A 144,179-nucleotide genomic window follows, 5' to 3' on the forward strand; every position below is an offset into this window, starting at 1 on the left:
GTACACATGCACAAAGTGCATTTACGTTGCATTTACGCCACCTGCAGTTACTCCCGCAGTTGACTCGAATTCTTCAGCGGTCGCGCGCGAATTCTTTATGAGGATCTGCCGTTCGAGTTTATCGGATGACCCAGTGGCCCTTTGACCCCGAATGCCCGGCGTGCATGCGACGTGATGCATTGCCGGCCTCGTAGAAGCCCGTTTGCAACGTGCAGCCATCTAGGACGACAAGCACCAACCTCCGGACGTCAACTTTTCACGATGAGAAAAGCTCGACTGGTACCGCCGAGGTTGTCCCTGTTAGTAATTAATAAATCTTGGCATTATTTTTGTAAAATATTTGTTTTTTAAATAGACATAACATAGCATAACATAGTTTTTAGACATGACATAGCATAACATAGTTTTTTCTCGTAAAAAATGTTAAAAGTGAGATGTGGGGAAAAGTATAATAAATAGTGAAATTTTTTAAATTACAAAGAAATTGTTATTGTTGTAGACATTTAGAAAAGTAGACTAGGGATGTCAATATGTTTATAATTTTAGGGAAGGTTTGCATTTCGGAAAATTTAATTAATTGTACGTTAATCGATTTAAACTTTTATTATTCCGCTATTGTCAAATAATTAAAGGTTTAAAAGAAGCTTTATCATTTTTGCAGAATATTTTCAAAAGCTGTTCTTAAAAATTAGTACAGGAAATTAGTATAGGAAGTTTGATGCATAAAAGACGAAGGTCTAATACATGAAATTCTTTTACCAAAACTTTTCTTCTATAGAACATAAAATTTAATCTTTAAAGCGTTATTCTTAAAATATGGTTTCTTAGCTTACGCGTCATTTTTGCAGTCGCTGCCTCGATGCTGCTTTTCAAAGTTTCCAAGACTACATTTTACAATGAAGTTTCCTCTGAACTCATTTATTTTAATATTCAATTACATGTTTAAATAATAAATCCAACAATTCTACGTAATCTAGATAACAAAATTTCTTTACAAGATTTACAAAATTTATTATGACACAAATTTCATTAATTAACATTTTTTTACTACCAATATTTTTTTTCATAGTATTATCAGAATATCAAAGTATTAAGATGTATTTTATTTTCTCAGAGATTTAACAACGATTTACAAAATTTATTTTGACACAAATTTTGTTAATTAACATTTTTTACATTTTTCAATGTTTCTATGAATATCAAAGTATCGAGATATAGCATATTTTATATTTTCTTAGAGACTTAAAAACGCCTAGGGCATTCCTTAGGCATCCGATAATCGTTGTTCATCGCAATGCATTTTTCTTTTAATCGTGTCCTTCCACCCGCTTCGGCGTGGCGTTTAATCCAACGAAATTGCCACTTTGTCCGCCCGTAATGAGTTCTCACGTCGCGACGGGGCATTATGATCGACGAGGGCGGCGGCAGCGGCGGCGACGGCGAGGAAAAGAAGAGAGATAAAGAATGCCGAGAGCGAGACGAATTAAGTTCTCAACTCCATTCAAACATCACTTCCGCCCCGATGATCTCATCGGGCTCCTCCTACGATTCGATCGGCGCGCACGTTATTATTATAAGGAGTCATTCCTCTTGCCCTCGGGGAGTCTTCTCCCCCCCCCCCTCTCTCCGTCTTCTTCCCGCATTCAAACCCACAGCCGCGTTACACTAATCATCAACGCGTTTTTCGCGACGTAATCGACAGTATCAAGTAAGAAGGAAATGAATAATCGCGGCGGAGGGTCACGGGGAGACGCACCGACGGTCGGAGCGTTTCCAGTGGAAACCGAGTGCTGCGATAACTCTTCTAGATCGAATCGAACGGTCGATAATTCTTCTGGATGACCGGGTTATCAATCAGTGCAAAATATAGGCGGCCCATAGCTCAGGCGTTATCGATATCATGAGAAGAGACGTGTTATTGACCTCCACCTATCGCCTCGTTCTCCTTGGGCTTTACTATTGCCGCTCAACATTCAACGTGCATCGACAATGACGTATGTCGGCGGCATTGAATTAAACATATTACGAGTCACCTAAATCAAGTCGTGCTCCTCTGTCTATAGGAATAATTCAAGTGCTATACATAAATGAAAGACATACATACATAAATGAAAGATTTTTATTAAAAAAAAAAAAAAAAAATTTGAAATTTCTTTGCTCAAACTAGAACATGTAAAAAATGTAATATGCAATCAGAGAATTCGTTATATTTTCAAACGCAATTAATTTCTCTGCTATCTTGCATTTTCATTGTATTACACATTCTGTAATATTTTTTAAAATACTTTGAAATTTTTAAATGCACTCTCTATTATGTATACATTTTTTTCAAAAAAAAAAAAAAAAAAAAAAAAAAAAGGATTATGGATGTATGGAAAAAGGACGATTATTCAACAACAATCGTTGCACTTGATGCATACATTTCGCTTTTGCAAAATTTATAGGCTCGCATTGTCGGCCAGTTTGCACATAGCCTCAATGGAATGTGCTCTTTCTGCATCGAGGATACCGCATCACAAGCGTATAAAATGGTTCTTCTGCCACCGCCGCACCATACGCTATTAATATCATGAGGTATATTTAGAATTCAATGGGGAAGAGCACGCGAGACTACGAATCGCTCGTCCGATATGTCGCCTGGAAAGCGCAACCACTTGGGTGAATTGCAATTACAAGAAGTACCTTTATCTGAAGCTTCTTCTCGTGTTATCTATATTAAGAAAAAAGCAAGTATCGATAAATCGTCCCCTTCTTGAATGGATCTTCTTTCACTTTCTCAGCACTTTCGCTTTTCCAAGATTTCAGTACTTTTAATTAGCTAAACTTAGAAAAACAGCAATTAATACTTAAAAAAATCCAGTTATAAATCCAGTTTGTAGACCATGCAATTCTATTTTAGACACATATAACATTTTGATCTAAATGGAAAAAGGATCCTCCAAAAAGCTTTTCCGAAAAAGATATCGATCTTGACTCTGCGGAAGAAAAAGCATCTTCTCGCGTTTACTTATGCATTACTGTCTCTAAAGCCGCAAGCGCAACATTGTTACATCCGTACGGCATTCGTTCCTCAAGCGATGTCCCGACGCGGATTTATGCCCGGCCGGTGAATCGCATTATTTTTGCGAGCACGAAACGCCCCGAACGGAATGCACTTTCTGGTTCATATTTATAATTATCACGGCGGCGGTTTCCGCGCGCGCGCGCGCGCGCGCGCGCTTTATACTTTCATCTGTGTGCATTCGCGGCGTCTGCCGCGACATCCTGTTTCTTGTCTCTTCTGCCTTCGTTTTTCTCGTGTGTCCCCCCGCGCACGAGGAACCCCGAGATTCAACACGTGACTGGCAAACGCTCCGCAACTTCACGGATGCACCCCACCGCGACATGTCGTGACCGAAAATTTCGGGGCGTTGCGCGGTAACGGCTTTCTGGAAAAAGCTTCTTGGAATGATAAGTGCGCGTCTATGGTTTTCCGGTAAATCCTTAAAATATTTAAGGATTTATCCGACGTTCCATGAATATCCGAAAGAACCGAGAGCAATGGCCCTCTGTGCGTCGAACTTCCTATTCACTGCGGATCACTACAGATGGTTCTCTCGTGACCCGAATTTTCCAAAAAAGAAATAGCGTTACCTCAGACGGAGATCATTATTCTCCGTCGCATTTTATTTTTCGGGCTTAGAGCGCAAAGATGCGCAATACCGAGAGACGACCGTAAAGAGAAAACTTTTTCTCTTGCCTTTCAGATTTACTATTAATTTTCGCAAACATGCGACAGCCCAGCACTTCGAGGCTTTCCAATTCTCTTTTTCTCGCGGAGGAAGTATCTCGTTTTCTGCGAGTAACTTGTTCGTGGAATATCTCGTTCTCGAAGAGAGGTCGATGACACGCGTTAGCTTATATAGAGAGAGACGTTCGGTTTAAAGGTCCATTAGATCTCCGGATGCAATATCGTTGCGACAGGTGACACACCGGATCGTAAGACGCAGATGGCGTATATTAAGGACACGCCACCCGATATATCGCCATAGTAAAATAGAAACATGGATGAAACACGCTTCGTTTCGATCGATCAAAAAAAAAGAAGAGGAGTAATACTATTTCACCTAAGCAAATATATGTTGCAAGCGCGTCGGGGAACTGCTACTGTATGCAAATAAACAAATTGCGTGTTCCGCATTCAAACGACGCGTTTAAACTACCGGTTAATGCACATATTCATTATTTGACTCGTATTTTTTTCATTTTAATCGCGATGGACAACTTTTTCTCTCTATACAAGCGTGTTCGAATTAATCGCAGTCACATCGCAGTGATATCTCTATTAATTACCGCCGGCGAATTTTATGCTGTGTACGGAAATTTAATGTCACTTAGAGATTTGACGCGGACAGGAGTAACAAATATGAGTTCGGATTGCTTTTCCTGTCGCACGTGCTGGGGCCGGTATCATTCCTTCTAATGTGTGTTACGGAAAGTTTCACGATAATTACAATAGTTTGACACGTTATGCCGTAAGTATAAGCTGTTTTCTCCGACCGCGGGCGTAGAGGAGGGAGAAGGGGGAGTCGCGCGAGATGGAAAATCCATTTACGATCTAAGCTCCGGCTTAGGGTAAGCCTCAGATCGGCCCATGATTTCGGTACTTCGATAACCCGTCGTGCCAGCCGCCGGCGAGATGTTCGTCGGCGATCCTCGATCGATTTTCTCGGTATCTCCCGACACAAGGGATTAGGTCAGGGACCAGAGAAACGGGTTAGAGCACGGCGAATCGGATGCTAGCACGGCCATCCGAGTGATGAGATGATTGGCCCGCTGATGAAACCTGATAGAGCTGGCCTGTTGCTTGGCCGGTCTGGCTTGGCGGATTATGTTCTCTCGTGCGAGAGAGCACGCTGGATCACAGCCGCCCTGATCTCATCCACTTCCGCCTCGGACACCTATTCTGCTCCGCGGTCTTTCGATGTTTCGGAACGATCTAGCCCGAGGATTCGATTCCGCGAGACTCGGGAATTGGAAACGCTATAATTTCGATAGAGGCAACCGAATTTCAGTCGCTTGCACGAAGGAGTAAACTTTAGATAGATTTAAAAGACTTTAATCTTGTTGTTGTGCAAACACATTTTACAATAATATATCCCTCGAGTGTTTGTCTAACTTGCCTGTTGATTCTGATCACTGGAAAAAAAATTTTGCTTTGTTTAAATTTTTATTAAAGAAGACTGATTATAAAAGTTTTGGTAACTTTCAAAAATGTATTTTATAATATTACGTGTTCGCTCGACAAAATTTCGATGCGTATTTATATTGACACGTTTGTGCATTTTTTTCTGAATGGATACGACTATCTATAGACATGTATATCGGTTATAAATTAAATAATATATAAGTATCCATAAATTCGAGTCGAGGCATTGTCTGCTGGAAGCGGATATCGAAGAAGGAAGAGAAAGCAACAAATTGCATCTAGTTGAAAACTCGTTCGGCCATCTCTCTTGACTTTCTACGATGAGCAGCCGGTCTCGAGAAAAATGACACTCTTATCTGAAAAATGGCCGACCATAAACAATCCCGCGAATCGGTGTACGATAGCAGGAGGGCTGCTGCTTTCGTATAGCACACGTCTTAGTATCGCTCTTTAACCTGTCGACAAAGTACCGCGAGATAAAATGCAGGAAATATCGTGATTTTGGTAGAAAAATTACATGAACATAAAAAGTTTTGCTTTGTCCTCGCTCCTAGATAAAATAATATTCAATTGTTAATGAATATTCGAATATTATTAATTTATATCGCAATAAATATTATATCAATAATATTTTATCAATAAATATTATTTCCTTTGTTTTATATATCTTATTTGTCGAAACTTTTTTATGTTCTTTATTTTTAATCATGCTGCAAGAACTTAAGATTTTTTTATGCGGGAGAGAGAGAGAGAGAGAGAGAGAGAGAGAGAGAGAGAGAGAGAGAGAGAGAGAGAGAGAGAATAAACTTATCTAAAGAAGAAAATTATCTCTTTTTTTGTTTGTGTAAGATAACCGAAGATATGACATACCGCAATAAATTGTCGGAGAATTTTACATTCTTTATCTGGAAGAAAATTAGAAAATGTCAGAATTAGATATGATTTTACGTGATATACTCTGAAAAATATTAATAGAGTTTATTCTAGAAAGAATATGAATCGCCAATTTTCTGTCAAATAAAAATATAGTTTTTATTATTATCAGCTGCTTAATTTTTTAGGTTAAATTATTCAGTAATTTCTAGAAAATTAAGTCTTCATTGCGGCAACATTTAGCTCTAAATTAATTGAAAAATAACTAAGTCCACATTATTCATTTACGGTTCCTGACATTTAATTTGCCGGTGCGCTTTAATTTTCAACGTTAAATAGCGCGATAATTTGATCTTAAATTAAATTCACACTGAGTAAAAAATTAACTACGAATTACTAGGAAGAGTGCGAACGTTCTTTATGAATTTAGACTTCGGCTGAGAAGACTCCGTCGAAAGAGTACGGAGGAAGAATACGAGCTTCGAGCGAGACGTAAAATTAGGAAAATTAATTGTCGCAAAGAGACATATTCCGCCCTTTCGTGTAGACACTTTTTCCATCATGCCCGGCGAGCGTCTTTGTCGCTCGCCTCCGTAGCACGCGGAATTTTCTCTGGGTTTTACCTAGTCCGTAGAAACGGCGACCGTTTAGACGTCAACAGCTGCGTCGCAGCCCGTCCCTGCTAGTCGGCTCTATTTGTTCCTTTTACATTCTTCATGGAATAGTTTGGTCTCGCCGTGGATATACACTGACTGCGCGTCCCGAGAGGTATTAAGAATATCTTTCGACTCTTGTCGGACGTACCAAGGCGAATCGACGTTAGTTCGCGACTGCATTAGTCCCAGGGTGCTCTCGCTTCGAGTGAAACACCACTGTGTGTCGTTTGATAAAAGGGACGAGTACGCCGTGACGACCCCTGAACTCGAAAGCATTCTCGAGAAACAAGCGAGACGCCGCGTCTAGAGGAAGCTATTCGAATCGTAAAATTCTTCGAGATAAAGCAACGATGGGGTGGAGCATTTTGAGAGATTTAGATAGGAGAAATCGATGCGCTCAGTGAACTTACGAATAAGTACTTTGTGAAATTGGAATACGCTTTCCTCGGACACCAACGCGCGTTATCTGAAGCGAAAGGTATTCGTCCGAGAGCAGCCGGAAGGAAATCCGATTGTCGGACCTAAGAAATGTTTTACTGCCCATTCGGGCGGATTGATTGCGGAAACAGAGAGAAATATTCCGTGTTTCTACACGGAACCTTTATATTATCTAAAGCCCATAGGGCTTTATATAGTGACTAATAGATAGTGACTAATAGAAAATAGATAACGATGATTTATATATATATATATACCTGAAGAGATAAATTATTTAAAAATCGAGAAATGATTATACGTCCATGATTGTTTAATAATTAAATGAAAATTAAATATTTATTGAGAAATAAGTTAACAAGCGGAATATGAAATATTTCTCTTGTTAACTTAAATATGTATATTCTCACTTGATATGATACTTAAAGTATTAGAAATAATCAAATGTTTTCAAAGTGGGGATTGAGGGTGTTATCGATTAATTTCTTTCAAACATCAGATGTAAAATACTTATTTAATAATACGACGAAGCAAATATATATATCTATATAAATTTATGTTACACATTCATCTGTCGCAGATAAACATAAATAATTTTCGATTTCTCTCGCGATATTTTTCGCTAATCAGATACGTAAAAGTAGGTTGTTTTATCTCATATACAGCCATATGTATATTCGCGTTAATTTTGGCACAACTCTGTGATATTTTCGCATAAACATTATCTTAGTCGCTTTACCTTTTTTTCTTTCACGAAAACATGGTCTGAACTGGTTATGCGCGATTGTTCTAACAAGGTTTATTCATACACACGGTTCGAAAGTAAGGACACTCGTTCTAGCTCGGCGCCGGAGTCTTGTATATGTACGAATTGCATTAATTTCCGACGCGTATTTCCTTCACTATTGTGGCACAGACACACACAGTCTCTTGTTTGAGAGACTCCAAGCGACCCGTTCTCGCCTGGCGGAAATTCTCTTATGCAATCGTTCCGACAAACACAGGCATATTGCGCGAACACTTTCTTTATACAGACGGCGAAAAGAAAGGACACTTGAGTTTTAAGTTACAACATGTAATACTTATATCACAGATAATGAACGCCGCTACGCCTTGGTCGCATTTGCGGCGACGGAATCCTGATCGGGCTTGGTGGGCAGGGGCCTATTCGCCATTTTGCTAGTGGATGCAGACGTTTGTTGGGGTTCCGACAGCTCCGAGTAGAGGTGAGCGATCACATCGGACGGTTCGGCATATTCATACAGCAGCGAATTCGGCCTCTTGTTGTTCGTCTTACCGGACGTACCTAGGATACTCTCGCCGAGAGCTTTGAGAAAGCTCATCGACATAATAGATTGATTTCTGTAATTTGAATCCAACTTTGGGCTCTGCGATGGTCTACGATCGTCGGCACCGTAACCGAGATTTCGCGGAGGAAGATCATTGCCGACGATATGATCGTTCACGACGTCCGGTGGTAATGGCTGCGGCGCCCTACCGATCAAGCTCTCTAAGATCGGTTGCGACAGTCGACTTGTGCTGGGCACCGTCTCGTCGCCCAGCAACTCCGCATACAGATGGTTTTGATCGCTAGTACGCTGATCGCGCGGCTCCGCGTAGTCGGTGATGAATGGTCTCTGTATTCTGCTCGGTGACAGCTTCTCCAAGGACGGTGCTTTGGTGCCAATGTTTATGGACGGTCTTGTACCGCGAGGCCTTTTAATCCTTGGCTGGATCACGTCGTACGCGTTCTCCTCTCCGTCGTTTGTTGGTTGCCGGTCATTATTGTTGTTGCAACTCTTTTCGACATTGATAAGATCGTACAGATGTAGGATCATGTCCCTCGCCTGGCTGTAATTGTCGGGATCCTTCAGCCGTTCTTGGAGATCCCTCACGTACTCCCCCGTCAGCTCCTCCGGCAATGTCTGCGTGGCCTTGTTCTCCGGATAAACGTCGCCTTCCTCGTCGTCCTCCTCCGTACCTTCCGCCTGAGGTTCCACTTCGAGGATTCTGGTCTCTGTTTGGAGACCGGCGTACTCGTGAACGCTCAACCTCGATATCGATCTTGCGGACGTTGCGGCGGTCATTCCGTTGCTGGGCGAGAGCCAATTCGACAAATTTATCAGCGAACCGGATATTAGTTTGGGACACACGCCGCGACGGCGCATGTAGAGGATACCCGAGGCTAGGATCACCACAACGACGATAAAGACCGCCACGACGCAAACGATAACGATGATCCTCTTCTCACGTTCCAGCTGCTCCGACTCACTTATTTCCATATCGTAGAATCCCTTTTGCTTTGGGTAGACGTGAGGACCAACGCTAGGTGGTGGACTGACGCTCGGCTCCGGAACTGAGGACGGCGGCTCGCAATTAATGTGATTCCCTTGCGTGCACATAAGTTGCGTAAAATTCCGCATAACCATGTAGTCTTGCGACCGATTGAAGCATCCTTTGAACAAATTATCGAGCACGCAATAATTGGAGTCCATCACTCGCGTAACCGAACTGTTACCCGTCACTTCACGCACCCAGCTTTCGAGATTGCAACTGCACTTTTCCTTGAAATAATTGTTGCCAATGTACGTTGAATTCACGTCCTGCGAGATTGCCACGAACCTGAGAGATCCCGGCCGTGCCATGTGTATGCGATTGTCCGTGAAGGAAAATTCAAGTTTCGCCTTCGAAGTGGCGCCAATCTCCGCTTTAATGGCATCATTCTCCAGATCGACGAAGAGGTTGTGGTCGATCATTATGCGATTCCATTGATGAAGCACGATTGAGCCTTGACGTAGGTGTTGAAACTCATTGTTGTTGAAGATAACGGTTGCTATCGATGTATTGATAGCGCCAGGGTCCATATCGTATAATCTAAATATAAAAAAAGATATAAGAGTAAATAAAATTAAGCTTTTGAATATTAAATTGATAAATAATATAATTAAGGATTCAAAAATAAGAAAGAAAATAAAAATAATATTAAGAAATTGAATTGTATTTAAAATTATTAAATACAATTTTCTTTATATATTTCAAAAAGAATATCTTCAATTTTGTATTTCAGCCTTTATGAATTTCTGCGATCGTAGTAAGGATTGTAAAATAAATTTAATATTAATAACCTTGAATATTGGATCGTGAGGTTATCGTGTCCGGCTCTGAAGGCTGACTTTTTAATATTTTTAAGTTGCACGTCGACAAACTTGAGATTGTTGATAAGAGCCCTGTCGCTGAAAGCGCCGGATCGAATCTCCTGGATAGTCGTGTTGCTGATAATTATATTTATGATGTTTATGGCACAAAACGCATCCTTCTCTATGACTTTCATCGAGATATCGTCCATGTGAATTTCCGCCATAGCCGAAGGAAATACTACCGTGGGTAGCTCCAAAATCCTCACATTTTGGAACATAATCTATATCAAAGGGCACCATACGAAACTGTAATTACATTTCCGGGACTTGGTCGCCATACTTAAGAACATCTCTTAACTCTGAGATTTAATTAGCTAACAATTCGCGCCAGTATAAATCGATAGGAATTATTCGAAAGTTCCCATTTAATAACATTCAGAACAGAGTATTACGAATAATATTATCTAATTTATTCATATTAACGTGATACCTGATATCAGAAATGAATAGCATAATGTAACTGGGGGATGCGAGTATCATGTAGATACATTAATATCAATATCTGTTGTATAATTTTTAAGTTGAAATATGGATCCGCGAATATTGATTAATAGCGTATGTGTAATGGTGATACGCGAGATAATTCGCGAAATATCCAAACCTTGGTCGCCGGTCCATGCCTGCCTTGTTCGGTCTGGTCGAATTGGAAGGCGTTGCTCGAGAGCTCCAAGTTCGACACCTCCCTCACCTTCATCCACAGCAGCCACGAAAAGGCATTCGGTCTTATCGTCACGTGTTTGCATCGCGATATCGAGATGCTTAACGTGCCGCGTGTGTACCGAAAGGCGTGACTGTCCAAAAACACGCTGTCGCACTCCGACACCTCCATATGCGTGTTGTGCGCGCTGAGATTCTGAAAAGCCTGCTTTTTGGCGATCACGCTGTTGATTCCCGAAACGTGCATGCGTTTCAAAGGCGCGCCCGCGCCGAACGCACCCGTTTGTATTCGCAGTTCTCGGCAGTGAGAGACCTCGACTTCCGTCGCCTCCTCGGGAATAGTTCCTTCCAGCAGCTCCACGCTCTAGAGGAGAAAAAAAAAATGGAAAGGAGAAATAGAATACGGCGTGTTTCTCGAGTCTCGCGTGCGACTTATGGGTGAACGTTAACAGGCAGTTAAAGAAGATTGCAACGCTGCACGAGATCGACATGTTGCCAAGGCCGTGCGCCTCGTCATTCGCTTCTCTACCCAGATTTACATCTTTGGTTGCGTAATGCGTATCATAACAAGGCGACTGACTAACTAAGATCGTTTTCAGGAAATGTAATAAACGTACGTACGTACGTTTCCTTACCTGCGATTTTGCATGATTTATGAGTCTCGTCAAGGATTATTATTCTATCAAAAATCTATTTTAAACTAATACGGCGTATAATACAGTTTTGACGTTAAAATTAATAGCGATTTCTAAAACCATTAGAAAGAGAGAAATTTTATTGTGGCTCGGGTGTTGGAAAAATAAGAGAGAGTTATTATATTTCCTCTTTATTCTATACGGTCAGGATGATCTGTTCTTGGCTGCGTACAGGCACAGATTGAATTTTTCGCACCGAATCGTCTAATACCCGCTCGTATTGTCAAAAGGAATGTCGAGGTCACGTATCGCTTCGATACAAGATCAATCGCTCATTCGAGTTATTCGAAATAAAGTCGTTATTCAAAATAAAGTCAAGATATACCGTGTGAGAGATCTCGCATTATACGACTTAAATTACAACATTATATTTATTTATAAATGATTTGACGAGCAGTAATATAGATTATAAAAATTTCATTTTAATTCATTTGCGTTAAATAATAGAATTCTATTTGGTTGGAAATGTTTTCACTGATTTCTACGTCGACTTCCTTGCGGCTATTTATAAGTTTATCTCAGCGTCGTTGAGCATATTCCTTGAGCATGCCCGATCGTATGTGTCATTCAGACGTCTGTCTTTTTCAATTTCTTTCAATGTTACATCGGAAAGGTGGGTTGCGATTTTTTAAAAAGAGATATTCCGCGCCGTACTCGATACCTTTGTGTGACTGCAAAATAGCTGTGTGCCGCTGAAAATCGCTGAAAAATACAGGACGGAGAAATATTCAACAGCCAAAGCCCGCGTACGATAATCCGAATCCTCGGGATCTTGCAGCCATTCGCAAAATCTGACTTCGGAAAATCCGATTCTCATGAGATATGAATATTCGACGATCCATAAATAAATACCCTGAATAAACATCAGCGCCGCTTCGATTTTTTGTTCACTTCGGGGAGATATCCTTTCTCGCGCTTATTAGAAATTATTTATTCGTTCCTATTTTCAGAGCGGAGCTTTGTTTAACGTGATGTATGGAGACATATTCGGTTTCTTCCGGTATCTTTGACCCACCCGACAACTAAATCTGTTATCTGGAGATATTTTCGTCATCGAAATACCACAACACCGTTTACACGCGCGTGTTAAGCATGCACGGGAGATACGACGTGTTAAGCGACGTGTTAAGCGATCTTAATTACACGATTCATTATAACGTCTTCTGTGAGGTACAGAAAAGAGAAACATGATTGTTAAGACAAACATTCAGCGATTGAATTATGTTGTGCGTGCCACTATGCATAAGCATGAGATAACTAACTTTTCATCATCTATAAGTATTCTTTTTTCAGGTCGTTTACAATCAAAGAAGTGTTTAAAAAAGTGTTCTAAAAATTATCTCTCTTTTATTAAAAGAGTTTGTCGCGATAAAATTATGAAAGATCATAGAGACATCACTCGTTTTTACGCTTCTCTCTTCTCTCTATTTCAAACAACTTCTTTCTCCGTGTCAAAATTTCCGTAGGTTAGCGAAACGAACGAAATTATTACTCTCTTCCCGTTTGGATCTCTTCCAGATTCGGATGCGCGCGATGTTTACTTTCCATAGAAAATTATTTTTCCACGCATTCCGGTTTATTTTCGTATTTGACTTCGCGAAAAAAAAAAAACATTCAACAGACGTAGAATACATAATGCCGCGCTGCCCAGGCCCATGTTGGTTCCTTCAAAGCACCGGAAAATCGTTTCAAGAGTTCATTAGAACGCCGATGAGTCATGCCACTGTTCGCGTCGAATAATGCATGCGGTTCGATTTTCGCATCCCGTTTCTCGGTTACACGCCACGGGTAACACGAGGCTCCGGTTTACTCTTTCTTGTTTTATCTCATCGCGGTCGTTCCGCTGTAACTCACGGTTCGATTTCAGTCAACAAGTCACCCTTGAATGCATCGTATGAAGAAAAAAAAAAAAAAAAGAAAGAAGTCGTTTCCCATTGATATCGTCGTCGCGCGTATCCTGGATTAACGTAAATGTTGAGCGTAGTTGAGATGAAACGTATCACGATTACGAGCGCACGAAGGCACCTACATATATCAGAACGATCTCATTGGATCACGGTGAGCCGAAGCTTCATTACGACTCAGATTATTCGGGCAGGTACGATCTCCAATAATATCGGATTCAGTTTCGCGACAGCATCCGATAACGCGGGTATCTGGGTAAGGCTCAGAAACACGTACCAGGCTGGTGAAAATCAATTTATTGCGTGATATGTATATTATCAATTTGCTACTCTGACATATCGAGTGCCGGCCGATTATTTTATGAGGATCATTACGACGTACGCTTCCCTTAAGCTTTTACGAAATCTCATTGCGTTTTTATATTTATCAGCTGCGATGCGTCGCGGATTTCCCGCGTGTTAAGCCCCCCGCGTACGGAGGAGTTACTCCGCTTGATAATGCCTCGGACAAAGTAAATGCGCAGCGGCGCCGGCGTGGCGGTAGTAGTTCGTTCCTAATTAAAAATATGCGCGACTTCCTTGTAATTCAGCGCGAAAGTTTCGCGCGAATAGAGTTAATTAACGAAATAGAAGGACGGGAAAACCCGCGCTGTGAACAAAAGTGAACAAAATAAAGCGCGTTATAACGAGATATATAACTTCTCGCGGGCGTCACGTCGAATTTTACTGTCATTGTCTCATCATCGGCGAACGTCACTTCGGGCGCAGCTCGTGAGACAGCTGTTGCTGTTCTTCGAAATAAAAGGGGACGGCGCGGCAGATCATATGCGGCAGATATTTGCGAACGACATACGAGTTGGAAAATGCGTCGCTTCTGTGTCTCTCTCTCTCTCTCTCTTTTTTTCTCTCACCGTCCCTCCTCGATGAATGACTAAGATCGCTTCTGGAAAGTCATGCCATTTTGCGCTCGGTGTGACTCAAGGGCCGGAACGCGCGGATAACGCCGGTTATTTCTGCGTCGCGGGCCTCGGGCACAAAGAGCATCTCTCTCGAGGTCCCGCGCGAGTTACGAACGACGTTAAAACGCCGGTGCGAAATTAATTCCGCGGTTAAGCCCCGGGAACGAACGATCGCGCGCTGGCCTGCAGCCATCATAGAATTTTCTATCGCCGCGATATGTTCTAGGTGGCAGTTTAATTTCCATACCCGCTCGCCCGTTCATTTCACGGTGCGATATAATTGACGGGCTAACAAGAACGCCACGCTATTGAATATGGAAAACATTTTGTAGAATCAATTCGTGCCAATTAACGCGTCAAAATGTTTGTCGGATTTCAGTTCCACCAAAATCTGCGCAATTTTTTATGCACTTTGAATTATTCTTAAGGAAATGGTCACTCGTTATGCCGTAGATATCCATATGGAAGTGTTCGTGCCTCCAAAGTTTTCGGCCAGCTGAAGTCATTCGAGAACGGTTGCTCAATTAGTCTCGATCTACCCTAAAACTTTGAAATTTTTTTTTTTTAATATCGCTTCCTCTTGCCTCGTTTTGCTTGCCAACAGAGCGTATCGAATCGTTTTCGGTTATCGTTTCGGTTCAGTCTGGTTCCATATGTTCGGAGAAAAACTTCCATGAGAGGAAAAGAGATTTCTCGAGGGTTCTTTAAGTTTCGGAATTTTTACGACACATTTACCGCTAAGTGCAGTATTGTGATGTGTTTCCAGTAATATCTGTTTAACATGTAGCTCATATTCAATTCGAACACGAGAATCAGTTGGAATCATTTAGAAACTTTTTTTATTTTGGACTAACACACACACACACACATAAGTATATTTTCTAAAATAAAATAAATTAAAATTTTTGTGAATCTTTTTTGATAAAGAACGCGCTAATTAATCTTGCGCTTAGTTAATGTCGCGCTATTTGCTCAGCTATCCAAACAGCTGTACGTGGCGATATTACGCGGTGGAAACAAGTCTTTAATATCGAGAGAGAGCGTTGCTTTCTGGGCGAGAAATCACTGCAACGTGGATTGCGAGGCGGAGGTTGCAGGTACGTATACCGTTAGCGAAGGGAATCTCAAGAAAGCTGACTGTCTGGAATATCGATGAATTACAAGAGTCACATCGACGACGTCGCGTACGCGAGGAAACATTATTTCGACTTATACAACGCGACCGGTGGCTTGCTCGGGGTGCATCGGAACGGAAATAAAGGGAACAGACCACTTTAGTTGGATTGCGCGAATGCCGTCGGACTGTGGATTCGTGGCGACCAACTTCGACCTGCATTGCATTGAGAAAACTCGATAGTTTTGGCCGGACGCCATGTATATGACGCGTGGAAGCAACCACAGAAACTACTTATTATAATGATCTAATAGAATTAGAAGTATATAACATTTTCGAACAGAGGAATGTTGACATTAAAATATTTTCGCACGTATTACTCTTGCTCATGTGAACACGAGAAGGATCAATGTTGAACGATACGAGAGTCTTCACACGTTAACTCTTTGCGGTTAATTAATTTCGATTTAAGCACTCTTGTTTTGTTGATTTTGATGTAGAAATTTATGTCTATTATTTGCAAAATTTCACAAAGATTCCAGAAATATTTTTTTGTTCTGATTATAATCTTGCAAACTGTTTCAAATGTTTGAGAAACTATGCGGAGAATTGCCGCAAAGCTCTGTGTTGAATTCATTTCGACAAAGAAGCACAAGCAAGGATTAATCTAAACCGTTTAAATTATTGAAACTCATCAGATTCCACAAATATTACAATTTTATACTCAATTAAACTAAAGAGTTTTCTTGTTGAAGATAAAGATAAAAAGTAGATTGCGAATCTTGCCTTATTTACATTATTTTACATTATTACAATTCATGATTCGATCACACTTCAAAAATTATGGAAAAAGGTAACAAAAGAGATAGTAAGAGAGTTGTAATTAAACCAGTGCGTTTCTGAACAGACGAATAAAAATAAAATGCGAGGAACGTGAAGTTACACAAGATGAATTATATGCGAAAATAAATAAGCACCTTTCCTCATCGAATTTCTCCGCGTGGCCTTCGGCAGTCTTCCACCATTATCGAGTACAACCGACCTCCAAATTATGTGATGAGAAGCGCTTCGCGTCGAATGGATAAATAATTAAGCAGCTTGGAAGTACGTGTCGTGCATGTCAATTTCGCACGTTGAATTCACGGCAGCCAAGTCACGTATATCAAAGATCCGCCGTTTGAATTGGAATCGACGGGGATATTTGACGGCTGTATATCATCGAGCGACGTATTAACTTCTAATAGAAGCGCTAATCGAAACGCAGATGACATTCCCTCCGCGTTCGTCGTCGCGACAATTCTCGTCATCCATGACGTGTAAATCCGTTTATCGCTGTGCGAGTGGTGATGATCGTCGCGAGATGAATGAGCCGGATAAGTGGAAGGTGTGTGTACGAGGCCCTATGTTTCGAAGGCCTGAAGTTTCTGTTTTCGTTCATCAACAAAGTTGCGCCGTGGCGCAACTAATTGACGTAGTCGGGAAACAGCGCCCGGGTGTCTCCGACGTATAAAAATAACCCAATTCTCTATGTCTAGTTCTAGTTCGAGGTGAACGAGAGGGAGACAATCGAGTTATTCTAAACTTCGACATGGGAGAGATCCCTCAGGCGCCAGCGTCTCGCCTCGTCGAAATTAACCGTAGTCGCAAGTCTCTTCTTCCATTAAAAAAAAAAAAAAAAAAAAAAAAAAACCAGAAAAAAACGGATAATGATCGTCGGTTCTTAATGGACCTTTGAAACTGGCGCTTATACTCGCGCTTTTAAATGTAAGATTATCTTTAAACCTTTAAACCTTAAAGATTATCTTTAAATCTTTAAAATATGAAATATTGAATTGAAAGGTTTATATTGGAGATAAAGTAATGTTATATTATCCAATGTTATATTGCAGTCGTTGATATACTACGGATAATTCAACTCAATGAGGCTGAATATTTAATACTACTCGCCGATATAACGAATTATAATTATACATTTTCCTCGTATCCTCTAACTGTTGAACAATTTCAATTTAATTATCTAGCTCGTTAGTGCATTATTAGAGATTTAAATATTATATTTGGCAATTGCCATTATAATGATAAATTGCTAGACTCTTGGCAAATTTATTCTGTTTGTATCATTATTTCTTTTTGAAATCTAAGTTGAAACCATTAAAAGAGTATCAGTAGCAAAATTGAGAAAATTTTGTGTACAAAACCAATTGTCATGAAACTTGATATAATATGAGATAAAATCTATGATAATATGAGAAGAAATCTAATTAAAGTCGAATGGCCAAATGAATGGATTCTGGCCAAAAACCAGAAGATGAGTCCGGTGGCGACAGTGTCTATTTGTCACTTATACAATCTCACTTTGGCAATAGAATAACATTGTTCCTTCACAAACACTGCAATTTTGCCGGCTACATGAATGGAAAGATGCTTAGTACAAACATTTTTTTAAAATGGACGATTAGTGATTAGTAGGATTTATCCATTTTTTTCCATATTGGTGTTGATGTTCATTTCTTCATAATGTTAATGGGCTTGAAGAGCAAAAAGGAAATGTGAAGACACTGAGGAAAACTTTAATGATCAATTGCGAGCTCTGAAATGAATTTTTTTTGGTGCAACAGAAGACCGACAACGGAAAACAGTGTGATAAACCGATGGTGGTAACTGAAGATTACTATTCTCGCACACATTCAGTCTGCCAATTGCCAATGATTATTTAGTGGGCCATTCACGAACAACGTTATTCTATTGTCAAAGTGAGATTGTATAAGTGGCAAATGGCCACTGCCGCCACACGACTCACCGGAGCCATCCTCCGATTTTTTTATCAGAATCCATTCACATTATTTAGCCATTTGATTTTGATTAGATTTCGTCATATCATTTCATCTTATATAATGTCTATGTCAAGTTTTATGATAATTGGTTTTGTACCATAAAATTTTCCCACTTTTGCTTTTTTTTTAAATTACTAAAGATTATACAAGATTATACAGATTACTGATCGAAAGAATTTTGTTGTAAATCAAAAGAACGGTAAAACCATTTTTCTTCCATTCCTGAATATATACCGTTACACTCACAGCTTTTGATTGCATAGAATGTGTAATTCGTCACACGATTCGCCAAGTATGTACAACGCGCGTGACATCCGCGATATCCCACGCGTCTGTTGATTTCTGTCTTTCTGGATGGCGCTATCGCTATTACTAACACTCGCAACAACAATTGCATTTCGACGAGCATTTCGCTGCGCCATAAAGCAACACGGCCATGTGAATTTGGCGCTTTGTGCGCGGCGAAGCATCAGGCGCAAAGTCCTCTGCTCAGGGAGGAAACGCGATATCTCGTCCTTGCGAAACTCGCGAAGCTCGAAACAGGGGGGGGGGGGGGAGTGTTACGGCGATCGCCACGGGAAATGCCGGAAGTTAATTCGCGGAATGGCGAATGCACCCCGCTGAACGGTCTCGCCTTCTCTCGCCGCGCGTTTCGCACGGGATGAAATTACCGCTCGCCCTCGCGCATATGCGACCGCGGTAGGATACGCCTGCCTTTGCCGACATGCTAGCGAGCAGAGCGAGCCATTATGCCGCCGGGGGCCTCGGCCGGGTCGCGTCAAGGGATAATTCGGTTAATTGCCACAGCACACCGGGTATTGGACGGCCTGCGATCTGCTAAGTGCGACGTGCTAGCAACGCGCGCAGCAATCGCTCCCGTTTCATTTCTATCGCTTTAATCTCCTGCGACCTACGTATATATCTCCCGTATATATCTCCGTTTTTTTGCCGCACTGAAATCTCCAGAGGAGATTTTATCGATCTCTTTACCGTGTCCCGGTTGCCTCAAGACGAGCTTCGTTTTGTTTCAAATAATTGAATTAATATAGACTCATATTACAAAGAGATTAAAGAACGGAACGAGATATTACTATTATTATTATTGTTATAGGATACTGAAGAAATGAAATGAAGAAATGAAGAAATTATTAGGAATGATATCTTATATCTTTCTCCTTACCGAATTACAGAAATTCTGTTGTAGTAAAAAACTTATTATTTTAGATATTTTTATAATTTTTTTTATTTTCCTTATTTAAAAAGGAAAGAGAAAAATCTCGTGTGCTGTCCAGGTCATCCGACGATTCGTCTGACGTTATGTACTGATTAAGCGAAGAGATCTATAATTCGATACCGTGCATTCTTCTATTAGGACAATGACATTCTAAATTTAAACGCGCGGCGGGACTGATAAGTCATTTCTAACGTTTGCCTGATCACCCTCGCGCGCATAATCATTGGAATGTCCGGGTTACACGATATCGAGTGCAACGCGGAAGACATACGGATTCGAGTCGAGCGAGCATGAACGTGTACATACGCGTGTATTTATGCGATTGTTGGTCTTCGCCATACACATATGCGTAACGTACGCGGAGATATATTATTTGTACAGATAGGCGAGACACTTCGCACGTGTGGTTAATCGCGATAACTCGAGAGAGTTCGCGGGAAGGTGCTCTACGAGCGAGCGAGCGAGCAAGAGAGAGAGAGAGAGAGAGAGAGAGAGAGAGAGAGAGAGAGAGAGAGAGAGAGAGAGAGAGTTATCGTTGCGAATGAACGAAGCAGGATGTTGGGCTATACGCCCCCGGAGCAAATTCTCCAGACAAAGCCGGCGAATCGCAATCGGTTCTCGGATGCGCGTGCATGTATTGTGCAAAGCAACGGGCCGTCCTAAAATAATTTATCACAGGGTTGCACGAGCCGCGAGGGGGGCCGCGAGTGATAATGGCGCGTTTCGCGATCGAGATTGTGCCAGATCTTCTCTTTCCTCCCCCCCGAGCTGTTTATTGGGTTATCGAAGTTATCGGGGCCCGATGGTGTGTCGGCGAGGGGGAACGCGGTTGCGAGATTCACGAGTACGATAAAAGATCTCTCTCGCTTTGTAGGTGCAGCTGGTAGAGCTGGGAAATTGTTTTCGAATTAATACTTGCGGCTGCACATCATGCATTCGCCAGATTTTAATTGTGAAATATTGCGCTGGAAAGCGCAAAGGTAGGTCAAAGTTGCAGCAGAAAATAGTAATGACTTAGGAATAGTGAATCAAATCGTCGAATTTCCATGTGGATTTTTGATAATCAGGTCGCTACCGATTGATTAATCAATAGATGGTCGATCGAGAGATATGCGATTATTGTATAAACGAAAATTTGATAATATCATCAAAATGATTTTAAAAAGATATTAATTTTTTTGTAAAAAAATCCGATAATCCGATAATGTCATTGTGAAATTGAGTGACAGGGATGAGTGGAGACTATTAATCTACGAATAATACTTCGGATAATACTGTCATTATGATTAATTATATTCGACATTAATATGATATGAATGCATCGACGTTTTTATATATTAACAAATATATTAATTGCTTATGGATTCGTAATTATCGTACTTATTTATGCTTGCTATCTGACCATATATACGTTCAGACCGACTATTTCGTCGTACAATATAAATTCTAATATACGCACCCAAGTCGCTCGCTAACGTATATAATTTTCTATTCACACGAGGGTCGAGAACCTGTGAGTTTCGATTTACGTAAGATTATTCCGAACGCTCGCATCCCGCTGATACAAACCAAACCCGCATCATCTACTCGGGCTTTCTCGCGTTGACGCCCTCCGGCCGGAAAGATATGTCGTGGACCGGAGTGTAATTCGTTGAAAGGGTCTATTGTGAATAAATTGAGCTGAGAAGATCACCTTATGAACTTGGCACCCCTTTTAAAAAATTATCTTTTTTATATGGAAACAGTTAGTGTTTTATTTGTAGTTGTTTGTAGTAATAAAAAAATTTCGTTTGTAATTCCACCCATTAAAAAATATCAAAATTAAAAAAAAATGACTCGCACCCGACACTAAAATATTTCAAATCCGCTTGCATAGTTTTGTTTAGAATCATTTGTAATTATTCGTAGTACTTTTCGTTTGTAATCGAACCGTTCAAAAGCCACAAACAATTTAAACAAATGGTCAAGAATGAACTTTGCCATTTATTAAATCAGTGCACAAACAATGAAAAGCATTACAAACAATTACAAATGATTCTAAAAAATTGTGCAAGCGGATTATTGCGCTATCTTAATAAATGACAAAGTTCGTTCTTGACCATTTTTTAAATTATTGTAACTCTTGAACTACAAACGAAATGAAAAGCACTACAAACTTCTAAAGACAACTGTGCAAGCGGATTTGAAATATTTTAATATCGGGTGCGAGTCATTTTTTTAAATTTTCATATTTTTTAATGGCTGGAACTACAAACGAAATTTTTTATTACTAACAAATAAATACAAACAAAATACTAATTGTTTTCATATAAAAAAGTTAATTTTTTAAAAGTCGGGTGCCAAGTTCACAAAGGTGGAAAGATCAACTCGGCGTTCTATCTATGGAGCAATCTTTTGTCCGCGTGAAGTTCCCATCGCGATGCCGTTTGTATTTTTGCGCTCTAGACAACCATGTGAGTCATCAATTTCAAATCAGTACTCCGACAGCTGAAGCAGAAACGATGTGTATAAAAGGGCCGTACGTAGAAATATGTTCTCGAGAATGAGGTGACATCGTCCCATTGTCCTTTCGATGTCGTAAAATCCGATATACGACACTCCCTGCTGTCTCTCTTTTGGGAACCTAGCTTTGTTCCCGCGGATTTTCCAATGATAATTGTACACAGCACAAGTGTGCTGTATTTCTATAGCGGAGTCGTCGAACGTACACGCGGACAACATATATATACATATATATATATATATATATATATATATATATATATATATATATACATACACATACACGCATCTAGTGGCATCGTTTCCGTCCTAAGTGCCGCCATCGTTCTCGTGCGATTTCGCGCGACGTGTTATTTTCCAGTTCCGATTGTTAGGTTTATTTGCTCCACTCGAGATGATTATGACGAAGAGAGAAAGAGAGGGAGATATACGGAGATCGAGAGAGAGAGAGAGAGAGAGAGAGAGAGAGATGCTAAAAGGACAGAAGGAGAGAGAGGAGAGAGTGCGTTGGGAGCGTTACGAGAGACTATTGCAGAAAGGACGAGCGGCCGGAGATGCATGCAACCACGCTTTAATCGCCGCATTGTTTTCACTGGTTTGCATTAACAGATTCAGCCGCCTCCCCGACCATAATCGCGCGATCGGCTTGTAATCGAGTTAGTCGGGAAAAGCCGCCGCTTATTAACGGGTCCCTGAGCGTTAAATCGCACGCCTAAACTGCCGCCGCGCCGAAATTGTTTCGGCGCAGTGGCCAGCACGTGGTGCGCCAACGTTAATTGTTGTTTCCACGTGTAATTTCGGGTCGACGACCACCGGATAACGGTGCTGCGGAGCACGTTCGAATTAAATCTCTGCGTTAACGTAGCACGGTGCACTTGAAGATGAAGTCGAAAATCAAGCTGCGTTATCAGCGCGGAACTCGCAACGAGGCGGATTATCCGCCGATCCGATTTACACTTTATCCACGTTGCTTAATGTCGATCGATTTTTCATTCTAAACTGATCGTGAAAAGGAAAAGGAAGTTCTCTTTAAAATATTTGATATGCTAAAAGTGACTTTAGGAAATAACGAATGGCTGAAACGACTAACACTACTGTTAAATAGAAGTGACAATGGTAAAATAGGTTCAAGTTATCGTACGGTCGGGCCGGAAAATATTCCGGTGAAGTATCTGGCTCGGACAATGCATCCTCCATACTTCTACTTTGGCCATAATGGACCCTCCGACCGGAAATTGTATACGCCGGAAATCGCCTAGGTTTAACCGAATGCGTGAGAACGAATGCACTTATCTGATCGACCTATCTACTCTCGTCAAGTGCCAAGCAAGTTGCTTGGCTATTGTTGGAAATCTTTCCACATATCTAAGTCGCTCAAGAGGAAGGGGAGTTATTACGAAGAATTGTTTCTGTAAGTTCGAATTTAATTGATGCAGTATAACATGCCGATACATTAAGTATCTTGTTCTAAATGTCTTAATTGAGTTTCTATATTTCTTGAAATAAGCTAATTAATTTCCTTCGACCGCTTGGATTGGTTTAAGCATGATGAAATATCGATAGATAGTAGAATAAACGGACTACTAAGATAAGAAAATAAAGATAAATATCTATGAGACATGTAGGAGATAACATCGTATGGTTGAATAAATATTATCATAATCGTGTTGTAAGATAAGAAATTTTAAAATGAATTCGAAGAATAGGATGTGAATTTATGCTTCTTTATGTTCGGTCACTTTTGTTTGACGAACTATTGAATAACTGCGAAAGGAAACGTCGCATTATCCCTCTATGAGAGCGATACGTGAGAAGTACGTAGATTTCTGCACTCTTCTGAAATCACCGTGATTTTCAGTATTCGATCGCAGCTTGATTTGTCATTTCCGCCGATCAAATTAGTATGTCCTTGTTTCGATACGAGTAAACTTGCACAAGCCGGCAAGGACTTTGCCGGCCAGTTACCGCGCGACGATGCTGGCTGTACGGTAAATGGAATTAATGGCGTTGGAATGATAAGTGACGCCGTGGCTGAATCTGATTTGATTACCAAGTATTTGCCGTGCGACAGTATAATAGTGGCCTAACATTATCAATTGTTGTTTCTGAAGACACCGTTGAGCAAGCAAAACGACTCGTTTGGTCAATGCTCTCGCTTCTCGATTATATCATCTTTGAGAGCTAAACGTTTTTCTTTCTACAAGTCCCCTTTTAACAATTAATAACTTTCAAGCATGATGTTTATTTTATCTTTAGCGATGGCATCATGTTATCGACTTAATTCATCGATAGTTATTTTGCTGTCCGTCAATTGTTAAGGACACCGGGTATATATTACTTTATATGTCACGCCTACGCTTAATACGGCAGGCGTTTGTCGAATGGACAAGAACCGCTCTCAATGATTTAAAAATTATTTGAAGTTACATTAAAAACTGTGAAGAAAAGTTACATCAATTATATAAGAATCATACAAACATGATGGTATGATAAAATATTGAAATATCTACATTAAAATATCGATGAAATTTTAGATTTCTGCATACGACTCAAATAAGTTATAAATATATTGTTCTATTTTTCTGTAATAAATTATTATATTTTTCCATATTGATTTGATAAATGATTTGCTTGTAGCTAATCCTTTTTTATTGATATTTTTATTCAATAATATTAATAAATGTTTTGAATATATAGATTGATTTGCTTGTAGCTTTTGATTAAGCTAATTCATTATTTAATGTATAAATTAAATGAAAAAAAAATGTGTATTTTTCGCATCGTATTGTATCGCGGTTATTCGTATTTAAAACAGAGTCCAAAGATCGTAATAGTGAATAGTGGCGAAGCAATGAAATGAAACGATTTATTAAGATCCTTAGACAGTGTGTCGAGCTACTACAAGACAGAAGGTTGTGATGTGAGTACGGCTGATGGCAGAAAACGAGATGTAAGCGCTAATGTTTATTGCAGACACGGACGTAGAGTAAGGTAGAGAAAAACGTATGCGTAAGCACTTTCCGCATTCAATCATTTTTCACGTCCTACGTATATATTTCTCTCTGCCTTACTAGTAAGCGCTTATGTCTCGTTCTCTATTATGAACCTATTTGAAACCGGTTTCCGTTCCGTTTTTACGCGAGCGGTTGATCGTAGCATAGATAGACAGATACTCCAGTTTGCGATCAAGAAGCGTAGAGGAAATTTAATCTCCCCTTCTGAAGAAAAATCTGGATTATCAGCTCCGCATATTGCATGCAGCGTCAATTAACGTACGCCAATTACGAGTTCTTATTACAAGGCGAAATATAATTATTTTTCATTTTTGTAAATTGGTATAAATTTATTATCATATTTACTCAATCGCTCCCCCCTTCCCCCAAAATTCCCTGAGAATGTTCTGATAGAGATATTTCTGATCAAGATAATTTGGTGAAAATTTTAGATAAAATAAAACTATTTTTAAACGTATCTTATAAATAAATGTATATTTATTATACAAAATCTTTAATATTTCCCATTTGTACGCGAAAGATCTCGAAATCGCGGTGTATCGAGACCGCACGAAAGAAAGGGGAAAAAAAAACGAAACACAAGTCTTGCGAGTTGATCAGGTTTGAATTCGTCGAGGGCCAATAACGAACGAGAAATCTGCGGGTAGAAACAAGAATGTACACTCGAGTGGTACGTAGGTACAATATTTTCAGTGACACGACAGCAGGATGTGTTCTGTATGAAATAAAGAGTGTTTCACAATTTATGTATCAATCCTTTTTATGTCTCATATCTCCTATACATTCATAAAAATTTATAAAACATAAAATTAAAAATAAAATAAAATTAAGAATCACATCGAGTTTGATAATTAAATTTGAAAAATTTGAAATTAGAAGAAACTATAAGGATTCTAAGAAATAAATATTTTATATTGCACAAAATTTTCAAACTTTATTTTTAAAAATTACAAATAAAAAATGCATAACCAATTCAACTTTTATAAAATTATTAAAATAAATATCCGTTTTTATTAAATAAATTGTTAAATTGCATTTAACAAGAAATCATTGCCTTTAATACTGAATATCGAATCATAAAATTAGTGTGCATTGATATTTAAAGTGAATAGATTGTTATCGTTAACAATTCAATCAGTAAATTCCCAATTATAATAATATAAGAACAGAATATTAAAAAAAGTAATTTCAAAAAAAAATTCCCTGTTTTTTCAAAGCATAAACAAATTCTCTGAAGGTTTTCAAATGTTCCAGATTTTTACCAGACACCCCGATTATTTTTATAATGAGACGAACAATTGTTTAGATCATTTCTCTTTAAAATCTAAAAGAGAAGGATTGCAATCTGTGTTATTATATAAGTTATCGAACGCATTTCTATAGACAATGCGTTCATCAATCTTTTGTTACAAGAGCAATTTTTTATGTCATAAATTGATTGAACGATATACCGTCTTGTTTAAAGATTTACGTCGTGACGCATCGTGAGATTTATACCCGAAGCTAAATCGAATTACGCACCGTAATGCGCGGCGTTATATCATAGAAATTCTCATAGTAAACTCTCGTACCGTTGCCACGTATCAACTCAAGATCTGTCTTAAAATCTCAAAATCAGCGAGATGCCACTTTACATTTCTCGCCTTACGGCGTTGCACTCGAACAAGTTATCGCGACTGACAGTTTGCGCGCGATAGTTTTATCACGTTTTCCATCCAAGTCTCTCTTGTCGAAAACTTTGCGTGGTTTACGAGACGAGTGGCGTAATATGCCGCTGCATCGGTTGCGTGGATGATATCCAGCTGAGAGCAGCTGACAACGAGAGCACGGCAAGTGGGACTACGGCTGCTGCATGTTGCACCGTACAGAAAAGGTACAAGTTAGAACCTATTACGTACACTCAGAGAAAAAAGTCGTGCCAGCAACTAGAAACTTGTACACATAAATAGCACCTCAGCTATGTATAAATATAAAAGTCGTAATAAGACCAACGAGTTATATGGATCAAGAAAATATTAAATAAGTAATATTAATTAAATATTATATAATATATATTAATATATTACATATAATATTTATAAATATATATTAAAATGTATATATAATTAAATAATAATATTAATCATTTGTAGTAAATTGTTCGATAAACTAATGTATTGTATACCATTCAGTATATTATTACAATTATCAATGTATTATTTTTAAATTTAACTTAAGGATGCTGCGGCATTAATTCACGAAAATATTTGTCTAAATTGAAAAAAATGTAATGCCATATTATATTTGCATGAAATCTATATAACTATGTGATTATAATTGAGTCACTATTTCACTATCAATTAATAATTTACATATATTATTACCGTGACTATATTTTTCTTCAGTCAATTTCGCACTTATTACTTTAAAAAATTAGTTGCAGGTATTTAAATTTTTTATAATTGTTATAAATATAGTTACCAGAACTATTTTGTTACCAGAACTATTTCCTCTCAGTGTATGAACTTAAGGCCGTCCTACGTCCGTTTATTTTTTCTTCACGTTTCTATAGAAGTATTCTCCAAAATTTCATTTCTATTGTAAATAGCGTTAGTATTGTAATATAAAAGGATGCTGCATGTGTAGCGGAAATACAAAACACAATGTGTGCTCTCGTGGTGCCGGAAACAATATCAGATATAGCCACGTGTATAGATATATATATATCATTTTTCTCGAGTTACAACAAGTTAGATTTTATTTAGCAGATTTTATATTATATGTAGGGAAGACTTAAATTTTTGCAATATCAATTTGCAGTTATTTTGAAAGTTAAATCATTTTACAAGCCTATTTCAGCGGCACGCCTACGAACGCCATACACTTGCGTGCACTGGCATCGGGTGTGCGCGTGCGTACACGCGATTCCCACCATGTTCACGGGCCAATGATTTATATGCTAATCTCGCATAGAAGGCGAATCCAAGTCTCTCCCAAGACTCCGTAAACTTTCACTGTCGTGCATTAACAACTTCTCTTTTGGAATAACAACGATGCGACGTGCCGAGATAAACGATTTCGCATATAATTTACGAAATTACGAAAAATTATGTCATTACAAAGTGCAAAAGGCAATTCGCTATATTTAAAAAGCAATTCGCTAAAGCTTTTAAAGCTACGTACTTATCATTAAATTACTGTATATCAACAGCGATTACTGACGCTTCAAAATATCGAGAAATTTCTTTTAATTAATTTCTTTTAATAAGAAACAAAATGGAAAATCGATATTTTTATTTCTTATTTTTCTGGCTCTGGTCAGATTATATGTTTCATGAACTTTATTGTGATTTAGTTAGTTAGGAATGTTTCGACATGAGGGGGATATATGATTTATATTCTGCGGTTTATAATCGTACATCATCAGGCTCATAAATTAATTTATTTTTAAGATCTTCCGTGGAATGTGGTACGAAAGAGAGAAATATAATGTATAATCTCGGTTTGATCCACGCCTCTTCGCCGTGTCGATATTTTTAAACCGTATCATCGCGAAATTACTATCGCAGTGGCGGTGATGAGTTAGAACATGTTCTTAGATTCACCTGTTCCTTGGAGAAGACACATTTGACGGTAACCCAGCGATGCGCGTTGACGGTGCAGTTGCAGCCGTCCATGACGCATATTCCCGGCTTGGCGGCCTCGATAGGAACGTACAGTAGGGACATGAGACACCATAAGAACACCGAGCATACGATCGCACGATCACACTTAATAAGCCCGTCCAGAGCATTGAACACTCTTCGTTTGACACTCATCGCGACGATCCCCGATCGAGAACGGGTTAGATCATCATCATCAGCCGATCAGCATTGATTTCTCCTCCCTTCCTCGATCACTTGGATGGCAAAATGGTGCACTCATCGATCGATCAAAAGACACTGCATCATTCACTCGTATTTTTTCATCCACTTGCAACTTCCTCCATCGATCGATTTTGCACGTTCGCACGGAGGCTCTTTCCTTTTTATCGATTTTCAACGATCGGCATTCCGCACCGCGTGGAAAGACCTGGCGATCGACCGTCTCGAGCGAACTGTTCTGTGTGCGCGGTCGACTCGTTGCCGAGAAAGACGAGGAAGAAAAAGAAGTGGTAGGACGACTTAAAGGCCAGCTGACGCGATCATGACGGAGGTTGCTTTTAAACTGTGGTCGTCAGTGGCATGCACGATCGCTGTCTGCTCCCCACCATAGATTCATATGGCTTGCTTGGCCACTCGCTCTCTTCATCTCTCGTCGCGCGTTTCTCTCTCTCTCTTTCTCTTCGGCCTTCGGAAAGAAACTTCAGGCCACAACTCGTTCTCGGACCTGAAAGTACGGGACGGGAGTGTCGGTGCCTTTTCCGGGGTATGATCGAACTATTATGCCAAGGGGACCAACCCCGCGAGAGCATGATAGTCGATTTTCGAACCAGCACCTGCATCGCCGCGCACCTGCGAGGACGACCTTGATTAACTTTTGATCCTCGACTACGTCGGTGATCCACGTTCATCACGAATGTAATGATGGATGAATGTAAACCGTATTCAGGGCTTCTGATCGATGAATTCGAGTCGGTCTTATAAAAGGCCATGAATTGTTTGAATTGTTATACCTAACGTATATCTGATCTTATCAAACATGAAAAATATTTATTGACCTGAATAAACTTTACTGGGTTTTAAGAAATATGAATAGTTTCAGTATCTGTACACATTGGAAATAAACATTTCAACTTTTGAAATGTCATCAAACTTATTATCTAAGAGATTTGAAAAGTTATCGAGAAGTTATGAATTTGATATGTGAACTTTCAGGTAGTTTCTTGGAAAATTCTGAAACTATTCTTACTCCTTATAAGTTTCAGAAGTGAAATCGAGGAAGAACTGTTATACATGAGTACGAGTACCGTGTAGATTTTTATATACAGAGGAGCGCGATTTTTCCACCAAGCGTAATCCGTCAAGCGTCGGTAAGGCCCGCGATTACGCGATTACGCATATTTTTTGTCGTCATTTTTTGTCGGAAAAATATACCGCGTGCGATGAAAAGCACCAGACGTATTGTTACCGGTTACCGGAAATACACGAGACGGAGCTGCCTAAAAACGGAGGCAGTTCGGGAGTTCCAGAGGACGGCCGTCCGTATCCTTTCGTTACGCCATGTGTCGCTTTTCATGATAGCAGATAGCCTTTCCCTAAAGTGCCACTATCGTCCTAGCTTTTCGCTTTATGAGCGGAAACCCGACCATTTAATTTCCCATGAGAAATTGCGCGTGTCCCTTCGGGTCCCGCGCACCCTCTCCGTCGCATACACGTCCGACGTCGTCCATCCATTCATAACGCGTTTCTCAAATTGGGAAGAGGCAGCGACGTCGGCCGCGAAGTGCCCATTTCCGAAATGGTCACGTACCGGCTGTACGTCACGCGGATACCGATCTTTAAAGCCGCACGCTCCCGATCCTCCCCGGTCTTGGCTATGCGATTTCTCGCGTATTATGCCGGCTCGTCCTCCTGCGGCATCTATTATCTTTGGCGTGCCGCTCGTTCATCTTTTTCGTCGTGACTATGATCGATGGCGAGAGCGCACTGCTTCCGTGGCGTTTATATCTGACTGAGCGAAAATTACATTCGTTACACGGTTTGATACCGCAAACCACGACCGGCGTTGACTCCGAACTCCGAGATGCCTCGTCGTCGTGACTCGAGGAATTATCGGATTTTAACGCCTTCTGACCCGGGGCAGATCTGTTGGAACAGCTCCAAAATTGATTATGCAAATCAGTTTAAATGAAGTAAAACAGCCTTAAATATATAATTCAAGAAGAGTAATGTAAATATGTGTAAATATAAATTTTAGAATTCTGTCCTATATTATCTTATCTTCTTCAATAATAGCTTCAATCTTAAAATCTAAAGGCTCTCTAAAAATTGAAAGGATCGGCTAGAATCATGCACTAACAATTCAGACATTCAGACTTCATTTTTCGTAAAAAATACAATCTTGAAAGGAGTTTAATTATGCTGGAGTTTAATTAAATTTGAACTTATTGCATTTGACGCATCGTAGATTCGAGCAGTGAAGTCATCGCAGAAAACATCAAGGTTTCCACATACCATCGGCGTTGATTTTTAATTAGACCCTTATTTCTCACGCGAAGATTTATCTTTACGGAGATACCGTAATGACCGAACTCTCGCAAAACGTCTCTCGCGCGTGATTTTTTCCAGAATACCGGTTCTACAGGACGCGATAAAAACGCGAAGTCGATTTCGCTGTATATAGGTAGTAAAGCGCGGATCGCGTTGACGGGACCTGTACAAGAGAACTGCGGTGTGATTGCTCCTTATTAGGAATGAGTCCGACGAGTCCGAATGATGGGGAAGCGACGATTGTCTGACACTGACGGAGAAGCATCATCCTCTATTTCGCGATTCACCCGGATGAGACTCGCGATGCCGAGCACCAACCTTAGGGGCATGACGATTCTTGAACTTTTAATGAACTGTATTCGCTTCCTGCACTTGTGATAGATTCATGAATTTTTTCGTGACATTTATATCTCGACGCATCTCAGATGATCTTATATCTCGACATTGCAGCTCTTTCTCTCTCTCTCTCTCTCTCTCTCTCTCTCTCTCTCTCTCTCTCTCTCTCACGTTGCTAATGAAGAATTAAAAGTTTCAGTAGAATTTCTCCGTTCATTACTCTTATATGCGTAATTCTATTTCATACTGCTTTAATCAAAATATACGATTAAGTTGATGCGCAACTTTTACACTTTTATACATTTAAATTTTTTGTCTTTTTATTGAGCTTTCGCGGAGCAGCCGAAGCTCGTAAATCTTCTCTTTAATATGCAATAAATTCTGAATCGCGTGATGTAATCAGAAGGAATCAATCAGAACTTAAACACAGTTATGATTACATAAATATATAGATATATATAAGAAGAAATACTTTCTCAACACAGAAGAGATCTTTTCAATTTTTCTCAAATTTCACATGCGTGCTATTTTCAGTTGTCACTCGAACGAACGTCTGTTTCTGCGCGATTTTGTCTCCTGCTCGGCTGGCACAAGTGGTGGCAGACTCGCGCGATGGCTACAACCAGACAGCTTCGTCGATCCCTCTCAATGCGAGGCATTATATTCGCGCGAAGAAATGAGATGTGGATGGCCGGCTATCGTCACCGTGCTCACGAGAGATCAATACGGCGAAGTCGTGCATGTGCCTGGATTGAAGGTAATTCTTGTCCTTGGATGCCGCGACACGTTGCATGACATCGGTGAATCGCATGTCGAGATGTAAATCATCTTTGCAGATCGAAGTCAAGGCGGTGCCGATCGATAAAACCGACATTACGGAGTCCGACCAGAGTAGAAAGATTCGTCGTGTCTCTCAACCGGATCCCATGACATTTGGTGGTCATCCGCAACCATCGTTGGATGTTCCTTACGAGGTGACCATCAACAACAAGATGTGCTTCTACGCTATTACCATCATGAAAGCCTATCAGAATTACTCGTTTGAGGAATTGAGGTTTATGTCACCTGCTGTAAAGAGATCGAGCGAGAGTATGTTGGTGAGACCTAACGGCGACGGAAGCTACAGCGCTACATGGACACCATCCTCCGTCGGCTGGTACTCGCTGATGATCACAGTGGATGGTTACAATATGGAGGATGTACGTAAATTATTTATCTCACAAGAATCTTGAGACATTCGGGACTAAACTGAATTTAATTCTAACTCCTGCTTCTGTAATTGGAAATAAGGTTTAAATTAAAATAAGGTCTAAGTAGGCTAATTCAATTTCGCTTTATTTAGAACTATAAAGTTGAGGTAAAGGAACCTCCGCAAGGCATGCAACCACCTACTCAGAATATTGTTAAGAAGCCTCAGCTTCAGCCGAGCAGACTCAGAAAATTTGTGGCAAAGAATAGTGCTGGTTTAAGAATACGAGCTCATCCATCCCTGCAAAGCGAACAGATTGGATTCGTGTCAGTTAATGGCACTATAGCTTTCGTTGATGAGGTAATATCATTACTAAACTTTAATTGTACTCGCTCCATTTTGATATTGAATTTACTTCACATTTGAGTTTATTTTAAAGCTTATAAAGCTTAAAATCGAACGAATGTGAAAATAATATATATTTCTGTTAAAAATTCAAAAATATCGGGAGAGCAAAATTACAAAAAATCGTATTCTTATTTCATACAATTTTAAAATTATTTTTTTGTACATTTTAAAGATGAATAAGATTTTTAGATGATATTAAATTCTCTTTATTTTTGCTTGACCAGATTCATAATGATGATGGAGTTTGGCTACGATTAAATGCGGAGACAATCAAGGAATATTGTAACAGTAGTCATCTTGAGGCCTGGTGCTTGCAATATAATCAGCATTTAGGAAAAACTTTGCTTCTGCCTGTAGAAGAACCAAAATCCATTTTGGATCAAGTTATTAAGGAAACCATTCTGCGGAAACGTTCTGACGCTAGTAGCGATGAGTACGTAAGAAATATCTCGTCTGTCATCCGCTTTAGGCTAAGTCTTAATTTAATACTTGCAGCAAAAGAAAGACGGTGACTTTCGACGCCGGGAAAAGCATGGTAGTTGTGAAATGCGGGGCTTCCGGACACAATATTAGAAGCAAACCGAGTTTGAAAGGCCTGCCGATCGGAATGTTAGCGCTTGGAAATACAGTGACTGTTCAAGAATATGTAAGCTGATTTATTACTATCAAATATTATCAAATCTCCGTTTTTATTTGGCATCTCATCATTTACAGTGTATGAATAACGAGGGAACTTGGGTACGCATCGATGATGATTCAGTGGCAAAATATTGCTTCGATAAAGGTCGAAGCGTAGAGGCATGGTCGTTGGCGATTAGCAAGCAAACCAACGTGATTTATATGAAGCTCGAACAAGATTTAGAAAATGATCCGATCGAGAAAAAACCGATGATACCGGATCCAATCGTTTCACCGGGCAATAAAGGTTTTGATTTTTCCGTACCTTCCGTTAGTCATGAAGGCTTCAATTTTACTACGCAAAATTATACACCAGATACAGCAGAATCTGCTGATAGTTGCAATACAAACCCATTTGTTTTTGGCTCATACAATCAGCATGATTCACCAGGTATATCATAGTGAAAATAAATCTAAATAACTTATTGTTTCTATTTGCTAAATATATATGTCTTTCAGGAAGTGAACGTTTTACACCAGAAAAAGCTGATGGTACAAAATTCTCGAAGCCTCATTCCAAAGAAAGAGTAGCCAAAGAACGCGAACGAGAAGGCGGTGGAGGAAAATTTAGCGTTCTTCAAAAATGGCTAAGAGGAGATGACAAATGTCATGGAGAAAAAAGAAGTTCCCCTGGCAGGTATTTTCCGCACATAATAATTATCTCCTTTAATAAATTTTTTATATTTTAATAAATTATATCTTATATTTTAATAAAATATGATTTTTTTTCTTAGAAAATTTAGAAAATTTTCAATCTTTTTTTTTTAATTTCTTTTAAATTTTGTTTCGAATTTTGAGAATATCAATTTTTTCGTAAATAGAAGTCTTTATATGTATGATTTTGCTTCTTTTTATTATGGATTGAAAATCTTAAAATTTTGTAATTTAAATTTCAAATTTTCTATTAATATGGAAGTATCTATCTCAGCGTGTATTATTAATGATTTTCAGAGATTTTTCTGAATTTGTGGGCGTATCTGTGAAGGAGTTGGTAAAAGCGATGGGGGAAAGTCGTGCAAATGGCAACGGAGCGACACCGCCAGAAACCCCGCGACGAATGTCAAGAAGTTCTTCACCGAAGAATCCCCAAGGTGGGTCACCAAGATTTCACAGCCCCTCTTCCAGTCCAGTTCCAATACCTGGTACGTATACGTTATTTGTTAAATATACGAGATCATCTCTCTATTGAACTGATTTATTTCATAACTCATTTCTAATCTATTTCATTCTACATCCGTGTATGTATTCTTGTGTAATTTGGCACTACAATTGCTTTGAAAATGAAATCATTTCAGAAGCTGTGAGAACGGACGCTGATACTTGTAAGGCAATATTTTATGTATTCATGTTCCCCTTTTCTATATCACGTATTAGAATACAGAAAAAAGATATTTGATATAGTAATTCTATAATAAAATACATGATAGATGATAGAAAAATTTTAGAAAATTATATATTAACTATTAATAACTATATATATATATATATATATTCTATTTGGATTAGTTATAACAAATTAGTCATGTTGATCTTAGCTGGGTCCAGTCGACAGCCAGCCATGTCTGGCAATTGCCTCTTCCCTCCTGCTGCTAACGCACCAGGTACTCGCTCCTATCCTATTAAATTACTGGAGTTGTAAAATATCGAATAGTGCACAAAGTATCTGTATCTTCGAAGATCTATTGTAATTATCACCATTTACTTTACATATAGGATTGATGGCACGATAGAATCCACTTCGTATTGATCAGTGAATATTACAATATCATATTATGCATGCAAGATAATGTAGTTACAATCACACTGCACACGACATTGTTTCATTCTTTATATACGCAATCTTTATATACGCACGATTGATTACATCATATGCACAAAGTAAATTTTTTATTACGCAATCCGGAAATCGAGAATTTGTAAAGCTTCGCAACTAAGACATACTTGACACAACATACAAATATATTACAATTAATCAAAATTATTAGGTGGGAGAAGCGCGATAGGAGGGGGAGAGAGTATGAGTAGCAGCCCTATACTCTGCGGCTCCCCCCGAAGTGTCGGCCTCTCCCCATTAGGTAAGATCACTAATACACTAATACACCTTATTTTAATTTATATCAAGATTTATATAAATAATCTATCAGTCGTAAAATTCCGTACTGCTATAATTTTATTTTTACACTATAATATATATCAAGATACATACTACATGCTTTTTAAAGAAACTTTAACACGATCGCACGAAGTAATTTGCATGATTTAAATTTTTTGAATGAATTGTATCATCGAATGTTGTAAATGTCTTGCTCTGTCATTGTCCGTTTGCCACTAAGGTGAGAAAGCGATGCCCGTATCTGAATTAAAATTCGAATATATCTTCGGAAGATCATGCAGCTTTGATCATTAATGTATTATTATTTTTTTTTTTTTTGAAGTATCAGGAGGGATGGTCGACAGCATAACGTCGCAACGTCGCGGCTCAACGCAGAGTGACACAAGTGCCTTGGTTAGCAGCTTGACGAGAGATCCATCACAGTCACCGAGCGGTATTAGCACTACTGCCAATACGCGTGATCTATCACCGAGTCCAAGTTGCAGTTCTTTACACATGAGATCTGAGGGCAGCATAGCTAGTCCACCCGATACTCCCAAGAAGGAATGCGCCGTAAGTAATGTAGCGTAAAAGTCTTCTTTCCGCTTGAATGCCTATTTTCCTCGATAGCAACATGCAGGAAAGACTTTTACTGACTATGACATCGCTTAGAATTATGCAAAGGACCAAGAGATATATTGTTTTTTAAAGGATACGCAAGAAAGTCCGCGCAAAGTGTCTCAAGCGCAAACGCAGACAAGCCCCGAAAGCGCTACCACAGCTATGAAAGGTCACTTTAGCATCGGTTCATCCGGAATGAAAGATGAGCGACACTCGCCAAAAATGAACAGAAGAGATCATATAAAAGCCGTGAAAACGAGAGCGAAACGCGCCATGTCACCTGCCAACGCACAACAGAGTCCCAGTCCTAATCGTGCTCTAAATTTATGTAAAGAAAAGGTGAAGGAAGCGATCAGTCCTTCTGTGGCAGAATGTCTGAGAGCTGTTTTTGCCGCGTTCTTGTGGCATGAGGGAATTGTACATGATGCTATGGCTTGCGCCAGTTTTCTTAAGTTCCATCCTAGTTTACCCAAGCAGGGTGCGCTGGTTGTAACCAGACAAACCGTGCAATCCAGTGACAAGCAACAACAGGAGCAAAAGGCACGTCAAAGACACTCGGTCGAGGTGACGAATGCCGGTAATTATTTGCACATTCAGCCCAGCACGTTAGAGACTCTCACGCGTTCAGCCGCGAATGCTAATGCCAATAGGAGTAGGAAAAAACAGGAGAATACGATCAAAGAAGAAATTCAGGCAACTGCGGGTAAGCTTAGTTCCTTGCCTGAATTTCATACGGTGGCGGTGTTACCGCCTGCGTTAAAGAGTTTAGTTTTTTTATGGGAAGAACTCAGCACTAATTGTCTGCAAGCCATTGAACAACAATCGATATTGCCTAGTCCTATATCACAGATACAAACGATGAAGCTGACAAAACGACCGATACCGGAAAAACGTCCTAGAGAGGACAAAGTGAAAGAACGCGAGAAAAAAGGTAACCGGAAGAAGAAGGAATGGAAACCAATCGGAAGAGCAAATACATCAGAGGTTTTAGCTGGAATTGAACGCGAAACTATCTGTGAACTTTGCGGCCTGATGTTCCCACATCCAGTAACTTATCATATGAAAATGATGCATCCAGGCTGTGGTTGGCATGCAGGCGGAAAAGGATACAATAGTGGCGGAAACTATTGTGTGGGGTGGGCAGGCAATTGTGGCGATGGCGGTGTCGGCGGTAGCTCGTGGTATTTAATCTGTGACACATGTAGAGATAAATATTTGAAGGCCAGAAAGAACAAATTTGCGAAGAAATTTGTGAGCGGGATTTCCAAAAGAAAAAATGGCACGAACAAGGTTCTATCTCCGATTAACAGCCCCGGCGGAAACGAAACTCATATCATTATGAAAAACAACGCGATGTTTCTACTAGATCTGGCTAGCGCTTCTGGTTTTAATATTCCCAAACAACAAAGACGACCCTCACAGACTTTATCGTCCGTAGCTGAAAATTATAGCCCTCCCGAAGCTACCGGACCATTTCCACCAACTGGACCATTCCAATGTTTGCAAGCTTTAGGTATTCATCATTCACAGAGTCACGATGAAAGGTATTACGAAGAAACTTTGAGACGTGAAAATGGACAACAAAATAATTATGAGGGAAACAGTGGCACATTTAACAATACGAATGGCAGAGTAAGGAAATATTATCCTAATTTTTTAATTTTTAATATTTAACATTTACCTTTAATGTTGTTTCATTTAGCCATTGTCAGAATATCCAATGAGTGATAGCGATAATGAAAGCGGCAAAAATCGTAGTACGTTTCATAGATCGGTATCTATGTCTACCGGTGCACCTTGGGCCAGAAATAGTAATGACGGCAGAGTCGTTATGATGAGGAAACGAAATAACAGCAGTAGCGAAATGAATAACGGTATAATTTTATTTTAAACAATAACTGTAAAGGAACGCTAGATGCGAAAATAAGTTTTTTCGTAACTAAATATTAGTGTTTTTGATGTTTTTCAGAGGCGGGTTCTTCGCTTTTATGTTATCCATCTGCTGCATTGCAGAAATTAGTGCCATCGATGGATCAATCTGCTATAGTATCCACTAGTCAAACTGAAGTAGCAAGTAACGATCGAATAGAGATTCTTATGAGACCTGTAATGTTGTTCGTTCTTCAACAACACAACTTGCAACATCTTCAGCTTGCGATGAAGCAAGCATTACGTCGCGCCGCTTGTCGAGTTTACGCGATGCAGGCGTTAAATTGGCTTTTGAGAAGCGTAACGCAACCAATTTGTTTGCATGACTTACTTTGGTGGTTTGTCTCTTCTCTTACACCGGTAGTTCCTTCGGATAGTATGGATGCGAACGATGATGATAACAGAACGGAAAAGAAGGAAGATCATGTAAATGATAGTTTCAGTAAAATAATTTTAATTATTAATATAGACGAATATATGATATCTCTGATATCATAATGTATTTTAATTTGTAGGATATGATTGGTGTTAGCGAACATCCTTTAAGCGATTTAGTAATAGCCGGAGAATCCGTCAATCCATTACCTACTGTGTTTCACACCTTGTTACAAACAATTGCGGATTTAATGCTATTACCACCACTTGGTAAATTGTTTTCGACAAATTAAAAGAAATACTTCGTAAATATATTATAACAATACTAACATACTAATTTATAGGATCTCCATTACAACAAGCTGCAATTCGATGCTGGGGTATCCGATTTACACCAGCAGATCATATGTTCCTGCATAGAAGTCACGTATTTAGTAATATTAGTAAAATTCTTTCGCGATCTGAAGAAGAAGAAGATGTAACTATGAGTATGCATGAGAGCCACCAGTCAACAGTTTCACAACAGACAAGCAGTTGGGTGGAAGCTTTAAAGGATTTAACATCCAGTATTGAAATCAAAGCTTCCAGTAGGCAAGCCATGATTGGTAGCCTAACAGACAATTCGACAGAAACATTTTGGGAATCTGGAGATGAAGATCGTAATAAAACTAAAGTAATCACTATTCTCTGTGGTGCTCATTCCTTGCCTAGGATGTTATATGTACATATTGATAATTGCCGAGATTTAACAGTAAGTTGTTTTCATGAAATTGATTTTTTTTAAATATGTGTTTTTTTCAAATATGTGTCTAATTTGAAATTTATTATTAGCATAAAGTATCAAGTGTGACTTTTCTATCTGGTGTTAACGTTGATGAGATGATAAAACTGAGATCTGTAGAAATCGAAAGTAGATCGGCCGGATGGATCAATTGTCCAATCACTGGTAATATAAAAAAATGATAATTATTACTTATTATTAAATGAGATGTTTTAGGACATTCAAACAAAATTATAATATTATAATTATTACTTATTATTAATGAGATGTTTTAGGACATTCAAACAAAATGTATCTTTTAAAAATATTCTCTCATCTTTTATACATATATACAATTCGTTCAGCATTATAATATACTTCTTTACAGATCAACGTCATATAGTTGTGGGTATGGAATTAAAGGGTCCAGATAACTCTCTAAGAGTTCGACAAATCAGAATACTTGGCGAGATCGAAGGAGGTTCTCTAAAAGTAGGAAAACAACTAAGCGCGCAAACTATCCAGCAAAGAAATTGCGAGGCAGAAACTTTGAAAGTGTTTCGATTAATTACGTCCCAGGTAAGTATGCACAGTTCTTCTCAATTTATTTTTCAATGAAATGTTTTCTGTAATATCATGTTACATATTACAGGTATTTGGAAAACTTATACAAGGAGAAAAGCAACAACAAATGGAATCAACGGAAGGTGTTAACGAGGATATAGAAGATAGCAATGATCTCCGGGAGCATATGGTTGGAATATTGTTCAGTAGAAGCAATTTAACACATTTGCAGAAACAAGTCTGCACTCATATCGTACAAGCAATTAGAAAAGAAACTGTACGCTTGAGAGAAGAATGGGAAACACTTTTATGTTCACCGACACCGGCTAACAGCGTCTTGAGTGACAATAGCGATCTGCCAAAAGCGGCTGATACTTATTGCTTCGAAATGCTTTCAATGGTTCTTGCTCTAAGTGGTAGTTCTGTAGGACAATATTACTTATCACATCAGACTGGGTTATTAAAAGATCTACTTAGTTTACTGCATACCGGATCAGCAAGGGTGCAGCGTCAAGTATGTTTTATTAACGACAAAATTGTATGAAATTTGACACAATGTTTACTACAAAAATATTTTATATATTTTAGGTAACATCTCTCTTAAGACGGATATTGCCCGAAATTAAACCTGAAACACTAGCGAATGTTATAAATGTTGAACGATTGCCGCCTACTGATTTTAGTATCGTATCCGCAGCGAATAGCGGTTTTATTCATGTTTCGGATTTCGACGAACATTCCGCTGGAATTCTTGATGTATTTCTAAGCTGTATTGCAAAAGCATTGACTGTACAAGTTAAAGTAAAAGAAAAGGAAAATAGTGGCAAAGCGCTTCAAACTGTTTCGTTAGCTATCAGCATTCATCCGAAAAGTTTCGTTGGAACGAGATGGTGGTTAAGAGGTTGCATGACGCGTAAGCTGGCAGAAGTAATAATTCAACTTTTGAAAGATATGGCATCAGTAAGTATCATAATTTAATTTATTTGTTTCATAACATCTAAATTATGAGGTTTTCTTTTTAATATCAGGGTAAGTTGTCGGAGGAATGGGCGTCTGTAACAAAAGCGGCTATAGCAGAGAATATCCTAAATTTAACTAGACTGGACGAAAAGAGTCGTGATCCTACAGAATGTCTTCGATCTCCGACGCTGTGGTTAGCACTGGCGTCCTTGTGCGTTTTGAATTCCGAACACGTGGAAAGATTATCGTCTGGTCAATGGAGTGGTTCTGAAGGACAGCCACTGCCACCCAGGGTAAAAATCATTACGGTAACTTCAAATATATACAATGTGAAATAACTGACCTTGCTTCTCATTTTTATAGCCAACATGTAATAATCACGATGATGATGAAACTACAGCTATTATTCAGTGTAACGTTTGTGGTAATCTGTGTGCGGAATGCGATAGAATTCTTCATCTTCATAGAAGGACAAGAACGCATATCAGACAAGTATGTAAGGAAGAAGAGGAAGCGATACGTGTGGATCTTCACGAAGGATGCGGTAGAACGAAGCTTTTCTGGATCTTGGCTTTGGCAGATAGTAGGACATTGAAGGCGCTGGTAGAATTTCGTGACGGTGCGCCGAGAAAACCAGTTGGCGCCACTACTGGTATTTGTCGATTTTGCGGTACCACGGGAAACACGGGTTTGCTAGCAATAGGCAACATTTGCGCCGATCATGATTGCCAGGAACATGCGAAAAACGCGTGTAACATGGTCCACTCTTGCGGACATATTTGTGGGGGTGTTAGGAATGAGAGAACTTGTCTACCTTGCCTTCATCGTTGTTTACCAGGATCCGATTTAAAACAGGATGCCGATGACATGTGCATGATTTGCTTCACCGAGGCTCTGTCTTGCGCACCAGCGATTCAGCTGCAGTGTGGCCATGTATTTCACTTGCATTGCTGCCGGCACATTTTGATGAAGCGCTGGGTAGGACCACGAATCACTTTCGGCTTCTCTCTGTGTCCGATATGCAAAATACCGATGGATCATCCGACGTTATCCGAGCAACTGGCAAGTGTGAAAGAGCTTTACGAAGATGTACGAAGAAAAGCGCTAATGCGTTTGGAATATGAAGGCTTACACAAGTAATATCTTTTCATCAAAACTTAATAATGTAAAATCGTGATATATAAGTGTATTCAAATTTGTCCTATTTTTTGCAGGGCCGAAGGAACTTTTGCACCCGGTGGTCGTTATCAGGATCCCGCTGCTTACGCAATGGAACGATACGCGTATTATGTGTGTTACAAATGCCAGAAGGCTTATTATGGTGGTGAGGCACGTTGCGACGCACAGTTGGGCGGAGAATCGTTTGATCCCGCTGAATTAGTATGTGGCGGCTGTAGCGATGTGGCAAGGGCACAGATGTGCCCAAAACACGGGGCAGACTTTCTCGAGTATAAATGTCGATATTGTTGTTCGGTGGCGGTATTCTTCTGCTTCGGAACTACACATTTCTGCAAGCCTTGCCACGATGACTTCCAGCGTGTTACCACTATTCCAAAGAATGAGCTGCCAATGTGTCCTGCTGGTACATAAAATATATTTTTCTAATTAATAATCTTTAAATAATTAATAATTCTTAATCTTATCATGATTACTAAAAAGTAAGTAAAAATAATATCTAACACTAATTTTTTTAAAGGTCCCAAGGCGAAGCAACTGGAAGGAGACGAGTGTCCCTTACACGTGAAACATCCACCGACGGGAGAAGAATTTGCTCTCGGTTGCGGCATTTGCCGTAACGCGCACACGTTCTAAGCTTCCAGCTAATGCTGTTTTGTAATTTTCATGAAATTTGGAATTGACGCAGATTGCGATAGAATGTGAGAACGAATTATATCGCTTTAATTCGCAATGATAAGTTTAGAAAAGGATATATCTGTTAAGGAAAGGATAAGCCGTTTTAAACTTAGTAATTAGTTGTTAGGCGGTAAACAGAAGAGCGCATAAAGCTTATGTATTAAATCTCTTCGTGCAAATCAAGGGACAAGATTTGTATGTCATACACGATGTAACAGATCCGTATCAGAATCCGTAACAGAATTATATATCTCTTAAGTATTTTATTTCCTAAAGTAATACAATTCTCTGTACTATTTATAAAGAATCGAATATTTAATACTGATGAATAATACTCGTATGAGTATGAGTATGAGTATGAGTATTATTGTACGTAAAAGAAATTTACATTTAAGATTTATTGCATTAAATCTCATTTAAATAATAGAAATGAATGACAAAAATGAGATAAAAAGTTGTACACTTTTAATATATATCTTTATATATAATATGTACATGTATATAAAAAAAGAAATATATATATATATATATATATATATATATATATTACTCTTTATATATATTAAATTATGTATCTGAATGTGATTCGAAATAGTTGGCAAGTCACTTGAATATTGCATTTCGTGTTTTCTAGATTTTTATTTGTTTTTATACTTTTTCATCAGACGAGTGTGTGTTTACGCACTTAATATTATTGCAACTTATCGATGCTCGTAATATCTCATCTGATATGTTATTTTCGCAAATGACTACATATTGTATGATTGCATATATGAATGTTATGTGAGTGTGTTTATTACTATTTGCATTCTAAGTTTGTAAGAATTAATGATAATTAAGGATATCTTTCTGCCAATACGTTCCGTGATTTAAATTTTATTTATTTTTGCATAGAACTTGAAAACCTCGCCTTTCTCTAATCCCTTTCAAGTCAACATAATACGTTATCATAATATTATGCGCATCAGTTGTTGTTATTTATGTTCTAAATGTGTAAGAATATTAAATGGCGAAGAATCAAACGGGTGGTTTTATTTCACATCATAAAATGTCTATCAATTATCGTTATTATCAATTAATGTTAGAATTGATATTAGAAAAAACATCCTAGAGTCATAATTTTATAATTAGAGATATTTTTAAAGCTTTACAAAATTAGTCACGCTTATTATGACTATGTAATGAAATTTATTGTCGGTATTGAAAATAGATTTCTTGAAATTACCTCTGATCTATGAATAGTTATGCATAATTAGAAATTTTGCTAGAAGCGATTTTGCTGTTCATCAAGTTAATCGATAAAGGACTAGAGACATCATTTTCAATTTTATCGATATTTATTTAAACTTAAGAATTGTAAAAGTTAAAACTGATTAATCTAATTTCTTAATTATTTTAATTCTTAATTACTTTAAGAAGAATTAATTATTATTTAAAAGTATTGTACTCTACGTAAATAAATAATTTGCAGAAAAACAAAATAATGTACAATAAATAATGAACAAAAAACAAAATAATATAATTAATTTTAATTTTTGCAATTGGTAATTCTTACATTTAGACTGATAAAGTGAATCGAAGATAATCAGACCGATCCTCAGTTAATGAGAGTTTAGTCACAAGTTAATTAAAAGTTACTTTTATTGGTATTATTTTTGCTAATTGTTACTGTATTTGTTTACTCACACATAAATTACAAAATATCTGCAAGAATGTACAAATATTCGTGTAGAATACTATTACTGTGCTCTCACGCGGTACGAGTGAAAATTCGCGCGTCTTACGCCGCCGTCAACGGCGACGATCGATCCAAGATGGCGGCGGCACACGGGCGCCATCGCGTGGCAGTGTGCCGCGAGCGGTCTCCGCGAGAGGAGTGTAACGTGTGTGTGTGCGCGCTGTCCTGACGTTTTTCGCCTCGATCAGCGGTAAGTAGCCTTTATTTACACGGCGTGTAACAATAGTTACGTAATTCTCGAGACGCGTCGTGCGCGCGTGACCGCGCGTCGCACGCCCGCCGGCGGTAGATACGAGTTTTTCTGCGCGCGGCAACGACACGGAGACGTCTGCCCGAGAAAGAACGAAAGAAAGAAAGAGAAGGAGTCATACACACAGAGAGACATCGAGCTCCTACGCGCGTTCGTACCACCCTGCCGCGGCCGCGGCCCCGTTGTCACGACTCGCGTTTATTTTTACCGTGAATCGTGTGCGAGCGATCGCGGCGGATCGGACCGGACGAGATCGCACGCGCGCGCGTTTCGCCCGTCGATCGCGCGAGAGACTCGCAGTCGAGCGAGAGCGAGAAGGAGATCGGGTTTCCTTCGTCCCACGCGATTCTTGCTAAAGGGTCGATTTGTCGCGACGGGTCGTGAAATTACAGCCTTGACTTCCGGTCGCACACGGCGATCACTTTACGCGTCATCCTTTTCTTCCCCCCGTGACGACGCCTAACCTCACTTCCTAGACGCGTTCTGTCAATTTGCAGGGGATGCGCGCGACGTCCCCTCACGTCCGCAGCTTCGTCCCTGACATTGCGATGGTTCATTCATAACATGCGGTTAATTGCGCCTTATCGAGCCACACAAGATATGCTGTCAGTTGCCGTTAACTGCTCGCGACGTTGCTTTATTTACGACTCTCGACGGGACGTGTAACGCACCGGCTTCAGTCTCGAGATTCTTTCAATTAATATAACTTATTTATCCGACTCCATCATGAACAATGAATAATTGTCAAGTGGACTAATCTCTGTTTACATTTATACATTTATACTACTGTTTACATTTATTTATTATTTATATTTCCAAAAGAAAAATTATTTCTTTTCCTCAACATTCACGCTATTTGAACCTCCTCTCTCTCGTGTACAATAATTTATATATGAGTAAGAATATTCTCTTTAGAAATAGATATCTCTTTAGAAATAGATATAGAATATTTTCTTAAAATTTAAACTCTATACATTTTTTATCTTCAATTTCGTAGACTTGCTCCTAAAAATTTACTAACAAGTTTGGAATCGAGATCGTTTCAATTTTTAATATCATAAACAAAAATAATATATAATCTAATAAAAATAAGAGAATGAAACACGCGAGAAATTTAGGAGCAGAATATGCCTTGAATTTCGGAGCGAGGACGAATATAAAAAAATGGACATCTGTATTTATACATGTATGTTTATGGTCGAGTAATAACATCCGTATGAACAGGTGGTTAATGTTAATAACCTCGTATCCATCAAGCCTCTTAGGAGGCCCGCGATGTTTCGCAGAGATTTTACTACCGACGTTTTTTCTCGTTCGTCTTTTTTCTCTTTCCTTTTTTTCTTTTTTTTACGCTCGGCGAACAGACGAACGGTAAATCACGCGCCGTCTCGAGATTTAAATCGATTTCGCTTATGGTCCGACTGCGTATCGCGATCGAGATTAACGAAACATTTCCATTGTGGTTTTGAGAGCCGTGCCGTCGCACTCGAAATCTCGACGGGAGGTGAGCGGCTGCGCTGTTACTTCCGCATGTAAAATTATTTCTACGGGGCGGAACTAACTTGTCAAACGTGCAATTAAATTAGAATGAAATTTCCCTACGTGGAATGCTCGAGAAATCGAAGGTGCGGAAGAGTATCTAGTGGGACACGCGATCGTCGGGAGACTCGTACGAGATTTACGACTACGATAGGACTCTCCCCGAGAATCTCCTTGGGGGAGCCGTCGTGAAACTGGTTCGGACACGTGCGTAGCACGCGTCGTACCGTCGAGCACGCGCCTGTCGCTCGTCCGGACGAGAAGAAGCGCTAGGTGCATACAATGCACCTATCTCTCGGTCATACGAGCGAGAAAGAGAGCACTCACGGTTTGCACTCCGAAGTGAATTACTCCGCGGATTGGTGGCGGATTGCTACGCACGTGCGATCACGTCGGGATCGCGTGGGATCGCGGAATCCTGTTGATATGAAAATTCATGAAGGCGTTCTGTACGCTTGTTTCGTTATAGCCGCGGTTGATTTTAACGCCGGAACCGGACCGCCTCTTAATCGAAAAGTCTCTTCGGGGCATTCGGGGAACCAGTTTCGGCGCGACGAGAGATCATCCTCGTACCGTTATTTTTGACTGTACATACGAGTCGAACGATCAAATACATGTTGCGATCAACACCATCCGTGATAGTCCGCGATGATAATTTGCTCGGCGATATTAACATAGAATATCCGGGAAATATATTGCTTCCGTGACAGCACCACAAACATAGAACATTGTTTCATTATATATATATACATATATATCTACTTGATTATTACTTTTATTTAATTTTGAAACCATTTAATAAGAAACATTACTCCTTAAGGCACGTTGATAGAAAATAATTTATCATTTTAGAGAATTCATTATGATACTGAAATGAAATTACGTTTCATTATCTAAATTATTGAAATATGGAAGTTAAATGACTATAATAGGCGGCAGGACTCCGTAGTAATGACGAAAAAATTTTATCGCATTATTTATGTCACATTGGATGTAAAAAAATGCTAATGTGATTATTGCTTAACACAATCTTCGTATTTGTTATCCAGCGTACGAGTTGTCCGCTCTAAATTGAAGCAGGGAATACTCATCTTTGATTCAATGCCACTGTTAATTAATCGCTCGATGTTAGGTGTAAATTATTAAATTGGATGCGTTTGCTATTGACATATTGTAATTTACACACATGTGCATTTGAAAACGCAACAAGTTTATATGTTTTCTCTCTTCGGTTTCATATTTCTTCTTTTTTATTCTTTCTCATCCGCTGTTATGATAGAAAGTTATAAAAGACTTGTTGCATCAGTGGGAAACGTGAAGTGCATTAATTAGATACATATATGTTTGAAAATACATTTTCATACGTAGGTTTTTTTGTCGAAGATCCGGTTGACTGGAGATTAATTAATCGATTGATAAATGTACCGTTAGGCGGAAGTATTATAAATCATTTCTCCTATCTATTAACAGGAAAGGAAAGTTTATGAAAGTAACGTAAGGTATATAACGTAAAGTGTTATAGCTTTGTTACACAGACATTTTTACCATTTTATATAAACAAAGAAATATTTATTATACAACAAGACACGAACTTATACCATGAGATATATGTTAAATCCTTGTTTTTAATGAAAGAGATTCTCAGAACTTGTTTGAATCTTTCGTTGTCCATTATGTCCATGAAATATTATCGATGCAGAGTTTAATTTATATGCAATTTTGAAAATATATGGGGTAGAAAGTTCCACTTTTGTCGAGCCAATTTTGTCCGGTAAACACATGTAACTCACGACAAGTTGTTTTTTTGCGGAGGTTTTTTTCCTTGCGAGTTTTTCTTGTCGTTCGTAATCATCCAGCAGAGCGGCTCGCGATATTTAAATGTCGCGTTTCATCGTATTCAGAGTGTGACCAAGATGTGCGTACAGTGCATTAAACGCGTAAGTTCCGTCAAAGCGTGCTCTCATTAGTGCGATTAACGGCATTGTAATCGGCTTCGAGTAATTAGAGGTTGGTCAAGATTTGCGTTTCTTCTTATCTTCTATTTTCGGACATTACCTTTGAGCTATTTGTCTCTTAAAGCAAGAGATCTCTCTTGCTTTAAGCGAGCGAGAACAAAGGTTCTCAACCCTTTTAGTAGCGCTCTTATAATTGCCAACCGGTTCTTAACAGAGGATTTCTTTCTTCATCTAATTGCCTCTTGATGTATGAAAGTACCCCTACGGGTTCTTCTTATCTATGACTTTCCTCTAGGTAGCATGCTAATTTATACTAAATCCTCTTCTCTCCATTTGTGAAGATCCTATCGCAATAGATTGAACATAACGTAAGGTTTCCGAGTTAAGCTTAGCTGGAGATGACTTGATGATGTGTTTTGTATTGTACATTTCTAAGTGATAAATTTTCTTCCAGCTTTTAATTCTTTTGTATTTTAATCCTTAAAAATTTAATACATCATTAATAAAAGATAAGCTTTTATCATTATATTCTGAGATTGAGATTATTGACTTGAAATTGATATATAGACTAATATTTTTTTAAATGTCTTGTATGAAAATAAGTTAAAAAATATTCTAATATTTTTAGAAGATTAATATTAAAAATTCAGTAAGATAATTTGCTTTTGTATACGAAATATTTTAAAAGATGACATTAGCCTAAATATTATTAAATAGAATTTGTATGGATTATATCTAATAGTCTTAATCTTAGAATATAATGATGAAAATTTATCCTAACACAATTTTGAATTGGAAGATCATTTGGAAAAAATTAAACAGGACTTTTATCTTATAAAATATGCCCCCTGCGAATAAAACCAACATTTCATCCTTATAGTAGTTAATAAAGATTGATCATTCTCGATATCGATTTCGTGATAACCATAACAAGTGGTTTCAATTAAATTTCGCTGTGCGCTGATTTTACAAGGCGAAGGTTTCGTAACATATAAATTATCATCATCAAGATCAAGGTTGTGAAAGCCCGGCGCTTCGAAGTTATCGCGGCAGAGAAACTCTTTGGTCCCACGAGTTCGATACCGCCGCATCTGCCGTGTATATGATCCGACCGAGGTAACAACTTTGGCTCGCTTACGCGTGCACACAAGTGCGTAAGAGCTCGCCAAGGTGAATGTGCCTCCTCGGAACCGGCGCGAGCATCTTCAGTGAGACCTTCTTCCTCTCCTCCTCGACGATTGCGGACGGTGCACCGGCTGGTTCTCCACGATCTCGTGCGTGCATTTGCAGTCCGTCGCTCGCCGAAACCGCCGTAAGCGCCGATGACGACGCTCTTCTCGGGATGTAACTCGGTGTCTCGAAACATCCAAGAATCTTTATTACGATACCTGGCCACTGATATCTCGAACAGTATTCTAAATCGATTCGGGGTAAAAGTGAATCGAGCGCGTCAAATATATTAACCGAAATTTTGCCATTGTGGAGGAAGAACTTTGTTCGAAATTCATCAGCGAATAATTTTTGAGATTGCGAGTCGATCCTCGGGGGAAGTCAAATCATTAAATTGTGAAACGCGGTGAGTCGTGCGATCTGAGTTCAGAAAACAGTTCGTTGCGTGTCGAGTAAAAAGATCTACGTGACTGTGCATCGGTCATCGTATTATGTGCATCACCGATCCTCGTCCGATTGTCCGTGGCGCGTGCCAGCCAATATAGCGCCCGTTTCTCGCTGGTATCTGGATATCCATCTTCCGAGAAATCAAGTAGGCAATCTTAGATTGATCCACGGTCGTCGACTCGAGAGAAGACAGGCCTCGGGGCAATTCACGTGGATCCGTGGATTTGCATCGTCAATCTTGTTTTAATCGACGACTTTGTGGTCGAGCAACTCAATGTTTTCCTCAACGTAGAACAGCAAGTACGTGAACTTTCGAAACAAGATTGCAAGAGTGAAAAAAAATTCTTCTTCGAGAGTAATTAGCGACATTGATTGCAAATTTTTGCGAGTGTGCAGTGAGTTGAACTAATAGTGCGGTGATTCTATACGCGTCGAAAAATTTTGTCATCTGCGAGATATGAGATACGAGCTCTACCATGGTCGTCGTGATGTCATCGGCGATTGCTCTGATTGAGGATTTCTCGAAGGATACATTAGGAAGGTATGGGAAGCGCTATAGCTGCGCTATCACGTTGCTCTCGTTCCCAGCAATTACGGTTCGATAATTAACCGGTATTTATGACGATGAAAAGTAAGTACACGCTATTACATGTCTATTGTGTAAAGTTACCATGAGCTATCACGTTATTAATATAACGAAGGAAGCACGTTGACGAAATATCGTTTCAATAATCGTACGACGATTGACCTTTCGAGACATTACATTATGTGAATTCGGTCAGAACGGACAACGGTAATAAATTTGGGGCCGTTACGCATTCAAAGTCCCGCGATACGCATTGACCGAACGCAAATTACTCTAAATGGCCTCGCGTCGAGTCCCGTATGATTCCCGTGATAATGCGCGATCTCATTTTTCAAGCGGTCCGAGATCAAGTTCTCTTTCCTGCTTTTTCTCTCGTCGGACAATATCACGGCGACGAAATGCGAGCTATCGATTCCGATTCATTACCCGCTCTGAGGACCCGCTTGTTGGAAGAAACAGTCGTAGGAAAAAGGAATATTGCGAGGAGGGGAAAAAAATTCACGCAACGTCAGAAAAGCTGTTTTTTGGGTCGGTGAAATTCTGCCAGATCGTTTCTCCTCTCGGAGAAATGAATGCCCCACGACGACGTGCGTTCATGCCGAAACGCACATGCTGGCGGATCGAAAGTACGTTTAGTTCCGATCGTGACAACGCATCACGTGGCCGGACGTCGTCACGAACTTGGCCTCGATCGTTCAGCGAATTCTTGCTGGTGTTTGACGGAAGGCATATTGATAATTGTGAGAGCTCAGGAGAAATTAATTTTGAAATAATAACAATCAAATAATTGATTTGGTTGCATTAGAAATGGAACAATCTCATTTCATTTAATGAAATAATGAATTATCGAAAAATTGATTACTTTACCTGAATTTAATATAAATTGTATTGACATAAATATTTAATATCCCGATGAATCATCAGAAATGTCTTGTTTTATTTTAATGTTGAAAAACATAGATATATATTAATAACTTTTTGCGTAAAATCTGATAAGAAATTGCAGAAAACGTAATCTTATCGCAAATAGATACAATAAAGAAAAAATTTTAGTACTATACTTAGTACTATTATTTTATACAAATCATTATTTAAATGTAAAATTAATCAGTATAAATTTGGTTTTTTCTGTGATATTAGCTAATACTGGAAAAATGAGAAGATCGCAGATTACTCAACCGGTCGACTCACTTCGACTTCTAATAATAAATTTAGGAAGACCTGCAGCGATGAATCACTGATAAACAGGTCTACTTTGAGATTACATATAGATACTTATGATGTCGCTCTGACAATATTTGTGTTGATTGTAGACTCGTATCGTATCATCATCATGAACAGTATAAATTATGTCAGAAATAATATCTGAATCGTCTTTCAAGGGAAAATTTATATTTAATTCGATGCAATAATAAAATGTTAGGATAATTCTTAATATGATTTTTTTTTCTTTATATAGATTGTGTTAAGTTTATAACAATAGATAAGTTACATGAGTTGCAGCATTGTAAATGAGTTTTTAAATGAGTGCAAAACCTTAGGTAAATGTCATAAATCGATTGTTCGTGTTAAAATAGCACGTGTCTTATAGAATACTTTGAACGTGGCATTTGTTTAAATTTATCTATATGATTGTTGTACGATCTCTTATTTTCTTTCGATTAAAATAAATTAGCATTTAACACGCGAATTAAATACATCGTTAATTAAAATGAGAATACCATCTAATGAAATCTTGACTTTCTAAATTTTTGCTATTTTTATAGAAAACATGATTAGGAAATATTTTCGATATTAGTATTAGTATTAATTTCTCGGAGAATCTGTGAAATATACACACACATTTATTTAGAATTATATGTCTTTGTTAGAAATACCAAAATATATGAATTTCTACTAAACTTTATTGAATATATTTAATCGTTTCACTTATTTCATTTACTAAAATTAATCAGTATGTAATTAAGAAATTATTTATATATTTCGCGTCTTTTATGCCAAATTTCAAGAACTGAGATGTTTACTAAGAGAGATAAGAAATCTTAATGTTTCGTGTTTTCGTAATGCGGCAAGATAAGAAAGATAACTGACAGAAAACTAAAATTAGTATCTTAACCGAAAGTCACACCGAATTAAATGGAGTTAATCGCATTCTTCACGGCCGCTTTACCGTCCTAGGACAGTTTCGCAAAGTGCACGATTCCAATTTATTACGCGTGCACGTGAGCACGATTTAATGTCGGGACGGCAAGGAAGATGAGAAAAGAATCGTCAGACTCGAAGTGGACGCACGCTCAATTAAGGCGCGACCACACGTGGGGAATTGCCGTGCCGTCTTCCCCCAGGCCAACGACGAAGGAAAGAGGGATTAGCGCACGCTCAATTAAGGGGAGCACGTAGCCCGGAACGGACATTGCTCCAGAATACGTCGCGCTGCACCGACTTCGTCAAGTCCATTCTTACATTCTTCGCTCGACATTTCGTCAGAAGCAAAAGTTAAGAGCACTTAATCAGACACTCAACTTAATCGCGCCGACTCTACCTTTTATACGTACGGATGACGTTCAAACTATTGTAATACTTTTGATATTAATTTTTAATACTAATAATCCATAATTATTAATTTTTGATAGGAAAATAATTTTATCCAAGAACAGAGTGCAAGCACAATTATCTTTGATTTATGAAGTACTCATATTCGTATAAGGCCGAATGTACAGAAAATTATTCAGAATTTTTTAATGTAATAATTTAATATAATAATTATATAATTAATATAGAAAATATTTATTAAAATAGCAAGTGTGTAAGAAAATACTATATAAATTGTAGATAAAATCATATATAAATCAATGACTGAAATATTTTAAATATATAAAAAATATTATTACTAATTATTTATATTAGATTGTTATGTAGATGTTTTCCTTTTGCATTTATGTAAGTTTTTAAGATATATTCTACGAAAATATGCTAATTTTCAATTATTTCTTTCGGGATTCGAATTTCATTTCGAAATGGTACACGCTATTATATAATACGTATAATAAATATAATAAATTAATTTCCGCATATGAATAATCGGATGTACATCCCTTTGAAAACATCTTATGCAACGAACGATGCTATTCAATTAGCTTTATACTGTGGGTAGCAATATTAATTTGCCACTAATTGCAGTGGCATAGGCAGTTTGTGGTGTGCAATTTTCTTTCGCGAGGCCACCCGATACGCTGACGGGATTTTGTCGGATTCGCCGCGGATTCGCCGTTATTCGCTCCGTCCACCGTTTCTCGACCGATGCGATTCTGCAAAAACCGCTTATAGGTGAATACCGGCCTTCGGCAATGAGATACTCGCGACCGTAAAGATATGTTTCTTCGATGCGGAAGTTGACCTGGCCGCAGGTATTCCGGAGAAGGTGGCCGCGTAGGTGAAGGTCATGCAAGAGGGGTCACAGGGGACTGGTTCTTCTTCGGTCGGTTTTACGGAGATGTCGAAGGCGCAAGAACAACTTACAAAGTCACTCGTTAAAATTTCTCGCATTAATGCAATGCACGATATTCACGGACTTCTTGCGACGACTGGTTTATCTCGTACAATTGTATTTAATTGGAACGCTTAATTGAGACGGTCACTGCGGAAAAAGAATTCACGTGTCATTTCTTTCAATTTTGAAATTTAATTATAACGTAAATGAACATCCAGACAGATAAACTAAAGTACTTAACTTTAATACAAGAAATTCTTTTGCAATTTATACAGAATATTTTTATTGGCAAATCTAAAAATTCGACTAAATACAGATCTGAAAATAATCTTATTGGACTTTCAAAATTATCATGTACAATGTTCAAGTCGATTGCTAGAAGATAAAAAATTTTTGCGATATTATTTAAGCGTTCTACATAATAATTTTGATGGTTCAACGAAATTACCTTCAAATCTATATCCGATCAAATTTTTAAATTTGCCAACGAAATTATGTCCGACGTGCATTCATCGGTGAGAGGCCAATATCACTCTGGAATACCGGTCGTGGGAATTTGAGAATATACATGTATATGTATATATTGTAATATATGTATATGTAATATATGTATATATGTATATATGACATGGTTGTTTAACATGTTGTTCTAAATACGTTATTACGATAAATATCACATGCCTCTATGGTCGAAAGGATAAGATGCCTGCCCGGTAAGCAGGAGATCCAGGTTCGATTTCTGACTGATGTGATATTTTTCGCAAAAATAATAATTGCGAATTTTTCACGACTCGATTCGTGATCGGACCCCGCTGTGATGCATGACTCTCTTGCACTTCTTATTTACAACAACAAATATAAAAAATTAACCACATGTTAATTAGATTACATGTTGCGAAATAAACTATTCGTATCGAAATTTTGCGATTGATTTTTCTTCGATAAATAACAATTTCTCACTAACATCTTGAACCTTAGTGTAACATATTCGCTCAACGAATTATCGCATTTGAATGTTTATCGATGACGTCGTTGATTCCTTTTTCCGCTTCGTGACACGACCGTACAGGGTTGCTCACCCAGAGGCTCTCGGAGAGCCATTGATTTTCTCGTGGGGTAACTTTTGCACGTGCGACGCGATCTTGATGCGCGTCACGCTTGTGCTGGTGACTGTAACCACGAGGGTGTTACTTCCGGCCGATACGTCGGCGCCGTCGTCGCGGCGCCTCGACGTCGGCGACACCGAGTCAGTATGTCGCACGACGTCATCCGTACGTGCATTCTCGGCCACGTGCTCTGTCAATTTCGCTCTTGCATCTTACCCTAAACGTTTGCGTTGTGCGTGTGATGTGCGCGTTGCTACAAAAATCCTTGAGCCTTTGTCTCGCGTGAATGTTCACTACTACGTACAAACGCGCGATCCAGAAGACGTAAATATATTAATTAATCGTGATAATTATGCACGATTTCCCCTTTTTTCCCTTTTATTGTCTAATTCTTTTTTCTTCAAAAATAAGAATTTTCTCCGAATCAAGTGACTCACTCAGCGATAGAATCTTTCACCGTGAATTCCTAAGAAAAATTTATTAGCCTTACATCGAGATTTCACTTACGTATTATAAATAATTTATGTGAGCATATTAGATGAAAATAGTTCAATTTTCACATATTACATTGATAGAAAAAATCGTAACGGTATGCTGTTCTACTCTTTCTCTGTAATGCGGTTCGAGGGAGATCAGATAATAATTGCAATCGTTCGATAGCTTGTAAATTTATTTTTACATCACTTTTATATATAGTGTGGATTTGTCCTTTTATTTAACTAAAGGTGATTTTATATATATTTTATATATAGTGACAAGCGTTCATTAGTAATTATCTACGATCGTTGAAATATCGTCGTTTCTGCGCACGGTACGAAATGCACCGATGAGTCATCGTGAGATATAGCAAGATTCGATTTCGTGTGAGAAAACGACGCTATTAACGATGCTTTTACTCTGATTGAAGAATGATCACTCTCCATGTGACATTTATTGCTTGCGATTTTCCAATTTAACTGTCGTGAACATAAACACCTTGAGTTTTTATCAGACGTATATATGTTACCGAAATATAGATTCTTTGAATTTGGAGAGACTCTCGGCGTTGGCAGTGTAATTTAAGCGAAACTTAGTGCTGACAGATTCAATTTAACATCGTGAGATTTAATTTAGCAACGAATTTAGCGTTGACAAATTTAATTTAGCGTTGGTTTCCTCCACGAGATGTTTGATAATTTTAGATCTTGTAGCAATGCGATGTTAGCAGTTCGTTGAACTTTTGCTAATGATAAGAAGGAGTAGTCTATGGAAGCAAGCTTTCCATTTTTTCACCAGCCAGAAGCAATATTTTCAGAAGGGAATCTTTTTCGCGGTAGACAGAAACGCGCAAAGAGACCATTAACCATCCTGTAATGGAGGTATTCAGCTTTGACCCCGTAAGCCGAGACCGGTACCGGTATTTGACGCTTGATTTACCCACGGAGATAGGTCACGCGACAGTGTTCTTCGTTTTTTTTCTGCAAGCACCATAAATTCTACAGCACCATTCGCGAATACCCCCCCAAATCGCGACTTCCATTTTTCTTAGAAAAGGTATTTGCCTCAGGATATTTCATACATAGGTCATATTTTCCTTTCTCTGCCTTACATACTTCGGAACAAATGTGAATTTCTCGGAATATATTTAATTTAAAATACATTTTCACTTATTATAACACTCTAATATTGTATATTGTGCTAAAATAATGCGCGAAAATTGATTCGGTGAAAAAATAAAGAGATTCATTTAGATATTTTGTCGCATAAGAAAGTGACATTAGTTATTATGTACCTGATTATCAAATTATATATTTATATGAATTTTATTTTTATTTAATTTTTTTCTGATTTATGCTCTCACTATCATCTAATACTAAGTAAGTAAGTTAAGATAACTTGTTAATTTTTCTTTATAATTTTAACTAATAATATAATATTTAACATTACACACAAGATTATGATTGTAGAATGTTATTAAATATATAAATGTTAATTTATTATAATAAATAAAAAATTATAGATTTCCTGTCTATACTTCCTATTGTGGAGCTTTCACCGGGGAAATCGATATATACGGAAAAGCAAAGTGATTTGCGAAAGCGATACTCGTCTCTTGTTTGCATGCTTGATTAATTCTATCCTGCAGAAGGATGCGCCGTTATATTGGATTGCTTCAAAGGTCGTGGTATAAATTAATGATCGTTCTCCTCTTGTCGCTTGTGCATATAATATGTCGCAAGGGGAACAGAGCATGTGAATGTCGGTGACGATGAAATCACATACTTGAAAGTGGAAACATGAAGTAAGTCGCGACAAAGAAGTCAAGGAGATGTCAAAGTTGAAGTTGGGGAAGGCGGCAAAACGCACTCAGCGACGAGTTCAGACTCGTCGAACTTACAACGTTTCTTTTAAAATTCAGTCGACGAAGACGCATTTTATGTTTGAAATTCTTTTTTCACTCTTGAATGATAGTTTGAGATTATATGTCTGCTATAATGAAACCGGCTGGCGGTCAAGAGACCTCGACACGCTTCGAAAACATCGAAGACCGAAGAATGGATGTATTAAAAGATCCAAAGATTTCTGTAACTGAAAATATAAAGTACATTGAAGAAGATTCTCGAAGGCTTAAAGTACTTTCAAAACTTCAACAATCTGTTGAGCTTAATCAACATTTGGAAGATAGAGAATAGAGAATAGAGATATAATAATTTTATGTTCTTCTGTAATCTATATTTTGTAATCTGTCTCTTGTTTTGATCTTGATTATCTATATTCTTTACTCTTTTTTATCTTATCTTTTCTAATTTTATTAATTCTATTAATTTATATATAGAAGAACCTCGAATGTTTTATAACTCTAGTTTAGATATGTAAGAGTTTTCCAATTTTAAAAAAGTAGAAATATATATCTATACACGAAAAAAATAACGTTGAATCAGCAACATTAATGTAATTAAAAATAATCTTAATTCAAAAGCTAATAAAAGAAATATATATATATATATATATATATGCATTTCATTAATAAATCAATAAGATTATTTTCAATTACATTTGATTCAATATAATTTCTTTTCCGTGTTAGCTGACATGAAGTGATAATGCATCTTGTATACATTTTGATAGACAATTAAGGTTCCTCGTTGACTTAATTAATGCTTAATTGTAGCTAAATTAACTCGCCTGTTACGAACGTAACGGCCAATTTCTGATCATTATTACAGGAAACGTTGTGGAACGACTCGCGAACAATTCGTAACTTCCGTTTAATAAACGTGCTTCCTCCTAAATTTCAAATAAATCAATCACCCGTGACGGCAATATTGGATCGCAAATAAAGTTGTCATTGTTATATTTTACATTTATCATGTTAATTTATCACGTTTAAAATTGCATCATATTATTGACAAGGAATTTCAAAAAGAGAACGCAGCGAAATTCAGAGATCGATTGAATTAACATACAAAAGGCCGAAATTTATTTCGCGGTAGATTCACGCAACGATGCTGATGATTACATCGCTGTAAACACGGTGCGTGCCTTTTACGTCTCGTTTCATAACTTTCAGCACACTTTAAACGCCTCAGTGCCCCGTTACTTCGATGCGTTAATATACGACGGGTTTATGGGCTGCTACAACTGGCAGCCGTCAGCCATACATTACGTTTCCATCTGAAGAGATCAACGATGCATCTCGATCAATGAGACTCGCGATTACCAGCAATTGATTTCACAAAATGTCGCGGCTCATTATTTATAGTGTCCGTTTAACGTTGCGTCATTTCTGCACGGTGATAGTTTGCCGAAACCTGTCATTCAACTCTATTCGGGCAAATATAATAAATAATAATTCTCCGATCAATCTTCATTGCGTTTCGAACCGTGCGACGTTTGCTCCAACGACAAAGATAACGAAGGATAAACGTTCGCGCGTCTCACTGAGAGCAGCTTTCCGCGGAATCGAAGAAATTGCATTTCATCATAGTGAGATGCGCCCCGGGGGGGGCGAGACAGAAATTGCTCGATCAGTGTTTGCCCTCCTTTTCCGGCAGGCATTCGCACATTTTACAGACGTACATACGGCGCCTCAATCCCGGAGTTCGACTCAATTAACTCTCCCGGCAAATTGTCTGAAATTGAATTTTCGTTTCATCACTGTATGTTCGCTCAGCAGTTACAATCCAAGTTAGGATTATTGGTGAAAGTGCTCCCGTTTATATTCTATGATGAAACTTCATGATTTTAGATGTATTCGAGCATTATCGGTCTTTATCGGTTTCAATCATCATGAAATTGACTTCTCATTAATTAGCCTTATGTGTCAAAAAGATATGTAGGATGTTTTGTATTTGTACTTGCAATTAGCATTACTAACTTTATTATGTGTTACCATACATTCACCTATTATTTGTTTGAAACGTGATTCAACTTAATTATTAATAGTAAATAAATTATTATTAAGATTTGCAATATTAAATTTGGTTGATAATAATTGTTAGGATTATCCTTTGTGACAACATATTTGACAAGGGAAAAATATAGTGAAGAGAATTAATGTTTCTTATTAAAATGGTTTTATTTAAGAACTTAGCATTATATTACTTAGTAATACATTACATAGACTTATAACACGAAAGTGAAAAATTTTATTCCTTATTTAAGAAATTGTATATGAAAGTTCAACTGCTGATGAGTGAACAGTGTTCAACGAGGGATATGCGTCTATAAAAACTTATGCGTGGAAGGGAATGAGAGTAATTATAATAAATGGAACATGAAAACTATATTACGGTCAATCGACTCATTGCTTTAAGGTGACACGTAGGAATCGATAAGCGTCATATTTAGAACAGCAACTTATTAATAAAAAACATGTGATGAAGTGGTAAATCCGTAAGGATTATAATAGTATGTGGAACTTGGTAAGGTATTTCGGATTTTTTTTTCTGGTAGGTCTAAAAATTGTATTTTCGGTGTCGTCAGAGCATTGGTTCGAGGACTAATATTTGTGTAAAGTAAATAGTCGGTTACGATTACAGGCTTAAGATGGGCTGAATATGAAGTTCTCTCATAGAGATCGTCATCGAGGTCTTCGTCGTCCAAGTATTCGTCTGAATAGTCATCCGAATCATAGTCCAAGTCGTTATTGACTGAATAATAATAATATTGCTTTGGAACAAACTTATTACTGTCAAAAAGTATATCGGTTTCATCAGTTCCTGATAATTGCTCGTTATTTTTATATTGATTATGGACGAAAGAATCTAAAGGTTGTACAAATGTAGTTGTTACTGGTGCATTGTTTGTTCCTAGTGATTCCTTTTCGGAATTATTGGGAATAAAAGGGATGTGTATTGCAAACTTATCTTGTCTTGGCTCGGCTGTGTTGGTCACGTCCATATTTGTGATTTTCTGTAAAACACACGAATGCATTTTATTAATTATTTTTAAGAAATTTCTTTCTTTTTTTTCTTTGAGAATATGTAGATCGTATGAATAGTACATATTTTATAAAACAAGGTACTTTTTAAACATTTAACATTTATCCTTTTTTTTTATCGAGATTGCATGAATTTTATTTATTAATTTTAAATTGAGATTTAATTGGAAATATTTCCGCGAAAAATTCATATCTCATTTTAGCTGTGATAATTGATTAAATTTCTATAAATTTAACAGAAATAAATTTTAACGACGTGAAATTAGATTAACATTAAAATCTTTACCTGTAAAGTTTTTTTTTCGAGCTCTGGATATATAGCTTGTTGATAATTCCGTGCATGTTTCTGCAAGATTACTTGAGGCATTAATTCTTCATATACGGAATCATATTTCGGCAAATATTCATATCTATTAAATTGCCTCGTTGATTCGTCTACAGTATCTTCATATGTACCATCATAGTTGTTATAATATTTGTCGTAGGCAATCTGCGATGCTGGTTCCTCGTTTAGCGATCTTGCCTGAAATACGATCGGTATTGGATTCGAAAATGGTTCGAATTTTGTATAAGGTTCATTGTGAGTGAAGTGTGACTCGTCGTGATTAATACGAGATGCTTCATAATTTTGTCCATTTCCTTGGAAAACTGTCTCTAGCGTTGGTTGGATCGGTGTTAGTTGTGTTGGAGCTTTCTCATTGGGATATTTTGGCGTGCTCGAACTGACGGGAGATGATGTGAGAGGCGGATGTTGCATTTTATCCTTTATTGTACTTTCAGTTGGAGGACTGCGGTACATATTTTCCGGATAGAGGCCAAGTAAAAGTCCGGATGGCCGATCATCAGTCTGACGGTTTTTCACATGTTTATCTGTAATTGAACGTGATTTATATTGAAAGCGCATTTACGTTAATATCGACATATTTTTGAATGTTGTTTACATTTTACTGGAACTTGCAAGTTGGAATCACACGATTTTCAAAATAAGTATGTTAGATTGCTCCATGAAAAAGAACTTTAACTTTCATTGTTTACCATTAGTATCGGTAGGTTCGTGTTTTGGAAGTAGCGAGTCGATGTCCGTAAGATGTTTGGTGTCGATTAAGGGCGACTTCGTGGCCACATCATTGTCATTTGCAACGATCGGAGATTTACTGGATTCGATGTCTGTAGGAGTGGATCTACGCGATCTTGTATGTTGGTAGTGTACTATCTGGGAAAATGTAATCCTTAAGAAATTTTCAATAAGAAAATCATTTCCGAGTACTATTCGTAATAAATATCAGTTTGTGATATAAGTAATTTAAGAAAAATCTATTTGGCTGTAAAATAAATTGGCCTCTATATTTAGCATATAAAATAAATTTATTTTATTTTATTGATATTTCATTGATATTTCATTGATTCACTTTAAATAAAAAAAAAAGAAATACGAATTTAAAATATTAAATGAAATAAAATTTAAATATCAGTCGAATAATAGTGATATAGAATATTACAAAGTTAAATTGCTGAAACAAATATTTTATCAAATAACTGTGTGTGATGAGTATTTACCGAGGGTTGAGGGTAGCCGACGAACACCGAAGGTCGCATGTATCCATGACCTCCTATCTTCGCGTAATGGAAATGATTAGGTTTTGGTAACCAATAATGATGATGATATAAATGATGATACGGAGGTCTTAGCGCAACTAAAGCTTTGTCCTGGTACGATTTATAATAGGGATACACTGTTTGAACACTCTGAATTTTTGGAAGATATGGTATCGTTTGTTCGTTGGGTGATTGTTTGATGTGATATTGTTCGGTCTGGGGTTGCGTTGGATATTGTAGAAGAGAATGATGTTGCAAATATTGTGGATTTTTATATTGATGTTCATAGTTGGGTTGAACGAGAATGTCGGCGAGTACGACGCTTATCGACGTCACTGCTAGGAACTGGAATGATTAAGAAAACTTTATGAAAATGTTCTCAAGTGGATATATTTAATATAGTATAATTGTATTTTTTAAATTATATATGCGAACAATATAAATGATTAAAAGGAAGATTTGTGAATTTACTGCGCGAAATTATTTAAATATAAAAAGCGAATTGAAGGGAAAATATAAAAAAAAGACATATTATTTTATTAATTTCTATAAAATTCATCATTACGATGATCATTAAAACATCTAATTTAGAAAATAAAGATTTATATAAGAACAAATCTAAATAAATAAATGTAAAATGTGTCAAAATCAGAAAAGTTTACTCACAAATCCTTGACACGACAACATCCTGATTTCTTATTGCTCTTGTAACTATTCGCTCGAAACTGATTCGATTTCTCCGTCGCTAAGCGTAAATAACCCGTGGAATTGCTGATGTTACAAGTTTCGTGTGTCCCGTAATTTGACCAATCTGTATTCTGACCATGTAAAATCATTCGGGGCAAAAATATGAATGTCATCAAATGTTTTTAAAAACCCTCGCACGCATTCTGGAAATATCATTAATGAGAATTGCTACATTTGCTAAATGATTGAAAAAAAAAAAAGAAAAAAAAAAGAAAAGGCAACGCGTGTTCGCGCTGTGTTGTAATCGGTACGGCATGCGTTTGCTTAACGGCGAGCTTGCGAACTGTAACGATCATCGCGTTTCGTGTGGACGCGATTTGAGTCGCGCGCGCGGACTTCCGTCTGTTGTAAAACGCACGATTACGAAACCCAATAATGATATGCACGTATGGAATGCGCGAAATAGCACTTCCTCACGAGAGTTCGTTGCACTTCGGGGCCAGCGCACCCGCAGACGTGCCCTGATTATCGCGTAAGTGGGTGGCTGGATGCCGAGACATTGATCTAGACTTCTCTCTCGCTGCGGGCCACTTTGAATATAAATATCGCTAAGAAATTGTCCGTCTGCGTTTCGTCGTTATCTCGAGTTATAGCACGCGAAGCTTGAAACCAAGAGGTGAATTCCTGCAGCGCTTTCGTAATTCCCAGATATTATATAGTAATATCCACTAGCAATACGATAATATCGTGTTAAATTACTCGTAATCTCCACGGTAATTTCAATATATGCTCCCAAATGAACAACTATTTTCACAATGTTGTATTGCGTATTATGCGAAGTTTTTAACAATGAAAGAAGAATTAGAAATAAAAATTTTCCGTTTCATAATTCTGATTTATTAAATATATTTATAAATATATTTTTCGTATAATATCCGTTTTTCTGATATTAATATGGCTTTTTATACATGAAAATTATATATTTTTTCTGAGTGCCACACTTATTTTAAAATCGTATTACAAATTTTTTAATTTTCTTTATATTTTTTTACCAAATTTATTATAAAATTTCGCAGCAAGTGAAACATATTTCTGTAAAATGATCTAATTATCAGAAAATTATAGGAATATTTAATAAAAAAACTTCAACTGTCAAAATTTCTCAATAATTTATCCTTCATATCTCGGGCGTATGTCCCGGCGATTGATCCCCATGCGATGCAAAGATCGGCAAGACATAGTAAGCCAATTTATGTTTTATAAAATGATCTAGGTTGCGTATTCGGTACGTGATGCCGGCGGCGCATCTGACGCTGCGCGAGGAGGACGTGGTGAGACTGACCTTGGAGTTTCTCCATAGCCGCGACCTTCACATTTCGCAGCTCTCACTCGAGCGTGAGACCGGCGTGATAAACGGCCAGTACAGCGACGATGTGCTTTTCCTGCGCCAACTAATTCTCGATGGACAATGGGACGACGTGCTCGAGTTCATCCAGCCGCTGGAAGCGCTGTCGGATTTCGACATGAGGAAATTCACGTATTCGATCTTGCGCCACAAATACGTCGAGCTGCTGTGCATCAAGTCCGAGGCGAACGTCATAGCTGCTGGTACGAATGGCAGCGTCGACAATGCCGTGGAGGAGGTAGTCAAGGTGTTAAGCGATCTCGAAAAAGTCGCGCCCTCCAAGGAGGAATACAGCAGTCTGTGTCTGTTACTCACTTTGCCGCGACTGACGGATCACTTGCAATACAAGGATTGGAATCCTAGTAATGCAAGAGTGCAATGTTTCCGGGAGGTTCATCCTTTGGTAGAGAAATTCCTGCCGGGTGACAGGAAAAGCGTTGATCCCGCACACCCGATTACCTCGGCAAAAAATGATCGACTCATTCAGCTTATCATCAAGGGCATCTTGTATGAATCCTGCGTAAATTATTGTCAAGCAAAAGCTACTGGGTCGAAAGAGAGCGAACAGGTGAATTTCGTCTTTCCATCTTCTTTTTATTTTACAGAATATTAGAAAATTATCAAAGTTACATTAAAATTATTTTCGTTTTTGTATTTGGATATATAATTATACATATGATAAAATTTCAGATAATTTATTAATAATTCATTTATATATATTATACATTTATTTCTTCTTTTTTATTTTATACATTTAATTTAATTAAGATATAATTTATTCCGTGTATTTCTATTACAGGTAGAAATGAGTTTTTCGAGGCTACTAGATGGCTCCGTGGGCTTCAGTGATTCGGACTTAAGCTTGCTCTCGTGGCTTCAAAGTATACCTCCTGAAACGTTCGCCGTACCTTTCGCACAAAGAACCTTAAACGTTGACGTCGAGCGTCTGGAAAGGCCTTCTTTAGAGACCTCGTGGACGGAACACATGCTGATAACGCCGATCAAACCGAAGACTTTCCCGCACAGCGCTATGCCATTCACCAGACCGAGATCTGCCGCGGACATGATGTCTCGTAGCTTAGTTCCGGCTTTAGAGGCTGGCCTTGGGCCTAGGAGTCCCAAAAATACATATATACCATCGGCGGCGCTTATGGCGCTATCCGTCGGTGATGTAAATCCGATGTCTAGGTCGTCATTCGCTAGCTTCCATTTGACTGGTTTTAAAAATAATAAATTGATGAATACTAGCGTCGATAGGCTCTTCGAGAACGAGGGTGATGTCTTCCTTAGCTCGAGTTATGCCGAGTTCCAACAGCTACCCTCGATACAAGAGACTATGACGAATGCTCAACCTAAGGCTCCGCCGAGAACGAGGGGACACTCCAAAAGTCCTGATGGTAAAATTATAAAATATAATATTTTTTAAGTTTTTAAATTTTGTAATACACACACACACACACACACACACACACACACACACACACACACACACACACAAAAAGATACATGTACAATGGAATGTCATAAAAGATTTGAATTAAGAAAATTTTTAAATCTGATCACATGTATATAATAACACAAGTGTTTAAATCCCGATTTATTTCTGATTTATCTAGCTTTAATTGATTTTATTATTCCACGATTTATGGAATTGTTAAATAGATCTCTATATTATTCTAAATTATTTAAAAAATAATCTGTAATTTCCTTTGCATAATAGGTGTGGACGTGGACCCTTCAGCGACATCCACGCCGGAACGTAGAATGCCTGGAAGGGAATCGCCGGCGCCCTCGACTGCCAGGAGTTCCAGAAGAGATTCTTTAGCGGATAAACCGACAGGAGTCGCAGCCAAAATTACAGACTCAACTGCGATACCGGTTAGAGCAATGGTGGTTCCTAGCGATAATATTGAACAAAGTTACAACGGTGGCTTATTTAAGGAATATCAAAAACAGAAGCAGAGATTACAAGAAACTATCCAGCAAAAGGAAAGAGAGAGGGACGAATTAGTCAGGCAGCTAGCTGCACCGTTACCTATGCAAGTAGCAGATAATAGACTTCAGGGAGAAGGGTGAGTATTTTTTTTAAGATTTTATTCAGAAAATATTTTCAAAAAAAATAAAAAAAAACATATGATATTTATGATTTTTAAATGCTAGGAAGATATTTTATGATGAAAGATCACAAAAAGAATATATAGTTTAAGAAATTATTATTTATTTTTAAATATATGGCCGTACAGTTAATAATGTAATGTATCTTGTCAATATTATTTATATCGGTGAAGCAGGTCTGTTGCATCGAATACATTCAATGAAAGTTACAGCCCATTGCATTCTCCAACAGATGGCGATAGTGAAATGCCTTTGTAGCGTTTATTATAGTAAAACATGTGCCAAGAATAGCAGTTTAGATTTAGATTCCGATGAAAGAAATGCTGATTAAAATAGACTATTACCCTCCTGTGAGAATTGGTGGAAAAGACTGATTATTTTAATTGTTTGGCATTTCTTTACATTTTTTAAATTGAAAGACCAGGTCTTAATCATTTAAAAAAACTTTTAGCTGAATGAGCTTTTGTAAAAACTCATGAATTAACATTTTAAAAATTTATTATATTTTTATATAAACTTGTATTAAATTATTTAATATTTGTAATCTTTTAAAACAAGTTTAGCAAATTGATATTAAAAATTAATTAAATATTTAAGATAATTTATATGAAAAATGTTTCTAAGATGATTCTTTGAAAATTATATAAATTTTAATTTTATTTCCGATAACAACGAACAATTTAAATTTATTATAAATCATCCGTCTATTCAAATTTCACAATTCTTGTATAAAATTAGCGTTATTTAAAATTTTAAGTTTTAGGTAAACGTATTAATTTGTTTTCCATTGTTGCGTACAACGTGTATCATTCTTAGAAAGTGATTTTCTATGTCTATACTGTTTCACAATTTAAAGTAACCCTCGAGAAAGCATTTGTTGCTCGCACAAACTGACGATCGATGTTGGAATTTGATCACGGTTCATTGGCATCGACCGCTGATATCGTGCTCGAACCGGATACCGGATGCATGTAGATACTGTACAGCAAAGCGGTGGCCATACAATTCCATCGGTTCTGCCCTATCGATGATTCATGCGCATACTTCCATGCCGCCGCATTGTCCCATTCATGCGCGTGACTACATCCTGTAAAAAGAGTATACGAACACGCAAACTTGATATATTATACCTGGGCCGAATTTATGTATTAAGTTATTTGCATAAAACAAAAAATTAATATTTTTTAAGTTTCACATTTTTAATCAACTTAAAATGAACTATGCGAAAAATGCATAAATAGCATGTGATATATAATATATGTAGCTTATTAGTTAGATTTATTATTTATTTATATTATATTCATAATTGCATTATTTCAATCAACACTTTTTATGATTCAAATAGAAATTTTGATAAATATATTTATAAATTATTGTAACAAAGTTATTGTCGCAGCTATCATTAGTTTTTCGTTTATGAAATCCAGCTAAGAGAATCTACCTTGAAATATATGATTGCATTACGGGATGCCTTCCAAGTAGTAACTATTTCGTATCGTATGTAGTTAAATAGTATTTTCACTAATGGTTACGTACGTTTTCACGAACGTGCTAATGAGACTGGCTAGCAGTAGTGCTGACGTTTTCGCGGAATGAATCGAGGAATTAACTCGGTCCAAAGAAGCTTCGAGTGTCTGGCAGTTCGTTAGCGGCGAAATACGGCATATTTATACGGCGGCGTTTCGCGGTCGACGAGATGGAGACCGAACAAGAGCCCTTGATCCTTCGGCGAGTTCAACAAACGTGGTTATTCTTGATGATTCGCTAGATTTATCAGACGCGCATTCTGTTTTCGTTAACGACATATAAAGCTCCCTTTGAAATACGCATTCTGTCTTCTTTCAAAACAATGATATAGCTGGAAAATAATTTTTATTTTTATTATTATACAAACTGATTTTTAGAATAGTTTCGTTTGTATTATTCTATATGAATTTAAAGACGCGAAAAATTGAAAAAATTCTTGTTTAACTCGTTAGCGACATTTAAAAAAAAAAAAGATTTACTAAAATATTTGAAAATACTTTTGAATTTGAACCATTTTGGAACATAAGTTTCTGAAAATATAAATAGTTCCTAGAAATCGATATAATAAAAAAGAAAAAAATTTTTTCAAATCATCGCTAGAAATAACAAAAAAATTTGAATATTATAATATTCCTGAGAAATAATTTTAGATGGATATAGAAATATCGAATATATCATAACGTTTAAATGTACACATGAGTGCATTGTTCAGACATTGCTTGCTGATTCTCTTAATAATCTTGTTTTTATTAATTATTATCTGCGTTGCCAAGACTATCAAGCAGACAAATATGCTTTTACCGTCGATTACATCTGCGTAAATGTAATATATTCAAATTTCTTTAACGATGAGACAAATTACAAATTAATGCGATGGACATTGCCGATGCCAAAGATGGATCTTTGGGTTCTTCTCATCGTGGACTCAACGCTGTTTGTTCGTTGTAATGAAGCCACCTACTTGCGCGAATACGGCGAGATGCAGCGCATAATTAGAACGCGCGAGCGATCGTCATTGGTAACAAACGAGGCTTTGTTGAAACATCATCGGAATACGAAGCATAATCGCGAAGCAGTTTCTCTTTCTCCGTCTCTCTCTGTTGCCTGAGTTAAAAGCGCCTCGTTAACACTGAACATTCCAGGTGTTGTGGTTAGAGATAAATAGAGGAAAAAAAAATTGGTTTTAAATAATCGTTCCACATCGATGAGTTTATTTATTGTATAAATTTTCGTGATCCAAAGATTGATTATACAATTACATAATTGAGCACAATTACATAATGTTATAATTGTATAATTAATTTCTTTTATTATCACTTTTGAACTTATGTAATAAGTATAAATTCGTTGAGGTGTAAAAGAATTTTATTACAGTTTGCAATAAGATATTATAAAATATATTACGTTATATATATATATATATATACTTAGGAATAATAAAATCGTAAATGTGGTAACAAAATTTAATAAATAGAATAATGCAAATAAATTAAACTGATAATTCTCCCTAACAATTTAAAATTTTTACGGATTAATATCGATTAATTAATGATGATTTATTAATAATTACTCATTTATTACATAAAAGAAAAATCATTAAATTTATTTTTCAAAATTTATTATATCGACTAATTTTATCCAAAGATCTCAATTACAAATTAGAATTATTTCTACAGCATTTACTTTGTGAAATACGTCGACAATATTTGCCGAGTTTTTTTTCTAAGGTAGATGTAATCGCTATAACAGTAATCAACAGGTAATATGTGATATTTGCGGATACATTCGCGCAATGATGGTAACGCAATCGCGTTGCTACAAATTTCATATCCGCGTAAGCCACGTTCCGAAACGGAGTGAATTGTGAAAGTTTATCGATCGCGAGCAAATGCGGAACTGTAACACAGAAAACGGATGCGAAAAAACCTCGAGAATTGCTTAACGCATCAATATTGTACGGAAAATATTTCGCGTTGGCGTATGTAAAGTCCGTTGCGCGGGTGCGACTTAAGAAAGCAGAACGGAGAATTCCTTTGCTGAGAAGGCTGAAAAATTCACGGAGACTCGCGTTCGTTGCTGATGTAAGGCAGAAAGTGTGGCGATACGTTGTGAAAATGAGTATAACTTGCGTGTATCATTTTAGCCGCGAGAAATAACTGTGAGGTACTTGTAGCTTCTGTTTCTCGAAGCGGGACATTTGCCAGATGTTTCTCGTGCGATTCTCCCGAAAGCGATTGTCCGCGCACTCAATGTTCTTTCGCTCGAAAATTATTACCCACTTAAAAACAACAGCTTGATCAAAAAGCTTGACTAACATTAGTTTCATACCTTCTCTTTAACATTTATGTGTTTTTAAAATCTTTGAGTGATAAAAACAACCTAAATATTTCAAATTTCCTATTAGGTCTTAAGGGAAACTTTGGAATTCAAAATTACCAAGCAGACAAATGACAATTAAAAGATTCAATATTGGGGAGATTTTCCCGTAGAATTATATATATTTTCTTATAGAATGAAATTCACTTTTCGCGTGAATTTGTTATCTAATATTTCTTCTACCACATTTTTATTCGGCAAATTATTCTCGATGCTCCTCCCTTAACTTTCATCATTTATCAAAATGCAAGGAAGAGAGCGATATGTAGTCACGCTATTTATTCCGTTAAAGCAGCAGACTGCTCCTCCTTCTCTCCTTTATATCCCATCTATTTCTACATTCATTTCTACATTTGAGTTTCCTAAGAACCCACAAAAATTTTCTATACCTCTCGTCGTCTATCGCGGTTGCGCGCAAAGCGACAGCTGATCGCCGCGGATGCATCGCGGCGCGCATGCAGGCGGCCGGAGGGAATCAAAGCAGCCTCTGATAGGTTCGCGATATACGCTTTGTTATTACGAACGGAGTCCGGGGCTCCGACAGGCCTGAGCTCAGTCGTGCCTAATGCCGCTGCCAGGCGATTCGTAGTCACCACCACCGCTCTTGCTCCCTCGCGATATTCCACATCGGGCCTCCTGGTCGGCAGTATCGGTTCGGTACCGCCCGCAGCTGCAGTTGCACGACAAACGACACACCGCTGGCTGGTTCACAACTGCTCTCTCGCACGCCAGTTCTCGCGCGACGAGACGAAACGGGCGCGAATTCCGCGGCTTCCTGGGCGGTCAAGCCGGCGTCGGCCTCTCGTCCTTTTTCTTCGCGTCTTCTCGAAGCCGTATCGGTCGTCGAGTGCACACTCCGACGATTCCGTTGCAACTGCAGGGGACATTCTCCCCTCGAGTTTCGTTCGTCGGGCGACTATCGCACGAAGGGAGCCCCGTGTGCGTGGCGATGAAGGTGTGAAAACGCATCACGACTCGAGGACGGCGAGGAACGTGCAGGAAGCATGATTTATCACAAACCGACGACGCCGCGATTCCGCATCGCTGAGCGGATCTGCGTACAGCCTCCTAACAATCGGCCGACTTACAATAAACAGAACAGTCACAGCAGCACGTGCAGCCTCCGGAGCGTCAGTTCCACGCCGCCGTGCATAAGTCGGTAAATATCATTCGGTCGCTTAGTGACATTTACCGCAGTGTAATCTTCTGCCGGAGCATCCTTTCAATTCGAAATATCAGGATATTACAATATCAGGATTTTCATTTTTTTTTTTAAAGTTTAAAACTTTTAATAATATTCCAGGATTATTCGTTCAACAGCCATTTAAATTTAAATAATATTTAATATCGCGCATTTATTTTTTTATATCGAACAGTTATCTCAAGGAGTTACTTCTTGAATTTATTTTTAAATAAATTTTTAAATAAATAAAGATTTAAAATTGATCAATTGATGATATTAAATGATATAAACTATAGATTCTTGTTAGATTGGCACAGTGAGTGATAAACGCTAAGCCGCGCAATCTGCACGTACATTTTTTTTTTATACCGCACTATACATTTTTCCATCATGATCGGTGTCGGCGAAACGATTAACGGGAAACGATCGGGGGACTCCCAAATACTAATTGGTTACCATGATTTCCGCGAGTACGACTTAATCGCACCTGCTGTATTGTATAACTTATAAGCCACGCTCAGCAAAAGCGCAACTTGCTGTAGAGCTGCATCGGGAGCTCATGTCGCATCGGAAAACGTTACCTCAATTGAGAACGCAGCACGCGCCATGATGCAGCGCGATTTTGTATAACGGTAACGAAAACTGAGACGTCGCACGATGATCGACCGGAGAGATTGTTTCGGTGATTTAGAGAATGTCAGATTGTAAATCATCTGTACATATCAAACCGTTACCGTTGGAAGAAAAAAAATCTGGCAGCTCCTTCGCGATCGAACGCAGCTACGAGAAAGTTTCAGCTTTTCAGTGGACGATTACCTCGAGTTGCACCAGATAAAAGATCCGAGAGATTTTCCGAGAGAAAATTGAGAGATTCTCAATTTGTAAGGCAAATTTTATGCACATCAGGCCTCTCGTGAGATAACGCATCTTACGAAAATTTATATGTTGCTCATGCACATCGCATCACTTGAGATGATACCTAATCCGTCGTTCATGCCTCGCTGGAAGACCTCGTGAGTTAAGTTCGCGGAGGTCAAGATGGCCCAACATCTCGTTTTTCCCCCGTCTTGGGACGGTGACAACGAATCCCTGATAAATCACGTCTCGCTGAGTAATAGCATGGGTTTAGAGGTCTTGCAACTTCTCAGACTTCTTTATTTCTATTTCTGCACGAAAATAGCGGTCGTAGTTAATTCCCAGATCTTATTCTTTAGAGGTAGAATAGACGTTTGAAAAGAATAATTATTTGTAATAATAATTTAAGATAAAAACAATTTCTGAGTCTGAAAGACAGAAACGAATAAATTATTTGTAATAAAGATTGACATTTTAATAAAAAATTCTTTAATCTATATAATGTTTCATCCGTTTTTAGAGCTTATAAATATAAAATGTCTATATTATTTTATACTTATAAATATAAAAAGTTTATATTATTTTATATTTAAATTTATTGTATGAAATTTCTCTTAATTTATCCTTAGAAATTAGTTCTAGATTTTTGTTTGAAAAAATATTTTAGATGCTTTAGATGCTTTTTTGCTTTTTAAATTCAGATGTGTCGTATGCGTAGCGTTTATAAAATTATTGCGTGTTATTTGCAATGAATGACTGGATTTACATTGGCTAGTGAGATCGTTAGCTGTAATATGTCAACGGAAATGAGAGATCAATAAGTGACAGATAATCACGTAATATCTCCAACACCATAATTTCCTCGTACTTTTACGAGACTTTATGATCGCGTGTGACAAAATTGGATCGAGAATTATCATTCGCATTTGTTCTGACATTTGCAGGATAAAGCAGCCTTTGGGAAGTAAAGGACCTTCGCCCATTCACACGAGTGCACCTGTCCGGTCTGGAATCCAGTCGCCAAAGCCCACGATCAATGGATCGGATCCAATCGCGTAAGTTCTCACGTCATATTACATAAAAATTCTCGCTGCGAAAATTTATAGCTTTCTCAGAAATGTTACATCATTTAATATCTTTGATCATACTTAGCGTGACTTCATACTAGCTATGACTTTCTTTTCGACTCTCTAAATATTAAATCATTTCCAATTATTTCATGAAAGATCTTCGGCAAACGTAATGCATTTTTAATGTTTTTGACAAACATTATTAATGTACGTATTAATGTACGTATCAATGTACATTATTAATGTACGTTGTTTTTATTACTTACATTATACATTTCTTTTCATACATATCTTTTACGTAAACTTCATGATTTTTATTTTCACATGATTCAATGCCCAAGTTGATTGTGCATTTTATTGTTGCAGAAGGCAAAACTCGGTGTCAAGCGGCATTTACGATTCAAGGGTCTTGGAAGGACATTACGACGTCATCAAATCGAAGGTAAGTCAATTTTTAAATATCATATCGGGTTCTCGCTGTCTATTTTATATCAGGAATAACTGACAGTTTTCCTTTCTAAGAGCATAATACTATGTTTTACGCACACTTGCTCCTAACGTTAGATCATTTAATGATACGATAGCGAATGACACGATAGCGTGTCATTCAGTTATCACACAACGATCATAAATCATGAGCATCGACGTATTACTTCGAGTCATACAGTCATTTTATAGTTGTCTCTACGGCAGTGTCCGTTGCTCTGTTGTTAAAAAAAATTGCAGGTTGATTTACCATTAGCGTAATGGGTAAAAGGGACTTTCTATCCGTCTTTTCGTATTTTTCGCATAGGTTTTTGATGCAAAACCGATAACTCGCTTATAGTGTCGTCCGTAATTTGCCGGAGAAACCGGCCTTCCTATATTTTCCGCGAATCGATCGAGATAGCGAGCACGTAAAATCGATTTATATCTCGTTCTACGTCGCTTCCGGTATAATTTAAAGGGGATTTTAAGATTGTTATCGCGTCATTTTTGCAGCGAGCCAGAACTTTATGTTCAATATAAAAGACAAACGCGCCGGTAAAACCAACGTGCACGTGTATATGCCGTTCAAATCTGTGAGTAGAAACCGCTTAAGTTTGTATAAGAGAGCGGAAAAACAGATATATCACGCCTCGTAAATCTGCTTGAATGCGTATTAAATCGAAAAATACTTTGTATACTAGCATAGAGAAGTAATAGAAAATAGAAACTTGAATTTATGATTACGATTATGATCTTACTGTCTTTCTAATAAATTACACTTTTTATAATATGTAAGTAAATACGCGTTATTAATGTGTCATATTTATTTCGCGATATTTATTTATAGTTTATCGTTACGAAATGTATTTATAACCGTATATAAATTTTTCATTTTTGCCGGTTGCTTTATTTTCGATTTAACTCTCCTCATCATTGATTAGTCATGGCTATCAAGAAACCGTCAATTAGACACTGTAATTACTTCAATTATCAATTAATTATTGGATAACCTTCCGCATGTCCTTTCGCTCGATAGATCTTATTTCTCGTACTCTTACCCGCGTACAATACTTTACTCATCTATTTATTTTCTTGAAATGTATTTTTATATTGGACGCTTATGAATTTTTTAGTGTGAATTATTGAATAGACATTTATCTCTTTACTTTATCGGAAAGCATTGCTTCTGAGTTCTTTTTCTGGTATTATGGTTTTTATAAAAAGAAAATTCTACTGCACAGAATTTTCCCTTAAAATTTGGATAAGTGGCATTTGCCAACTAATGTTAACATGCAATATGAAATTACGTATTTCCGCACCGGATAATATAACAATAGTGGTCGAGCGGTGTTAGCCGAAAATTTGCATGTCAATTGCTTTTTGTATTTCCGACGGCGGAAATGTCACAGCAATGTAAAGAGTCGAATAGCGACTCGTTTACCACGAACAGAAGTGACGAAAAAGCATATAATACCAGCATGTCCTTAAAATTCGGCTACTCGGTTATTCGTTTTCGCGAACATGCTGTTTCAAAGAAATAATATTAATGATGATTTCGTAAATGACCTCCATTTATTATATTCTATTTTATCATTTCTATTGCTATATTTTTCATTTCATGTCTGTCTGCTTGAATCTGGAAATTAATATACAGAGCATGACTAGAAAATTCATTGGAAAGCTAATTTAGAAATTATTATTAATAATTTTAATTTTTAATAAGAAAATATTTTTTTATTTATCAAACTGTGTAAAGTAATGTATATTAACACGCACGCTTTTGAGATTAATTCAAATGTGATTACACGAGATAGATTAGTTCATTTTTATTACTGACCTGCGTTGATGCAAAAAAGCTGTAACAGAACGATAAGAATCGAGATGTAAAAGATATCACCGTTCTGGATTCAGTGGCCTCGTTATTGACTCGCTTACATTATGCAATGCAATAATTTCGCGGAAGTACCGTGACGTCAGCGAGGTAATCACAGTAAACGACGCATTTTATAATTTCCTGATGTGATCATTATTTTCCTAAATGTCAAAAAAGATGCGCTATGATTTCTGCTTTGATATGCGATTTTACCGTTGATATCGATTTTACCGTTGCCCAGCCTCGGACTGTTTATTTGTCACTTATGTCGTGAGAGGGCTTGGCACAGTTGTACGTTTCTTTTTTTTTTTTTTTTTTTTTATTTGCGATACATCATCGACAACAACGACGCAATATATCAGGTCGTTGGAGTGGCGCAGAAAAACTACGACACTGCTGCAATTGGAGATTGAAATGTTGCACCTCCGCGTAAGTGTGCCGGCGATATTGTAGCTTACCGGCTCCCTAGTTTCTCGCGTTTGTCTTTGTACAATCAATCCAACGAATTGGCTATGAAAGTTCGTGTTGACATGCCTCACGAATATCCATTCGCGTTCCACATAATGCGCTCTCGCGTATGCTTCATATGCGACGACAGCGGTACATTTGATAATCTCATATTAATAAAGTCAGCAGCTGCGTGAGCAATTTCTCCTTGGTGAAAATTTTAACCATTAGAATTATCCCTACTTGAGATTAATCATAAAACATTTAACATCAGATTTCCATATAATAATTCTCCTTGTAATCTAATTTAATTAATTTTTGTAATATTATCTTTGATCGTCAAACTTATTAAAATTATTTCATAAAATTATTTAGTAAAATTATTTAACAATTAATTGTCATTTAATATAATGTTTTTATACGTTAATTAGAAGAGAAACTTCCATGATTAAACGCTTTATGAAATAAATCGCAACACGACCATGGCAAGAAATCTGATGAGATCTTCGTACACCTACACTCGAAATTCTAATGTCCATTCTCGTCCGACGTTAGATTTTGCTATGACGCAGCTGCAGAATGTAAACTGCATCGCGCGTAAGAGCGCCGATATTATCATCTCTTTTGTCACGCACAATTGGAGGATGCGTTATTGACGGAAACGGTATTGTCGCGTGGGCGCTCTTCCGAGATTTTTCGACGCATTACGCTGGTATCGTCATCCGCGAATTACGTAAAAGTTACTTCATGGTCGTCAATTGCACGGAGGGAGATCGGCTTGAGCTAAGTTAGATCAGAGCCAAGTTAATCTGATCGAACTTTAAATTACACGCGGCTCTTTAAAACGAACATGCAATAAGGCCTTTGGCATAATTGCAATACATTTGCTCATGGTCAGTGTAATGCAACACTGATATTTGCAAGCGTGTCGCTTTTTTAATGGGGAGTATACCCTTTCCAGTTCGCGGAGCAAAGTCGTTATTTATCTTCGATCGTCAAGGTGAACCGGAATAGGCCACCGCTTCTTCGTGTAGGTGTCAAAGAAGCCGAATAATTCGATAACACATGTATGTGAGTTTCCTTCTGGCAATACGTAACCGATCGACAAGTCGCAATTCGCGTGATAAAATTTTATGATAGTGGCGTTACTCCGCGATGACTCTGCTCTGGTAGTATAGCCCTGGTAAATATCGCATCAAATATCGTGTGATATTGAATTGAATATATTCTGAAAAATTCGAATTACATTATTAAACAAATATGCCTGTATATTATATTTAATTATATTTATAAATTATATCTAATTATATAAAAATTATATTTAATCGAAATTATATTTAATTCGTTTAGCAGAAAATATAAATATCAATTTTATTCTTAAAAGAGCGATGTAATTTGATATTTACATTCTAATTGCTACTCCTTTTCAACGGTGCTAATTATTCATCTTGATGTATGTCGTACGTTACTTCGTATCATGAATCATTCAATCATGTATTTAATAAGTTCGTAGATTGTGAATCAGTTAAGCTTAACATATATATATATATATATATATATGTTATTAATATGTTATTGATTAAATTTAACATATGTTATTAATCATGAAGAATTAATAATTATTAAACGAATTAAAAAAAATTAAACTATTTTTTAAATTTGGAAATTAATTACAAAAGTTTATCTTTAGAATTAAAAATGTAATGTTTCAAAAATTAAGAATTTAAATACCTTTACATAAAATTTGAAATAAATTTTCAGATAATTTATAATCATTAGTAAATACATTTGAAATCGATAGAAATTTATTGAAATATAAATAAATGACATATATTAATATATGTAAAGCTTGCTTTTGATATTATAAAATTACGACAGAGCTAAAATATTTACATTAGTCATGAACAATATATATATATATATATATATATATATATATATATATCTGTAGCAAATTTAATTAATATAGGAATTCTTTATATATGCTCAATTATTATTCTTCTTTTAGAGCAAATCATATAATTATTAATATGATCGTAATCTAATTTATTTTTATATAATACGTAAGGAAACATTATTTGATCTTGGGAGATTATTCGAAATAATTTGTAATTTGTGATACATTACGGTCGTTATTTATAGAAATCGTGATTTGCGTATTTCCGATATATGCGGTACCGCATATGCATTCGTAATTTATGTTGTCTCTATGGAGCATAATGCAATTGCGGCTCCATCTCGTTGACTATATGAAAGAACGTTTCCGTTCACCAGATACCATGCTCGCGAGCCTTCCCGTTAATCAAGAGTAGATGGCGCTAACTAATTACAGTTGCTAATAAAAACAACATTCTAGTATGAGTATAAATGTATTAATTATCATATTTGACGATGTATTTTATATGAAAGAATCTTTTTATGTATTTATTTCTAATTTTACTTGGTGAAAGTATAATATTATTACGGAAATTTTGAGATGCATATCTTACATTATAGAAATTCTATTTTTATGAAACAAGTAATATAAATGATTGTTATTTAAATAAAATTAGCAATACACACACACACACACACACACACACACACACACACACACACACACACACACACACACACACACAATATGATTTTATACATTCTTTGAAATCTGATTTCTCTTTTTTAATCTTATTTAATCTTTTTATTCGTTTTATTTAATCTTTTTAATCGTTTTATTTATATATATTTTTTTTGTTAAATTTGAATTATGCTCTATATAATTTTAATTTATTTATATTAATTTTTATTTCAACATTTAATTTGTGATATCGCTATAATTTATCTATATTTTATCTGAAAAGATAATATTGTTTTTTACAAACGTAATATGAATTGATATTTACATGCGCTGAAGATGAATCACTTGCTAGTTTCTAGTTTTAAATAATCTGAACATAAATGTTCTTCACACATCAAGATAATCAATACCACAACATATTTCGACGAAAAAACATTTAACCAGTTTTAGTGTCTCATCGTAAAATTAAAAAATTGTAATTTATATAATAAAAGATACAATTTATATAAATTGTATCTTATTCCGCGAATTGCTTTATTCCTTTTTATGAGTTTATTTTTAGTATGTGATTAATTACGAAGGAGATAAATGCTGATATAATTGTGTTACACAGCATTGATATAAGTTTGTTTTTTATTCCATTTATCTCTTATTTTTTTATCTATCTGGCTTTATTTAGAAGATTACTTAAACATTTAACATATAATTGCTGTCTTCATCTGTTTTCTGCTTGATAGATTGACATCGATTATCATCGTTTATCATGATATAAATACTCTGAATCACTCAATCTCTATAAATCTAAAAATATTTTTGTAAAGAAATCCATTATATGACGTTCAACGAAATTTCTTTTAAATAATTTTTTTGCACATTCTCATTTCTTTAGACACTGAAAAAATGGATATATAGAAAAAAATATTTGACAAAATAATCTCTTCAAAACTGTTTATTCGACATGAGAAAGAAAATTGCGATATGATGCGGGAATGATGTACGGGCATGTGTATTGGGCATTAGCGTTTGACACACCGTGCCTCATAGTCTCTATGCTCATGAAGCATACCTTCGTCAGCAACCTGATTCCGCGATGTGCCAAGGTCATATTGACGGTACCTTTGGAGTTTTGCGCGACAAACCCATAAGGTTTGACCTAATATGGATACTTCGTCTTTGAACGAATGGCATACCGGCCTGGTGGGGATCTCCGCACGGCAGAGAGTTCCTTCGAGGCACCGGGTCTCTCGCGTATCGCGGTACTCCAGTACCTCATCAGACGTGTGTTACGACGCACACGCGTTTTCATATAGCCACGATCGCGCTCCCACCACGTTGCACGCATGCCGGTCACTTAACGAACCGCGAAGGTAGAACCGAAGATCACCGTCAGTCCCTTCACGTGATTTTGAATTGTGAGTACGGAACCGATTGAGTCATCAAACGGACATTGCTACTGCAAATTAAATTTATTTCGTGACACCATCTAGACATGAGATCATAACGCTACGGTTATTAGTTACGGAGTTATTAGCAATTTTGTATAAAATTTACAAACTTTTTGTCATAAATACGAGGATATATATGCAAATGGTGTATCGTGGGAACTTTCTGAAATACAACAAGGAAACTTGACGAATTTGGTTGGAATAATTTCAAGAAATATCTATGAAATAACGCGTGGAAGATTTTTCCCCATTACCATATAACATTTTTAAGCATTCATAAGAGATTATTGCTGTTACGATAATACAAAAACATTATTATATTATGACGAAATACATGGTCGACGAACATTAAGAACAAGATGAGTTCTTCCTGTCTTACATTGGAGTCGAAAAGTGTTTTTGTGAGCTAATTAACATCCTGGTAGCCGTAAAAATCACCGGGCGAGACAATTCGAACGAACGAATTCCTACATAAGTGTTTAAGTGCAATTATGTGGCGCATAAGCGAAGCACGGAAATTGTGTAATTGTAAAGTTGAATACTAGACTCTTTACCGAGAAGAGCCGGAAGATCCGAAGAAGGTTCACCGTGATCAATTGATTTCACATCGAAAGGAAATTTTCTCGTCATAATCACACGATGTCAACGCATCAGCAAGCTGCCATACGTCGCCTCGAGGAACTTTTCAGGGACGTCAAGCTAGAGCAATTGCAAAATAATCCTGAATTAATTAAGCAAGAGCTCAAGATTGACAAATGCTGCGAGGTACACGGCAAGCACGCAAAAGAGAACTGCTGGAACCGAAGAGGATCCCTCAGTAATGTGCATCACGTGACCAGGAAAGATCTTTTTGGACGTCTTGATACTTACAATTACACCTCCACATCTCCTACCGGAAGAAGATCGCTGAGTATACCAATGTCACCGCCTAAGAAGGAACTGCATCCCTCGACTTTTCCCAGTACCTTGAGGAAAAATCCCTTGGGATCATCTATGAGCGCTATCAACAGTACCAGGAAGGATCTGTTTTCGAACACCATCGGCGGTTCATCTCTACGAAGAGATCCCATAGGTCGCTCCATGGGCTGTCTGAGGAAGGACACCACATCGAGCTACAATTCGCCGTTGCGTAGGGATTACGTGGCGAAGTCGATGACGAATCTTCAGCGACCAGCGACTACGCGGCGCGACACTGCCCCAAATTTGGCCAGCCTCTTCGCGACCTCCGTGGATTCTCGCGCAAATTTGAGGACCGGTCTGAGCTCATCGAACGGAGATCTCAAGACGCGCAGTTATTCCAATGGGAACCTGAAGAGCTGCCTCGCCGGATCCAGCGGGAATCTGAGGAGCCACCTGAACGTGACCTTGAGCGGCGATCCGTCGTCAACGGGTTCAATCTCGGCTAGCCTGAGAAGACCCGACAGCAAATCGGCGATGCCGCTTTCTAGCGGTAGACGAGGTTCGTACGACCGGAGGAGACTCTCTACAGATTCTTTGGATAACCTGAAGAGAAACTCGTGGGATCCGGGTCGCAGAGGCTCCTCGGGCTCCTCGGGCGGATGGGATGATCCGATTTGGGAGGAAGGAAGCTTCGGCACCGACCAGGTAATGACGAATTCTATTTACTTGCACCGAAAGGTAAAGAAAGAAAGAGAGAGAGAGAGAGAGAGATGAAAGGCTGCTGATGATGCCATCGATAAGTGAAAGAGCTGAGTAAGCTGTGCGGTAATATCGCTTTTATAGCGCGGTTATATAGATATGATTATGAAAGTTTGATTGCAAACATCTTTCGTATGAAAAGGATTTATCGCGTAAATACACTATTATTCCTATAATAAAGTTGGAAATCTTTGTTATCTGAAACCGAGAGATATGAAAAGTGTTGCATCATATCTACAACATCACATCTGCAACTTTCAACGTGTGAATGGTTTTGCATTATTTTGTATTCCCACGAGCGACAGGGAAAAATACGTCTTGCCAGTCGCAGCTACCTACCTGGCTGGATTGTTGAGAACGAATAAAAATTTATCGGTCCTTGTTAGGCGATCCTACATACGCGGGTGACTCGCGTTGACGCGTGGGAAAATCTCGAGATCCGTTAATGCGTACGCTAAATATTAGATTGTCGTTGGGATGCGGTCTGTACCAGTTACCATGTAACCCGTTCTTCGACATTGCAAGGATGTAGAAAGATGTTAGAAGATCTATCGGATTTTGCAAACTGATCCCATAATTGGAGGTATCCCATGACGCAATGGGATTTATGACGTAGTTTTGGAACAGACAAAAATTGATTTGTAATTTTAATTTGCTTCTAGAATAAAAAAATGTATCTCATGTCATTGTCAGCATTGTGAGATCATTTTTGTTTATTTATAATGTCGAACTCTAGACTCATCGAAATTATACCAGTTTTATTAATTCTCATTTCCGGCTAAAACTATGATGCTGCAGTTTTTAAACAATTCTATTTATTTTAATGAAGATGATTTTGTATTCACGAGATTGAGTGACTTTGAGCTTTATTAGTAAATTTGATTTCACGTAACATTGAGGGGAACAAACATTTCTGATACGTGCTTACGTCATCGACGTGCCTTGCATGGTATGAAAGTGTCACTCAGTATTAGTCATCGAAATGTTACGATAGTATCTCGTTACAAATAGAGGAAATACGTCAGCGCTCTTGTCCGCTTAAGTCTCGATAAGTATATAAGATCGATTTGTTTTCAAGAAGGACAGTAAGAATCGATTTGTTCTCAGAAATTATTGATTAAATCATGTTTTATTATTATTTAATAATTATCATACATGATAATCGCTAAATGACAAATTATTGAAATTCTTTTTTAAAAATAAAGCTAAAATTAGCATAACGCATGAATATTTCCTATTCTACATAACTTATTATGTACATAATTAAAAAGGACCAACATGCGTTAGGATTAGAACTCTGCTTAGATAATCTTATTTTGATAAAGAAAAAAAAAATCATGTTTTTTATGATTAATTATTTTTTTTTTATTAGATTGATATTTTTATAAATAATTAGGAGAAGTAAAGTCTCTAGAATTTTAATATGATATTTCGATATGTTTAGCAAATTATTGGATAAATGTTTTATGAAAGCTGGTTTTATCTTTATTCAGCAAATATATTGACTTTTTACATTATTACGATGCAACCTGCGTTCTGTGGCTATTTGCCCTGTAGGCAATGGATCCGTACATTTCCTGAAACAAGTTTCCCGCAGATGCAACCTACGCATAGCGTTCGGCCCTGAGTGGTTAGCCTACACGCTCGCTTCAACGATAATTCACATTTTTGCGGACAGACCCCTCTTAGCCCCTCGCTTCCTTCCTCCATGGATGCTCGGTTTTTCTATATAACGCGAGAATTACGCGCGTACACACATGATTCACGTCGGTGCGCTCGATATGGTCGGCTTCCGAACACGAGGACTTAAAAGTAGCTTATTACATCACTATTAGTTAGTTGTAAACTTATACATGTATATCTGCGACGTTGCAATTGACTTTTTGCATATACATGAATTTATCCATTGACGTAATTACGTTAAAAAATTTAAAATATCTGAGTAAACTTTTTTTTGCGTTTAAGAAAAATATAAATTTTCATTCAAGTTGTGCTCACACCTTTTTGTGATGTTATAACAAATGTCAAATTGTTTAATTTATCGTCATTTATATTTATGACTTTATGACTCGAAATATTAAACAATTTCGATTTTTTAAATAACTCTCAAATAACTCTTTAGTATTTTTTTTTTTTTAATATCGTTAATATATTACTCACATATTACACTCATGTAGAGAAAGAATGTTGAATTTTTCGTTTGGTTAATGCGTTATTTTTACCGCTCGCTTGGTTAAAGAGGAAGAGACGGAGTTGTTATTCTATGCAGGGTGCCGAAATTCCACAATCCGGTCTGCATCGCACGTGCGCTTCGTGCACGATGCGCTTTACCTACATGCAGCTTCACGGTCGGCGAGCACGCGCGATTTTCCGCGTGTCACACGGCTCCGGAACCGTTCCGTCTCACGGTACGACGACATCCAAGATGATTGACCGATCGCCGTTTCGGTACCGTTATGAAAAATTGACTCTTATTGGCGTACAAACTGGCCAAAATTGACCCACGAGACGACGCTCCGTGTGTCACGCAACATCATCTTTATTACAATAGTTTTTTCTCGCGTATGAATATTCGCCGGAAGCGAACAGCTAGGTGGACCGTAATAATTTTGCGACAAATTGATTGCACGTAAAAATTAGGCTGTACTTTAAACGTTAATTTTCAACTTCGATAACTCAGATATCGTGCAGTACTGATAACGAACTATTTAATAACAACACGCGAGAGCACTTTAAGCTTTTTAGAAAAAAAGTTGCTTTTTAGGAAAAAAAAAAATATATATGAATATATATGTATATATAATATATTTAAGATTTCTTTTTACATGAAGTAGAAATTATTTATTAGATAATTTGAAATTTCTTTCTCTCTATAAATTTTCTCTTTTAACATTTTCAAGTATTTACACTGAATTACAGAATTATAAAATTTTTACGGAATATTATATTTTAAATTACAGATGAAAATATAAAGATAGGCGCTAACAATAATTAATTACCATGAACTTTGAATAATTTCTGTATTAATTCATCAAATTATTTAGGCTCTAAGTATATTCGACGTAAAAGATAATTAATCATAATATTAACTTTTCATAAATTATAAATCCGAAAATCAGCACATTATGATTTTTCGAATCTAAATCTGTCTGATCTTAAAAATTGCACTTTATGCAATGTCTATATGATTTGCTCTGATTTAATGAAGATGCGGGCTTCCGGAAATTTTCGGAGTGAATTTCCGGTTGATTGTATAGAAATGGAAAGTCGTCCTCTCGAGTGTCTTTCCCGGAATATCCGGGGGGTTTTAATATCGAAGACTTGGAGCCTAACGATGTTCCATTCGATTGAAATGGAATTCAAGTTTGCTATTCAATTTGCTATTCAGTCAGACAGTCGACTAGACCCGCATCTATTCATCGCGAGTGCTAATCTCTCGGATGTGATGTCCCGATCTCAAAGGGTCTTTTGTTTTAATTATCATGCGAGGATTGCCGTATTTCGAGAAAAAGTTGCTCTCATATCTTGTACGAAAGAATCGAATCGCTTGCGAATTTCTCTCAAATGATACGATGGATTCTTTGGAATTTCAGGTGAGAAAATTAACTTGAAATCTTTTTTGTTGCATGTAACATATCTTTAAATTAAGATAATTGCTAATAAAAATTAATTATTAAATAATTAAATAGGAAATTGTTGCATCTATTGCTATTTACAATATTCCAGAGACTGGTAGTCCTTGAATTCTCTTATCGTAATACTGCTAGATTTTAATTCATTCGTTCGTTCGTTCGTTCAAACTCAAGTAATATTCAATCATTAGATCGATGGAAAGAGTTTTTGCGTAGTTGGCGAGTACCACCTGCTGTGACGACACCTGTTCGACGAATAAAAAAATATTTTATCATCGGTTATTAGGATATAAATTAGGCTTACTAAATTATAGCTCATTTATTACTCGATATAATTTCAATATTAATTTAATTTTCCTGTCAAAAGTTTCCACGCATTTTTTTTAGACATTAATACAATTCAATAAAGATTGTAATCTTAATGCTTTAGTTAAAATTAAATTGCATAATAATTTATATCAATTTATTTTACAAATTTATTTTAAATGAATAATTTCCATGATTGTAATCTGATAATCTTATAACATAATTTCGCAAATGAAACTATTTTGAAAAAGCGCGATGTCTCGAGCCTGTGTATGATGTCGTGAGCTTCCAAAATATTTCTACGATGCAAATGTATTTGCTAATTTGGTGAAAGTTCTCTATCTAACGATCATCCATTCATCCCGCATTTCAGTGAAATTCGAGCGTTCCTTTCTTCGTCTCTGTGCTAGCACATGATCTTTTTATCAATACCGCAAACTGTCTTCTGTTACGACCATGAATCTGTGATGAACATTTTCTTTGTCAAGTGAAATAGTTGATATTTACAACGGACAGGACGTCGTTCAATCATTCGGAACGAACGAGGTATTTCTTTAACAAATGCAGAGAGATGCTTAGTTTTTTCTTTTAGACTCTAACCAATTTTTAATGTATCTTTCTTTTACATGTTATATTACACAAGTGATGCTAGGCTTCTCTTCGAATTTGTGGAATGTTGAAAGATTTCGCGGATTTTGTACTAATGGTTTATGTAATCGAATGTCAATTAGTTGTCAGCTTCTGATGGAAATAACGATTACGCAGTAATTGACTTAATATGAGACTTAACAGAGCAAACATGTTTTTGCAATGATCGGTATTTTTCCTTACTCTAAAATTAGACGTAAGTTATCCTCTTTCGTCATCAGTAATAACTTGTCGATCAGTCGGATTTCCATGTATGGTGTGATCGGCGTGGGTCGTCATTGCACCTTTGCTCGCCGACGTGCCCGACAACGCCCATGAATATTCTCCAGTTTTTTTCTCCGATTTTTTTATCTTCTTAAAATTATTTTATTATATTTCTTCTTAATCCAATGATAATCTAATTATTTTTTCAAAAGGTTCAGCCCTATATTTTCCTCTTTGAAATTTTGAAAAATAATCAAGATTGTAATAGTAAAATTACAATACATAATTATTTTTAATTAAAATTATGATCATAAATTGGTGATTTAGATTGATTATTTCATTGGCTATTTAATATAATTATATAGTTTTTAGAATATTTTTAGTTATGTTATTAATTGAGCAGCGTTCCTCTTTAGTGTATTACATGCGGTGGTACATGAGATGATTTACATTGCTAACGATGTTGTAGTCCATCATCTGCTTGTTGCCACTGAAACGATTATTATTTTCCTGTTTGTAGGCGGGATCAAAACGGTAATCATCATTTGAATGATAATGATGCTGATTATACTTTAATGTCGGTGCATAAAGATAATAAGAAGCACTCGTATTCATAACTATGCAAAGATTTGCAAAAATTTCAAGTTCATAGATATATAAGATCTTGAATATAAATAAGTAATACGTGATAAAATTTTTTGTTGATCCTTATAAAAAGCATCTAAATTTGAAAACGCTTATCGATTTTCTTTGAAAAAATTATCTTCAATAATTCTGAAATTGTTTAATCATTATAATGATTATATCTATAAAATATGTGTTTTATGAAAAAAAGTTCATAGTATTGGAATCTTTTATTTCTCTTCGTTGATATATTCTTTTAAAAAAATGTATTTTCAATTATTATTATAATAATTCCTTTTTTATTTCTCGTTTTTTAAATTATTAATTTTTTGTGCGTAATTTATTGAATGTAACTTGCGAGTTACATTCAATAAATCATAACGTTTTGACGCGGATAAAACAGAAATCTATATTAGCTTGGTGAATGTACGAGAAGGTTGATGGTAAAGGATTTCACCAATCTCTACCTCGACGATCCTTGGTTAAGACTTCTCTTTATACATCTCTGTAATCAAGGAGCTCTGCGTTATCGGTATACAGCGGCCTCTCTTTTTTTCTTTGTTTTTATTCAGCATTTAACTTTTATTGTCCGCGATAATATACACGTCGCGTAAAAATTTATCAATTTTTTACTATTTACAAGAAAAAAAGTAAATAATTATAAAAGAGATTCGTAAAACGTAGTTGAATAATATCACCAAGAAAATGTAGGTCGCGATCTTCGCGCTGATGGATGCAAACTCGATCAGGCGCATCTAATGGTAATCTACTTTCTTGTAAATTCTTCCTTGTGATTGCCACAAACAGACGCGATCTTCTCTCTCGGTGATAATTGTAATTTGTAAAAATGTGATACATCGCAGTACTCGTGTATGCTGCAGATCAATTCACTGCAATTAATTCACATAACACGAATGGTAGATTAATCAAATTTAATTGAATCGAATTTTTTATTGAATTGACGTGAGAGAAGAAGATTAAAGCAATCGTACTATTTATCATTTATGCCTGCTGGTTATCTCTTAATATTTATACTAAGTACTACTAAGTAAGTATATCTGATTACTTAATTTTTATTAATTATCTGTGATCAATAAGCTTTTCGCTCTTGAGCAATAAAACTAATTAATTGAATTAGAAAGTAATACATAAATTTAATTAATCAGTAAAATAGAAATGATCTATTTTTTTGTTAATTATATATTTGTTAATCCATCCAAGGTCATCTTTTTCTTTAATCCTAAATTCTTAAATCCTAATCTTTTCTTAAATCCTAAATAATTCTTGAATCCCCATACTCCAGAGAGATAATGATCTTATTTTCTCGATTCATATCATGATACTGGGACAACTTATATCGTCGTATACTTTTGTTGGTAACATTTTCAATCACGATCGTGTGAAATATCTATCCTTCCGCTTTCCACGTCGAGGTATCGCTTTCGATAATATCTTTTTTTTTTTTTCGGCATAATCTCTTGTCCGCGGCGGTGCTTAAGTCATGGTCCAGATATCAAGAACGGACGTATGCTAATTACAGCGCGATACGTGTATACTTGGTAACGTACGGTTTACATTTCGTTATGCCGGTTATCGCGTTGCCCGTTTTCGTGACAGGCACCGGCCAACCTGTTATTAGTATTTTTAACGGCATACGATGCCAGCAATCCGGTCATACTCGATGCTACATTTTTCGTTTCCGCTTCGAACTCCGTTCCGAAAGAAGTCGCGGTTTAGTAGTCGCACGCATTACGCAAACGATTTTTCAAGAAAACTAGTCGCGCTTTTTTCTCTCACGCGATAAGCAAATAAGAAGGTGCGCGCGTGCGAGCACATTGAATGCTCCTGTATGGAGTGCGACGTAAGTTAGCAGAACCGATAAACTATTTTTCTTAATCTCAAGTGTTAGCTGTTGATAGCTTTCAAAATGAAAAGGTTAACCCGATTGCTCTGTCGCGCAAATTAAGTAATTTCCATTCGCGCTCGCGGCAGCCATCGGATCACAAAAGAATTTGATCGTCAAGTGGAATTATGTGATTTACTTCCAATACCGAACTTTCCAAGATTGCCGATAAAGACACGAGTCAAGTTTGATAAATAAGAAATGTGGGCCGTGATAAAAAAATAAATATTCCTCATACGGCTGCGTAATGCAGAATCATTGCGCGAACTAAAGTAGGAATTTGGTAGCTGGTAATTCCGGTACCGAAAACTCGGTCAACGTGTGCCTGTTTCTACGATAACTTTGACCTCGACTACACTTCTCGTCGATGTGTTTGCAAGTCATGGTGTTTTCCTTCTGAGAAAGAAGAAATCGTATTGGATACATGAAGGCATGGTTATTACCGCAGGTGCACTAATATTTAACCATTGACCTCATCTCTTCGTAATATGAAGGAATATTATTATATTTTTTTAATGAAAAAGTATTACTAGAATGTTTCATGTTACTAAATATTTAAAAGAAATTAATAATAATTTTAATGGATTTTTTATCATCAATTTTAAATTTTATTAAGAGACTTAAACTGATGTCTAATATGTGAGTATATTGTTTGTTAAAAAAGTCATAATTTATTGTTGTTTGATATATTATTGTCGCTCTAATACTAAATAACATGCACTTTTAGTATTGTGATATCTGTTTAACGATGCGGATCATCTTTCTTTTCATTATCACGTTTTAATTTCCAAGGTGGGGCAATCTTTCATCTAATCAGATGAACTCTTTTGCGGCTCGTGCGGATTACCCTCGGTTTCGTCATAAGATAATGGTGTTGTTGTCTCTCGAACAAACGCCCGCTCCAGATTTCGTTTTCTCGCGATCTACATCTACGTAGAGAGCCATCGCATTTTAATAGCGAGGCGCGATAGTTTGCCATCGACGCTCGCACGCGACCCAACGCGTCACAGGAACGAGCGTTTCTAATGGCGGCCGACCATGATAATTGCCCAAAGATCCACGCAATGACAAAAAGATATCCAAAAGACTCCATCCTTTTTTCGCACGTTGAGATAAATCGCGTGCGCTCGTGCCACCGGATCACGGCAATTTACTTTTTGTGTCGCGCGATACTTTCTCTAAAACGCAGATGTCCTGCGGAGATGACGCATCGACGACGGCATCGACGTCTCCGTATCGATTATATCCTTCGCGGTCTATTTTCCGTGATTTTTGTGTCAATTGATTCGAGTGTTCATCTGGAGAAATTCAGTTTTTATCTCACCGTAAAATTCTTATCTCACCGTTATTCGTCAGCTTGCCGGTCCATAGCGAATCAAATAAAAAGATTGAAATAACTCAGGGAATATATTATATAAGATATTACGTAAGCGAAATGTTCAGTGTCGAGTTAATTTCGTGGAATGTTTGCAGAACTAGAAATTATACAGTTGATATACTTTATTACTCGAAACGAAATTTCTTGTTAGCATCGTGATTGCTTCATCCATCTGAGTTATTAGTAAGCTTGAGTTTATCTACGTTAATTGATGATTGTCTAAATAACTTTTGACTTAAATACAGTGAAGATATTGAACCACTTTCGTTCTCGGTATATAATCAACAGCTGAGAGTGTTACATACCCGTGGTTTTTTCCGAGAACCCGAATGGTAGCTGAGTAGTGAAATTAAAATAACGCACAAAACACGGTGTTAATAATTAGTTAACGATCGGCCGACGATTTACGAGTGCGCGTGCGTAATTATCGCGGCGAAAGGAAATTTCGCGTATACACGCTGCGGCATCTTCGGTCGCCGCGACGCGAAAAAGGAAGAGAGCCCGGAAAGAAAAATGGTGGAGGATTGCCGCACATTGCGGCGGATTATTAACGGAGCGTATCGGAGAAAGCAGCAATGGAAAATCAAACTGGCGTGATCGTACGGCAGGGCGGCGCCTCGCAATAAAAAAAAAAACAGTCACTTCTTTTTTTTTTTTTTTTCGAAGAAATATATCAAACGTTACTATATGAATATCGATGAAAGTAAACTTCAAATTGCTATAGGGTTTTCTCATAATTTAAATTCACCTAGAAAGATAATCGGAAAGATTTTTTTTTAATTGTGTATAGAATAGAAATGTTTTTCTTAATGATTATTTATTTAATGCTTATTAAAAAATGTGTGTGTGTGTGTGTGTGTGTGTGTGTGTGTGTGCACGTGTGTGTAAAATTTGAAAAAAAAAATGTTTAAATTACATGCACGTATAAATAAAATTTTATTCTATTTTATTGTTAAAGTCACCATCCAGATTCGAGATTTATGCTATATATCACATAAATTTATCTGCAAGATTCCTCTTTCGAGATTCATCCGGTAATTTATGCCATGAAATAATATATTACCCGGATCGGTCATCGGGATAAATCCGTTGGTGCGATGCACGTAGACGCTCGTAAAGTCAGCCGACCGAAGAAATTTGTAACACGCGCGATAATATTGATAGAATTCTTGAACATTAGCGGTATCGATCACAATGCAAGAAAGTGCAACAGGCCATATACGATGCTATAAAGTTGAACTAGTTATTCGTCGCAACGCCTTGGAAATAAGTAGTGCACATCTGTATACATTGTCAATAAATAAACAGATATAAGTTAATTTCTCTCTTCACAATTTTTTCTGAAATATAAATAGCTTTTAATTGTATATACTTATGTGCATTCTTGAATAATGAATTTTGAAGTAGAAAAAGGAGAGAGAGAGAGAGAGAGAGAGAGAGAGAGAGAGAGAGAGAGGATTATATCACGCAATAATTAATCGAAGATATAATACTCTCTTTTGAAAAAATAATTTTAAAATATGTTTATGAAAAAATTGTGAAGAAATACAAAATAGATACAAAATTTTGGAACTAAGCATGAAACGATCTATTAATCGAGAACTAGTTATAGTATTAATAATAATAATATAGTACTAATAATAATAATATAATACTAATAATAATCAATATATAATATCAATAATAATAATATATATTAAATAATAATATATATATAATCAATATATTAAATTTGTATTCATAATTAATAAAACGGTAAAAGTAAAAATCTGTTCTTATCTGTTCTTTCCAGAAATCTTCATAAGAAATATAAAATTATAAGAATTTATTTTATAAATATGACTGCTATTAACATTTATATTTTTTATATATGGAGAAACTTTTATTCTTCTGAAGCAAAACTCAAGTGCGATTAAAATTAAATGTAAAAAACATTTTGAAGCATATGCATATCTGCTTTCGCGATTATCTATGATTCTGAAGGAGAGAATAAAGAGAAGAAATAGCATAAACTATCGTTCTGTTATGCGTGTAAGTGTTCTCCACTGTTTGCCACAGGTCTGTGGCAATCTTCAATTCCGTCTTGACGCACATTGAGAATTGTTGCGACACAATTCGCGATTGAATTCGCGAAGGCAATGCGTTTTGCGATATGAAAATGATCGAGCTGACAAGTTGGTTCTCGACGCCCACCTTCATTCTCACTTCCTGCGAATAATGACGCGATTTCTATCTCGAAACAAGATTAATACGTACGGATGGGCCTCGGTGGTTGTCGCTGAAAAAGATGATCGCGCAGTGAAAGCGAGAAAGGATGGAAAATGAATGTTGCAGTTGCTCCTCTTCCTTTTTTTTTCATCTGCCATGTATATCATCGAGCTTTCCTGATGGATGCGATTATCTCTTTCCTTGGTTCGTGAAGATAGATCTTGGAGATCTTGTTTACGAGATTTCATCGAACGAGACGGGAGATTGTGAATTTTCATATGGATATGGAAATTTCATATGTTGCCTATCCAGAGTAAACTCTTGAAGAAAATTCTTCATTTTATAACGCGTTAATATTCGTATTTTTGTAACAAGTATTTATCTCTATACAATTCTGTTTTTAATTTTATTTCTATTGCGCGATCTTTGCTATGTTTCTAACGAAGATATTCTCATTGATTCTTTCAAATGAGATCACACGTATATTGCGAGACTATCATGCAATCGCTATTGTTCTGTACAGCATAATTGCTTTGATATAATTATTTTAGTATCTTAACTTTAATTTTATATCTTTGTTACATCAATGGCAATTTACAATTAAATTTCATTTATATCGAATTATTCTGTAGTTGACAGCTGTATGTGTTTTTTTTGTTTGTTATTTTACTTTTTATTTTATTTTTTATTGCGCTTTTCTATATTATAGTTATATTTAATATAACATTTTTAAACTTTAAAAATATTGCAGTTACGAGTTGAAATATTATAGATGGCAAATAAAAAATATTCTAATAAATACACACACACACACACATATATATATATAAAATATGCCTTTTGGCTTTTATTGCAAACCAAAAAGAATATTTATATCCTGGTACTTGGAAACGATTACATTTATATTATTGTAAATATGTTGTAAGTTGAGTTGCTTTCCCAATCTTTCCATCTGTGTCGAAAACATACTGCATTTTATACCACAATGGCGAGTATTAACGAAATTCATAAATCAACATTATTTGACAACAGGCCATTTAAGATCCAAGCAATCTTCCCTCGACGAGATCGCGAACTACTCTCGCTTCGCACGATATGCGCGAAAGAAAGGGGGATGAGTTTCGCGGTGGTAGGAGAGACGAAGTCTTTCGCGTTCAACGACGAGGAGAAGTGGGTCGTTTCTCAACGGACCATAGTAGCTCTCGGCGAGAACGTAGTCTACGCACTCCTTCGTCGTACCCAGCTGAGCACGGGCCGCGATAGTTCGCGATCCGCGAGATCGTTTTCGATTACCTCAAGTGTTCCCTGAGTGTTGAAGGAGATCAAGTGTTTCTCGATATAAAACTTGGAGAAGCGAAAGAGACCGAGATCCGAGAGCGACGATTGAAAAAGAGCACGATGACAAGGTCAAAACGGCCAATTCTTCGATTGTCGGTGACAGCTCGAGATCGATAAGTCCGCCCGAAAGTGAAGTGAGATGTCGAACCACATTTGAAAGTGATCTCTTCTTCGCGAGTCCGCCGAAGGGCATAGGAAAGTGGTGAAAATCAACCAAAATTTCTCGTCGCGCATCATTGAACTTTTCTCTCGGTCCTCGCTTCAGCGTCGTTCCATCGAGAGACGTTTCTAATCCATGGTCTCTCCATTACTCGACCGAGCGTGCTAAACTCTCTAAACGTACGATGCTCCAACACCGCTGAGCGCTTTCGTCGACATTGATCTTTGATAACTCTCGTTAGCGTCGATTCGTCAATGATTTTTTTGAGTTTTCAACGATCAACAATAGTTAAACGTGATATTTATCATACGAGAATTATTCATAACAACTGGCTTTTAAAAGAAATGTTGGCTTGAAAGAAAATCATGAAATTATTTTGATTACAAAAATTAGTAAAAAAAAAAAAAAAAACATTATTTAATACAAATAATCTTATATTGAAATATAATTAGAAAAATATATTTAATAAAACATATTTTCTGATCGCTCAAGAAATTTGAGAATTCAGAAAGTATGACGGTATACGTCAACTGATTCTGAAATAATCTCCTCTCCAAGATCTTGTAAGGCAGATAATACGTCACAATCCACGATGGGAGACATTCGAGTGCTGGATCCACGCATGGATCCGCGTTTTGATCTGAAGCAGCATCGGCCTTGGCCACCGATGTACAGGAACAACCGAGCGCCTTCCTATTGTTATCGGCCCGTGCCTCTGGACACTTTGGCACAGTGGATAACCCCTCACATCCCCGACTATAATTACGTACCTGCTCCGAGGATCACCGCCAATCCCAACAAATCGCGCGATTACTATTACTTGGCGCCGTTGTATAGAAACGCCTTGCCGCCTCCGCCGCAGGCGATGTCGCCACTTCAAGTGTCGCCGGTGGCGATGCCACCGCCTGGCATGATGATGATGGAACGACCGAGAGGACGAGCCAAGAGCTCGGGTGGTCTCAGCAGAAGCATGCCACCTTGCACGTGCGCTGTCGGTAGAACCAGATCTCTAGAGGATGTCAGGAGCGAGATGAGCGAGTGGGACGATTATCACGACGAGAATGGCAACCACTTGCAGAGGAACAGTCCTAAGGGCGCGAACGTGTGCCGGCAGATTCGCAGATCCATGGAGAACCTCTTGGACGTTGACACGGAGGAACGCGCGTTGAACACCTTTGAGAGGGTTGGCAAGATCTGCAGAAGATCCGAGGACAGCAGGAATGACAAGCCGGGAAGACGACGTGGTAGCTATATGGTGTGTTGAGATTCTTACAGGCGGCTTGCTCTTGGTCCTCCTCGTAAAATGTAATTTTTCCGCAGTTGGTTGCGTTTTCAAAAGTACCTCTCGAAAGAAATTTATTTGTCATGATTAAAAATCCTATGAGTAAATATCAATATATTTCTTTATTTTTTATTACACGCGTTTATCTTTTTACATATAACAAAAACTTTTAAGAATTATGAGAATTATTAAGAATTTCTCCTATAAATTAGTTATCGTTCTATAAATAATTTTACATATATAGTTGATTAAGCATTTTCATTAATTTTATTGATTCCGCGCTTTCTAATGTTTAAGGCATATAAAATTACTTTATCTGTTTTATTTTGTATATACAATTTTTATGTGTGTATATATGTTATATATATATGTATAATAGTCTATTATACTTGTTAGCTTACTAGACTTACTAAAGGCAATTAGTGAGTTTATTTGCGTCATATCTTAAGTCATCGCGCAACGGACTATTTATTCTCGATATGATTTTTCATTCGCAAGTTATCGTGGTCGTGTCTCCTCGTATAATACACCTCTATATGACTAATGCACAACTTTGCACACACGTAAACCGCCAGAACGACTTTCAGACGAGATTTACAGATCAGTGAGTTTGTTAATCTGGCCTGAGCAATCGGCTGGTCACCGTTGCACAATCTATCTCTCTACATTCTTAATTCCGGAAACGCGCCGCTTCGCGCGTCGCCTTCTAAACTGAATTAGCTAAATCATCCGGCACGCAATGACAAGATTATAATCGCTATGCGCTTACAAAACGCTTCAAGGAGAAACCACAGTCGCGACGTTTGTGCTCGCCTCGCCGTAATTATACAATTCCGGAACTTGGCGTCTCAATTCACGGCGGTGGGGATAATCGCTTTTTCTCGCGTCTGCCGCGATTCACGAATGTCGGTCGAAGAAAGTGTTCCGTGGAATTCAACTTTGCTCACGGAACGGAAATAAATAAGTCGCGTTTATCATTCCGGAGAGTATCCGCTTGAATAGCTATACACAGCATTATACGATAAGCTCCGCAAATTACACATCTGTGCTATTGTATAAATCTTAAAGCGTATAAAACGCTTTGGGATTTAGGAGTAAGATGTCTTTACATGAGGAAAACGCACGTTTCGAATAAACTAAAAAAATAACGAGGTATTAATATCATAGACATAAAAAAAAAACCTGTAAATCCTGAATTAATTTAATTCTATTTTTAATTCTCTTTTTTTTTTCTGTTACATATTTTTTATTTCTAATATTTCTTCATTCATATTCATGTTTGCAAATGTCTCAGACATAATTGTTGCAACAGGTATCCTGTTCTTTTTTTTATTGGTAATACGATCCGGTCCATATCTTTTTCTAAATTATGCATCTTTAATGAGCCGCAATTTCAACTAACCCCGGGTTAGAAAGTGTTCCTTATAGATCGAATTAATCAACCATTACCTTCTTTATTAAGAAAGTTAATTTGCCCCGTCGAAATAATCGCTAATCAACACGAATAATCCGAAGTCTTTTATTTCACGCTTCGTGGAGCTACGGAGAGATCCTCGTTGACTATCGCGATTATATTCCATTATTTCTCACGATCGATCGCGTCTCGGTGATCCATCGCAATCTAGTATCATGCCTGCAATTAAAAAGTGTCGTTAACCAGCTGCCGGTCATTAAATTGTTACGTTGTTAGCCAGTTTCGTTGCTAATTAGACACACCGCGTTGACGGATCGACAGACTGGCAGATCGAAGCGGATCGATAGATCCCCGTGAATCGATCAAAAGCGAGACCCGAGTACGGTCCAACATCGGTCGTGTATTCTGATATTATCGATAAATCTCAATTACGTGCGTACATGGGAAAACAAATCGTTCTGTCCGATCGGTGCGATATCGATTAAGTTTTTTGTTAACTCGTCAAAGCTCCGACATGTCTCGACTTCCTGCTCGTTTGGGGCGGACTCTCTTTATTGTGAAAAACAATCGATCGGGGAATTGAATTGATTACTAGATTTATCGCGGTCAATGATCGGTGCACGATAATCCAGCACCGTTTCTTCAGTGAAAGCGGAGTATTCTTTGCATTGCGCAATTAATGTGACGGGACGCATTAGCTCGCGACAACTAGGAGGAAGAATGTATATTGGCGGGTCGACTTTGTTCCTGGTGAGTAGAGAGCGAATTACACGTATGTCGAAAGACAGTAACGATATAATTTTCGAGTCCCTCTCCCGCTCTCCGGCAGCGAGCCTACCATCAACCAAGAGCGTTTTGCGCCACGTCGTCGTAATCGACCGTTTAATTATAATCTACGTCGCGTGCGTTTCGTACATACGGTAGAAAGCTACGAAGACTTCCTCGAGAATCGAAATTACCGCTACGTAAGAAAATTAATGTGACGTCGCTCATAATTCAAGACGATGCGCTCGAGAGTATCGTATTTAAAGTAAAGAAAAAAAAAAAATGATGCTTCTATAATAGCTGAATAATGACAGACGCGTTAATTAATAATCAGCGTAATAATCAGAACTGCAACGCTTAATAAGGAGTTTATTTGCTTCATTCTCAGCTTTCTTAGATCCGATACCATCGTTTGAATTACTACTTACATCTAAAAGTAGCCAGTCGAGTTAAATGTCTCTGGTCGAGAAATATAGTCGTACATAATATATTAGGCTCATTTGAGACCAAATGCAATATCTTGCAATATCTTGTTCGCACTTTGAAAAAAGTGCGAGAACTTGTTGGCTGCAAGTGACCTATGAAATGTCACCAGAATTCTGGAATTACTTTACATTCTGGTATCGAAATTCAATTCCCAATCTTATTTTTTCTTCATTAATCTAATTTAATTAGTTAGGACTGTATTTTACCGATTCTTGAAGAATCTTTCTCGTCCGATGACATCTGCGGGAGTGTGTTGTTTTGCACTATATCCGCGATGCTTAATTCACTTCCGCATTCGCTTAGCATATCTGAATAAATTTCTCGGCTATTATTCTCATTAATATAAGAGAAATTATTTCTTAATATATCTTCGCATTCTTCGTATCTTAGTAAAAAAATCTCAAGTCAACGCGCGCGAGTGTAGCAATAATTAATCATATTAATTGAATGTAACGCGCTAAATAAGGAGTTGAACACATTAATTATACGTAATATGCTTTTAAAGTAAAGAACACGATGGTACGACGAGCGTTCTCTTCCCGGTTGCAGGACGCTCAGAATTTCACATAAAGATTTCGTGCTAAATTACGCGGTGAAATTGCACATCGGAATCTCGAGTGTCCTTTCGTTCGCACACGCTTGTGTTGTGTGCGCAATGCACCTTCGATTTCTGCCCGATCGGCGACGAAAAAGTATGTCGTAACCCAGATATAGAAAATATTTTATCGGTTTTTGTCATCTGAAAAATATCAACTTTATAGACATATTTGTCCTTTGCATTGAACCGTTTAATCAAACGTTCTTCTAATCGTCGGATTGAGTTTCTTTTTCTATGGTTATCTAGATATTCGAGATTGAAATTGATCCATGGATAGATCCGGTTCGACCGGTTTTTCCGAGAAGAATGAAAATTTATGCTCGTGATTATCGACGATCCGCGGGAAAAAAAATCGTTTAATACCGTCGATGTTAATATCGACCGATCTTTTATCGAGTCGTCGTGATTGCGGATCATCTGGGTGCATCTAGAACGAGCGAATTGATAATTAATATCTCGCGCATTTACGCAGGTATGCGCGACGCGTAAATTCTCGCGCGCGTCTCGTCGTTTTTTAGTGACACGGCGCTGGAGGAAAGTAAAAAGCCGGAGTCGACAATCAGGTCAAGGCCCCTTTATTAGTTGTTTTTCATTGTGCCACGCGTCGTTGGACTCGTCCCTCCAATCTTCGATCGAAGAGACGCGTGTCCGAAGGCCTTCGGGGCATCCGGCGGATCCTTCGCGATCCACCCTTTCCTCCTCGGCAAGTACCGAGGAGATTGACCATTTAGAGGAATTAAGGTCACGGATGTCAGCTATTATCATATGTGGAACTGGACGCATCGATGTTTCGATTAACGTTAATAATAGATAAGTATCTGCCTTATACGTTTAGATAATCATAGTTTTTGTATCGCCATATATAAATGCTTTTATACTGCTTTTATATATAACCGCGTTTTATATATAAAAAATCACATTTGCTTAAAAAATTATTATTATTACATAGATATTAATCACAAAGAGTTGCTTACTCTATAATTTTAGTGGAGAATAACGCCTCGCTAGGTAAGAGTTTCATTCATCGGTAATTCTATTGATGCGCACATAGATAAAGAATCGAATGCGAAACAGCGCGATGCTCGAAACTGCATTTGCATCATCTTCGTCCCGCTTTCGTTCGGGATCTCGAAGTATCCATCCATGCGCTATAAAGTTTCCGTCTGCATCGCTGGCAGCAGACGCTTTCGCAAGGCTGTGCAGAGCTATTAAGACCGAATGTCTATAACGATGGCCGACGATGGCGGGTTGATTGACCCGATCGGCAAAACTAGGCTTTACCTTTCCCGATGCTCCATCTGCTTTTCCCGACAGACTTACGATCGAGAAACGTTTCCGGCTCGTTAAACCGCTCGGGAGATCGTTGCATGGAGATCGTCGCATGTTAGAATTTTCGCGGAAATGGGAATTTCTCATGGGTCTACAATCGATTCTTCACTGTTCTCACTCGTAAACCGCGGGACATCTACTCGCGAAAGAATAATCGTTAAAGTCGTACACGATTGTTGTTTCCCTTTTCACGGAGTAATAATGACTATGGATGGCTGGCGAATAGAACTGAAGATGAATCGTATTAAAAAGAAATTTCGAATTTTTTATAGGAAATACAAATGCTTGTGGATGTAAGAACAGCTGTTTTGCAGCGAATTAGGTAGAGCAAGCTTTAAGGTGAAAGGTAGTAATTTAGCAAGCGAGATTGTAATTAAAAATCTAGCCCGATTCACCCTTCAATCCCGTTCACTTGTTGTTCGGATTGACTCATTAAAATAAAATAAAAAATTCTTATCGAACAAAATCAATGAATCATACAATGATGATTAACGCGATATTTATTCAGACAACAATGCACTTGTGAAGTAGGTGGTATATTAAATACCGTTCTTAATGCAATCTCTTTTCATTGTTCTCCTTTACACGATACTTTTACAACGGTGTAAATACACTTTACAAGTTTGTGAACCTATCTTTACATCGAATCATAGTTGAAGAGTTTTTTATATACATTAACAACGATTAAGCTTGGAAATATTTTTATCTGCTCATGGTCTGTAGGTTTTTTTTTTTTTTTTTATAAGTTTTATCTCCTCGTGAAGATCTGATGCACGCATTCGAGATCTAATTACACGTGTGTAAGTCATACCAATTGGCAAGAATCAGCTTCAGCGCCGTTAAGCGCCATACGCCACCGCGTGAAAACGCACGCGAGCGCTCATAATTCCGCTCGTGCTGCACGGTTTGCCAAGAAGAGAACAACAACGGGCAGAGCGCGCATTTGCTTTGCTAATTTATCCATCTAGATAAACGGTCGCAGCCAATCTCGCGGCTTGAAAGTAAAAGCGTGGCGAAGCGCGCCGTTACGCAAATGCGAATCGCGAAACGATTCCGGGCCCGTAACTTGAGAAAAAGACGTGCTTGGCGCCGAGAAACATCGAGAGCTTTTTCTGCAGACAATAATTCCATAACAGTTGCTCAACTGTCGATGTTGAAGAATTACAGTTATTACGTCTATGTGGCAAATGATCGCGTGAAATTATCGATCAGTTTCGCCGCACATACGTCGCCTTTTTTATAATGGAGAACCTTCGGATTATTAGTGTCGGTTTACCTAATGCACGTGCTTTGTTTAATGGCAACAAAAGAGAGGAAAACTAGTATTCTTTTGACTTTTACAAGCTTAAATAATATTTCATGAATATTTCGAAGTAATTAACATAACCATTTGCATGCAAACACGACGAGATAGAAATTTACCTAGGGCCTAACTTTCTAATGTTTCAGAATTTTTCGCCTTCCGCTCGGTTCGCTGCCTGCAATATTCGAGCTGGTTTAGCTAGTTCGGAGTAATAAACTATCTCGCAAGAAGAGCGCATCATTTGCGTCTTGCGTGAAACGAGAAAGTGAAATTTCTTTATATATACACGAAACATGCATATTTCCATGTTAGGCATATTAATTGATTCAAAAAAAAATTTACTAGTCGCGAAAGGATTAAATGAAAGTGCGATCGTTAATTATCGCACCAAAGCGAATGTAATTAACATCTTCAACAATTTTGTAAAGAAACTTCGAAATTATACTCATATTACAGATTATTATCTGAATAATTTTTATAATTATCATTTTGCTATATTTATTTCCATTTATATTAATTTTTTACTTTTACTTGTATATGAAAAGAACAACAAACATATGAAAAGAAATTAAAATTAAAATTTTTAATATTTTCTTTTCTATATGTTTTTTACATAAATGTAAATACAAACATAAAATATAAATTATTGTATTTCACCGCATATCTAACAATTTTAGCACATGCAGTTCGTAAGTAGATACAATATTCTTGGAAAGCAACGAGAATGCGAGTCATCAAGTGCGATGATATTGTTTGGATATTTACGTTCATCTCACCGCAACGATTCCATATTCATCGCCGCAACCGGACGCAGAAGTGCATCCGGAAATTGCGGCGGTACTTGTCCCTTCCGCAAATAAAAACGGTTGCTTTGTGCCGGTAGGCATTCATTAGATCTCGTTAAAGCGGCAGGTTGTATCACGATACCTGCGTTTTCCGCGGCTGCATTCCGTTTGCAGGCGCCGCAACAACAGCGTGACTCTTAATCGGCCGCGTTCGGCCGCGCTACGACGAGCGTATTATTAGTTCCGTGCGCTTTGCACGATGATAATTACGTATTAATGCCAAATTGAGTAACGATCGTTCGCATCTCATTCTGCAGCAGGAGCCGAGACCGGAACTCGACACGAGCAATGGAAGCAGCAACGGCGGCGGAAGGCCGCACTTTGTTCCCGTCACCGCCCTGGAGGACGTGCAGGCGATACGCTGCGCCGAATTTCATCCCCATGGGAAGCTGTACGCCGTGGGATCGAACTCGAAAACGTTACGAATATGCGCCTACCCAAAGTTGCACGATGTCAGGTAAGAGTTACGTTTCCTTTGAACACGTCTTCCATGAAAAAATCGTGACGTTTCTCTTGACGTTCGAGAAAAATTTTCATAAGTATTATATATGCAAAGTACGATATTCGTAGATATTCTCTGATCAATGTTGTGATAATATTTTCATTTTTATTCTAATTAAGACTATAAATATCTTAGAAATATTCTAGAAATAATATTCTAAATATTCTACAAAATAATCTTAATGTTTTGATAATTAATGTTATAATAATAATAATATATGATATATGATTATTTGCGATATATAATAATTTCAAATCGGAGATTTGCATATAATAAATCAGTCTACAACATTGTGTTTTCACGCTCAGTCTGCCGGTGAAGTGCTTTTATCAATAAAGCAGTTTCACACTTAGCACTTATAAATATGCGTGGACAATCGGTTAATGTCGATATCGAACTTTCTACAAAATGCATTTCATATCGACGGCGGAAGTCCACCCGCGATAGCGGGTGGAAGTTGTTTTGCAACTCGGACGCTCGAGAAATCGCTAAATTGCAAATGCGAGTCAATCGAACCGCAGAAATAATCCGATCCGTAACACCGCCGTCTCCGTCCAGAAGCGTGTGTGACAAGCGGAATCTCTTCGATGATGTCGCGTGTAAGCCACTTCGAGATGGCATGTCGACGACTAATGACAGTCTCCGACACGCGTTCTTTTCTTCGATGAGGTGCATTATCCTATTTCGTTACTGTACTCTTACGCAAAGATAATAATTGGGCTCGCGTTACGCAATTATCGAAAAACTCAAACGGTCGGTGAGGAACATACATCACGTCGAGAGGCAGGAGAAATCGGATGAATTTACATTCACGCTTCCGTGACAAACATGAAAAGAGAAAAGGGAAGAAAGAAGGAGAGAAAGAGTAATACATTTCAGCCGGCGAGAATAATTGTAAATTATAACGAATCGGCTAAAGGCCGACCCGATCGTTGGAGAGGAGGAGGGAGGAGGAGGGGGTAATAAAAATTACGGGCAACGGAATGTCTTCACGTTTGCGATAAGCGCGTTTCGTGGACTGAAATTCGCCGCTCGTCGTGGCGATGATAAATCCTGCTCACCCAAGTCTGGTGCCATTTTTAACTCCGTGGTGGACACATCTCGGATCCCGAGATAGCGCGCCACGAAAAATGCCGGCGCAAAGCGCGAGAGAAATCACAGCGGCTCTTACAGCGGAACGCTATTCAATAAGCTCGGACTTATCTATCATCTTGATGTGATAATATCAATGCAACTGCGCTCGGTGCAATTAGAATTGAGATCGCGATTAATCAAACGCGTTCTCCCACGTTGCAATGGATATCCCTTATCGCGTGAAAAAAAGGCTCGGCATTGCTAGAAATATCGCAAGCTATAATTTGGTGGAGATTACCTTGTAATATATACGTATGCGATATGCGTATAATAACATGCGATAAGGCGCCGAAAACTTATGTCGTTATTAATACTAGACTTTCAGCTTCGAATGTTTGTGCTTCGAATGCAGATTGGAGAACAGGTTGGTAATGAATATTTTGCTGAGCAAATGAATAAATGCTCTTCAATTTATAGGTTCATAATTCCAAGGATATAATAAGGATATTATCATTTAGAAAAAAAGCAATTAACGGAAAACAGGGTTCTCGCTAATTAACGGTTATCGTTTAAAAACATCTGATATTTAAGAGTCTATCTATAGTTTATCTTAAAAGTTTGATAAAGACATATTTTAAATTAGCATTATAGAAAGTCGAGAGTAATCTTATGCGATTATGAACTACTCATGAGCTACTTTGACTACAACCGACAAAATCTTTGTTGTCACTCACACGTAACGAAAAAGCTTTGTTATATGTAAATTTGAGGCGGGTCAAGTATAAATTCGCGTCCGCTAAACTAATTTTACGCGGGTATGCTGGCCTAACGAGCGGCAGAGGCCTTCATGCCAAACGGAGCATTCCTGCTCGGCGAATGTGAATTGCCGGTACAGTTTTTTCCATTACCGGCTATCTACGTGCTGTAACGTCGTTTCCGTTTTAATATCGTCTTAAACACAATTTGCAATATTTTATTTTTCCTATAGTTATATTCGCACCTATTGCATTCAATCACATTAATTCAGAATGACATTTTTAATATGATACTTTTTCAAATGCGTTAGGAATCGAAAAATTTGAGGAACTGCGTAGATTTAAAGGCGCTCCTAATTTTTGAAGCCAATTTCTAAATTTCAATGCCGATTAAAAAAACATCAGAGCATGTAAATGGATTATAGAAAGTAAGTAACGCTCGCAATAAATGAAAACTGGAAAATGTAAAGTAGTCGCGGGTGAATAAGTAACGAAGTTATAATTAAGAATAATAAAAAGGTAAAAATCTCATTTACACGACGCGGGATAGGAATTACCTGGAATGAAATTGTTTTATCGTTTTTTGAAGTGGCATTATGTTATAGTTCAAGATTGTCTGTTTTGCATTACAAGGTAGACAACAAACGGTCCCCTTTCACTCGCGGAATATTCCGTCTAGAATTCACGGCAGTGCTCATTTAACGCTGTATTACGGTGTTCCGGTAAGTTCAACGAGCTGTAATTTGTGTCCAAAGTCAATAACGCGCAGCGATTTCCATTTGTCCGTTTGCGAGCAGCCCCGTATTCCGTTCGGGCTGTTACTTTGCGCGCGGAACGATTTTCGTTGGCGCCGAGAAAGTTTGCACGCGAGATATATTACCGTCGCGCCGCAGAAAATTTATATTTAGCAAAATATAAAGTGCAACAAACGTGTGTATGTCTTACGTAATTTTTTAAGTTACTGCTTAAATAGTCATCAGACGCGGGGCATCTTTCAAGCATTGCCGTACAAGTTTATCCTATGTTGCAACAGTCAGGCACGCGAATAAACGGTACGTAAAATCCGTTTAATGGTCTTAAGAAATATGACTACGCTGTTGCAATTATGGTATTAACGATGCTTATGTGTTTGTAATTACGCGCGGAAAATTACGAGGCATCGCAAGATTGTTTTCACATAGTGATATTTTGCGTCGCGGTAGAAGCAAAAGTTAACGTTGACTTGAACGACAGGAAGCCTTGAGCAGGTGGGAACTTAACTTCGTGATCATTTAATTAGAATCCGATGTACTCCTGTTGCTCGGCTTGAAATTGAGATATCACGAACTTGACACCGCTGATATTTACGTCATATTGCACAGCCAATAAGTCTGCGGTTTTATTACTTGCGCTCCAGATCAAAGCATTTGTCGGTAAATACTTTCACTAGGAGTGTAAAAAGGATGTTTGTGCTTAACTAAGGGTAAAATGGAACGGATACATAGATCACAGTTAAATAGATCATAGATCAGTTAAATACTCTAGGTCACGAGGTCTTGCAGCTATTAAGAAAAAAGAAGTATCAAAAAACTAGATGTGAAAAGTAATAATTATAATTATAATTAATGTAAATTAGGTACATGTAAACGTGATGGATACGTGTTCGTACACTCACTTAATTGATAAGTGAGAGTGTACTTTTACATATGTCATTTAAAATGTGAATTTCTACTTTTTATTTATATATTTTCTTTTCTTGCACAACTTCTATATCAACTTTCAGATATACAAAAAATTAGCTGGGTTGAGTTATTATAGAGTTATCATAGATAATTACTTTAATAATTAAGACTTTTTTTTATATGTGCGTCGACATTTACGATATTGCTTCGATTCTGACAACATATTTCTATTTTTTTTAAACGAAACGTAAAGTATTTTAAAAGTCAACTAATGAAATGAGAATTATTCAAAAATAAAATATATATAGCAAGATTTAATGTCTTAAATCTAATTCCTTAAATCTTGCTATTATTATAACAAATTGGATTTTAATCTATTAGAAATTGAATCTGAAAGAAAATTTCTTTAGAAATTCCATCGCTTTTATAAAAATTATTTTTACAAAATTCTCATCACTCAAATTTCATTGAAAAATTTCTAACATCATATTCATATTCTAATATGCAGTAATATGTTAATTGTTCTCTTAAATAACAGTGCGTAGTAATTCCATCACTTTTATCACTTGGTACGAACCTCTTCTCCAATTATGTCGTTATTATCCGGAGAAACCGCCTCTGCGAATAATCGTATCGTCACTTTCGAAAGTCGTTCCTCTTCGACGCTCGCTAGAAATTGCGGCAGAAGTGACGTTAATCTCGCGCATCATTCCGAACAAATTCAAGAGGACAAATAATAATTAACAACCGGGGAAAGATTTTGTAAGGGAACGTCTTGATCGGCAGACGCAATCGGGGAGGCAAGCGATCACGATCTCACACGCGTCGACTGCGCGTGGTGAGAAAAGAGCTATGCTTAATTAAAATCTGCATAAAAATCGACGCCGTGAAAGCGGTGCGCCGTCTCTTTAAGATCGTTGATCGCCTCTCCCTCGTTTCCACGGCCGAACTTCGCAGCCAGCGACGTGCACAGTATGCAACGATATCGGCTTCAATTAGAGTCGCGGCTGATGAAGGCTGGGAACGAGGAAGGAGAACAGCTCAATGAAAGAGACCGCGAGCATTCTTCGTTCTCCTTGGGGCAGATTGATTGGCTCGCGAAATAGAACGAAATGAAATCGGCTTCTTTAGACGGATGATTTATGCCGTTGCGAATCGTTGAAATATTTATTATATGCTTGATGCATCGCTTGTTTTTTCAGGGAAGATCATCAGACATATCAACCCACCGTTCTCTTTAAGAGAACGAAACATCACAAGGGTTCCATATATTGTCTCGCATGGACACCAGACGGTCGGCTGATTGCAACCGGAAGCAACGACAAAACCGTCAAGTTAATGCGCTTTAACGCCGATACTTCGAATCTTGAAGGTATTTACTTGATAATCGAAGACAAATGTGATTTTGAGGCTTAATGTCTCGTGGCCGTACAAATTTGGCCATGGCCTTAGCCCATTTGTATTCTAAATTTTTTACATGACAATAAATATTTATATATATAAATTATGAAATTTTATCGTTGAAATTGCGTTTCTTTTACAGACTTTGTATCTCAGGTGCTCAGGTGTTGTTCATTTAGAAATTTATTGTGTAGTTAGTTTGTTGTCATCTGATCGGATTAAAATAATTAAAAAATTTAGTAGTTCTTGATTACGATTACATAATCGATTTTATATATTTAATCATCAGGGCAAGAGGTCGAATTGACTATGCACGATGGTACCGTACGTGACCTGTGCTTCCTCGAAGACACATCAAACAAATCGAGCCTTCTGATCAGCGGAGGTGCTGGCGATTGCAAGATTTACGTTACCGATTGCACGACTGGTACACCTTTCCAGGCCTTGAGTGGTCACAGCGGCCACGTGCTGACGCTTTACAATTGGGGCGGAGCGATGTTCGTCAGCGGATCGCAGGATAAAACAGTTAGATTTTGGGATCTCAGGACGAGAAGCTGCGTTAACATGGTTACACCTGCGACGGTACCTGGTAGCCGGGTGAGTCGGGTTTCTCCGCCGATACGTCTGTGGTCATTAAAGATAAAAATTAAAACGAAAATAGATTAGAAATTTTTATCATCATTTGATCAGTTCAATTCGCCATCGGCATCATCAGCATCTTTTTGTTCCATTGTGATATTGTTGCTTTTACGTTCGATAAATATTCGATCTATATTAAACCGCATCACCATCTCTTCCGTTCGCAAAACATTTGTTTTTTTTTTTTTTTTTTTTTTTTGTTTGGATTGAATCTTTATCGAACGTTTCCATCGATATGTCGGGAATAAAGACGGCATTGTTTGTCTGATCAGCATCTGATTCCATTGCAGGTCGGCAGTCCCGTAGCTGCGCTATGCGTGGATCCTTCTGGCCGACTGTTGGTGTCCGGTCATGAAGATAGCAGTTGCGTTCTCTTTGATATTCGCGGCGGTAGAACGGTGCAGTGCTTCAAACCTCACGCGGCAGATATTAGGAGCATACGATTCTCACCGTCAGCGTATTACTTATTGACGGCGGGATACGACAACAAATTGGTACTCACAGACTTGCAAGGTGGGCCTGTCCATTGATTTTAATTTCTCATTACTTATAGTATTGTTAATGCTTTTACAAATACTATAATAATAGAATTAGAAAAGCATAATGAAAAAAATTTTGTAGGCGATCTTACGATGCCTCTACCTAGTGTCGTAGTTGCTCAACATCAGGACAAAGTCATCTCTGGACGTTGGCACCCGACGGAGTTCTCGTTTCTCAGTACTTCTGCTGACAAAACTGCAACTCTATGGGCCTTACCACCTGTTTAAAGATTCAGCATGATAATTCATGCACAGTTATTTATTCATTTATTCAAATGTTCTTTTCAGAACATTTTAACACAGTAATTCATCTTTGACAATATTTTCTAGATTTATTTCATTTACGTTGGATTGATCCCACAAAAAGTTCATGTTTTGATTTTGACAAATAATTCCATAGATATAACAACAAAACACGAAATTTCATATTAATTTTCTAACTTTGCATATTTTTACACAGTTTAAGTATTTCTTACATGACCAATTAAAATATTAATTTATATGACTGCATTATTAATTCGCAGCGTAATGCATTGATACGAAAGTAAAACGTTTAAATAATTAAAACGTAATGATTAAACACGCTTCGAAAACTCGGGTTAAAAAGGGATAAAGAACGCGATATCATGCGAGCATCTATAGTATTATTTTTAACTATGAATTTGATATTGGGAATCATAAGACTGCGGATGAATAATCCCTCGCTTCTATAATGCTTTAGAGCTATGCGAAGTTGGTTCGTGTACATCGTTTGTTTTAAATATCTTCTTTTTCACAACATGAGGATGGATTTTCAAATTTCGAAAGATATTTTTCTGATACAACACATGCGTACTTATTAGAACTGTGTTGTGATGTGTCCTTTCTCCCAGTCTCTTTTAATATAACTTTGTTATAATTAGAGATGTCTGTATTTTGTAGATACATTGATCTAAGTTAAGCGAATTTTAGGAATACGTTCTTGTACAAAGAACGTGTTAATTTCTAGTTTTAAATGCTCTCTTATTTTCGCTCAGTATCATGTTTTTGCATTTTTAAATAGAATTGCTCTATTTCTCATTTTATTCTTGAGTTGTTAAAAATTGTTGCTACAATTATTGCAACTTACGCGCGTGTTTATTTTACATGCTCCTTTAGATGCTCTTACTTCCATCTCCATATTATCGACTCACAAGCCAAATATACACACGCGTTCTAGTACATAGTCTATATAAATATATATATGTATTCGCGAAAGAAATTATACGTACGCTCATACTAATTGCTATTTTTTACGGACTAAAATAATTAATATAAATCAAGAGAGCGTCAAGCAATTACGCGATTCGTCGCGACATGTGACTAAGTTTATGCGATTTGCGCAAAGAAGAAGATAGTATTCTTTAGTATAAAGTCGTAAGGACTAACAAGGTTTAAGATTTAAGATTTAGATTTAAGTTGCTTGTCGCAATCGCCAAAGCTCGTAATAGCAGCGAAACTAAAAAAAAAAAGAGAGAGAAAACTGCGCATTACTTTGTGCTGTCAAAAGCAATTTTTTCCCCATCGATTATTCGTAGTGATTCGATGGTTGAATATGGGACAAAGATTTTGTAAATACATAGCAATTGAACTTGGCAATTGTTTGATTTAATCATTAATTTGCCAAGTGATGATGCATACACTCATATCATTATTTGTTTTATCCATACTTCGACATTAACGCTCTTAAGAGCAAGTTTTATTTTGTCTTGTTAGCATATCTTTTCGGCGTACGGACAAATCGCGAATATATTCAAGGAAAATGAGAAAGAAGTGTTAAAGAAGTGTAAGAGATAAAAACATGAAGACAAAATGAGTGAATAATAGAAAGTTAAAATTAATCTCTTTTTATTTAATAAGTTGATTTTTTGTGTTTATTTGCAAGATCGAATGCATTAATATTTATTACAATTAATTAACTTTTTGTTGTATAAAAAAAAGGATGTTTTTGTAAAATTAATTAAATGTTTTACTCACATTTCTTAGTTATTTCTTAATGTCGTGTAATTTGGCAATTTCTTAAAATAATTTTGAGAGATTTAATGTTTTATGAGATATATATATAATAAATATTTTTGTATTCGAAAACCTAATTTTTAGCTATTATATATATATCATATTTTGCTATTTAACAATTTTGTTTCACATATTTTGTAACGATCAGATTTAACGAAAGATCAGAATGATGATGGTAAGCAAACGGATCGGAAGCGATTATTTGTTAATAGTAACTCAATGCAATCATCTGCTTCCATGTAGCAATTTATCGTGCCTTCTGTCGTAGCTGCTTTCGGCGATTTACATTTATTTTTATATCTTTTGTGAGTTCTTATCCTTCCTCCTCCTCCTTCTCCTTTTCCTCCTCCTCCTCCTCTTCCTCTTTACGCTCCTCATTTTTCCCTGCAATGATAATTTTTCCTCCTCATCTCACAATATATCCAAACGAGATCACAAACGTCTAAAGTAAAAATCTCCCATTATCTCGTACTCGAGTATTACCGCATAACGCACTCTATATACATATAACATAACTTATAACTTTGTACTTTTCTTGTAGATACAATATAATATGTCACGTTTAATTTAAACAATAAAATTTATGTTATTAAGATGATTGTATTGTTAATAATGAAAATCGCATCCAAAAAACCCATCAAAGTTCCATCAGAAGATCTGCCGCCGCGCGATCTCATTCGGGCCAGTTTTTCGGAAATTTGGGTAATCGGACCGATTAGAGGCTGCCGTAAGAGAGAAATTACATCGGCGTGATGGGTTCGTATCATAGTGTATATATGCCATGAAAGCTCGATCGATTTTTTATAAATTTCCCATAATGACTGTAATCATGCAATCTTCCACCCGCATGTATTACCTATGGCGCCGAATTCAACGCTCTATGGACCCGATTCCGTGAAGTAGAGATACGCCGAATGTAAACCGTTCTAGTCTCGAAAATTTTAATGAGAATCATTAAATGGAGATCATTTAATGGAGAACCAGTAATTTTAACTTGGAAAGAGCATGTTTTTGTCGATTATGGAAAAACTGCCGCCGACAATAAATCATGTCTGCTGATTGCACCGAACAGGTAAAAAATTCTCGATATATAATTGTATGATTTTCGTAAAATTAATAAAAAAAGTAAATTAGTTCACTTTAAAAATAAGTACTAATATTTATATTATAAAAAAAAAAATTAAAATCAAAATTCGAATGATCTATCGGAAAGAATGATTTTTATTAAAGTATGTCAAAATTTGGCCGGATACAGATCTGAAAATTGATAATTTTATTGACTTATTAAAATAACTATACAGGACTTAAGTTTGATTATGTTGTCAAAATGTTTTTAATATTCTAACAACCAATTTGAATAATTATTTTGATGGTCCAACAAAATTATTTTTAGATCTATATCCAATCAAATTTTTATATAGATACTTTAACTAAAATCTATTTTCATATACTTTAAAGTTTTTAAAAGATAAAATTGAATGGTTAAAAACTGTATAAAAATAATATCTTTTATATTGTAAGCCTTTCTTCGGATAAACTTACCGAACTTCATCAAAGTTAAAGTGAAAAGAGAAGAACAGCGAAAGGTAACCGTCGCAATTCCGTGATTTCTGGATCTAATCCTGTGCTCCGGAAAGCTCCCTGGGGCGAGGACCCACCCACGGAATTCCTGTGCGTCTGTCGGGGCCATCTGTCGATTCGACGAATCTGGTTGATTTGGCGCTTTGGGATTTTTCGAAATCCTCACCGCGGGCCATATTATGAACCCTAATTACTGTCGGTGCGCGATGCTCGGTCCCGGGACGAGTATGGACACGTTACCCAGGTCCCCGAAGATAAATGTTTCTGTGTTTTATAAGGCCCACCTACAAAATCAGGGTCCCGCGTGATGTGCCTCGCACAGTCTTTAGGAATGTCCCCCGAGGTGCGACGTTTCCTCGCTAATTCTATGTTTCTATTGCTCGATTTGCTCGATGATATTTGGCAATGGACTCTAATTCGAATTTTTAGGATTCCTGAAAACTACCCAATACCTTCTGGTTGGAAGAAAACGAACTTCAATACGCCTCGGGATCATCCGGGAAATATCATCCGAGTGTCCCGCTCAAATTGCGATCAAACATGAATGTCGCAAATATAATTTGATATCCTCAAAACTCGTTTATTCAAGAAGAATCAAAATTCTGCAATTCAGTTTCGGAATTGCTTGAGTTCTTTGGTGGAAACATGTGAATAAATATAGGCTTTTAGTTAGAGAGTGGATAAGGATTAGTCTCCGTGATCAGGAATAAGTGATGTTTACCAGCAAGAAACGAGGAACTTAAAAAGAAGAGACGTGCGATGATGTATTAGATTCGTACCGTTAAATAATTCATCACGCAAGTATTCAAATTAATGGCATATTACGAGAATCACCTCCAATCAAGAGCTGGAACGCACGAATTGTATACGCTATCATTTCCACAGAGGTTCTCATGCACACACTTCTTTATTTTATTTTTTATTGTATTTTATATATTATGCTATATTTTTCTCCTATGGTAGAATTGAATTAAAAAAGAAGAAATAAAATTATAAAATTTAATGTGAAAAATATGAAAATAATTTTAGTAATATACAACTTCCTATAATTTTAATTTCAAATATGCAAAAAATTGATTAATATATACAAGATTTCTAGATTTTTTTTAAAGATAAATTCTTTGATTAATTTAAAGAATATCATTTAACATATTGACTGCCGCACCAGTAACCGGTATTCGGCGTTATTAAGTTTAATATATAATAAAGGAAAAAAAACTCGTGAATAATAATATTTACAATTGTATTTAACTATCAATTTAATATTTTAAAATAACAAGTGTATATGAATATATAAATATTTATTTTTAATTATATTATGTAAATTTAAGCAAACATATATAAATACAGAAATAAACAGATCCGACCTTCAACGAATTAATAATTTTTATTTCATCAGTTATGAAATCGAAGATATTAATTTTCTTATTTCTTAATCCCCCATCATTACGTATCCGACCCACACCGGCGTAAGATTTCGTTTTTAAAAAATTGTATCTGAGACGTTGACGAATTTACTTGCGTATCGCTGGCAGTCCAAATCGCATTCAAATGAGGAGAGAAAAGGCGGCCCCTCGTTGTGGGGCACCTAAAAGCAAAACGATCCCCGCCGTATAAACGCGGCGCGTCCCCGACTGCCGCGTGTAATCATTCTCGGAAGGGTAATTCCTGTGGCCGGGAGATAATAATAATTTGAATCGCGGCCACTTAGCATACGTGCAATTTGGCGTTTAAGACGATTCCGTCCTCCTCGCCTTCGCTGCGGCACGTAGCCATCGTCGTCGTCATCGTCGTCGTCGTCGTCGTCGTCGTCGTCGTCGTCGTCGTCGTCGTCGTCGTCGTCGTCGTCGTCGTCGTTCCGGCAGAAGATGGCAGAGGATGGGCACACCCAGCGACGATTCCTAGTCGCCTGGCCACTCGAACCCAGAAATCCGTAATCACCGACCTGAGATTGAACCCGGGGGCCTGCCCAAAGACACGATCTTCGCGGGACTTGAATAAAATGCGACGAAACGCACGTAATTTGTGGGGCCCTTTCGTCCAGGCATTCCTCCTTTCGGGAGGAGTGCTCGGCCGGCGCTCTTTCCTGCTTCGCATAAAAGCGTCTTCGCGGTACTTTAGTTCGTCGTAAATTATTGCGTTAGACGATGTTGTTATCCCCGTGGCTATTTAAGGATACATTTTGTGGTAGGTGGACGACGGTGGACACCTACACACTAGACCGTTAAGTACACAAGAACGAATGGGATGCCGAGATAATAGAATCAGTTAGTAAATGTGAAAAAAATTGAAGCTTAATTAAGCGAGATAGGGTTCGTTCAATGTTTAAGTGTACAGATACTTCGATGTTATCCGTTGTACAACAGGTGAGACTTTAACATTTCCTAGAAAAGATGCTAATTTATTTCTTTCTAAATATAGTCTTTAAGCGTCTGTAGCCTGCAGCGCTAATGTAACTTCGCGTGACATAAAATGTCGAGCAGATCACAATTTTTACGCAAGAAAAAACCGCTAGTAAACATAGAATGAAAAAAATTCATTTAATCGACAAGCTGAAGATTATTATAGGCATTTGCTCGAAAATATTTGCATGAATTTGGATGGCATGTCTGACCGTTACACGCTTATAAAAAGAAAATGAAAGATTTGGACTAGACGACAAAACTATCTACTTAATTTGCAATATGGTATAAACAAAATAATTTACTCTATGATATTGCGACATATATTATAATAAAAGAAAAATTAACTTATGCGTGCAAATTAAATTTAATAAGGTTTTTTTATATGGAGTTCTATTCAATCAGTTGCCTCTTTATACTTTATTTGCATAAATTTTGTAAACAATTTTGCAAATTTGGCATATATAACATATTTTGCGTCAATTTCTTTTTATTGACGTAGCTTGTAACAGATAAATTTCAAGATCTGCAGACTTGGTGATCTAAGATCGTTTACAACTTCGTGGCTAGCGGGTGGAGATCGGTCGCGCATCTTTGCCATAACTCCACGTAATAGCCAATATCTCACGAGAGTCGTACAAACGCGAATCGGTTACTAGTTACTACTTACGTGAGTTAACATGATTTATCGCCTAGCATTAGCCGCTTACGAGACGCTGGCGAGAAGAAGCGAGAGAGATGGATGGCGAAGAGAAAGAGGCAACGGGAAAGAGAGTAGACGGACGCGAAGAGGGATGAAGAGCGCAAATCTCTCTTAGGAGGCTTCACTATGGCCAATTAAGGCCCCGTTTTAATCGTTCGCGTCTAATTGCAGAGCCATTACTTTGTCTCTCGAGGGTAAATACGTCGAGCTAAATACCCATGTCAAAATAAAGAATACGCGAGGTTCCGAAAAACTCATCGATGAACAGTAGAAGATATACCTTTAACCTTCATGAAGGAAGATTTGAAGGAGTATGTAAGATATATCAATTTCTTAATAACTAAAATTACAGTATATAAAGCGACTTAAATATATATAAAAAATTTATTACATAATTATTACTTATGTTATTAATTAAAATAGTCTCAAATTTTATAAGAAATTGAATTTTGTTTATAAAAAACTAAAAATTTTGTGAACAAAGATCATATTTAAAATATAACAGACTAAAGAAAATCTTGTCATTAAGACTCGGTTTTCTCACAGATATGTTGAATATGTGACGTTAAAGAAATGATATACGATAAAAACTTTGCGAATTTTAATTTTATTGTTTAATTTTCACTTAAAAATATATTTTCATAATTTTGAAACTTGTAAAATTTATAGAAAATTAAGTATCTATATATCATGTAGAAGTATAGAAAAATACCTGATATAACAGATTATTCTTCAACTATGCTTAGCTGTTACAGCATGCCTGAAAAATAACTTACTATTTCTCAGTTTTCTGAATTTTACAAATTTTAAGATTACGAAACTATTATGTTTTTAAGGAAAAATTGGGAACAATAAAGTTAAAATTTACAAAGTTTTTATCTCTGTAATTTCTCGAACCTTTCTCTTATTTTTTTGTGATATTCATCGCGAAATGTGTAAGCACACGAACAATGTTCTGCAAGTATTAAACACATTAGATTGTCATGTCGCATTTAAGAAAACAACGGAGGTGTGTATGTATATAATTTTGTGTATATAATTACGATATACTGAGAGTGAGCGTGTTATGCATAGCGATAGCGCATTAGTCTAGTATGCTAAAGATCCCGGATTCAATTTCCGGCAGAATCAAAAGATTTTCATGCTCGCTTCACGAGCTTCACGCTCGTGTCTCCTCTCGACGGTCTGACAAACCACGAGAGTATTCTTGTCCATAAAACCTCCTCAAAAAATTTGCCGTTCAGAATTGGTGTTTAAAATGTAAATCCCATATGCCTGTGCGTCACCTATATGTCGCACTATAGACTATGAGAGTGAGGTAGAACAAGCCCTTAAAAGCCTATATGAAAGAAGCAAAAGAAAGAAGAAGAAGAAGAAGAAGACACACTTTCTGTATCAGTTCTTAAAGTTCTCTTGGTTGACTTTTTTCTGAGCATTTCGTTTCGGGAAAAATATATTTCTTCTTTCCCTTCTAATTTTAAATCAATAAAAGGGTGGGCGTTTTTAAATTTTTGACGTTTGGAGAAAGTTCCTTCTTTTTTTGTTTGTATAACCGATAAGTCATAACGTATTAAGAAGGGAGTATGTGCGTCACGGCGGGGCCCAAACCAGTCGTGAAAATTTGCAATTATTATTTTTGCGAAAATTATCACACCTCAGCCAGGATCGAGCCTGGATCTCCTTATCATCTGTCTATCTAGGCATCTTATCCTTTCGAGAGACATGTAATAATATTTATCGCAATAACGTGTTTAAAACAACACGTCAACAATCTGACACACTTATATATACATATATTACATACACACACACACACACACACACACACACACACATACACACGCACGCACGCGCGTGTGTATTCTCGAATCCCCACGACTGGTACTCCAGAAAGATGATGGTCTTTTTCTCGATCTGTTTTTCGCACAGTATCGAAAACCCGCCGCGTTGCCGTCAGCGATGCATCTCTCTCTCTCAAGAAGCCGAAGGGTTTTGTGCCCTTTTAAGTCCGGTCCCCGCGCGTTGTTCGAGATGGAACCGGTCGCTCTTAATAACCACCCTCGCACCACATGGCCTAAGGATCAACGGCGCGACCTGCAATCACGCCATAGACAACTCGCAGCGACTCGATCATTATCACGGCCAATAATCACTGGGACGTATTCCGCTAAGTGTTCCCCTCCGTTGAAACGCACTTCGGATCTCCGGCCGCCGAACCCCGAATGCCACCACCGGCGGCCTTCCGATGAGCAAGAAAGCTGGTCCAAGCTCGCCCCCTCCCTCTCCCCTCCTTCCCCCTTTGCCCACTATATTTGCCCGTCTTGGTCGCTCTTTATCTCACTGTTATTTGCCCTGACGACCGGCGATAATCAAGGACCGCAGCCCGTCGGTGGATGGACGGCATCTCTAATCCGCGTCAATTACGCCGAACGATTAAAAAGATTTAATTGTCCGGCGCGCCAAACCTTGATCTAGGAAGAACATTTCTTCGCCTGTGAGGAAGAGGTGTAGTGGCAGAGTGGCAAAGTGGCAGTTCGTGAAGCAGAAATAGAGAGCTCGCTGAGATTTTTCACCATTCATTATGACTCGACAAAGTACGATGAGAGTAAAAACTGGAGATATAAAAACTCTTACTCTTTTTTTCTACTCACGATCTACCGAGGATTCTCGATAATTTAGATAGAAGAAGTAAATAGGATTGATAATGATAACTCGTGACGGTGAGTGATTAGCAATGAAGGATAGGTTAAAAGATATGCAAAGCAGTGCCTGCAAACTGAGGAATCATTTCCATGAAAGCAATTATTCCGTATGATAAAGAAATTTAAGCGGCAGCTCTGTAATAAAGACCAAGCTTAACGATGATAACTGATGATGATAACTCGCTTAACGATGAGCATCTAGAGAATTTATGAAGAAGTACTTGCAGAACAAGAAGTTCTTGCTAAGGTGCTTCTAGAAAGCAATTACTCAAGATAGGATACAAAACAGAAACGTAATTAATTACAGAAATGGCATAATGATATTTTGATTATATCTGGTTATCCATCAATTGCGAAACAGGCACGTCAAATTAAACGACAACGGCGTCGAACAATAACCGTGCTATAACAATCTTCTTAGCTCCTCCGGCTTGGCGGAGAAACGTTCCATCGCACTGAAATTGGATATCCCCCGCGATCGAGAGGCCGATATCCTTCTATCTCGTCCGCCACCTTCATTCTATGTGAGGTCTATCGTGATCGGCCGAAAATCAGGATTTTAACGGCGTCAATAATTTTATCGACTTAACTCCCGCAGAAGGCGGTCGGGCATACGCATAAATACACGCACGCACGCTTTATCGTCCGTGGCCAAATTAGAAAATTAGAGATTTGCCCCCCGCGCGGGGGACGCTCTGTTGATTTAAGTGGGACACTCCGTGGGGCACCGGAATCCGGGAGCTGTCGAGAGTCGCGGCCCGGCGGGATCAGATATCGCCGTCGAGAGTCGAAGTTTCATCCGGGGATGAGTGAAGGTGGGATGAGGTGAGGTGACATCGACTCGGGATCCGGTCCCGTCCCCCGCATTCTCTTGGAGAACGACGCGGTTCCACGACGCGCTCCTCGCCGCAGGACTTCTTATTCGCGGCGAGTCGCGAGCGCGGTTGTTTATAACCAGGATCAGGACCCCGTTCACCGGGGTCCTTTTCGCGTCACCTCCCGCGGCAAAAGCAACCTCCTTTCCCGCGGACGGACGTCCCGCTGCTTCCGCGAGTGTCCGCGCGTCCCCGTGGGACATCGTCGTACAGGATACCCGCGGTAACCCCTAATTAAAATTAACGATAATAAGAACGCGTCCCGGTAATGCGCGACTCCGCTTAACCCTGTCGTGGAGCGCGCTACTGTCAATTAAGCGGCGAGAGGACGATCGTAGGATAACTCGAGTGAAATGGCTCGCCCGGAGATAGGCAACGACGCTTTCGACATAGCCGATAATTTTCAGAGTCCGCCGAGATGTCCGGCATATGACGCGAGAAAGTTCACGGACGTAGCGAATGCTCAATAGTTAGGCACACTCGGTTCAAGTTTACGATTCGTACATTTATACAGATATTTTAAAATGTAAATTTTTTTATCAGTTTTAATGGACATTTCGTAGTTTCGTAACATTGTTGTGTCCTTGTGAATCATGTAAATTTGTAAATTTATTTTGAAAATTTATCTTATAATTCTCAATAATATATTATAATTGCAGTATTATAATTAATATTATAAAATGGATACATATCAATAATCAATAATGTCTATTATTGTTATTGAATGTACTAGACTAATTATTAGCCGATTAACAATTATCTCTATATAGAAAAAAAATTGATCTTAAATCAAAACTATATAATCTTATATATAAGTAAGAAGAATGTAATTTTTATAGATTTTTAATCTTGAATTGAGCAAAAGTAATATTTGTGTTAATTCAATTAAGATTAAAATTAAAAAGGAAATTATAATATTTTTGTTTATATGTAAAAATATTTCTTTTGATTTAAAATTAATTTTTTTTTCTGTGTATCATCGAAAAAAATCATCCACGATTGAATGCATTAGGCTAATCATTAGCAGATGTTACACGCTACAATTACATTCGATCTCTGGATTATGTATCTCGATTTAATTTATTTTTTCCCGGAACAATAAATGAGAAAAATTATCGAACACTATCGAAATCCAACATTGATCGCAGTCGCCACACAGCGGCAATGACTCGAGTCTCGGCATAACAGGTGCCTTCGTGCCAGACGAAGACGGAGAACTTGGTCGAAAGAGGCCGACAAGTCAAAGCGGGAGGACGAGTGGTACTTGAGGCGTGAATGGGCGATTACTCTCGTCTCCCTTCTTTTATCTTCCCGACCTTTTTATTTCGGAACCGCTTATTCTGAATGTCGCTCAAATTCTGGACACTTTGTTCGGATACTTCGTCTAGATCTAGAGACGCTGGAAATTTTTCTACACGTACACGTCGTTACCCGCGGGCCTCGCAGTTTCACGTTCCGCGCATGAGTGACTCATTTATTTTTTGCGTCGAGTATCGCAGGTACGCGTCTTTTTTTCCTGCCGGGGAATAAAAATATCATTTAAGCCGCATGACATGCGAAATTTAGCAAATGAAACACGAAAGAGGCACACGGGAGGCACCTGCCTCCCGAGGTAAGCGTCGAGATACTATGCACGCTTTCACGTAATTGCGCTTTTTTCTGCGACGTTCGATATCGTACGATCATCGAAGCAATCAATAGAACAACATAGTGATACAAAAAGCATCCTCCCTTCTCATTTATGAGAACCTGCCTTAGGGAGCTATCAAAAACGGACTTTGCTAACTCGCTCGCAGGTTTTGTTTGCTCGCAATAACTCCGGAAGAAATGCGATCTGTTAATAGACTCTAATGGCAAAAAAGATAGGTGATAGAAATCAAGTAGATCTATAATGCGATTGATGCGATAAACCTGCTGATAAATCTGTCAAATTCCTGACGTGCTGCTAACGTTTTGCTCGTGCGGTGCGGCTTTTTCTAGCTGTTTTTCTGCAAGTAGAGCTAGAAAATTATTAGTACATTACCATACCGGAGCGGAGAATCTTCTCCGTTAGAGCAGAAACGCGTACCTTCGAACGTAGAAAAATCTAAGCGCTATTAATAAAAACTGAGACTTATACACATCGTCGTTCGCATTCCTGCTATTCCGCTCGCTCGTATTATCCTGACGCTGGCTCAATGGACGCGCAAAAATTTTTGCGCATTCTCGCCGAGCTCTACTCTAATTGCGAAACCATGGAAGTTCCAGGGACTACGAACAAGTTCGAGTACATTTTCCGCGACGGTGCGAGACAGTCCTACTTGTTACGTTACATTGTATTATGCATAATGTTTCGCGGCGCACGGTCGACATCGCATATCGTAAATCGTCTTTAAATTCTCAACGTTAGACCAGGCCGAGTGATCCGATAACGAGAGAGATCGAAGAATGAGAGGATTCGAAGAAGAGGACGGGGAGGGAGGGAGGGCGGCAGGGAGAGGAATGAAATCCCGCGGAAAAGAAGCCAAAGACGACGAGATTTCCCGTAACAGCCGAAGATCACGTAAAGCTATTTATTTACTAGAAGCATTATTGTCGCCTGCGATTCGCGAACGAGCCTGCCGACAGATCCGCCACGCATCCCGTACCCGTCGCATAAACCTCGCAACTAAGGATCCATCGGAGCTACCACGTAGGAGGAGCCGATGGCTCGCGCGCGAGAGAAGGAAAAACAAAGACCGTCGAGAGCAAGGTTCGCGAGGAGCGCATACGAAGCTTCCTGTGTTCAAACTGCGGACTATTATGAATATCGCCAGCTCTATTTGCATTTTCAAGATCAACTTTATCGATGAGTCGCGGAATCTGACGGCGATACATACGACACAGTCGAACTAGGATCGAATCTTTGAGATAACTAAGTATCTATTTAAGAGTTACGAACAAACGGCGATATAAATACATAAACGGAATAAAATTATACGTAGAATTATTATAACGATAATTTTTTTAACTTAGGAAAGCTATAAAAAAATTTCAAGAGATAAAAGTGTGTCAAAGAAAATATATTTTTAGACTTGAAGAGAATTGGAATATTGTTTTAAAAATGGACTCGAGACAAGAAAACATATTAAACTTTTAAATTTAAACATTATTCTTCTGTCGAATGGGGCAATTTTAATAATCTTCTACTTACTATATAAATACACACAAACGTAACGAGATATTTAAAATTTTCAAAATAATAAAAATGCAACACTAAAATGCGGATAGCCGTGAACATAAGGAAGTGAAACCCGATCATTATCATCAGTCTAAAACTTTTTCGTAATTATGATCGCTGTGCGAACTGTTCGCGTATTTATAGACTCGTGTCAGGTGCTCGATACAAGATGTCCGCAACAATGAGGAGACAACGTTTTGCTCACAGGATCTGCTCGATGACGAGGAATCTCGACTACGTGGAATGATCCTTGTATGTCATCGTCATCCCACGAGAGCGACCGGAAATCACGACGATGGGATGAAATTATCCGCTAGTGTCACGGAAGCGAACGCCGCAAAATTGTAAGTTCCATCGTGCTCACTGCAATCGCGATAAGCAAAGAGTGAACAAGAAGTGGATAATTCGACAAATTGACTCGCCTAGCCGCTTCGGGAGCGTCCGGTTACTCTGTGAGGGAAGAAGACTTGATAGAATTAAATTAACTGGTAATGTTTCTTGCAAGAAGATCTTGAAATACAAAGTTAAATCTCAAACTTGCTCGAGATCTTGCGTTAACGTAAATTTGAGAATTTTGCTGGATCTGAGGATTATTCCGTCAAATAATTATATAATTCAATTTGTGCGATTTTTTCAAATTTATGGATTTTATGGAACACTGCATTAATTATTTGAAAAATTTATGGACTTTACGGAACACCGCACTAATTAAATGTTCGCACCTGCAAGAGACAGTGATATCAATTTTAATTACTTGAATTCTTCCGCCCTATTCCGCTCTATTTATACTAAGCAGTTGTGCAGGTTGTGTAATTGAATAAAGTCGCGATAACGGAAATTAGCATGTATCACGCATGATAATGAGGCTCGTTTAGACCTGATAGACTTTGCAAATAGTACAATAAGATAACTGTCTTGAAATGGATAGGACACATTCTGTGCGGGCTTCCGTATAAATGAACATTTGTCGAATGATGCCATTAATTTCGCCTTTGCGAAAAGAATTCTGTTCATATCGCAATCGCGAAGATCCAAAAAAGCTCTCGCAAGGCTACCACATTGCTCGGAATCTGCTAGAGATGCCGCGCGCTATAAATATTCTTAATCTTTATATTAATTATAATTATTAGCTAAATATATGTGTCGATTTGTATCGTTAAAACAGGAATTCCGATGTGACCGGAGCCGCGGAAGGAGAAAGAGTACCGTCGTATTTACAAATACACAAAGTTGTGTCGCTGGAGAAAAAAGGACAGAGTGAGCAAAAACAGCCCGTAAAAGCCGCCCGCTTAACGTTAATTAACCGCCATCGAAGGCAGACCTGAGCACCTTTCTTGATCACTACTCATCTCTCCGAATCAGATCTCTTCTCGTTCTTCGTCTCAACTGCACGTTACGTTTCCAAAATTTAACAAAACGTCTTCGAAACACGAATTCGTCATATTTCTCACACATTCAGCATCATATTTTTTACTAAAAATTCCACAATAAAAAGAAGACGAATGATATAAGATGTGAATATGATTTTTCTTTTTAATTTATTTTTGAGACAAAGTACCCACGTTCGCTTTCTCACACAAACATGAAGATTTGTGTGGTAATTATATTTTCGGAAGTTATCCTTCGGATCTTTTCATTTTTTTAGGATTGCAAGTATAAAATATTCCTACATTGCAGAGAAATCTACCCTTCTGGCAACGGTGAGTTCGAGGCTGGCATTCCAGTGACGCGATTTATCGCGCAGCGGCGAACACGTGGCGCCGGAAAGCAACAGGTTGTTGAACGAAACGGAGAGATCGTCCGGCTGGCTGGCTGGTCGATTCGACTGTCGGTAGTCCTAGCAAGGCCGGTCGAGACGCGCCATGCTAGAAAGTCGTATACAGCAGCAGCGGTATGCGATTGTTCGATACGATTGTGTCTTATTTAGATACCGGCCGCATTCTCGCGGACGGTCGGCTGGATCGAATCGATCTGCCCGCTAGAATTATTGGAAATGATCTCGTTCGCCGATGACGAGATCGTCGCCATGCTTCATGGCTTCACTGACAAAAGTCCTAATCGACAATGTTGTGGTCGTAATATATATTTTAAAGCAATTAGCGTAGGGGATAAATAAAGTGTAAAAGAGAGACAAATCGCATGAGATTGTTCGATGTAAAATTATCAAAGTTTAAAAATTACGCTCAAACATGATAATAATAATAACAAAGTAAATTGCAAGAATTTTGGATATTTCTAGATGGAGAGAATAGTTTTGGTCAGATATCGAAGACCAAATAAAATTATTTTCAGAATTGGCTAAATTTTTAGAATTGCCAGCAAAACTGTTCTTTCTCGTATAAAACAATCGAAATGTTCCATGTAATTATTCCGATAATCAAATTATTTTTAGATCTGACTAAATTATTAAATATATTTCAGCAAAATACGGTTTCTTCCGTATACCGTCAATGATGGACGTATGTAAGTGATAATTTATAAAATGTTATATAACCAACAACACTCGCGAGCTGAGTATTTCTAATGATTGCATATAACGGTTTCGAAGAATCATTGCGGTAGATGGATAAAGCTCAATCAAAACTTTAAAGTAAGATTTAATGTAATTTTATCATAAAACGAGCTGAAGAATTCATGAAGTTTTATGGTATGTGAATGAAAGCATCAAAGAACGCGTAAGTTGTTAAATGAGAACGCGATAGTAGAATCCCCTCGTTGGGAGAAGATATATTTTATTCTAACGATAGCTCTGTCGGTCGTATTAGCATAAGGGCAGTAACCGGAAAGTTTCCTATAACAATTTTCTATTCTATTCAGTCGCGCTGTCTGAATCTGGCTGAAATTTTCAAGCCACGTTTCGCCCTGCTCGTACGCTCTACTCTCGTTACGAGCGAAAACTGTGACCGCGCCGCTTACGTCCAGTCGATCGTCCTTTTTATTCCCTTTACATCGGCGATGATGAAGCACCAACCGAGTTACCTAATGCTCGCACAATGGTGACAACAACGCGCTCCATGCACTCCGTGCATAAATCTCCGACGAGGGTTGCTCGTGGAGTTCGCATATGCGTACGGCCGTACGCGTCTGACGCGAACCGCGCGACGTTATCTCACCGTTGTATCGCGGCACCGGTCACTAAATATGTTATAAATTCTACCGTGAAACATTAAGGTATGCTTTGAATGCGCCTAATGTCTAAGCGGTGTCCTGGCACGGAGCATGAATGTAACGAAAAAAAAAAAAAAAAGAAAGAAAAAAGATTGTCCCGTAGATACTTGTTTCATAACTTTCTATGTATCTATGCGAGCTAATAGCTTACGTGTTAGATGTCCATCAGACAGTGCATTCGACTCCATTTAACGCGTGAAATCATACAAATTCCTCTTATTTTAATTATTTTCGTTCTCTATAGGATATCTGCATTTTTCGCGCTGTCACGCGCTTGTATGCTCACCCTCCCTTTTCATGTATTCATTTGTATGCTTATATACTGGGTTTTTATTATACAACGTCAATTGAATGACTCAATTTTCTATGCCACTTTCTATATTCTGTGTCGGCACCACGGTCGATCCATATCGCGTTCGTGGTACGACCTGATATTTCAGTGATTGGAAATCATTAGCGGTTCAGCGGAAAATGTGTGTAGGACGCTTGTATTTTGTCTATCAATAAACTGATCGGTACATATCAAATCCAATCGCGCAACTCGCAAAATAATGCTTTTTTAGTTGAATTTTCATCTCCCCTGCAGGCAAGCCGAGAGACGAGAGTTACATACGCATTTCATTGCATCATTGGACTTGCGTCATGCATTTGTATGTACAAGACAGATTATAATCGAACGTGTAGATAAACGAACAGGCCCCGATGCGGATATTTACATTTATTTACGCCGCGTAATAGTCGCAGCTTTCTCGATACGTGCGAATTCAGATATTATGGAGGATTGCGTCGCTCGTCTGTGTAATAGCCAGTTGCATTGATGCATTTTTTCCCAATCTAAGCATGACGCATTACAGCGTGCCGCGAAACGATCTGCAGGCTGATGGATTGTACATGTCTATTTTCAAGCGACGGAATGCGCCGAGCCGGTGTGTATGGATCGAACCCCCGAGAAAAATTCCTTTAAACCGCCGGTTCTGCGTGCTAAACTGCCAAGTGATGAACGCACGAGCGAAGCGGTCGCTCGAATACAATGAGACCCCGCGACGTCGCCGACAATTTATTTATGACACTTCGCGAGGGATCATTTTATTCATTACTTTTGCCGACGCCGGATTTAAAACTTTCTAGCGACGCGCGGAATTTATAATCCCGCGGCGCGCGGCACCGAAATGACGGGAAGCTTAGCATAAATCACCGTGTCTCTTCGCGAACTAATGGTGTTTCATTATTTCCCGCGCGGTGGTCTCTCTTTCTCTCTCCTTCTCTCCTTCTCCCTCCCCCCCTCTTCTCTCTACGTGGTATTAATTGCACGCTGAAAATTATAATATTCTCTGTTTCATAAATTCCTCCTAGATTGACATGGGTCACAGATTTGACAGATCATTTCCAACTAAACTTGATATAACGCCATTGTGATTTTAAGGTGTACTTGTAATAGATTTAAATAACAATAAATTAAATCGTATTTCAATTAAGGTTCAAATTGATAGGCATTATAATTTACTCCTTTCCTCTTACGTGATATTAATTGCACGCTGAAAATTATAATATTCTCTGCTCTATAAATTTCTCCTAGATTGATATGGTTCACAGATTTGACAGATCTCTAACTAAATTTAATATTGTAGGAAATTGAATATCAAGAAGTACAATAATCGAACTTCACTCTTAGCAACGGATTTTCGAATGTTTTGGGAATCTCGCACTTCCCCGAATTCGATCGTGTTTTCCTCGAAATCCGTTGCCACAAGAAAACACGCGCTCGATCATCACGAGAATAATACGTGATCAGCTGTTCAATTTTCGATCAGCTGTTTGCTTCGGTTCGCGACCTAAACACGCTCGTCGCATCCTTGCGAAATATAAATAAGAAATAACGATATTTGAGAAACGCTACATTTATATTCGCTGATACCTGTACAATTTAATTTCCTACAATATAATGCCATTGTGATTTTAAGGTGTACTTGTAATAGATTTAAATAACAATAAAATAAATCATATTTCAATTAATGCTCAAATTATGATAGGCATTGTAATATATTCCATAAATGCAATTAAACATGTATTAAAAATTTGTGCAGCAGTTTGCTATTTCTATTTTCATATCCTTTTCTATGCGGGAGTTCCTTCGGAGATCCTTCCAGGGGGGAAGGATCGTCCACGACGCGTGTCGTCGAGAGGCGGTTCGCGCGCGTTATGCGCCTTCCTCCCTCTTTGGCTGTCCCTTGACTATAATGGGCTGTAAATAACCGTTTTCTCAGGTCCAAGCGCCGCGGAATATTGTTTGCGATGGTAATTGTAATGTTTCCCGGATCTCATTTGCTGGCTTTCAGCCGCTAATATACGACGGCTCCGTAGCATGGGGCCGTGGCCCGCTCGTAAATTCACTGAAACGCACAAACAGTTCATCCGGGCTGGCGTGGTCGCGTGGGTGCCCGAGACGTTTCACTTCACTGCTCTCCATTCTCGCTGCTTCTCTCTTTCCAATCCTCTCGCGATACATCGCGCTCTTTCTGTTTCAGTTCGCTCACGTTCTCGCGAGAAGTATTCGCGAACCCTTTTTTCGCCGATTTCGACGGAGTCGACGGTGGGCGCAAATAATTTTAACGGTTTATCTTTATTTATCGCGCGTATCGAAGTTGTAAAGTTGGCATTCCTAATATGAAATTCCGCCGTTCATTAATATCTGTCGGTCTTACCCTCATTCGGTGAAATTATACGAGCGTTAACGTTAAAGCGCGAGCATTTACCGCATTCTATCGACTAGATGAAAACGCATGAAAGCTGCTGCTCCCGCTATCGTCGAGCCGCTACCGTTCTCTCTATATAATTTACGATCACGCGGGACGGGAAGTCAATTAAACAAACTACGAAGTTTGTTAATATTAAAACAAATCGCGGACGGTGGCACCTTTATTGCCTTAAGCCGGTGCTCGCTCGCTCGCTCGTGCTTAATATTCCTTCCGCGTAATCCGCCTCGGCGAGTCGCGCGCGCACGTCCCATTCGTTTCTTCCACCTTCGTGCCGCGGAGTGATTGCAATCGTGTTTTCCAATCCGCCGATGGTTGTTGAATTAACCACCGAGTTACGCGCGCATCCGCCCCGAGGGCACTCGAGGAAGGCGCGAGCGTACGGAGAGGCGTAGTCCCTTCGAGTTTCTTTAGGATCCTCGCGCGCACCACAATTATCCGCGTCATTACTGGCATGAATATTCATCGCCGCGCTCCGCCGAGTCAGCCTCCGGGAAAAGCGATATTTACATTGTAGAAAGATTCTCCTGGAGCTACGCGACAAAATCGATCGCGAGCATCGTCTCGGATTTCTTTTCGCGCGCTACCTCCTTCCGTGAGGTAAAGCCATTACGTAGAAAATTGCAATTTCATATTTTACGATCTTACGGAATTTGTCCAATTTTAATAGGATCAGGATGATTGAAGACAAAGTAATAACGAAATGGTACAATGTACGTCACTGTTTATCCCTCCGTTACGAAAAGGAGGGATGAGATATTCATGTGAAAGTCGATGTTTACTATAATGTGCTCCGATGTTATCGAGATTATGTAATTTCATATTGAAAAACAACACGTTCGCGCATGACGTGCGTCATTATCGTCGACTCAAGAAAAGTCATAAATATGCGTATAAATAAAAAATTATGGGTTCATGTCGCTAGACGTTAATTACAATTAGAGCGATAATCGCCGGTCTTACGGAACAACGGTCATAAATTTCTTATCTGAGGGCAAGACGTTTATAGGCATTTGTGGCCCATATTGAAAAGATTCGAATATCGGAGACAATATGTCAACTAAAATTATTGAAAAAACTGGCAAATTATATTTAATTTGTTAATTTTAATAAGTTTCTTTATTTTTTTCGCAAAACGAATTAAATGTCTCGCGTATATTAAACATGAAATTCTGAAGTGATGCATAAATATAACGTATAAAAATGTTATAAAGTTCATATTCAGAAGTTCGTTTCGTAATAAAATTGAGGCAATAAATATTCTAAAGTAATTATTAAATTTTTTTATTTTTTACGAATAAAAATTTGTTCGGTTTTATAGAATTTATTTAAAGTTTCTAGAGAATGAGAAATAAAAAATTGGAAACCGATTTAAAGAGAACAAGAGAGATAAAATATAAGTTTGTAGAATTAATTTATAGATCTTATAAAAGTAACTATGTTATTTTTCCAAAATTATTCTAACAGGTTTATCGCATTATAATATATCAATCGCAATTATCCTGATAATTTATAGTTCTTTTATAAAATTTTCAGTTTAAATGAATCTTACGTAATAAAATCCATTATAACCAACTACCAACGTTCTCCATCAATTTGGCGCGTCGCATATTTGCGAGAGAGAAAGAAGGAAATAGAGAAACGTAATTTAATTATTCCATTAAGTCCCGAATTGGAGACGCGCACCGAGCGCTGCTTTTATCGTAGATATTTTTAAGCCGACGGAGATTATGAGCGGACGATCGGTGATAAAGTGATTTTAATGTCGGATCGGCCGCTTTCTCGCGCAAATAACATTCATTAAAGGTGGCCTCACACCGATAAAGTCGTACCGCGTGCGCGCACACCGTCAAGGACGGATTCGGCGACGGATTTGTTTGGTGCGTTCCATTCCCGCTGGGTGCTATCTCACGACCTTAAAAGCGGCTAAACGATTCAATTTGTAGTAATTATAATGCAACTGTCGGGGAACTCGTCCCCGGGACTCGGGCGTATGCTTTTTTCATTGGGACCACTTAAGACGCGACGCAACGTTGCGCGTGTGGGCGTCGTTCCCCGCCCGACACACGATCGAAAGTGCTGTTTCGAGCCGGACAATTTCGAGCTAATCTAAATGATATTGGACACGTCTGACACTAATAACTCTAGACAGCGAACGGGATGACAATTATGATTTATTGAATTAATGATCGGTAGAAATCTGTCGTAAATAAGAAATGGATTTGCGGTACACCTAGGAGATTCATTTTATTTAATACTTATTATTTTATTCAATGTAGATTTTATCAATAACGGATATATTATCATAGCTTTCATATGCAAGCATAGGCAAGTACCTAGCATGTAAAATGTATGAAGTTTATCGGTTAGAGTGGATAATTATACTGTCAGGGTGATTGAATTTGCATGTGTTAATATAAAACAGCAATATAAAACAGCAATAATAGTGACTCAATATATATGCTTACTTATTTAAAAAAATTTAAAAATATCAAGAGATCAAAAAATTTTGTAACATAATTTAATAAGATCTTTATTGCGTAAATAAATAAATCTTATTTATTATTTATTAACATATAAATCGATTTTATGTAGCACACACACACACACACACACACACACACACACACACACACACACACACACACACACACACACACACACACACAAATAAAATAAATTGATATCATGTGGAAGATGTGAATGCCAGATCAAACGCAATGAAACATGGCTGTGAAACATGACTGCGAAATATCACAAATAGTAGAAACCTACATATCGATGCACGTCATCGTTCACCCCTCGTTTCCTTGGACTTGGCGAATTGTCGTAGATACATGTCTCTTAAAATAGCTTTCCCGGAATAGTGAAGAATTTAGACCACCAACGCGCGGCTCTTGTCTCAATTAACGCTTAAAGACTCGTCCACACGAAACCACCACCCACTACGCCATTTATGTACTGTATTTGCGCGTAACGAGACCGGCTTGTTATCTTATAAGGGGAGTCGTGATAACGATCTTAATTTTTACTTGACGTCAGTGCAGATAAATTTAATATCAAGAAATTGCGGTGTTGTAATCGAGAAAATCTTCTTAATTATTGAATTTTCTATTAATGTAGAAACAAAATGAATCATTATCCAAACGGCCAAAATCAATCAAATAAGTATTGTTGGATAAGTTACAATGCATAAAAGTTTTCAAATATTATATGACATGAACAAGCTTATTTTGATACTTTCACACCATTCTACATTAAATTCTAAATATCCGAAAACAGTTATTTAAATTAAAATTTTTGTCAATATCATAAAAGATTTACATTAAGAATAAGTGATAATTACTTCATTGTACTGTTAAAAATGATATTATAAAAAATGATATTAAAAATGATATTAAATGAAAATGATATTATAAATAAATTAAAAATGCTATACAAGACATTTAAAAATGAAAATCCATAAAAATGAAATATTACTTTTCCCACAAAGATATTACTTTAATTAAATTTTGCAATTGTTTGATTCTTTGAATTTTTTGGTAAATCAAAACGGCTAACTAAGGATGATGCTAACCCATCTTGCTACATGTAACAAACAGTAAATAAATTTCACGGAATTGCCTCGCGTTAAACTTGAGAATATCCGTAAGATCTCTGATTTTCGCACAGTGAAAGACTCGCGTTCCCGTTTGCGAATAACAAGACTCACCGTACGCTTCTTGGTTTAGATAATTATTATATTTATAATGTTATTACCGCTATTATATAGTGTATTACTAAAATTATTTATTAATATCGCAGCTCAAATTTATCTTTCTTAATCCCGGCTGGCGCAAATGCGCGCGCAGAATCCGTTTATCCGGCGCGATCTGCGGCGCGATGGACGGCGGTTTCGTTCACCTGCGGGAGACCCGTGCGTAATCTGCGAAAATCTAGGCATGCGCCCGTGTATACGTACTGAAATCTGCCCGCGTAGTTACTTGAGTTTCGCAGCAAAGTGGGGTCAATTGGAGACGAGGACCTCGACTGCCTCGCTCCCACACTCCGCAGAAATTTATTCTGTGGGCCTAATCGAGGCCGACCGCTCTCCGACGACGTGACGGACCGGCGGACGGAGAGAAACGACGACTCTCCCGCAGGGAGAGTCGCTCTCCTCTCCGAGATAGCGCGACACCTTATTACGAGACAGAGAGAGATATTTCCCGATTCGAAAATAAAGTTGTTTATCCGATGTGTCTTAAGTGTTCATTAAGGGTCAATTAATATCGGTTGCGTGTTCGGGAGCATTAACGTTAAGAGAGATTTATATTTTGATCGTTCATTGGTACTTAAAATTTCTCGATAATAATAAGAATAACAACAACAACAACAATAATAATAATAATAATAACAATAATAATAATACAGATACTATAAATGTAATTGCAAAGCACTTTTAAATTTGTAATCATTTCTCCGGATATTTCTGACTGTAGGAGACGAGATTTTTCTACATTATCTAATACCTTTTATTTTTATAGTAATTAAACGAAAAATATGCTTGCATAATTACTTTATATATTTTTTACTACATAGCAACAGTGATAAAAGAACGTGATACACAAATATATTTATAATATATTTTTATATATTATTTATATATTATTTTTATATATTATTAAGTATTCAGGAAAATAATTAATATTCTTTTTATCTTATAATTACATATTAATCGTGACTGTAATATGGGACTAGTAGAATTTTATGAAAATGTAATTTAAGGGTAGGGTGTGTAATTTTGTCATTTAAATAAATAAATGCAGAATATGTTCAAATTTTCCGTGTTCAAATGTTCTATTTTTTATTTTTATAAAAATAGAATAGACACGGGTGGTGTCTCGACGCCAAGTTCACACGTAGCGAAATTCGCGTAGAACGCCACCGTGGCTCTCTTTACGCGAGACCTCGGGATGAACTCGGTCTATATTTTCATATTTCAACAACGATTGCATTGATTAAGTTCTAACTACGCTTAATCGATAGCTGAGTATCAAATTATAGAGAAAAATTATAGAGAAAGATAGTTTTCAAATCAATTGAGTTGATATTTTTCACAATTTTTGCAAAATTTCTTTGCAGAACTATAAGATGTTTATAGACATCAGTAATATTAAATTAATAATCAATTTAATAATATAAATTTAGAATAAATTGCCTGCTTTAAATTATATATTAAGGGAATGTTGAATTCATCTCTGCACAGACAAAATGCGATACTTTTCGTATCAACTTTTTTTATGTAATATTTTAATAGATTTGGAAATCTTTCTCTACAATTAAAGTCATACAAAGTTTCATACATTAAAGCTCATACATGTCCATCATATGAAATTCATATCAAGAATAAGAAAAATTTTTTTAATTTAAATCTTTTTTACCCTTTGCTATTTTAATATGGCGTCTAAAGTTATTAAATCATATCGGCCTTATATAAAAATGGTCTATACTTTCAAAATTAATATCGTTAAACAAATAGATTACAAGAAATAACGTTAAATTCTTAGAATTAAGTTTAGATATCTAATGTAACAAAAACATGAACGTGAAAATTTGTTCACAAGTATGTTCACAAGTATGTGCACATGTATGTATACATGAATATGCTTATGTACATATGTTTAGGTGTGCATATGTATTGACATTTTTATCGAAATCGCTCGTTTCTTCAGCATCGCTTTAGGATCGAATAATAATGTTGGAAAAAATAGAATATTTAAAAATCTATATATCATGTTAATGTATAAGGTTTATCTAGATGTCTAAATTGTTAAATAGCTTTGCTCTATTATCTTATGGTTTATTTAAAATAAAAGTGTACAATAGTATCCATATAATAATAGTAGGTAGACTTATAATACTACAAAAAGTATTAAAAATATGCGTGTCAAAAAAATACATTGCATACATGTATGTTATTATATATCATGTTATTATATATCCAAATGTAAAAAGTAAATTATATATAAATTGTGTAAGAATGTAAGACATAGTATATGTAAAATATAATACCTATATGCGCGCGCGTGTGTATGCATATATATGTATATATGTACGTACGTATATGTATATATATGTGTATATATGTATATGTATATGCACATGCACACACGCATGCACATACACATATAATATATGTATAATATATGTATAATATATATATATATATAAATATATATATATATATATATATATATATATATATATAGCATATACAAACATAACACATATCATAATTTCAATCAGTTTTGTATAAAAATTAAAAGGTATTTAAATACAGTGTTTTCTATAATATAACATATTTGTGTGACTACTATATAAACGCTATGATTCAAAATGAATTGCGTCCGATTATATATTTTTTGCACATATATAAGATAATTCATCAATCGTTACAATTTTTTTTTAAATATAATAGCTTTTTTTAGAGCAGACTGTATTAAAAAGTGCCAATTTTGATATTTGATTAAGATATAATAAAATAAACTGACAAAGAAAGATCCCAATTCAGAAGTTTAAAAAGTTTAAAGAATATCTTGTTTTATTATTTATCAACAAAATGAAAATTTATTAAAAAATTTATATAAGTTTACATAAGTTTATATAAGTAAATAAAATTAACTAAAATATATGTTATTACATTATAAATTTTAATACATTATTCATGTTTTATAATGCTTTAAACAATTTATAATTTTTGTAATTTTATTTAAAAAATAAATATCTTTTCTAAAATTTATATTGAAAAATAAATTTTCTTTATAAATTTTCTTTATAAAATTTCTTAAATAAATGTTTCTTTTATTATTAAACAATAAAACAAGAAGGAAAGTTTCAAATAGCAAATTTCTAATAATAAATTTTATTCTTTTAAGATAAATTCGGGAAACAAATAGAAAGAATGTATTATAGTATGTATAAAAATGTATTAAATTATTCTCTATACATATATCACCAGAATTTTATAATTATTTAAATTTCCTTTTGAGAATCCTTCTTTATGAGTATTTATCCTTCATTAGTGAGTATATAGTATATGAGTATATACTATGAGTAAACTACATTTACACTACAATACTAAACATTTATATTTTTTTTTAAATTTTTTGGACTTTTGTATTTACATATCTTACATTCATCAGTGCACATATCTTACATTCATTGTGCACTGCAAACATTGAACATAAGAAAGAAAATATCGACCGCCGTAGAAGTTGGTATCTTTTATACATAAGTTAGGTCGATATGCATAGTCAAGGAATTTTGTAAAAGAATAATTTTTAAACATTTTTGTGCAAGCTTTCCCACAATCAATGCAAAGTTCGATATGATCCAAATAATCGACCAATGAATTTGGTATTAAACCATCGTATGGTATTCTACAAAAATATTATTTTGACTTATTATATATTATTGAATTCCATTTTATAAAATATATGTTACATATACTTTTACATATTTTTTTTTTACATTTTGGAGTTTTGGATTAATTCAAAAGCCATTTTTCATTCATGCAAATAATACAGAAAATTATCAATATACAGTAATATTTCAATTTTTGCGTAATAAGTTCTTATAATTAGATATTAAATAAAAAGTTTAGAGTAAATTTTTTTAAATAAAATAATAATAATTATAGTTATCTTTAAAATTATCTATTAAATTTAATTTTGCAATTAGTAAAGTTAAATTGACGAAAAAAATATATTTATCAATTTATAATTATGGATGCAAGAATATTGTTAAAAATCGTTTCTCGCTTGAAAAGAAAATTTATAATAAGTAATACATGAGGTGCACTTTATATATGTTCATATATCAAAATGTCTAATTTTACACAATTTTTGTTAAAATATTTTTTTTAATTTTAGAAGAAAATATGTCAAATGAGAGTATAGAATTTCAAACGATTCGTAATAATGATATTGATTTATTCACAGATGGCATCATAATTGATACTTTTTTCATGAATGTCATATTCTAAAGGGAAATCATTTGCAAAGATAAGTGACGAGAAGGATCTATCTATTTTTATGCATTAGCGATACTAATTAGTAAATAAAAATCTTTTGATAATAAGAAAAGCTATTTCATGATTTATTATAATAAAAGAGGAATAATGCACGCTAATTTTTAATTTTTTTATATTATATTATTATTAGAAACTTTGTATTATAAGGATTATAATATTATTTTATTAATAGAAACTACAAATAATTTAATGTTTCATATTTAGTAATCATTTAGTAATCATTTAGTAATGTTGCATTCTTAAAATTAAGTAAATATTCCTGATCAAATTGCGCGTTGTCAAATATTGAGAATATTCAATTGTTTATGCACAAAATAGGCGTACTTTTATCAGCTTTTTGCTTGTATATAAAAAAAGTACATAGTGAATGGATTTAATTTTTTGCGAGGATGTAAAAAAAGTTTATTCTAACTATTTATACTTTTTATGCAAATTGAATCATTTTAAAAATCAATATAATGATATATCAAATTATATGTTTAAAGCATGTGCCATGACACTATGCATAAAGCATTAGCGTTCTCCTTTTTTTAAATCATATCGTTAATTGAAAAAATAAATTAAAAATTTTAATATTAATATTAGTTAGTATGTTAATATTAGTGTAAAATATTAACATAATTTTATTTTAATTTAGTTAAATAGTATTCTATATAATTTTTTAACAGATTGAAATATTTTGATTCTTTGATCATATCTCCTTAAATAGAATCATATAACTTTTTTTACATAATAAATGAATTTTTTATGTATATTTAAATTATCTTATATTATTTATAAAAGTATTAAAATAAAGTTGTTAAAAAATTAGATGACAAAATGTTTTATATTTTATTCTAACATATTTTGAATTGTATATTATAAATATCTGGTAAAATATTTATTTTGTGCAATGTACTTTAATACTTATTTATACTTTATTACTTTTATGCACAGAATAAACAAATAAATCATTGATGTAAACAGCATAGTTTAAAAAAAAAATCATGCATTTTGTAAGTACATATTTTTTTGGAAAAACAATTTTATATATATATTTTCTCTACTGATCAATTTGTTTTAGCATGTTGTACAAAATATTTTATATTTTATATCAAAATATGCCAGAATAAAATATAAAATATCTCTCGTGAAACTGTTTTATCGTAATTTTTTTATAATTTTATCTTAATATATATATATATATATATATATATATTCTCCAGTTATAGAGTATATATATATATATATATATATATATATATATACTCTATAACTGGAGAATTTATATTATACAAAATTTATAATTTTATTAAAATAAAATAACGCTCATGAACAAATATTAACAGCGCTATCTATCAAATAAATCGATATTATATAATGACTCTTTTGAACCTCCTTCTGTAATTTTTGTTTCACATTTTTTCTAAAATTAAAAAAATTTTATGTACATGATTTTAATTTTAAAAAGACAACAAACCTGTGTCGTAGTATTGACATAGCTGATAAATCAATAAGACTTTCTACTTTTCTTAATACTTTAGTCATTTTATAAACCAAAACATCAAATCGCATATCACGTAAAAAAGGATTGAATAGAGTATGTATGAGGAGTATAAAAGTGATACTTTGTGGTAACCATTTTAGCCTATTATTTGATACATCCAGAAATTCAAGATTTTTTGCATTTTTTACGGCATGAGATATGTATTCCAAACTATTATTATGAACTCTTAATTGCTTTAAAGCATATAGCCTCCAGATATGTATTGGCAGTCTGGTTAACTATGAATAATAATGAATTATTAATAATATCAATGCGTCATTAACTAGATATTTTTATATGTAATTAGATAGATTCCCTTTTATTAATTGTTTTTCTGATATTTGAACAATTAAATAAAACTTACTAAATTATAGCTTATATCAAGGGAAAGCAATGTGTTTTTAATAGCAGTTTGCTGCAGCCATGGCCACACCATTTTCTTGGAAAGTCCGAGGCGATTGTTTGACAAATTAAGCTGTTGAAGATTAGGCAACATTCCTAATCCTGTTGGCAAAGTGATAATCCTATTGTTCGATATATTCACATATGTCAGAGTTTGGCGCATTGTGATATTACTGAAATTTTTAGAAAATAGATTGTAAGTTATCAAATAACTATTACAAAGTACTGCCATCGTTTGGTCGTATCTTTTAAATCTCTTTCTCGTTTGTTCGTATCTTTCAAATCTCTTTCTCTTTACCATCGTATCTTTTAAATTCAACTTTGATTTAAATATATTTCCAGATCATAAGTAATTATTTGGATTAGGATAAACAATAGATAGAATTATAGAACCTGCAATTTTTAATATTTAATTTTATGTTAGAAGATTTTAAATAAAGATCCATATCTAGATCATTTTTAAGTAATTTATTTTCTATTATTCTTAATTATATTATAACATTTACTTATTGCGATTATATGAAGAAATATAAATATTTTGTAAATAATCTGAATTTACTTTTTTAAATATAAAACTGATGTAAACAAAATTATATATTATATCTTCCTATAAAATAATTTTATTTAAAAATTTGTATAATATTTTAACTGTGTAAGATATGATTTAAATATTACACAACTGTACAAATAATACACATCTTACTTCTATCTTATTTCATTTAAAATTTGATATCTATTCGTTTCTGATTATAGAATCTGTTCCTTATTGTTATATACTTATTATCTTATCTATCTTGCCAAGTTGCAGAGAGAAATATGTTTCTCTAATCTTAATTTTTTGATAATTTTATATTTATGGTTTCCTTTGCAACAGAAATTAAGACAGAAATTGTTAAAATATGAGTTTCGAAGTTTAATGTGTGTTTCTGTTCTCTTATATATATTCTGTATATGTATTTTTCTTCTCTATATTATTAAATATTATTGACGTTGACGGAATTAAATCTGAACCAGTAAGAAAGTCACTTTACATTAAATATTATAAACAAAAAATCAATAGCAATCAACAGCAAAAATTAAAATAAACAACAATAAACTTTTCTCAAGACATTTTAAGTTTTTCTTTAGTTTCACAAACAAAATTACTCAATTAATTAACAGAATAAATATAAACTATGGTGCTATTTTAATTACAATTATTAATATTAGTCCAATTCATATAGTCAAATTAATAAATATTATAATATTAAAAGATAATATAAAGGAATAAAAGATAAAAAATATTATGTCCGTAATATTCTGAATCTAATGTATAAGAGACATTATTAAAATTTAGAAGTAACATTAAGAAAAAATATTTTTTGATGAAGTAATAATGCTGCATATAATATGCTGCATATAATATAAAGTTCAATTACTTCTACTGAATACTGTACAGTATACATTTTTATAATTATAAATAAATCATATGTTTTTTTATTTATTTAGTTCTTTCTCTCTTACTATATATTAAAACAAATTACTAAAATAAATAATATTTTATAAATATAATTTTACATCAAATATATGAAAACTAATGAATATCATTGATTTAAAAAATTAATGATATTCATTAACTTACGTGAATTAAAATATATCAAACTTGAATGTATAAAATTTTTTTAAATATATAAATGTTTAGGTTTAAATGTTTTGTTTCGTGACTTGTTATTTTTGTAAAAAATACAACTGTGCAATATTGTAACAATATAATAATGTTAATAATGTTAATACAATAAGCTACTAATTAATTTTAAAAATACATATGTCAGCTAAAAAATTATATATATATATATATATAATTTTAATATATATATATATATATATATATATATATATATATATTTTAATTTTATATATATATATATATATATAATATTTGAGTATAAGATTTAAAAAGTAAAACACAAAAAATATATAAAAATATAAAATTTATAAAATATGTCATAACATAATATATAATAAGTGCAAGCACGAATTTTTTATATATAAATTGTAAATAAAAATTGTCATTTTAAATACAATATTTCTCATAATAATCGCAAACATTCTTGTCTTGCAAATATTTAAGTTATATGATATAAAACACATTATGTACAAATATATGAATGATATATAACATGACTGTATACATATAAAAGGATTATTAAGATATAATATGATATCGACAAATATTACCGAATTATATAAATATATGTTCAATTGTGTGTGAGAAACTTCGGTCCTTGATAATTTTGAAAAACATATAAAGTATATTAACGAGGATATTAGTCTAATCGGGTTTGGCGAATGCCTTTATCTTTATATTTCAATTTGTTTATGCACAAAAGAAAATAAAAGATACGTTCAAACAATACATCGTCAAGTCCTTGGCAGAAGGTGCGAGGGGCAAAATATAGGTGAAGTTTTTCTCTCTCTCTCTCTCTCTCTCTCTCTCTCTCTTTCTGCGTGAGATGCGCGATGATAAAATTATCTTTTTTTTATTAACGTGAACTTGGCATTATTTTTTTACTTTTTTTAAAAGATAACTTTGTTAAGTAACATTTTACACTAAAATCTTGTATTTTTTTATGACAGGTTAATATTATGTCTGTTCTGATTTTAAAATATTTACAATTGGATTTAATTCCCAGAGTATTGTCATATTTCTCTTCGTTTTTATCTTATGACAGAGTATGCTATTTCATGTGACGCGCGTATGACACGTAAGGAGACATGTGGGAGAACTGCCCACGCTAGCACTATTCTTGGAGTTAATGCCGCTTATGCTCAGCGAATGCGAAATATGCTTTTGTTGACCTGCCAGCGTATTGCTTGTCTTCCTTAAGCAGTGTCCACAACGTCTCAATGCGAGAGAAGTCAATATCTCTCTTAAACTAACACGGGTCTATTATACGTTTAATAGAAGGAACTGCAGTGAATATAATTTCATCGAAATATAACTTCGTCGAATTTCGAGGTGATTGACTATTTTATTTATTTTGCAAAAATAGATATATATTTCCTTCACAGCGTTAAAAATAAATTCTTATTATTAACATTATAACTATTTCAATTTATTTTTGTAGCAACGAAAATTGCTTTTCTCATTTTTTTTTTTGATGATTTTTTTTTTTATGAACGACTCTTGTTTAATTAATTCTGATGCAGTCCATACGTAGTTATCATCGATCTCAATGGCAGACCGCGACCGCCTGCGACTCGAGATGGCAAGAACTCGGGCGTAATCTTCGCCGCGATCGGATATAAGTCGTACGTATGCGGTAGCCTTCGATGGAAAGCAACCCGCAACTGTTCAGCCGCGGTATGCCATCGCTCACGCCGATCGTTCAAGCATTTCGCGCGCAATTAATTGGAGGAGCGAGACGAACGAACGAGAGATTTTAATGACGATGTGGAATCGAGCCGGGCCCATAAATGATTATCGGATCCGACAAAAGAAACAGATGTCGTCCGAACGCCTCGTCCGGGCGCGTCGTTGCGCAAGACGGCGTATCGTCGACGTTCCTCGACAAAAGCCCCGCAGAAAAAGCGGCCGTTAACGACCGCGTTATAAATTATTGACAGGCGTATTATATTCGCATAGAGTAAAGCGCATGGCGAAGAAGGGCATTTATGGTCCGCAAGTAAGGGGAGTAGCCGATTGCTGTCGCTGCGTGTTGTTGACCGCGGCGTGGCTCCCGACGTCGTACGAGTGATTTAATCGCGTGCGTGGATGCACACAGGGTGTCACTTTCGAAGTAGTTCAATTAGAGATGGTGTCGCGATGAAGTGCCCGCGAGTGTTTACCATCAAAGACTGCGTGATGTACGTGTATAGTGCAGATCACGACAGCCAAATGGCCGCTGCGTCTATAACTCTTTTTGTAATTGTTTGGTATAATTGAGGCACTGAGAAAGAAGATTAGTAATGTCTAAGACAATTTATTTAATTGCAAGATAGAGAGTTTTAATTACTTAAGTTTCAATTATTACTTCATGTCATTTTTGCTAAAAGTTTTTATTTATTTTTTTAAGTCGAAATTATATAGTTTCTCAGAAATAAATAAATTATTGTGTTTTATTCAGGTTAAAATTATACAAATCAAAATTATAATTTAGTAGTAATTTACTTTAACCATTCTGTTTTGTCATTTTTAAAAAATTTTAAATTATACACTACTTCTGAATAAGGTCAAATATATTCGGAAATTTAAAACTTAACTGATAGCCTAATGACCATGTAATAAAAATAATCTTTCTCTCGGTTTATGAGAAAAATTTAATTACTTAACAGCATTTCTTAATCAATCATTCGTCGCATCATCCACCTCAGCACATTCATTAGCACACTTCTAATGTTAACGTCTCGCCATTTTGTTTCGTAAATTATCTATGCCTCAAAGTGGAAAGATATAAACGAGTTGACGTTTCCTCGACGAGCCTAAATGGACGGTATACGTTGTAAAAAGTGCAATAAAGATATTTAAAATGTCATTCTTATCTGGCAGTAGAATCGTTAGGCGGTGATTGACCGCGTTAATTTTCGGCACGGCAGCTTGACCGATCGGCTTCATCGCCGAGGCTCCTCGTGTCCGCTTCTAACAGCAGACGAACAGGAGAAGCACCCTGTATAACGTACACATTGTGCTCGTGGGCCTTGCACGGTGCGCGGCGGCCATTAACGCTTTTTGCTGGCGGCCGTGCGTGTGTCATTGACGGCGCTTTTATTGGCCGGGCGCATAACTTCCTTTAGCGTCGCTCGTTTATGGGCGAGTAATTGCACGACGATTTCGGTGCCGGTGTGTGTACATGGCTCGCAGCATCGAGGGCGGCGGAGGAGGATAGAAAAATATGGAGCACGTAATGAGCCCGCGCGAGTTCTCTTGATTATTAGCGGCCGACGCTACCATTAAACTGATTCAGAAATTTCAAATATTAAACTCGGATTATATCTGCCGTCGACTAGCGCGATTTCGCTTACCAGTCGTAAAACTGGACGATGACGGGGTCTGGCATTCCGCGAGTGCAACGCTTTCCCGACCAGTCCATAAATGAGTCATCTCGCCTTATTGTGTAGATTCGCGGGAAAAATTGCAGTCAGGACTCGCAATGGCGATCTGAACTTTTTGAGCGAGGTCGCAGAACTTGGCAGACGTCGACGGGTTCTACGCGAGAATGCGTTGTGCGTTCAGACGGTCGTAAATGAGGGACGTGAGAGTACGTGGGTGTTGTCGTTCGCCAGCCGATAGTAAGATAAATAAATTTCCATGGGATTCTCTCGTCATGCCACGTAGATCGATATGAATAGATGACGAGACGGGATCGATTCGTTCTTGCTGCATCATCGTCTTTCGATTCAGCATGCGCCATCTCTGAGTTAAATTATCTTTATTTATTTAGACGTACGACAGACAGCTTAGAGATATTTCTGTAAATAATCGAATATATTTCATTCTTATGATGTAAATTTCACGTTTACTTAATTAAAATAAGTAAATAAAATTAATATTGAAATAACTATTTAAATTTGATATAATTTTAAATGCAAGCTTATATCGCTATCAAAAATCGCTATTAAAAAATAAT

General features: G+C 36.8%; 5 protein-coding genes across 26 annotated transcripts in view; 2 read left to right on the plus strand and 3 right to left on the minus strand.

The window, feature by feature from the left end:
• The window catches only part of hiw (MYC binding protein highwire), a 183,203-nt gene extending 138,983 nt beyond the window's left edge, over window positions 1-44,220 (plus strand). For 2 of the 14 annotated variants that reach the window (XM_089082586.1, XM_011641650.3), the window contains 25 exons: window positions 32,303-32,525; window positions 32,605-32,967; window positions 33,111-33,317; window positions 33,590-33,798; window positions 33,861-34,011; window positions 34,080-34,434; window positions 34,503-34,680; window positions 34,995-35,185; window positions 35,339-35,365; window positions 35,579-35,644; window positions 36,029-36,118; window positions 36,479-36,708; window positions 36,847-38,388; window positions 38,459-38,630; window positions 38,726-39,111; window positions 39,201-39,330; window positions 39,405-39,811; window positions 39,892-40,006; window positions 40,209-40,399; window positions 40,473-40,898; window positions 40,973-41,344; window positions 41,413-41,637; window positions 41,708-42,480; window positions 42,559-42,926; window positions 43,041-44,220. In XM_089082586.1, the coding sequence (XP_088938712.1) occupies window positions 32,303-32,525; window positions 32,605-32,967; window positions 33,111-33,317; window positions 33,590-33,798; window positions 33,861-34,011; window positions 34,080-34,434; window positions 34,503-34,680; window positions 34,995-35,185; window positions 35,339-35,365; window positions 35,579-35,644; window positions 36,029-36,118; window positions 36,479-36,708; window positions 36,847-38,388; window positions 38,459-38,630; window positions 38,726-39,111; window positions 39,201-39,330; window positions 39,405-39,811; window positions 39,892-40,006; window positions 40,209-40,399; window positions 40,473-40,898; window positions 40,973-41,344; window positions 41,413-41,637; window positions 41,708-42,480; window positions 42,559-42,926; window positions 43,041-43,156 (7,513 nt within the window). In that variant the 3' untranslated portion in view covers window positions 43,157-44,220. The remainder of the gene's footprint in view (window positions 1-32,302; window positions 32,526-32,604; window positions 32,968-33,110; window positions 33,318-33,589; window positions 33,799-33,860; window positions 34,012-34,079; window positions 34,435-34,502; window positions 34,681-34,994; window positions 35,186-35,338; window positions 35,366-35,578; window positions 35,645-36,028; window positions 36,119-36,478; window positions 36,709-36,846; window positions 38,389-38,458; window positions 38,631-38,725; window positions 39,112-39,200; window positions 39,331-39,404; window positions 39,812-39,891; window positions 40,007-40,208; window positions 40,400-40,472; window positions 40,899-40,972; window positions 41,345-41,412; window positions 41,638-41,707; window positions 42,481-42,558; window positions 42,927-43,040) is intronic. The other 12 variants (XM_089082587.1, XM_089082590.1, XM_089082591.1 and 9 more) reach the window with 12 other exon arrangements.
• LOC105429004 (uncharacterized) lies at window positions 7,648-29,467 on the minus strand. Of its 2 annotated transcripts, none has more exons than XM_011641648.3 (4): window positions 28,847-29,467; window positions 10,951-11,370; window positions 10,278-10,570; window positions 7,648-10,026 (listed from the first exon to the last, which is right to left on the minus strand). In XM_011641648.3, exons 1-4 carry the CDS (start codon window positions 29,057-29,059, stop codon window positions 8,259-8,261), a joined length of 2,694 nt encoding a protein of 897 aa, XP_011639950.2. In that variant the 5' UTR covers window positions 29,060-29,467; the 3' UTR covers window positions 7,648-8,258. The 2 variants fall into 2 exon arrangements, with proteins under 2 accessions (XP_011639950.2, XP_088938737.1); XM_089082611.1 differs by lacking the exon at window positions 28,847-29,467 and adding an exon at window positions 26,834-27,218.
• Window positions 44,221-49,628: 5,408 nt separating the features above from the next.
• On the plus strand, window positions 49,629-111,785 carry LOC105429009 (WD repeat-containing protein 47). 8 transcript variants are annotated; one of them, XM_089082601.1, is made up of 12 exons: window positions 63,346-63,716; window positions 64,458-65,157; window positions 65,389-65,986; window positions 66,310-66,467; window positions 66,531-66,661; window positions 73,590-73,700; window positions 74,082-74,157; window positions 102,845-103,044; window positions 107,782-107,951; window positions 108,270-108,577; window positions 108,892-109,132; window positions 109,241-111,785. In XM_089082601.1, exons 1-12 carry the CDS (start codon window positions 63,499-63,501, stop codon window positions 109,384-109,386), a joined length of 3,057 nt encoding a protein of 1,018 aa, XP_088938727.1. In that variant the 5' UTR covers window positions 63,346-63,498; the 3' UTR covers window positions 109,387-111,785. The 8 variants fall into 8 exon arrangements, with proteins under 8 accessions (XP_011639954.2, XP_011639955.2, XP_011639956.2 ...); XM_011641652.3 differs by lacking the exon at window positions 63,346-63,716 and adding an exon at window positions 49,629-50,838 and having other exon boundaries at window positions 66,310-66,661; XM_011641653.3 differs by lacking the exon at window positions 63,346-63,716 and adding an exon at window positions 49,639-50,838 and having other exon boundaries at window positions 66,310-66,661; window positions 108,910-109,132.
• LOC105429008 (uncharacterized) lies at window positions 60,019-63,318 on the minus strand. The gene is made up of 5 exons (XM_011641651.3): window positions 63,164-63,318; window positions 62,459-62,842; window positions 61,937-62,114; window positions 61,188-61,771; window positions 60,019-60,873 (listed from the first exon to the last, which is right to left on the minus strand). Exons 1-5 carry the CDS (start codon window positions 63,182-63,184, stop codon window positions 60,322-60,324), a joined length of 1,719 nt encoding a protein of 572 aa, XP_011639953.2. The 5' UTR covers window positions 63,185-63,318; the 3' UTR covers window positions 60,019-60,321.
• Window positions 111,786-137,977: 26,192 nt separating the features above from the next.
• Window positions 137,978-138,960, minus strand: LOC148935101 (uncharacterized). The gene is made up of 2 exons (XM_089082692.1): window positions 138,536-138,960; window positions 137,978-138,410 (listed from the first exon to the last, which is right to left on the minus strand). Exons 1-2 carry the CDS (start codon window positions 138,872-138,874, stop codon window positions 138,069-138,071), a joined length of 681 nt encoding a protein of 226 aa, XP_088938818.1. The 5' UTR covers window positions 138,875-138,960; the 3' UTR covers window positions 137,978-138,068.
• Between the last annotated feature and the right edge of the window lie 5,219 nt (window positions 138,961-144,179).

Source organism: Pogonomyrmex barbatus, unplaced genomic scaffold (genome assembly GCF_055798465.1).
Source record: "Pogonomyrmex barbatus isolate J1 unplaced genomic scaffold, ASM5579846v1 scaffold6, whole genome shotgun sequence".
Lineage (NCBI taxonomy): Eukaryota > Metazoa > Arthropoda > Insecta > Hymenoptera > Formicidae > Pogonomyrmex > Pogonomyrmex barbatus.

Excerpts from the sequence above, each read along its gene's own strand:
- LOC148935101 (XM_089082692.1), bottom strand. The coding sequence starts at position 138,874 with ATGGTAAAGAGAAAGAGATTTGAAAGATACGAACAAACGAGAAAGAGA. Across the intron at positions 138,411-138,535 it reads TTGATATAAGCTATAATTTA|TTAACCAGACTGCCAATACA; the intron begins GTAAGTTTTATT and ends TATTATTCATAG.
- LOC105429009 (XM_089082599.1), top strand. The coding sequence starts at position 63,499 with ATGCGTTTGCTTAACGGCGAGCTTGCGAACTGTAACGATCATCGCGTT. Across the intron at positions 65,158-65,388 it reads GGTCGAAAGAGAGCGAACAG|GTAGAAATGAGTTTTTCGAG; the intron begins GTGAATTTCGTC and ends TTTCTATTACAG. Across the intron at positions 73,701-74,081 it reads AATGGATCGGATCCAATCGC|AAGGCAAAACTCGGTGTCAA; the intron begins GTAAGTTCTCAC and ends TTATTGTTGCAG.
- LOC105429008 (XM_011641651.3), bottom strand. The coding sequence starts at position 63,184 with ATGTTGTCGTGTCAAGGATTT. Across the intron at positions 62,843-63,163 it reads TGTTGTCGTGTCAAGGATTT|TTCCTAGCAGTGACGTCGAT; the intron begins GTGAGTAAACTT and ends TAATCATTCCAG. Across the intron at positions 61,772-61,936 it reads CGAACCTACCGATACTAATG|ATAAACATGTGAAAAACCGT; the intron begins GTAAACAATGAA and ends GTTCAATTACAG.
- LOC105429004 (XM_011641648.3), bottom strand. The coding sequence starts at position 29,059 with ATGAGTGTCAAACGAAGAGTGTTCAATGCTCTGGACGGGCTTATTAAG. Across the intron at positions 11,371-28,846 it reads GTGTCTTCTCCAAGGAACAG|AGCGTGGAGCTGCTGGAAGG; the intron begins GTGAATCTAAGA and ends TTTCTCCTCTAG. Across the intron at positions 10,571-10,950 it reads GGCATGGACCGGCGACCAAG|ATTATGTTCCAAAATGTGAG; the intron begins GTTTGGATATTT and ends CCTTTGATATAG.